This window comes from Podarcis erhardii (assembly GCF_964252035.2).
Source record: "Podarcis erhardii genome assembly, chromosome: 15".
NCBI classification, from domain to species: domain Eukaryota; kingdom Metazoa; phylum Chordata; class Lepidosauria; order Squamata; family Lacertidae; genus Podarcis; species Podarcis erhardii.
Window position 1 is genome coordinate 19,472,083 of NC_138505.1, and position 125,850 is coordinate 19,597,932.

Consider the following 125,850-nt stretch of genomic DNA (forward strand, 5'->3'; position numbering starts at 1 on the left):
TTGCTCTAGATAGCTGGCTCCACATCAAACCCTACATCAAATCATGATGGATGTGGAAGGTTTTACTTCCTCACCAGCAGCAAAAGAAATATTTTAAAAGAAGGCACTTTTCATATTGTAAAAACTCGGGGCACATCCACACTTCCAGTTGCCCTGCCACTTTGCCTGTGAAAACCTGCAGTTTAGTGCTGAATAAGAACAAACAGCAACTGGGTTTTCCGTGAAATGACGTTTGTGCCGATTTAGCACTAAAGAGCAGTTTTTCCAAGGGAAAGCAGTGGAGCAAAAGCAAAACCACTCATACTTGTCTAGGCATGGGACAAGTGGAAGTGTTGACAAGCTCTCTGTGTAATTCCCTGGAATAAATAGAAAGGCAGAAAGCAGAAAGCAACACATAACGTATCTTTGGAACTCCTGTCCAGTGATGCTGAGAAGACAGCTAGCAGAAATAACTTTACAAAGAATTGAAGTGGAATTTACGTTTCTGTACATTTCAGTCACCCTCTGCTGCCAGAATGCTCTCCACTGCTTCAAATGTGATAAAATCCACAGAAGCTTGTGCCATTATAAATGGTTCTTAAGGTGCTGTAGGACTCTGTTTTAATCTTTCTCTTCTTCATCTACAACATTCACACTCGGGACAAAAGGAGGAGAAAAGCACAAGCCTGCTTTTTAGTGTGAGGTGTGAAAAACCCATCTTTGCTGAATTGATGGATGAGTACTAGCCACAATAGTGCAATATCCATGTTCCTAGACACAGGATTACTGATTTCTAGACACTGGGGACTAACAGCAAGGGATGTCTATTGCCTTAAGTTGGTGTCTTGTTAATGAGCATCCCTGGAGCTAGCTGCTCGGGAAGACAAGACGCTGAGCCGGGTGGGGGTGGGGCTGACCCATTCATTTTACCCAGCGGGAGGATTAAACTTCCTTTCTTGGTTTTGTTGGGAATCTATCTTTCAAGGTTTCATGATATGTTAAGCTTCTATCTTAACATGTTACTTTAAATGAATGTCTTAATCCCATGCTAGTTTGTTGTTACCCATCCATACTGGGACGAGTTTAACCCTCCCTCCCCTTTAAAGCTTCAGAAAGGGACTAGATTATCAGTTTTTGTCCCTTTCCTATACAGTATTGCAATTTTGTACCATGTCTTTGTTTTATTTATGGCTGGGCAAATTTACTACTTCAAAAAGCCAAAAGCAAACCCTGACTAATAAAATGAAGTGCTCAAAGTATATACAAAATCAGGCTTTTCCCCCATTCTAGAACTATCTATTCCACAAAGCAGCAATTTCAGCAAAAATCTGATGAAGACATAGTTCAACATAAACAATCCTATAGAGCAAGTAACGTCCTACTCCCCATTGGACATCTTTGCTAAGCTGTCACCCTGTGACGAAAGTGTGGATCTTTACTGAAACATATTATGCCAATTAAAAACCCTCCATACCCTTATATGTAATTGAGAGTTACCGTATTTTTTGCCCTATAGGGCGCACCGGCCCATAGGGCGCACCTAGGTTGGGGGGGGGAATAAAGAAAAAAAAATTATTTCCTCCCCAGCCTAAGCTTCCCCCGACCCCAGCCCCCAGAACAGGCTGCTATCTGCAAGCCTTGCAGATATTTGCCCGAAGCCCGGGGAGCGCTCCGCTGCGCTCCCCGGGTTTTGGGCTGCAGGCTGCTGTCCGCAAGCCTTGGGAGACCGGCGGGAACTCCCGCGGGCTCCCAAGGCTTGCGAATAGTTCCTGAAGCCTGCATTCGCCCCATAGGACGCACACACATTTCCCCTTCATTTTTGGAGGGGGAAAAGTGCGTCCTATAGGGCGAAAAATATGGTAATTCAAAAGCACCAGCCTCTACCTGCTCAACTAGCCTAAGCAAGCACTATACCCACAGTCCATGTCAAGAGATTCCAAAGAATGTTTGGCATTCATGTTACCTTTACCGCCTTGGCAACTTCCCAAGAAGCAAGTCTAATATACTCAATTTGTTATTTCAGGCTTAATGAAGAAATACCCTAAAAGTACAAGACTTAAAAAAAAAAAAAAGCATCTGCAATCATTGCGGCAAAAATTGTCCTGTTGTTGCAGGGAGTTCATATATAACTTCTGTGATAGGTGTATCCATTTTGCAGATCTTCATAATGCTATATCTAGTATAAGAGAAAATGGAATATAAGCAGCTGTCAGGAATGGGAAACAGTTTGCTAGTTGGGCTTTTCTGTTACAACATCCACTTGTTGTGAGCAGAATTTCTTGCCCTACGCTCATCACCAGGGACAACCAACCAAGGGGACAAAGTGAGGCGATCACCTCAAGCAGCAGGATTCACAGGGGCAGCAGATCCCAATGTAGATCTTTATTGTTCCCTTGTTCCTTCTTCTTCCCAGCAGGGAGGGGCACCATTTGGTGGCATGCTTGGGCCAACACTGCTCACCACCATCACTTACCAGTTGGCACAGGTACACTGCGGCATTTTGATATTTCTTTCCTTTTCACATTGTAGTGAATAGTTTTAAGTTCTCCATAATTCAAAAGCACCAGCAAACCAGTAGTTGCAGGAAACTATGCACAATTACCAAAGTATGTTTTACTGGCGCAAGCAGGGATGCACAAAGACGCTTGTGTCCTAGCATACAGATATTCCAAGGCGTGGATAGGATTATCAGAATGGGGATAACTCTTTCACAAAAGCATGCAGGTTCTGCATTTTAGTTGCAGCACAGAAGAAAGGGGAACGTACATTACTTATTCAGAAAAATATATAACACAGCTGAGCCTTAATGTGTCGAAAAGCAGGCCACACCTTGATGGGGGAAGGCCTGGATGTTGCCAACACTAGACCATTGCATTCCCCCACTCACCTTCTGCTTCCTAACTCTTATCTTCAGGTTTTTCAATAAGATTTTCCGGAAACATAAATTATCTTCCTTATCCAAGAACGTCCTGCCCACACCTGACCTTACCCAACTCCCAAAAAGAAGAGGCCATTCGTTTTCTTTGTTAAGGTAATATTTAATGAGCCAATATTATTCTGAGTGGGGCACTGATGTGAAGAGGAGAACAGCATGGCTCTAGCGAGCAAGTGTGTAACTGAGGAGCTACCTGTTATTCAAAAGCCTTTTATCCCTATGGTTGTCCAAAAGAGGGTTCGAAAACCAGCCAATAGTGCTCGTGAACACATTGTGAAAATAACATTGTGGAAGGCCTCCTGGAGAGACGGATGTAGGCAAGGCCCCACCAATTGATTTTTCTCTTTTCTGCCTCTGCCCCCCTCATAAGTGATGGAAAGCAACAAAAGAGCTTACAACCTCTTTATAGACACCAGTGGGCAACTGGTACTTTCCAGATAGCTAGCAGCTGGAAGGATCCAAAAGGGTACTTGAAGTGCCATGGGCCTAGAACACAGTCGAATTCGGTCATCAGCAGCACAGCCTGTCCCAGAAAGGGAGAGTGGTGCTTCCTTCTGAGTGGAGTATCCCTCCTTGTTCTTAGAGGTGGACATCCCATCCTGACCAGCCAGCAGGCTTTAGTATTTGGTGGTGAAGGACTGGAACTCGAGGGTACTGATCTCCCTCTCATTGGAGAACACAGCCTGGTCAATACGAGACATGGGACTTCCTACGCTGCGTAGCCAGTTCTTCCTACAGAGGAAAGGAACACAAGTTAGGAACCCACCCATGCTACCCTCGTCTCTCTTTTAGTCCCACCTGTGCTCTCTGCATGGTCATAAAAGGAACATGGCTATTGACGGAACCAAAGGGTAATCAAATCTAGTGTGTGTACACACACACACACACACACACCTCTCTTTCTCTCGCTCTCTCTCTGCTAGAAAGAATGGGACTTTCCCATAGGCATTTGGTTGACTGCTATGAGAACTGAAGGCCTTTGGTTTGATCCTGCAGGACTTTACTTATGTTCTTGCATTAAGTACACTAAATAAAGATTCAGAGAAAATGGCTCCAGCTGACACAAGAAACTAAGCCATGCCAGGGCAGATGAGGGGTAGATTCATGACATAGTGACTAGCCAATCTGGGCAAAATAAATTCATTTTCTGTTCAAATTTTAGGGCTCAATCAGGCTCATATCCTGAACAGTTAGAGCAGGGACTTTTTGATAGTTGCTCCAAAACAGTGGAATCCTTTCCTCCTTGAGATTAGGCTAGTATGTTATCTCTCTTTCCAAGGGGAATAAAGATCTTTCTGCTTTGCTGTGCCTTTCTAGTTTGGAGCATATTCCATAACTGTTTTCCTCTTCTGTTTGTTCTTCTGCTTCCTTTAGCTGGTGATAGTTCTAAATTACTTTAATTAGTATTTTACATTATTTTTATTACTGTTGCACTGTTAGTTTGAAATACTTCAAAAACCATTATGGTCGAAAAGCATAATGTATACCAATGTCGTAGATGAATAATAATATGCTGGACAATGTCTATGAGGTATGTGGTGCTTTGCTGATTAAACTAAAAAGATAGCCCCCTGACCCAGTGAGCACTCAGTTTAAAGTAACTGCTTCCAGAGAAGTAGCTGCATTAGTCTGTTGCAGTATGAAGAACACACAAATGCTTGCAGACTGAGGACTAATTCAGACTATTATTGCAAGTAGGTTGTTCGGATATCACAAACAGGTGACTGGCAACAGCTTTTTTTTTTTTTTTTTAAGTATCAGGTTTTTTCCAGGAAAGGGTAAATCCAGATTAATGGGGGTGGGGGCATTTTCATGCCATCATGTGGACTCTACAAACAAACAGAAAACACCCCACCATTGCATGCCTTTGAAATATCTATTCCACAATAAACACCTTTCTAGAAACACTCAAAAAATCTGCTGGGAATTTAAACAGTTTTATTATGGGATAAGCTTTCCAGGCCTATGGTCATCTGACAAAGCAGACTCTAATCCACAAAGGTTTATGCCAAAATAAAACTGCTAGTCTTTAAGGCGCAACAAGAATATATTTGTTTCGGTTTAAAATGTACCGTAAGCTGCCAATTGCCAATTTACCCAGCCTCTAATGAGAAATAGTTGCCCACATTCAGCAAAAAAATAACAAACCTGTTTGTTTGTTTGTTTGTTTGTTTGTTTAGTCAGGAAGGAAGCATCTGAGGAAACTGGAGGAAAGCTTTTTCATCCTCAAAAAGTCCAAAGAACCCATGAATGAAGCTCTCCCGTTAACGAAAAAGAAAGCTGTTCAAACACTGCCCACGCACGATAAACTTACTCAGCTGTTCTTCCATTTCAAAAATTGAAGTGAGTGCATATGGGGGGGGTACACGTGTGGGGGGGGCGCTACAGATTCCCACCTGAACCCTAATTGAAAAGGGGTGGGGGCTCAATAGATGGCTGTACACTTTTGCTTTGTTATTCCCTGCCAGGATCTGAAAAAAAGAGAGCAGGAGGAGGAGAGAGTAAATGCGGGGTGGGGTGGGGTGGTGGAATACATGTTGCTATGGATTATCTCACTCCTGCTTATCTCCTGCAAGGGATGGAGTAGTATGGTTGCTATGGAAGCGGCCCCAATTTTCCCCTCCCCCCTCAAAGACATGAAGGTGGAAGAAATGGAGAAGCTGGTTGCTATGGAAACTGTCCCAGTTTCCTTGCATATTCCCTCTCTCTATGTAACTTCAAGGTGATGGGGGGAAGACTTGTCGCTATAGAAACTGCCTCTGGTTGTCATCTCTCTGAAGGTGACAGAGCCCGTTGTTAGAGAAGCTGTCTCACCATCACCACAAACCCCCAGGGTCGCCCTGGGAGCGCACCATCCCTCTCCCCACCCCCTTCTCCACTCCCTTGCTCCACCCCCACCCCCACCCACTGCTGCTGCTCACAAATTCATAAAGCAATTTTCTCCATCTCCTCCTGGACCAACTTCCTAATTGCAAGCTGACCCAAGTCCCAAATTTACAGGGTGTCAATTCACTGTTGAGGGAGAGTCTGGGGAGGTGCCCTATTTAGACACTTCAGATGGAGAGGGGAGGGAGGGGTGGAGTGGGATTGAAGGCTGTACAGATTGCCAATGCCAGGTGCTCTTCAGATAAGGATAATGGGAACCATTATTACAGGCCATTTATCTCTCTTCATCCCACCAGTTTTCCTCCAGTTAAGAACCAGGGATGCCCTTTTGGAAGGACAAGGGGGCAGTCACCCCACTTCCCATGTTTCAGATCACAGCAGCACCAACATCTCTGGATATTAGAAAGAATATACAAGTAACCATGACAATCACTTTTAAGATGAAGTGCTCCCCCCTCATTTCTCCATTTGCAATTTAATTTTGAACATAACAAAGACCAGGCTTTTGAACTTTGCTATAAATCTTGCCCTGTCTCTTTCAATGGGGAGGTTTATTCACCTGAAGTGATACATTAGTTCTGTATTCAGGCAGGGCACTAGATATTTAACAACAACAAAAAAAGAGATGGCTCAAGAGAGACTCTGGTTGAGGAAGGAGTTTGCCTGACATCTATATACTACATGCCCATTGCCTTGTGCCTCACTCCTCTGAGTAACATAAAGTGTCAGTGTTGAAACATAGATGTATGGGACCTGCTGTGGTGGATTCAGGGTGCTCTGTCTATGATCAAGTCCAACAAGTCTTGGATTTTATGGGGAGCTCGTGTTCCAAGGTTTGTCTCCAGTTTCCATCTTGTTAATGCCATGAACAAAGCAGATTCCGCATGATGCACAAAGTTGTGCCCCTCTCCCCCTCTCCTTCACCATGACCTTTTCTAGTCAGCTAAGCAAATTAAGTGGTTCCCCTTTAACCCTTTATACTCTGCTTAGCTGACACCACCCCTCACTCAATCCCCAAAATACAGGCCCTGAAGCTGCAAGTCAAAGTGCATCGTATCCAAGGCTGGCCAAGTTATTTTAGCACCCAATACAGAAAATCCCACAGGCACATCTCCCAGGCAGTAAAAATATATATAACAACAATATATTAAATAACTAATAATTTGCAGCCCTTTCATAACAAACCGAATTAGCTGCCTAATTGTAAGGTCAGCCCTTCCCTCAGCCACTGCTGAAGGAGCCCAGTTCACATACTTACATGATCTCCACTTTCTCCTTGGGCCCTTGCACTTGTCCGGTCACTGTCCCGTGGGCAGTGTTCTTCACCCAGCCAACCACTCCCAACTTCCTCCCCTGCTCTTCTGTGTACTGGTGAAAAAAGCCAGAAAGATAGTGGTCAGGGAAGCTTGCAAGGCTGATTCTCAATGGCACATACATTGCTCAGTCTCTTCATTTGATGACTGGTGGCTGAATGAGTGAGCAGCCTTCATTGAGTTTTGTGATTATGCCAGGTGACATGGAAGCTCAGTCAGTGGTATATGCTCTGTGAGGTCTCTTTTCAGATGGACAAATGTTTTCATTCCTGGAAATGTTGATAGCGCAAAGTGAACAAAGAAGTATAATTAGGGTTCTGCTTCATTTCCCCATAGCATATGTGCATAGTACCTGTGGAATTATTATTGTTATTTTATGCACTGTGACTTGCCGTTGTTTTATTGATTATAGTTTAGAAATTAATTATAATTGTTAAGAGTGGATTTCTGTTTAATTTTTATATGTTGATAGTTAATATTATTCTATACTATTCCAATGGATTGTTGAATATTACTTTATTTAAGTTGCTTATTTTAAAGTTATGTTTTATTATCACATTTCCGTATTGGATTAGATTGTTATAAGGTGTACATTCTTTGTTTCTTCAGCTTGTAAACCACCTTGGGTATTGTTAAATAGAAAGACGGTATACAAATTAAAATTGAAATGAAAAAAATGAAATGAAATAATATCTCTGCCTGTTTGTACCCTGGTGGAAACAAAACCAACAGTACTGCTATGGCAAAACCAAGCAACCCGCAACATCAACAGCAATGAAATCTTTCTCTCTTCCTACATAGATTTCTAAGGCCTTGATTGCCTCCCAGTCTTGACATCTCATTGGCTGGAAGAGGTATATAAACCTCCTAGGTTCACACTGACATTGATGTTTGCTACTAGCAAGTCAGGAGTCAGACTGCTTTGTTCTCTACAGTTTAGTTTGCTTGAGTTTGCTTCCAAATGCCATACTCTCCTCTCTGCTCCTATAGGCAGCTTCTCTGGGTATCCATTACTCTACACTAGACTTGGACCTGTATACAGGAGGAGTACAAGCTTCGGAAGCTGGCTTGAGAAGTGCTCTCTCCAGCTATTCCAGTAATATACCGTCCAAGTAGAAACATCAGCCTTTGCAGTCTTAAGCGCTACAATTTGGCTGTAGAATGCCTCCCCATATATCACACGCAGATATATCCTACCTTTCTAAAGAAGACACCTAGAAGATGAAAGAAAGAGAAGTCAGTCAGCGATCATATTCATCAAAGTATCAACAATCAAAGTCCTATAGCTACATATTTAGTGTATCTATAGTCCAGTCTTCTGTTCCCTCCAGTAGTGATTGTGTCCCATCTAGTCCAGCATCCTGTTCTCACAGTGGGCACACCTCCTTAATGAACAGGCTGTGTTACATTGTTTCTCTCTTCCCAATCAAGCCATGTGGCTTCAACTACCAACAATGTGTTGAAATTTTAGGGATTTTGGAAAGGGAACCCCTAGGACACACACAAGTATTTATCACACCTGCAAGTATACAATTGCTAACTGGCCTATGCTTCCATGTGATCTAGTAACACATCTGTGAGGGACCACTCTGAAGGAAAGCAGATTTCGTAATTAGCATAATCTTCATATATATAGCCTTAATATAGATTTTGGAATTCTTCTCTTCTTCTTCACTGCCCCCCACCCCATTCTAATAAATTGGTGTTTGTTTGTTTGTTTAAATGCTTGATTATTTGATAACATTTGAATGGTCGGTTGCTCACAATTTTATTTGACTGGTCTAATACTGACTTTCATTCTGGATTTAATACTTTCTCATTAGTGGTGATTATGCTTTTGTCTTCAGCAAGCTGTGTTCCAATCTTTATGCCTGATTTCCCCAGCTTTTCCTCCTGATATTTATGTATTAGTTTATTCCCTATTACACTTCTATCCCACTTTTCTTCCAGGATGCTCAAGGCAGCACATGTCCTTCGCCACCTATTTGCCCTCACAGCCCTGGAAAGCTTAAGAGAGTGCCTGGCCCAAAGTCATTCAATGAGCTTCATGGCTGAATAGGGTTTAAACATGGGCCTCCCTGATTCTTCCCCAACGTGCTAACTCTAGCTCTCAAAATGTATATGATTTACCGTATTTGTTTTAGTGGTAAGTTGCCATTTTTTATTACTGAAAGGGATATCTTGTTGTGTCAATCCATCACATCCTAATCTGCACCTTCTTGTCCCTAACTGTTGTACCTGCCACCTGAATCTCCCTGTCCTATCATTTACCCATGAAATCATGACCCACTTGGCAGTTAATGGAGTGCCTTCAATCTGAAACTTTGCTCATATCACTTCTGTAGCCTTTGTTCCCCCTTAGTTCCTTGACCCACCCCCACCACCTTGGTTTGCCTACGTCCTTTCTCTCAACAGCACACATCTCTTTTTGGTGTGTCCCACGTGAAGTTAATTCCATTCAAAATCATCTTCCCTTATGGAAGCTCCATTCTTTTTTAGCATACTGTACATGTTCAATCTGAGCAGTTAGATCCTGCAAGGATATTGTTGAACATTCCATTAAATCACAGTAACTCAGCTAATAGCTAGGGCCTAGAGGTAACATGATTTTTTGGCCCATTGTATGTCCGATAATGTGAAACTAGCTCTAGCCTGCACTTCAAAGGGCTGACAGTCTAAAAGGCAAACCTACCACACCCTGTCACTAAGACCTAAGTGATAAAGGATGCAGCACAAGAACCCAAATTTCTTCCTTTTTGCCACAGAAGCAGCTCTTTCGAGTTCTCATTTCTGTACTATGGTGGCTTAGGCTATGCTGCATCCTGAATGTTACAGATCACGTTACAAAATTGCTATTTTTTAAATAGAGTGGGGTGGGGGAGTGGATTAAATCAAGTAAATGAGGTTGAATCAAGGATGCTCAGCCTCCCTCCCTGTAATGGCCCAGATCTCCACACCGCAAAGATACAGCACCTTCCTACTGTGCTCTAGGATATGCAGATCCAACACCCAATTGCATTAATGTTCCCAATTAGTTTCCTCCATATACACCCGTGTGTATTATCTTCAATTAAGTTCCTCTGGAGTCCTTGCGGACTGTCATTCTAGCTGCACAGCAGCTCCAGCCAACCTAGCTGCAGTTAGAGCCGAATAAAGATTCTGCAGTTGGAGGAGAGGGCTCTGCTGCTAGCATCTTATTTCAAGGGCTATACTATTTGCAGCATGAGCCGCAGGGGAACTGAGCAACCATCTCCATAGCCCATGCACAAAAATCCCACCCAGAGCAGCACAATAGCAGTACAAGGGGTGGGGGAAACTAAACGGACTCACCCTGGACTTCCCCATAAACCTCATAGTCGATTGCCCAGAGAACAGAAGCAGCCATGGTTCAGTGCAGGCCACGGGCAGTTGTTAGGAGCTTCCACAGAGACGGAGAGGGGTGTGCTATTCGATCTGCTTCACACTGCAGTCAGTTTGGCCAGCCTGTGTTACTAAATTCAGCCGCAGAGAACCAGGGGATGTGGCCTACCTGGAAAAAAAGAAACAGGAAGAGAGTCTCTCTCATCTTTCAGCCAGACAGGTACAAAGAATCCTCAAGCCCATAGCAAAAGGGTTGTGGGGGGAGAGAGAGGGTTAAAATCTGAAGCATAAATCAGGTCCTCAACTCTCCTCTCCTAGGTGTGATCTAATGTGAAGGAACCTGATCTCGTGTTACAATTGGATGCTGTACCTACAGGTGACATTTACTGTGCAAGCAGAGTTACGAATACCTCCGGTGCCTAACATTTTATTCAAACACCTAGGATTTTGACATTTTTTCAACCCTGCCTGCAAGGTTGCCTTGCTCCAGTGCATACCGGTAATCCATAGGACAAAAATAACAACATTAGGAAGGCAGAAGGACAACAATCTAGCCTGCTTCCGACTAGTAGTGTACTATTCTCCTTACATATTTTTATATGAGATTTTGTCTGATTTACACATTTTTCAAGCAATTTTCCCTAACACAATGCATTTTATATACTATTTTCACTACTATATACATTTTTGTACACATTTCCCCCTAATGTATGCATTTGACACGTATTATTTTATTGAAGTGTGGATTTTGAAGGATAGCTTTTATTTGTTTGCATATTGTTTTGGAAAGTACAAATTAGGTAGGTTTGCAATAAAATAAAACTGAACCATATTAGTACCCATCCATAACTGTAACCCATGATATGTTAACAAAAAACAAAACAAAAAAACACACAGAAAAACAGAACATGCCATGCCAAACTCACCCCCCATGGAAATGTATGGCACTTTCATGAAGGGTTGCCACATCAAAATGCAAAATAGAAGAGAGACTCAGGTTCTGTTTCTATACATTATGAAAGAAGGAGTGTCCCTTCTGCTTTATGAAGTAGTGACAGTCTGCAAGAAAGGCCATAGTTTTAAAGGGGGGGGGGAATGCCAGGCTTCTTTAGGCCACATTTGCACCTTCTTCTTTTCCTGCTGCTTTGACATAGCAGGAAGGGTAAATAACCAATTTGAGGTGCTTTATAGTTTACTGTATACCATAAGATGTAATGATGAGACACAGCAAAACCTCAGGGGGCAACACTGCTTCTGAAACTCAAGAGACCTTGGAGGGCTGCTGTCAAAGTAAACATTACTGCTCTCAACAGACAATTAACCTGACCTGGTATAAGGCATTTTATTATATTCCTATTTAGGATTCACATAGCATATATTATGTGTTCAGGGCTTATTTTCTGTAATGTTTTGGCATTATGTATGATCCAGCCCATTGTTTATTCCTCTTTATTCCTGTTTCTAGCCCTCTGAAAGAATGCTGCAATTAACAGGGTCAACCCGATACATTTTAATCGTCTTTCTCAGGCACCTGCACCTGCACAATCCAAACGCCTTCTTCCCAGATTCCTTGCATTGTTACAGGGAACAATGGGTGCAGCACCTGCTTGGCATGCGTGATCATGTGGTACACATGACACTAACAGCTTCACGAGTGATTTGTGTGCTCATGTCAACCTTGGAAGTCAGATATTACCCCTTTTTCCTGTTCTTTTTAAAATTAGGAATCCCAAATGCCATAGTTACAGACAGAAGCCATCTGCCTGGCCTAAACTAATGAATTTGAGATTCCCTCTCTGTGATGCAGTGGTTAATCTTGAAGTGCAGGAGCTCATCATGACAGGCCCCATAACCAAACCTCCAAGGAGAGCTCCAAAATGCAGACAGCTGTGTTGATCCCAAATGCATGCATACACAGACATCAAGGAGCAGAAGTACACGTTCAGTGAATATCTAATACATGAAGATCAGCATGACTGCAATCCTATCCACAGTTTATTGGAAGTAAATATCACTCACCTCAGTGGTGCTTACTTCAGACTGCATAGGCTCAGCTTGTAAAGCATACAGAGATCTTCAGCCAGCTGAATTGCAGCCTTTAGCTTTTACTTAGGAATGCAAACAACCTTGCAAATAATTGCTGCCATTTAAACTACTAGTATGAATTAGGAACCCCATATAAGAAAAGGAAAGACGTATCCAACCTCTGCTTGATCATTTCCCTCATTCTCTGACTTCCTTAGTTTCAAACAAACTTGAAAGATGCATTCACTTTCCAGGTGCTTCAGCATACAGCTCCATTACTTCTGACCTGAAAAAAAAAGTCCTGGAGTTCTGCCACCCTTCCTTCCAGCACACCACTATCAATGACCCTCACTGCCCCATTTTGTTGCCTCCACAAGGTTTGGAAAAAAATACCCACTTTCCCCTTCAATGCCAGGAACCATATGTTTCAACCAAAACAAGTTTGACCTCAAACTCCTTACCTTGCCATTTGAAGGGGCGTGGGTGGGCAGCATAATGTGCTAGCTTTAGGGGCGGAAAATAGGAGATCGAACAAGGTTGGCAAGGAAACCAATGTCTGTACACCCAGTAATTTGAATAATGTGAATGTGGTAGGAGTGGGTAGGTGTGTTTAGCAGGGGTGTCCAAACTTTTTTCAAAGAGGGCCAGATTTGATGAAGTGAACACGCATGAGGGCCAACTAAAATTGTTGCTTTTTTACGATTTTACCCCAAAGTTATTGAGCCTTTTTTTAGGATTGAAGTTGTTGAGCTTTTTTTTTTTACCATTTTACCCCAGATTAGGCCCCCCAAACGCACTTTGGACATGCGCCTGATTAGGGGAAAATGAAATGTGAGTTTGGAGATAAAAGTGGCTGTGTACTAGGGGAGACAGAGGGCAGCTTCGATGAGCACAGACCCAGCAATCTGGAAATTGTATATAGGAAGACAGCCCGCTGGTGCAGAGGTTAAAATGCTGGACTTGGACCCAAGAGAGACTGCAGTTCAAATCCCCACTTGGCCATAAAGCTCACAGGGTGACCTTGGGCCAGGCGCTCGGTCTCAGCCTAACCTACCTCAAAGGGCTGTTGTGGGGCTTAATTGAGGGGAACCAGGTAGGATGCCTCGAGCTCCTTGGAGAGAAAGGTGGGATATAAATGCAATCAAACAATCAATCAATCTGGAGTGGGTGTTACTGAGATTGCTGGATCTGATGAGCTCCTGGGTGGGGGTGTCAGTCAATTCTTTTGAGGACAAAGCGTCTTTAAAGATAGGAGGGATGGGGGGGGATATCTGTTGAAGTCCCTTTTAACCAGGCTTTTGGTTGATTGGATTGACATCCTACGTCCTTTTAAAACGTGGGGTGTTGTTGTTGTTTTTTTGGTGGTGGTGTGTTATTGGGTTGTTGTTTTTATTTTGATTATATATTTTATGGTTTTTACCAGCATGCGCTTGACCAAACTGTGGGAGGCAGTGGAAGACAGGAGTGCCTAGCGTGCTCTGGTCCATGGGGTCACGAAGAGTCGGACATGACTAGACAACAGCAACAACATTTTGATTTTGTTCTTTGAACCGCCCAGAGACCTCTGTGTATAGGGCAGTATATAAATTCAATAAATAATAATATAAGGCTAGAGGTGGAATTAAAAGTGTGTTGCTGGAGTGGGGGGCGGGGGGAAATGTTCCTGAGAGAGACATAAAATGGAGATACTGTAATTATAACCGCGGCGTGTCATCTAAATTTAGCAATATCGAAGGACTGGTCGATATAGTTACAGGCATAGTGAGGGTTGAAAGCGAGTGGACGTGAAGGGTCAGTAAAGATTAATCATCATTACGATCATCATCGTTATTGTACCTGGAGGAGGAGGATGGGTGTGTGTGAAGGGAGAAATGGGGTTTGAAGAGGGGGACGGAACGGGTCTGACTCTTGACTGAAAGAGGGAGGAGCCGGGGACGCGCTTGGCGAGGGCGCGCTTTCCTGTCCCCGAGGGGGGGGGGGCGGCGGAATGGTGTCCAATTTTGCGCGGGAAAAGAGACGGCCGCGCGCCTAGCCATGGGGGACGTGGCGTTGGCAACTCGCACGGTGAGCGCGCGCCCCCTGGGATGGGGCGGGAAGGCGTTTCATGTGGTTGAAATGTGTGATGGATTCAAGTGAAAAAAGAAGGGGGGGGTTGACAGTAGTGAGCTATGAGGGGGCTAATTTTAACGCACACATACTCTCTCTGCCTTGCTAATTAACCCCCTCATAGCTCACAACTATAATAAGTATCACAAACACCGCCTCAAAATGTGTGTGGATGAGGATGGGGAGGTCGTTGAGGGTGCTGGGAACCAAGGAGGAGCAGGTGGGCTTGTAGCTGTGAGGTGGTGTTGGGATGGGGGGTGGGGAATGGGAGGCCTGGCCTGAGGTACGAAGAAAAGGTGGCAAGGTGATAACAACATTGGGAGCAACAAGTTGACCTAAATTTTTGAGGTCAGCTGGGAGGGAAGGTAGAGGAAAGAACTGTGGAAGAAGGGGGCAGAAGTTTGGGGTCAGGGGTTTTCCTTGTTTGTTGAAATTTACATAATGGGCTTTCCCCACAGATCTATGAGGTAGAAAAAGAAAAGAGAACATCACATCGTTTCAGGGATATACTGCATGGATAGGCACCAGGACTAAATAACAATGGAAACTATCCATTTCCCTAAATTTCTAGCTGAAATCCACATCATTCATTTAAAGCTTATCTGGTGCACATTTAAAGCACATGACCCCCTCCAAAGAAGGGCTTGGATTTAACTTTAGCTTCATTTAATGTCTCAATTTCCCTTTCTGTAAAGTCTGGGTAGTATAACCTACATGGCCAAAGTGTTCTAGTGCTGAAGGCCAAAACAGATAATCTGAACAGCATCTTTTAGTGGGGGAGACTACAATAATTGCATCTGAATACAATTTCTTTTTATCTGACCTGTGAAGCAACATGGCCCAGAGTCAGCATTATATATTATAGCCTCTATGCTTAATTGATGTACATGCTCTTATTCTACCCTCTAGTGGCCACTGAGAACACATGTATATTGCTCATGGCCTTGTGGCTTTCAGGTTGAGGGAACCTTCTGTTGAGCAAAATCTTCAATGGTCAGAATAAAGCTAGGGTTTTTGTATATCATATAGAGAAACATTAGGGGCCAAATCAAAGGCATTCAGTTGATGCGAGGCATTTTGGAAACCTCCCACCTGAGGGAAAAACTCTGTGAAGAGATAATGATGCTGGCAGTGGTGCTGCCTGATACATTCTAATCCACTTTTTACCTTGCTGCCAGGGATTACAGAATCTAGGGCTGCTGGAGGAGAAAGGCTTTGCTATTCAGTATACTTTGCCAGTGTTTTCCCCAAATATTTTCTTCCCCTAGGACAGACAACATTTGTTGTTGCAAGCTGTTTTCTTCCGAAGGATTTTCTCCCTCCAGGTTTGCTGTGATTCCCCAGCCAAGATTTCAGAATTTACTCCTGGATTAAGAGTGCCTGATCCATTCAGTTTCAGGAAGCAAAAGTAGAAAAAACCCCAGTAGCAGATATTTATTTCTAGGACTGATAACCTTTATATAGAACTCGTCTGGATGAGAAAAATCCTAAAATAAAACCTCCTTATAGTTATTTCTGATTTTCGAACCTTTTAGAGAAAGAACCCTGCTTGGAAATTCAAAATAGACACAGTAAAAAAAATCATACCACAATCCTTGGGACAAAAGAAAAGCTTTGAGTAACACTGGTATTCTAGAATTGTGTGGTAGCAGTAAGAGAAACTGAATGCCGCCTTGGACCCAGAATTGCCTGTAATCCCATTGAAGCTTTTAGGGCATGACACCAGACCATCCCATTTCCAGGTGGTGGTTTCAATCCTGCCAGTGCTCAAATTAGTAGAACAGGATAGTGTGTGTCCACACTCTTCTTTCAGGACAGAATTTGTGTATATGATTACGTGTTTCATTGCATGTTTCACAAGGCTCTTTACAATTTCAGATTCTAGAATATCTATTTATTCGCCTTCGGTATGCAAAGGAAAAACAGTCAGAAGGATTTTCCACATTAGAACGGATACTTGTAGTTTCGGTGGACATTGAAGATTCTTTCCAGCGTGTGCATCATTCCCACTGTACTACTACTAGTGAGTATAGTTTAAATGGTGCCTTCAGAAGGACTCTTACAATGTCTATATTTTACAGAGGGGTAAGAAAAGAAGACAGGTGGAACTTGATAATGCCCTCATATTTACCAACTAGGAATAACCCACCCACCCGGGCAACCATTTTCAGGCCCTCTTGCCCTCTGCATGACTACCAATAGTTTGGATGACTGTTTCCAGCTTTCCCATTGTACTGTCATTTTACTCAGCGAGGTTAAACTGATTTGTGTTTTCATCACAGTGCCAGCCCAATACATTTTGCTGCTTGGAGCAAAGGACAAAAAGTCACTCCCTCCTATTTAATACAAAAAAGCTGACTTGATTGGCAGTTAAATCTTACTAGAACACTGGCTACAGGTCTGCATTGTTCACTGTACAGTGGTACCTCGGGTTACAGATGCTTCAGGTTACAGACGCGTCAGGTTACAGACTCCACTAACCCAGAAATAGTACCTTGGATTAAGAACTTTGCTTCAGGATAAGAACAGAAATTGTGCGGTGGCGGCGTGATGGCAGTGGGAGGCCCCATTAGCTAATGTGGTACCTCAGGTTAAGAACAGTTTCAGCTTAAGAATGGACCTCCAGAACGAATTAAGTTCTTAACCCCAGGTACCACTGTACATGTAGGCAGGAAGCTAGCTTAAGAGGTGCAAGGCAGGCCACTTGGCACACATAGTCCTGTCCTCCCAGCACTTACCACTTGAGGTACTCACTCTCCCTCATGCTACAACCAGTCTTGAATCTCCTATTACTGCTGTCGTGAAGCAGATTTTACATACATTTCTGCTGTAACTGAGTTGTCACAGACTTTACTTTTTGCATTCCGCTGCCATTTAACTCTGACTTTTACCTTTTACCTTTTCCTCCTGACACCTGATCACACTCCATGCATCAGATGAAGAGAGCTCTCATCCACAAAAGGTTATATGGCATAATAAAAACGAGTTAGCCTTTAAGGTGCCACAAGACTATTTGGTGGTTTTGGTGCAATAGACTGCATGTCTGGAAGCTGTATTTTGATGTGTCATTATTCATAGAACTTAACAGAAATCTGAAATAAAATACAGTAAATAAAAGTTGTCCCTTGTTTGTTCCTTGCAGTTTCAGCAAAAGGTGACTTCTGCTACAAACTTCTCAGTGATCAGATGTGTAGAGGTAAATAGCCTTTCAGTTACCAATGTCTGAAAGTTCCAGATTGTGGCTGTAGATTTCCTGATCTTGGAGACAGCTCAGGCTTAAGGCTTGTATCCCATAATAATGTCCTAAGTTACAGGTAGCTTTAGAAGGCCCAGGCAGTGCTTGAATTTATGGCAGGGGGAGGCAGGGGCAATCTCTTACCTTTTTTGACATCTAATGTTTTTAGAAGACTACAGTGGGGCATGATTTGTCTGAAACGGGGTGAGGGGAATCACGAGTTGAGCCGTGTGGAATCAGTTCAGGCCTGTCCTACCTTACTCCTCATAATATAACCATGGCCTTAGGTAGGAAATTGTTCACATGCTATGCTAACATCAGTGTGGGAGAGTTTTAATGCCTAGTTGCTTTTCTTCCCATAATGAAGTTAGTTGGTGCCAGGTAATTTCACAGTTTCTGCGCAGCAAGAACAGCAGTGTTCCCCTGAGATTTATCTGTGTCTCCTCCTTCACACTAATAAAATATGGTAAAGCTGTCCTAAATATAAACCTTGCTAGTTTCATTTTAGAGCCAGAGTTGGAAGAGACTAAAAAAGGCCACAGTTCAGTCCTCATATGCCCAAAGACAGGACCACCCACCTCCCCTCCCTTGACCCATACAATCCTGACCACCACCCACAGAACACTAACTTGGGATGCTTCTGGCAAGTAAACAAAGCCACAGATTGCTATAAGCGATCAGTCAGACATAGGGATTCCCCCCTGAGTCCTAATATTGCAAATTCACTCAGCGCTTACTGGTCCAGACATAATACTGGCTTCCTTTTAAGCATAATTAAGAAGCCAACAGTGTGAATGTGTGCTCCATCTTTTTTGGGTGGCTATGTGTTCTACTCTGTAAGCCAGATAGTCTTCTGTAAAGGGCAGACCTCGGTTTGAAAGATTACCTGGTCAAAGTCCTGTTTAAAGATAAAGAGCGAAAAGAAGAGGGGGGGGGGCTTTGAAATTACCCACCACCAGTTAGCTCCTGGACAGCAGACTGACCACTGGTCACTAAATCTTCCCAAATATACTGTAGTGGTCATCTCCCTATGCCTTAAGCACCATTAAGGGAAAAGCCAGTACCAGCCTTATTCACTGTTAATGCTGGGTTCCTGTTAGCCAGCACCTGGAACCAACATTAAAAGGTCTGCACCATCCCTGAGTCATTGTAAGGAAGATGTATTGTGGACAGCTACATACACACCTCTGTTCCATGTCTTCTAACCATAGTTTCATCCAGAGAACAGGATTTATTTGCTGGCCTTAACAATGTTTGTCTTACATTAGTAATTTTCCTTCCTGCAGAAATGAAAGATTTGCTGCCTTTATGCCAGAGCAAAGCCTTGAGTGGAAGGGGGTGTCCCCATGAATGTATAGACATCATGCCTTTTCAACTCTCCTTTGAGGTTAGACTCTTTTGTGGACTTGGCCCTTAATTCTCAAACCTGGTGCAAATTATCCTGCAGAGCCTGGATGATATCTTAGGTTGTGCACATATTACCACCTTAATACACAGCTGGGTTGTTCTTTTTCTCAATTTGGATCAAAACAGGATGGGGAAAAACACATCAAAATGCAGTATTTCATTAGAAACTGCAGGAAAGATATGGATTGTGGCTAATGACTTGTGTTCACTTCTTCCCAAACTAGCAGTTGGAGCACACTAGATGCAGTGTAAATGGGAATGTGTACACAATGTGGACAACCCATGCGATGGCATTGGACATATCGATGCCAGCCCTGTGAACAATTATGAGGACATATTGGCCTGTCTGCAGTTTTGCTAGCTATAAATCTCTCTAAAATCCCTCCTGCTGCTTTTCCTCAAACACTGATGCCCTATAAGATCTGGCCTGCAATATTTCAATTAGATTTCCTGTGAGGCCTCTGGTTAGAAATGTACTGCAACTGCATCTAAGAGCAAGGTGTTATATCTTTCCATGTAACAATGAAAGCTTCATAGCTCTTTGCTATAAGATCAAGCCCCAGGAGGGTCTGCTAGTTCTTTTTTTTGGGGGGGGGTGTCTTTTTTTTGCAACTGCCTGAACTTGAAAGTTGCCTCTAGTTTTTTTTACTAATAGTTGCTTGCAAATAAATATGTTACCTCTGTTCCTGCAGAGGACTGAGGGCCAAACTAGAGGTGATGTTAACTGTTTTGTTTTGGTTTTTTTAACAACCATAGTCTAAGTCGATGTTTTCATTTCTAAAAGTCTTGGGCCTCTGAACTCACATCTCCAAAAGCCTCTGGCTTTTATGTTGCCAGTCTTCACAACTGTGAGAGGGTGGCAATCTGCAGCTGTCCCTTTTTCATGTACTGTATCTTGGCCTCTTGCCTTCTCTTCAGAGAGATGTTTAGGTAGGATAGCTTTGTAGACCAGCCCTACTTATCTGCCCTACAAAACTGAAACCTGTTCCAAAACTGCCGTTGCTGTCACAGTGTTTTCTAGAACATATGTACAGTAAAATGGGCTATATAGATGCCTAAAATCCACAGAAAACTGCTGGGAGGCAGGGAGTTATTCCTGCACCACCACCATAAATGTAAAGCACATTAGTTCTTCTGGTACAACTATCCCCAAAGTTAAAGTCAGTGGCCTGATTCTTCTTTACAGCATAATGACAGGTTCAAGGACCTAGATTCCAATTTGAACTGGTGAGTGAAAAAAATCCCCTTGCACGGTCTCTCTTATGTAAGGCAGTGGGTTGTGCCATGTGCAAACAAGATGTATTAAAAATTTATTGGTTCCCACATTTCAAAAAACAGACAGTAAGAGGAAACGGGAGTCTTGTTTGTTTGAAATATAAAGTGCTGCACTTCACAGGTCCTGGTTGGCTTAAAGTGCTTTACAGTAACAAAGAAAGAATTGCATGCCCTCGCCTTTCCCTCACCAGTGTTTTCAGTCTCTAAATTGAAACTGAGGATTTGATGGCCACGCAAAGCGGTGACGTGAAATAAATTGAGATCTTTGGTAGCTTACGGAATAAAATACAGCTTTAAGGCAAAGTTTTTGGAAAGGGGCTCTTAACATGGTGCATCTTGTGGCTTTTCAGCTTGATGAGAAATCTGGAGCTATCGAGGAGGACTGTTTGGCATTGAAGCAATTCATCCACCGGATCAGCCTTACACACACAACAGTAAGATTCCACTTCTGTGTTTGGTTTTGTAGAATATCATTCCATCTGAAGCCTCCTCAGGCCTAGTTGATTGAAAACAGGGGTGCTACGTTGGGGGGCTAGGAAGATGTTCAAGGAGCTGAATAAGAGGATAGTTCTCATTCTTGACCTTTGAAGCAGTCCAGGTGCTAGACCTGGGGTCAGCAAACATTTTTAGCAGGGAGCCGGTCCACTGTCCCTCAGACCTTGTGGGGGGCCAGACTATATTTTTTGGGGGGAAATGAATGAATTCCTATGCCCCACAAATAACTCAGAGATGCATTTTAAATAGAAGAGCACATTCTATTCATGTGAAAACACACATTGATTTCCAGACTGTCCGCAGGCCGGATTTAAAGGCAATTGGGCCAGATCTGGCCCCCAGGCCTTAGTTTGACTACCCGTGTGCTAGGAAACCCCCCCCCCCCAATGTTGTTTGACTTGATTTTATTCATTTTATTTTCATACAAGGGAGGAAATGAATATTTTGCAGTTCTTATACAATATGAAGAATGCCGACATGGGGCTTGGTGTGTACACACATTGTGTCTAAAGGTATTTAAAAGGGAATGAGATTAAATGGGTTTAGTGCCTGCCACATCTGCCATGCTTTATTGGTTGCTGGCAGAGCTAGGACGTGAAGTGGACAGAACTAGGCATGCACACAGCCATTGTCTGCATGTAAACCTATTGTTTACTCTGGGTTTCATGCAAAGTTTACTCTGCATTTCTTGAGGAGTGATTGCTTAATGATAGCATGCCAGTAAGCACAGGTGCAAAGTTAACTGGAATATATGAGGGCTGTAGGTTGATTGACAAAAGAACAGGCAGGAAGGGGAGAGACATAGCTAGTACTTCAGTATTACTCCCAGCCCCCAGTCAACACACCACCTAGACACTGAAAACAAATGTGCACCAGCCTAAGTGTGTTCTGTAAAAGTAGAGATTGTTGGGGATGAGAACCTCATGGAAGCCATATCTCCAACTCAGAAGCCATGCCTCCCAATGTCAGGATTGAGGACTAACATAGCACTTTCTGAGAGGTATTCTTCCTTCAGCCCACCCACTATGCTGCAGGAAAGGCGGGGGGGGGATACTTACCAACATTTTCAGATTAAACTCTTGGACGTAGGTTATACTGCAGGATGTAAAATTACTTTGTGTTTCGTATGGCTCACCTGTACTTAGTTATAGCTACAAATATATTGATTACTGTGGGGATCCCATCTCTTCTTACCCAGTCTTACAGGCAAAGGCTGTATGCATGCAAAAGTTCCCAAGTTCAGTCCCTGCCATCTTCTGGTGGGGCTGGGAAAGGCTCCTGTCTGAGACCTTGGAGAGCTACTGCCAGACAGTGTAGACGAGGGATGGTTAACATTTTCCAGGGATTGACAGGTGGCAAACGCTCTGGGGCCACATGTCGAAGTGTCCATGGCTGAAGTGCAAAAGTGGGTGGGTGAAGTGCAAAGGTTGGGCATGGTAGAAGCCAGTATTTCTTGCCATTACAAATTATTTGTACTATTTGTCACCACTTATTCATTTCCCCTTGTTTCTTATGAACTTCCATCACAGCCCCCATATTCCTTATTAATTTTCACTCCTTCTTTACTAAAACATTCTGCTTTTTGCCTGGCTTACCATGGGCACTGCAGTCTCTCAGCACTTCTCCATCCTAGCACAGATCGGGATGCAGATCTTCCCTGCCCATCCCCCCCCAGATGACACAAGAGGCAAAACTGAGCTTAGATGGACCCATTGTCTGTCTTGATAGAAAGCCACTTCCTATGTTTCTTTGCTGTTTTGAGTCTAATTTGAATTCTCTACTGCTCTGCTCCGTAGGTAAAATTTCATTATTGTGTAAAAGTGAACGGCTCAATCTCTGCTGAGACTTATAAGTGAGTAAATGTTTCCACCACGAAGTAATATTGATAGCTGTAAAAGGTTTATAAGGTTCAGTTGTTCTGCCAGTTGACATGAAACAATAGTTATCACGCCTGCTGAAAAGGCGGGGAAAGAACCCAGCCCCTGGCCTGGCAACAAGAGAGCTGAGGCATGCCTTTTCTCTATTGGTGTGGGAGATACCTGAAACACCTGCTATCCATGACTGAGTTAACCATGACCCTGTATAGCATAATCATTGTAAGATACTACAAGGGACCTGAACTTCCACCTCCCCCAAAATAAAAACAATATTGCATCCTTTACCTGCTAGCAGGGCAGCTCCTGCTCAGGGTTGCAACCCAAACATGTATCTTGAGGTACTTGGGGCTTTCTTTCATCAACATAAGTCCAAACTGCTAAACCTAGATGTCTTTATTGTCTTTTGTTGTCACTTCAAAAGCCTACAGGCACACTTCAATCTCAAATGTATATATGGTTTCTAAACTAAACATTTTAGGGCCAACGTACTTACAGGTTTTCCTTGAGTACAGGAGAGGTTGTGAAAGTTTCTATCAATCTCATTTGGTCTGCAGAATTGCCCGTGTTGAATTCTGCAGGCAGGTCTGTCCTGGTGGCTTTGCTGTTAGTTCCTACTCAGTGTGTGCCAAGAACAAAGGATGTCCTGTTCTCCTTTCAATGGCTTCAGAAGAGTCTGAAATTTAACTGCCCTGAATAAGTTGCCAATGATTTGGCACTTGGCAGTGTGGCCTATGTTAGGCTGAACAGGCTCTTATTTAACATTAAGGCTGTGTGTGCACTCCTGTTTACTCTGCATCCAATGTGCACCTGCTGCTGGTTTGTGAAGTGTGCACACAATGTTAGCCACAATCCGTAACTATCCTGTCATTTCTTAAGAATACTGCATTTTTATGTGTTTTGCTCCATACCAGCTTTGATCTGAATTGAGAAAAAGAATGACCTAGCAACATTTTAAGGCAACAATATGTACATAGCCAGTCTTGCAGCTCTAAAGCCCAATCTCATTTTTCTGGTAAAAAGTGGGGCGGGGGGGGGGGAGATGGATGGTACTGCCCAGACTTCCTTTATGTTAAATTGTTTGTGTTAGAATTTTTGTTCCTAATCTCAAAACATAATCTTCATCTCCCTTTTATCAATACCTCTAAAATCTCACGCACCATTTTGTTGAATATAAAAGACAAAGGAAGAGCTGTTTTGATTCTCTATTTTAGCTTAAAAAGAAAAGGTCCATAAGAAAAAACTGCAGAATCCACATTTTACAGATACTTCTGGATTTTTCTATGTCTTGTCTGCAGGTCAGAGTGTTTTCAGTAGTGCATTTAGTTAGCTCCTTTTCAGGGAGGAGTTGTTATTCACTTTTGGCAAGTGGCTATCAGCAGTGAAGTTGTAAGCATATACACCCCAGTGTAATTTGTATGTTAAAGGTCCTGAAACTATCAGAGGACTCTAAACATAATTATATTGCACTCTCTATAACTGAAAGCTAATGAACTTCCCAATCCTGGGAGAATCTGAAAAGCAAAGCAAAACCCAAAGCAAATCCGCTGCTGCTGTTTCATTTCTCTTCAGTGCCCTAAATGGTAGCACTCTATTCTGTGACATGTTGTAGGTCCCACTTATTTATATTATTTATCTCCATTTGTCTCTCTCTTTCCCCTTCAAAAGATGGATATGGTGTCCAGGTCCAAGCTATTATCCCTAAAGTTCAAGTGCCTTAAAGTTCTTGAAAATTGACTGGCTCAGTCATAAAACTTGGTCATGCTGCAGCATATTCTGTGTTGCTCCTTTTAGAATGTGTGCAGTGCTAATTGAAAATTGTGAGCATTGGTTGCTAAGGAAAGGGTCTTGTTTATTTATTTTTATTGGTGTTCTGTTTCATGATAAAACACAACAAATGCTGTGATTGTTCAAAATATATATTCCTTCTGCTGCTAGCACAGAGAGGGGAGCTGCCACATGTTTGCCAGGTGGGACAAGACTACTGAGTGAAGGGAATCACTTTGTGAGGTGAGGAGTTGGAGGAAGGGGTCTGTACTGCAGGCACTAAGTTAGCAGTTACTGTTGAGCACTAATAAAGGAGATGGGATTCAGGGACACTAGTGGAATGTTTGGGATTGTACGAGGCATGATGAAAAGATTAAAAGGGGGCAGAACTGTTATTCTTCCTGTTTTACAAAACTGGAGCCAAAAGATTTTGGGCACAATGGACTGGAAGTTCTTTTGTACAAGCCGCGTGTCAGCTTACGGGAACTCTGCTAGAGCACTGTTGTAGGTGACCTTAGTAAGTTTCCATTGCTGGCCGAATTTGAATTTAGGATGAATGCCAGACATTGAGAGGGTTAAGCAATGCTGCTGCAGGGTGAAGGAGTCTGGGCGCCAGAATATTTGCTTCATCTCCTTAATCTTCTGGTCACAAAGCCCTGCTTTAGGCACCTCAGTTATTTGCTTGCAAAAATACTGGCTGAGATGTTTTTTTTAAAAAAGAAGAAGAGAACACCTTATTTCATAAGCAGTCTGTGTAGCCACCTGGTGGACATGGGTGCCGAGAGCTGGTTGTGTAGTAAGGATCCCTGGCTTTTGTCAAACAAGCACCTTAGAAAAACCAAAGCTAGTCGCCAAGTGGGACCTGCCATAGGCACCTATGAGACAGTGCCACATACCCACAACCCCTAAATATGTCTTCAGATGTCCTCCAGGTGGCCATGGAAAATTAAGGGACTCTGAGTGGATAATTGTGGGGGAGGGCGCCAAGGCAGGCTGGATGGCTTGAAACCCTAAACAAAAGGCTTCCCATTAGAAAATAAGGATACACTGCAACATTTTGTTGCAGGCTACACTTGTCTTATTGACTGTAAGAGATTTTCACCATGCTTTGCTACACAAAGTGGTGTGTGTGTACAACTTAGCCTGTGACAAAAAGAAGGTGCTATGCAATCCCATGTATGTTTGCTCAAAAATAAATTACAGTGTTCTAATGAAATTTATGTGAGTCTGTGTAACTTGAGCAAATTATAACCAGTCACAAAATGTGGGGTTTTTTTCCCTGGTTGCATAATTTGAATTTGTTTAGCTCACAGACGTGACAAACCTAATAGAGTGCTGATTGATACAAAAGTATCTGAACTGTCAACGCAGTACAGGTCTGTTAGCTGCAGGTGGATGTCAGATGTGGCCTGAAAACACGATGGTTTAGCCCTGCCTTCCTCAAGCTGGTGCCCTCCATGTTGGCTGGGGCTGATGGGAGTTGCAGTCCAAAACACCTGAGGGACACTAGGTTGGAGAAAGCTGGTTTAGCCCATGGCCAGTCTTGCCTTCCTCCTGCTATTTCCTTGTTTTCTTCCTAAACCCCTTTGTCCCTTTCTTTTGTGTGTATGATCAGGTCAGCAGCCAGGGATGTGCCTTCATCTTGTGACAAAATCCACCCCATGACTGGTGAGCCAATTTGCCTCTTAATTCCAGATGAGGTAGCTGAAAGAGGCTTCAGTGGAGAGCTAAGGCTCATGCCTGTTGTCTCCCTGTGTCCCTGCCAGAAACCATACCCTAACAAGCCAGCACAAATAGCTGCTGTCTCTGTATCCTTTGCTGTGATCAGTGAGTGTAAGGTCAAAGTGAATCTTGAAGGGGATCGAGATACGGATATGCTCGTACCCCTTCCAATCTGCACCCCATCCCGAGAGACGAGGGTAGGGTGAGCAAGAATTACTCACCTCCGTCACTGGTGTTGTGCAATGCCAGGTCTATAGGCAACAAAACCACCACCCTGCGAGATTTCTTCATCTCGCAGGGGGTCGACCTGGCTTGTGTGACGGAGACCTGGGTGCGCGAAGGGGATACTGTTACCTTATGAGAGATGGCGCCCCCGGGTTTCTCCTTCCTCCACCAGTCGCGGACTGTGGGCTGGGGGGAGGGGTGGCATTATTAATCCGGGAAGATTGTTCTTTCAGGGCTCTACCATCGCCATCGATCCCCGGCATTGAATGTGTTGGCCTAGTGTGGGGCTCCGAGGTGAGCTTGGCTGTCTGGCTGGTGTACCGGCCACCTAGCGCACCAGCAGCCACCCTGTCAGGCCTGCTGGAGGCAGTGGCTGGCTGGGCCTTGGAGTTCCCTAACCTATTGGTATTGGGGGACTTCAACATCCATGCTGATGCCACTCCCTCCTTACAGGCTCTGGACCTGGTGTCTTCCATGGCGACACTAGGGCTCTCCCAGTTTGTTTCGGGCCCCACACATCAAGCAGGCCACACGCTGGATTTGATCTTTGGCGTCGGTATAGATGTGATCATGTTTCCTTCGATGAAGGTGCCATGGTCTGATCACTATGCTCTGAAAGCCAGGATTGACGTTCCACCCCCACCCTGCTTGGGTGGCGAGCCGATTTGGGCTCGCCCGCAGAGGCTGATGGACCCTGATAGATTCCGTCAAGCCTTGCGGGACCTTTCTCCCCCTGGCGACTCATTGACTGAGCTTGTTGAGGGCTGGAATACCCAGCTCCTGGCAGCCATCAATGAGATCGCACCTAAGCGCCCTCTGCGACCCCGCAGAAACCGGGCTCCCTGGTTTACCGAGGAGCTCTGGAAAATGAAGCAGGACCTCAGACGGCTAGAGCGAGTATGGCGGGGTGCCCGTGACGGAGCTTCAAGAACATCTTATAGGGTTTTTATGAAAACCTACGAGATGGCAGTGAAGGCCGCTAAGAAGTCCTACTTCTCGGCCTCCATTGCATCCGCTAGCTCTCGCCCGGCGCAATTATTTAGTATAATTCGGTCTTTAACGTCCCTCGAAGGACAGCCAAATTTAAATAACAATTTGACACACAGCTGTGAGGCATTTGCGAGCTTTTTTGCGGAGAAGGTCCTGTTGCTCTGCCATGACCTCCCTGCCAATTTGGATACAATAAAGGAACTGGAGGCCCCTCGACTGTCCTCGGGTCCAGTATTGGACCACTTTGACCGGATATCCCCAGCCGATGTGGACAGACTCCTCCGAGCTGGAAAGCCCACCACTTGTCCTCTCGACCCGTGCCCGTCCTGGCTGATTAGAGCGTGTCCAGACGAGGTGCGGGCCCCCCGGGGGATATCATCAATTTGTCCCTTGGCACTGGGACATTCCCAGGGGAACTGAAGGAGGCAGTGGTGCGCCCGCTTTTAAAGAAAACATCATTAGATCCCTTAGATCTATCCAATTACCGCCCGGTTTTGAATCTTCCATTCCTGGGTAAGGTGATTGAGAGAGCGGTTGCTGAACAGCTTGGTAGATTTCTGAATGAAACATTGGCTCTGGATCCATTCCAGTCCGGCTTCCGCGCTGGTCATGGGACTGAGACGGCTCTGGTTGCCCTAACAGATGATCTCCGCAGGCAGCTGGATTGAGGCGGGTCGGGGCTGCTGATTCTTCTAGACCTGTTAGCAGTCTTTGACATGGTCGATCACGAACTTCTGGACCACCGCCTTGCTGACGTGGGGATCCAGGGCACAGTCCTTCAATGGCTGCACTCGTTTCTCTCTGGTCGGGGACAGAGGGTGGCGCTTGGGGGGGAATTGTCATCCCACCACTCCTTGGTGTGTGGAGTGTCCCAGGGTGCGATAATCTCCCCGATGCTTTTTAGCATCTTTATGCGCCCCCTCGCCCAGCTTGTCTGGAGTTTTGGGCTGGGCTGCCATCAGTATGCCGATGACACCCAACTCTATCTATTGATGGATGGCCATCCTGACTCGGCCCCAGACACACTGATCAGATGCTTGGAAGCTGTGGCTGGATGGTTACGTGGGAGCCGGTTGAAGTTAAATCCTTCGAAGACAGAGGTCCTCTGGCTGGGACGGGACAATATGGGATTGAGGGGGCAACTCCCATCTCTTGCGGGGGTGCAATTAGTGCCAGCACCGTCCGTTAAGAGTTTGGGTGTAATCTTCGATACCTCCCTCTCCATGGAGACGCAGATTGCAGCTATAACAAAGGCAGCATTTTTTCATCTCCGCCAAGCTAAGCAGTTGGCTCCTTACCTCTCTCGCCCTGACCTAGCCACTGTGATCCACGCGATGGTCACCTCCAGACTGGATTATTGTAACTCGCTCTACGTGGGACTGCCCTTGAGACTGACCCAGAAACTCCAGTGGGTGCAGAATGCCGCAGCGAGACTCCTTACGGGGTCTTCGCTGCGAGATCACATTCATCCAGTGCTATACCAGCTGCACTGGCTCCCGGTGGAGTACAGGATCAGGTTTAAGGTGCTGGTTTTAACCTTCAAAGCCCTATACAGCCTAGGACCCTCGTACCTACGGGACCGCCTCTCCTGGTATGCCCCACAGAGGAACTTACGGTCTTCAAATAAAAACATCTTGAAGGTCCCAGGCCACAGAGAGGTTAGGCTGGCCTCAACTAGAGCCAGGGCTTTTTCGGCTGTGGCTCCAACCTGGTGGAATGCTCTGTCACAAGAGACAAGGGCCCTGCAGGACTTGACATCTTTCTGCAAGGCCTGCAAGAGCTGTTCCACCAGGCCTTTGGTCAGGGGGCAGCCTGACTCCCTCCTTTGGCAATCTTTACAAAACTTTAGTTTATGGTTGCCATCAATTTTGATTTTAATAAATTTTTATAATGTTTTTATAATGTTGCACTGTTTTAGTGTTGTTAGCCGCCCTGAGCCCGGCTTCGGCTGGGGAGGGCGGGATATAAATAAAATTTATTATTATTATTATTATTATTATTATTATTATTATTATTATCTATGTGGAGTAAGGTTCACTGTTTGCAGGTCTAATGTAACATAGGTGTAGCTGCCCCCCCATGAAGTAAAACAATAAAAATAACTAACTGACCAATCATGTTGGTTCTGCCCTCCCCACACCCCCTGCAACAAAAGTCCTGCCCGCCCTAACCAAGTCCTGCCTCCCACAACAAAAATCTGGGCTACGCCCATGTACTGTAATAATACCACCATTCATTTGCTTATTTTTTCCTTAGCTAGTAATATATCTTTCTTTATGACCCAGCAGGTCTGCCTGTATTGTTCTCCACAAAGGAAGCATCATGTTCTTTTTTTAAAGATCCTTCATGTCTAATAGCATGGGAGAAATATGGCTATCAGGCAACACTGAATTCAGATCCCCATTGGGAAGAAGGTAAAGATGATATATTTGTCACTTGCACAACTACCTGTGCCCAGTGTGAACATGAAAAATATATGCTATCCATGTAACTTCTCTGGGGAATCTCATGAACCCCTGGGACTGAAAGCAGAAATATTTTGTATATTATATTTTCAGTGCAAATAACAACTTTCCTATTTACCCTCTCAAGAACTCCGTAACTTAGGGTTGCCAGCAACTCATGCATAGAAGTAACAAGTAAGAAAAGAAAAATGTTCTGGTGGTATCTGGTGAACAGAAATAGCCAATGCAAGTTGTTGTTTTTAATGAAATGCAAGAGAGAAGGAGGGATTATTTGGCTAGAATGAAAGAAATTAAGCAGAAGGTTGATAGGATATCATCACTGGTTTAGGAAGAACATATGGATATTTGCACGGAAAAGCGTGATTGGACAGTATTTGGGAATAATGGAATTGTAGAGCTGGAATGGACCCTGAGGGATAATCACACTTGACTGAACAAGCATTCATGCTTGGTGAAAACTCATGCAACAACACATTTGGTGGTGGGGAAACTAGGGACCATGCAAGGAAGCATGCGACCAATATAACATGTAGTTAGGTCTCTAGGTATGGGTGAGAGAAATGAGTGGCTCACCTAAGGCCATTCACTGAGCTTCACAGCTTGAGGTTGGAATCTGTGTCTTCTGCATTCAAACTGAACACACTGCTTCTTGGTCAGTGGAGGAGTGGAGCACAGAGGCAAGGGTTAAGTCCTCCTGGAGGCAGAGTAAAAAAAATTCAGTGGCCAGCTGGAGCAGGAAGTAACTTTCCACTGACTTCTGGTTTGTGATACAGCTTGACCATAAGAGGCCAGCCACTTTCTTTAAACTGTAAACAACTTGAAACATAGAGCAGGTTAGAGAAATAGAGGGACAGGAGGGTGGTCTCCCTCCTGCAGATAGCATTAAAAAAAACCTGCCTTGATGATTCACTTGGGCTTTGGCTATATTGACATCCGTCCTCACTAGCACATGTGACTATTCCAGGATGAGGCGGGACTTGAGGGCTTGTCAAATAGCCCTGAGCTCCAGCCTCCTTTTAAAAAGAGATGCTGGCCCTACTTGATTTTTTTTATAGCTTTGCAATACAAATCTAAATATTTTTTAAAAAAAATTCTTGCACAATCATTATATGCAGGTGGACATAAGTACAAAGATGGAATGTCTTCATTTGCCCTCAAAGTGCCTTCAAATCTGCCATCTTGCACAGCAGGGGTGTTAAACTAAAGAGTTTCAAAACAAAAAGATAGGTATTTTAAAAACTGGGGTGAAGCACATACTGGGGAATTAGTTTACCTTACACCATCCAATTGCTTTGATACAGTCATTCATCCTTGGTGCTATCTATATATGCCATGTGATGTGTTCTGTCTCTTAGATACGGCAAAACCTGATATCAGATACAAGCTTCATACCAGCCACCAACAGGACTCAGATGCTCAGGAACAAACGCTACTGCTCTTCCTCTTTCTCAGCTACTCAGATCAGTTTAATGATGAGACAGTCTATAATTTCTGTACACACTGCTATTTATTTCTACATTATTCTGGGGAGTGTAATAGAATAATGTATCATATGAGTTTTGGAATGATCTGCCATCTGAAGACTGGCCAGAGATGATGAATTATTTAAACTGAGATTTAGGGTCATGTTTACCCCACACTAAAAATACAAATTCTGTGCGGATGTGGTTTTTAGAACATTTAGTGGGGCCTCACAGCTGTTGTCTCTAGAAACAAAGCAAATAATAATAATTATTATTATTTATACATTACCCTTCTTTCTGAAGAGCCCAGGGCGGCAGACAAAATGCAAATTGCCAGGGCGGGGGGAAGTGGTTTAGAGACCATTTCCCTCAAATAACTGCCCAGTTAAAGAACAATTTGCAACACTGGCTGTGAGCAGAAGGGCATGCACACAGATTCAGAATCCAGGGCATTGGAGAAGCAGAGCCAAAACAAGTGTGTGCACTCTTTTAGCTTTCCACTGCTTTTGGTCCTTAAAATGCTCAGATCCTAGAACAGATATTTGTCAATTGTTCTGGATTCCCTACTATGCATCATTATGCAGTTCTCAACATGTAATCCCCTACTTGTTTTTTCATGGTTTAAAAAAGCAGTCTTTCATATTAGAAGAGGAGGATACTGTCATTGCCATGAAAGTTTCTGCTTTGGGGGATTTGCTGAGAGGAACAGCTTCAGCTAGGTAAAGCTGCCTAGTTTAGCTTCTTCTGACTTATTTTTATCAAGCACAGCACTTAACAGTTATATTTTTAATAAACACAAGGAACCTGAGGGTGGAGACAGATCTGAGCAGTGCTTTCCCCCCTAAAAAAATGCTTAAGGGTACTCTCATTGTACGCCGGTTCCCTTGGCCAATAAAGCAAGATGACCACCGCAACCCCAGAGTCAGTGACAACTGGACCTAATGGTCAGGGGTCCCTTTACCTTTACCTTACATTTTCCTACTCATATTGAAATACTGCCCTCAATGAGGCCAAACTTAGATTCACAAAATGTTTAGGTGTATGCATACCCTTGCGTCCCCCCAGAAACTTCAACCTTTTCATTTGCTAAGTATTCCTACATTCAAACAGTATAAAGCTCATGAGTAAAAGGTTGGTCCCTATCTGACATCGTGTTACCTGGTTCTTCTCTAGAGGGCCAGTCAGGTCAATTTGTCTATATAATATCAAAAGGTGTATTTGTTTCTTTAAAACATACCTTACTGTGATCTCTGAGCTTTTGGTACATTCCTCTTGTACTAATTTTGCATATAATATTTACGGCTTGACCACTTGGCGTCCACTGCCCTTTACCTAGATTTAATCCTTTGTCATTTTCACTCTTTGTGTGATGCAGGGGACCGGCAAGTGATCCTATCACATCTCTCTCCTATCCTGTTGTGCAGCAAACAAGCTGTGAAAGGCTGCATCCAAGGAGTGGTCAATAGGATCCTGGAGCAGCATTACAAAGTGTCCCAGGTGAGAGTTCACTGCAGAAGACAAGGACCATTGAGGTTGTGGTGAGGGGCATGGGGCAGAGAGTAGGGGATCTTCAAATTCTTGTCACAGATCTGTCTCTGGAGAAGTGGTATGATTTCCAGTTCTGGCAGTGAGTCGGGACTGAGGACAGGGAAATCTTGCTCTGATTTTTATAGGCTGTAAGATGCCCAAATGCCATGCAATGCTCTTGGGTCTTCACAGGAACAGCAGAAACTGGCACAGTCTTTGCCCATTATGGTAGATGCCATTTCAAGTATAGTTTCAAGCAGCACTGACAGTGAGTTCAGAAGGAAATGCCTCCAGTCTTTGCAGGTATGGCCAGAGTGATTTATGTTACAGGTACCGTTACAACGTGCCTCTTCCACCAAGCTTTTTTTGGGGGGGGGGAGTGGTCTGGATGAATTTTATGAGTTTCCCCTTGTGGAACTGTTGTTTTATTATGTTTTTGTATCGTCTGTAATATATAGCTTATTAAGTTTGTCCTTGTTTTGTTTCCACACACTGTCCTATAACTAAGGTGAAGGCCGGTATATTCATAATAAAATAAATGTCACTGAGCAGTTGGAATTGGTGGTGTAACAACTGTGCAAATAAGCGTAGAATAAGGAAGTGAGATTTTCAAGGTTTATCCCTTGAACTTGCTTTACAAAGGCATATGTGGAAGAAGAGGGAAGTGAACTGATGAACTGAACAAACACATGTTCAAGCTATATTGATCAGAGTTAAAATACAATCTGAGAGGAGAGGGAGAAGTGGTTAGCACGTCAAAGGCAACGAGAAGCTGGTTGGTGTAGTGGTTAGTGTTGTTCCTTGACTGGGGAGACCTGGATACAAATCCCCATTGTGCCTAGTCACTCTCTCTATCAGCCTCACCTCCTTCCCAGGGTTGTTAATATAAGATGGTGTGGTGGGGGAGGGGCATGTTGTAGAGGAAATCATGTAAACTGTACTGCCTTGAGCTTCTGGGAGGAAAGGTAGGAAATAAATGTAATGAATAAATGAATAAAGTTAAATTAAGCATGCTTCCAGATTACTCCATTTAAGTGAGTCCATTTTACCTTGTGAACAGCCCTGAGATCTTTTGATAAAGGGCAGTATATAAATCTAATGAATAATAATAAAGTGACATGCTCACTTCCTCCCTCATGGAGAGTAAAAGCTACAACTGTTTCTCTCTTTTCCTGTGTTTATATTTAATTATCTGTAGGTTGCAGATACCCAGAAGTTCCAAGTGACCATCAAAGATACCTTCAACAAAGTCATTCTTAAACAGTGGAAATGTAGCAGTGCATGTGACGCCAGAAGGGCAAGTTTCTCTGCTTAAGTGTGTTTGCTGGCCATCCTTAGATCCTTGTGATATCTCCATCCATCTTCTGTTCAGAACAGTCCTGGTTGCAACTACTAGCAACAAAGAGTTAATCTTTCACGAAAATATCTATTCTAGAATCCAGCTCAGACCTCAGTCTAGCCCATTTTGTGGAGAAATACCTTTTAACGATGACTGCTGACAAGTGCACCACGTTGCCCCCAACGACAGAGGGTGCCTGGGGTGTGCTTATTGAAAATTTGTGAGTGCCTGGGCCCCCATGGCCCTGCATAGATGGCGCCTATGTCTGCTTATGGGATTGGGCTCTCAGTTCAGCCCTGGACTCACAGTGGGCTTGGCAAATCAGTCTGAGCCTCACTTGTCCTTCCTATGGTGACTGATTTCATGAAGATACATGTGACTAGATGAAATGTCTTCTCAGGTCAGGCCTGCAGAGTGAATTTGCTGAGAGAGTTCTAGTACTGTTGATCTAACACCTCCCTTACATTATTGACTCCCCTTCCTTGGAGGTTTTTAAGCAGAGGTTGAATGGCCACCTGTCATGTATGCTTTAGCTGAGATTCCTGCATTGCAAGGGGGTTGGACTAGATGACCCTTGGGTCCCTTCCAACTCTTAAGACTCTATGATCTATTGTGTGTTCCTTTCTTCTTTTGCAGCCATTGCCTAAAAATGATGAGGCAGGAGTAGGGTTGCTTAGTGCAGACCTTCCTTTACCCACCATTCACCAGAGGTTATTGGGCTCGAACTTCAGTTCTGCACAGCTGGAGCAAGGAGGAAAAGGTACATCAGAAAAGAGTGTGCATGAAGTCAAGACAGAGATCCAATGTACATTGTTGAAGTGTTTGTTTTATCAGATGTACTTAATGTAATTAAGAGAGAGAAATAAAGGCAGGGCAGAGATCCTGGAGTTTAGATGATGAGAGACACTGCCGCTCCCGATGCTGCTGCAGGTTTCCCTATAGGCCTTGGACACACACACAAAATCAGTAGTGGCTCCTTAACAATCTGCAGCTCGTTTAGTGAGTTATTTTCAGCAGTAATTACATTATATAATGCTCAAAACACAGTCCTAGCACCAGCTGGTTCTTGTGATGTTGAGGTCCTTTTGAAGTAGGATTTTGAAGGGATCAAAGGTCTGGAATATTAACCTTTAGTCTCCTTGTCTGTCTGAATTATATGGAGCTCTGTTATATGTGGTATCTGGACTCCTGATTAAACCTTTGAGAAACATCCCATCAGCTAGTCACCTGCCTTACTTTGGCTCCCAAGGCATCCAGATGAGACAACTGAAAGCCAGGGTTGAAGCTGATTATCTTAGGAACAGACTATGCTTGGTGGAGACCAGGGTGTATTTATAATTTGGGTGTACTTGGGGTGGCTGAGGTGGATTGTACAGTCATTTCTTCACCTTTCAGTAGATGAAGCTATTGGGTTACAATGTAAGTAAGAAATTATCCAGTTGAAGAAAGGGCATTGGTGGGTGGCCCCCGTTTATTAATAAAATTTTAAGTCAACTTTTGACTTGCCAGGAACCTTCGAAGCAGCAATACAGCCATCACAAGTTAATTCAAAAGCAGCATAGAAATAGTAAGAATATTTAAAGTAACACTAGCAAGTCTGTAGAAAAATCAACAGAGAACAATTCCATCTAAGGCAAAGGGACTGTGAAGGTTGCGAAGGCAAATCTGGGTTTAGAAGGCAAAGAAATCCAGAACAGACCCTCACCAGATGCTCTAAGTGAATTTTGCACGTGTGTGACATGAGATTAATTAAAGAATGAGAGAAGCATAATGGTAGTTCTGTTTCGTTGATCTAAGCTTTTGTGTTGTTTCAGCATTGTTGATTGCACCTGTACATGTTTGTGGTTCACAAATTGTACTTGAGTGTGTGGCTTCATGAACACCAAGGGTGTCCTGCCCTGGTTTTATGTTCTGCAGGATTTCTGTTTGTCAATTCAGACTGTGGTGGAATGAGCCAAAAAGGAAGCAGGGAGATCCATATGGAGGATTCAGGAGAGCCACATGTCACTGGGGTGACTAAAAGCAAGGAAAAGAACAAGAGTCTGTTAGCAGAATCAGGCACCTCTTCAAGCTCTTTCTTCTCATATCCAACTAAAATTGGGTGTGGTGCTCTCCAAGATAAAAGCCAGGTGGTGTCTGCAGGTCCTTCAGTGAAGAAAATCCGAAGCAATGAAAATCTATGGCAGGTTTGTCAAGAAATATTGCACCATGAAACCAAAGCAGAATGAAAAGGCCCATCCCAGTTCCAGTTAATAACCAAAAGAAAGCAGTGCAGGGAGTAGGTGCCACTAGTCATATGGTTAATCACCAAAGATCCCCAATACGTTGTCAGAGAAGCACCAGTGAGTTCTATCAACCCATCTGCAAAACAAGGCCAAGTGTGGAGAAGCAGTATTCACAGCTAGTTTGCAAGGCATTTTGAGAGGCCCTTTCCACTTTTCAAAACTGGGTAAATACAGATCTTCAATGGAATCAGTTTCAACAACTCTTAGTTGTCGAAACCTGTTTTTAACATGTAATGTAAAAAATGTACAAAATATTCTGGAAAGGCTGGGAAAATAAGAACGATTTCAATGGGGAATCAAAGGGCATGCTATCTAGCACCAAGCAAGGCTCTCTGGTCCTGCATTTAACAATACTAGCTCCCTGGCCACCACCCAGCTAACTTCAGAGTGTGGGAACTCAGAGGGACTCTGAATATGAACATAATATTAGGACAGGCTTCTGTGTAAATCTGAAAACAGTCTTCCCTCTGATGTCCTTATTTGATTTCACTTTTGTATTACAGGATGATCACTTTTGGAAACAAGAGGTCTCAAACTTGGCCAAGTGGACATCCTGAAATGGTTGCAGCCTGAGGACATTGTATTTCTGCATTCTGGAATTTCTGTGCAGGCCAATAAAAGGGGGGAAATCATTGATGGTCTCACTTCCCTTCTATTACAAGTTGAATTGGAGAGCAAATATATAACCTTGGCAAATAAATATCCACCACTACTGCTGGACCCAAGAAAAGTGAAATCTCCCACCTGCCTAATTTTGGAGAGAGAACCAGTTCACTGGAGTGCAGAATCCTGAAAAATTGCAGTGGTACCTCGGGTTAAGTATTTAATTCGTTCCGGAGGTCCGTTCTTAACCTGAAGCACCACTTTAGCTAATGGGGCCTCCTGCTACCGCTGCGCCGCTGGAGCACGATTTCTGTTCTCATCCTGAAGCAAAGTTCTTAACCCGAGGTACTATTTCTGGGTTATCAGAGTCTGTAACCTGAAGCGTATGTAACCCGAGGTACCACTGTATTGGCAGGCATGTCCAGAGGGAAAGCATTGTCAAAGAGCATTCACACAAGAGCATACAACTACCAGAAGTGCAGGGCAGGAATGTAGTTTGTGAAGGCAGGTTCCATATTTGCCAGAAGAAAAGGGGTGGGGTGGAGAAATTTGCAATGATATTATGGACAGGAAAGCTCTGAGAGGCAGGGGGAAGCGCAGAGCAAAACAGTTTGGGGACTTTTGCCCTTACCAAAGAGGCCTAAGTTTAGGAGGAAAGTTTCAAAAGAAATACACAGAAAATTATGGGGAGCTTTCTTGTTGTTCTTCAAAAAGTGAGGGGTGCTCCTGCCTTTCGTAGCTGGATGACAGACAGAAATTCAGTAGGTGAAGCTCTCCTTACAATTGTGCATCTGCTGACTGTCTTCCAATTAGTAAAAAGAAATGGTGACTCCCCTCTTCCTAGGAAGAGAAGTTGGGCGAATGAATACAGTACTGGAAAACGAAACCATTCTGCTTATCGGGGCATGAAGTGGGGGGGGGGGAGGGGTACCAGTCTGTTCGCAGCGGGGATTGGGGGGGGGGAGAGCGCGCGCGGTGAAACCGCTGCCATGTGGGGAGGGGGGTGGAGCTTGCCGTGGGAAACGCTTGCAAGCCGCGAAGTGGGCGGTGGGTGGAGCCCCCGCCCCGGCGCCCCCGCCTTGCCCCGGCTGGGGGTCTTCCCGTCGCACTTGCTTGGCGGGCCGGGCCCGCTCCCCTGCCCTTGGCTGCGCCGCCCGCTCAGCTGGCTTCCTCTTCCGCGGCCTGGAGGCGGAGGCTCCTCCACGCGGCCCAGCCTGCCTTGCCTGGGCAGCCGGGCTGTTCTGATCTCCTATGTCGGAGGAGACGGCAGCGGGCGCGGAGCCGGGGGGCTCCGGCTCGGGGCTCTGCTGGGCCTCGCTCTTCTCCTGCCTCAGCCTGGCCTGCTGCTATGTGGGCAGCCTCTACGTGTGGAAGAGCCACTTGCCCAGGTGAGTGGAGGAGAGCCGAGATGCGCCCCCGTGGCGGGGGGGGGGGGAGCCCCGCTCGGCTCCCCGCCGGGCCAGGCGCGCTGCATCTTTCGCTTGCTCGGACCCCATCACCCACCCGCGAAGTCTTGGCTCGCAGGTTCCCTTGAAGCGTCTAGGCTCCCTGGAGGAGGGGGGAACCTTGCCCGCTCTTTGGGGGCTGGACGGGGAGGGGGTTGCACGAAAACGCCACGGCCCGAACAGACGGGAGGCGAGTGCTCCAGGTGAGGCAGAAGTTGCTCTGAGTGTCAGTTGCAACATTTAATGCACTGGGAAAGATTGTAAAATGAGTATCCCCCCCCCCCAGATCCGACGCTGCACTCCAAACGTGGGCGCTTAAGGTGGCCGAGCTTCTTTGAAGTCCGCGCTCAGCTATGAACGCCCGTCTGCAATGGATAGCAAGAACTTCTGGGAGTCAGTAGTGTCCAGGAGCCTTTGCTGGCGTAGCCGGGCCCCCCTACCGCACTATATAACTTTGCTTATATAATCGCTTTCTTCCTGGATTGAGACATGGGTCAGGCAAGAGTCTGTGGGTTTCTTTGCAAACTCTTCAAACGGGCAGGAAGCTCTGCGTTGAATAGGGGAAGCTGTTGGGGGTTCCTATCCCAGGGTAAAAAAAATATGTAAGAAATAAACGCTGTGAATACTGTAGCCGTGCTCCTGCTGCAGTCTTGCCTTGTGGGGATTTGCATCTTTGCCGGGTGGGCAGCCTGAGCCAGGGCCTCTAGAGGTCCAGCTCCTGCAGCTTCTCCTGCTGGGCTTTTCTCCTTCCAGGGACCACCCAGCTGTCATCAAACGGAGGTTCACCAGCGTCCTCATTGTCTCCAGCCTCTCACCCATCTTCATCTGGGCCTGGAAAGAGGTGACAGGCATTAAGGTGAGATCATGGCCAGGTCTGGAAAATGTCTGGCCAAAATAAGCAGGAGGTTTCTGTCACTTCAAGCTTCTTTAATTAGTAAGGTCATTTATATGCCACCTTTTTAAACCCTAAAATCAAAACAATAAAGCATACGAAACGGTCAGCATTTAAAAGCCAGAGAGTTTAAGACGCTGAAGGCACTAAAATGTTTTTAAATATCTGGGTATTTTTTGAAAAACCAAAACTTACCTGGTGCCTAAACGACTTGGGCATGGGTTGCAGCACAGTAGATGCAAAGTAGAGCATCTACTTTTGCATGCAAAAGGTTTCAGGTTCAATCCCTGGTATCTCCAGTTACTGAGCTGGATGTGGGCTGGTACCCTTTATGTGCACTCAGGTTGGTACAGGAGGAGGCTGTTGGGTCCTACTTGGGTCCTAAGCTGCTTAGGACTTCAGTGGGTGAGCACCAGCCTTTTGAATTGGGCCTGGAAACAAATAGGCAGCCAGTGACATTCTTTCAAAACTGTTTTGGTGATCGGCATGATCAGTGCCATCCAAAACTCTGGCTGCTGCCTTCTCCCCTCGTTCCTGTTCCGATGCCTCTGCTGTGCCCCTGTACATTTTGGAATGATCGTTTGTATAGTATTATGGGGGTGCCTCCATCACCACCACTTCTCAGGCATCTGAGCCTGTGAAGACTACGTAGGATGTTATTGGAACGGTGTGACATTGTTTACAGTAAGGCATTTTATACCGCTTGTGTGATGGAAACCATCTACCTTCGCCCTAATGGAAAAGAAAATTGTCCTGGGGGACAGATTGTCAGTTATATAAGAGTGTCTGGATGTGTATGGTGTCTGCTTTTAGCACAATGTTCGAACTTTGCATTCAGGAAGGCACCATGCTATTTAGATCAGCCCTTTTATTCAGAACCATGAGGGCTGGAACCTTAATTTATTTTTAAGGCAAGAACCATAGCTCTCTGGTAGATCACCTGCTTTGCATGCAGAAAGCCACGAGTTCAGTCCCCTGATATTTCCATGCAGAAAGACCCGTTCTGAAACCCTGAGGAGCTGCTGCCAGTCACTGCAGGTGGCAGTGATCGGGATGAACCCAGTGGTCTGACTTGATACCCAGTGGCTTCCTGTATTCCTATGCCTCCAGTTGTGGCTTGGCTCACTTGTGCAAGCCGTCATTTATTTCATAAAATTTATACACTGATTGATTGTACAAACAAGCAAACCTTAAAGCGGTTTACAAAAAGATAATAGAATCAAGGAAAAAATACAATACGTTAAAACATACACGGAAGTTAAAATACTAAACCGAGTTAAAATTCACACCGGCATTTCTAAGAGCCCGGGTAGGCTTGCCTGAACAATCATGTTTTTAGATGGCGCCGAAAAGCTGTCATGAGCTATTTGTTATGTAAGCACCAGGACAGTGCCCCAGTGGGGAGCCCATATTTATTAGCGTGTATAAAGGATCCTAGGTTCAGTTTTTAGTATCTCCAGTTAAAGGAGCTCCAGTAGCCCGGGGCAGTCAGGGAAGACAGTCCTCAGCTGGGTAGACCTGTGGCATGAATTGATGTCCGGTTGTGCTTTGTAACTTATATACATTGCACCATTTCAAGCTATGGCAGATTGTTGGGGGGGGGGGAATTTGTGCTTCCCCAGGGCTAATGAAGGCGTTTCCTCTTCTGCTCAGCCAGATGCATCCCTTCTTGCCCTGATGGGCTTCCGGCTTGAGGGCATTATACCAGCAACCGTCCTGCCTTTGCTGTTAACCATGGTAAGTGCAGCTCTTGATCAGCCAGCGCTCTGCTAGGATTCAGCAGGGCTCATTTACTCCCACATATTTAAGCCGTTCTCCCTTCTGGGGACCACGTACAAGTGCTAGGTCAGGCCAGCGTAGGGAGCAATTAATATACATTTTACCTTTGTACAGCCTTACCCTTCATCCTAAGGTCCCACCGCAGGTAAAGACATTAGGACGCAATATTAAAAGCAGTTTAAAGCAACTTACAACCCCCCAAATAAGGTGGGTCCTAAAGATATACACCTCAAGTTTCAAAAGCCAGGGTAAAGAGGTTTAAAGGATAGCTCTGTTGGTAGAGCATGAGACTTTTAATCTCAGGGTCGTGAGTTTGAGCCCTGTGTTGGGCAAAAGATTCCTGTGCTTCAGGGGGTTAGCCTGGATGACCCTCGTGGTCCCTTCCAACTCTATAAAAATAGGACAGAACTTTTTTGATGGAGGGCAATCTCCACTCAATGCACTTCATTTCAAGAAAGATGAAGCGGACAGGCTGAAGAATAGTTACGGAGATTGGGATGGAATAGATTCTTGTTTATTCTGGAACAGGTGTACTAATCAAAATGTTTTGCCAGGAAAATTGTTCTGATCTTTTATTCTTTTAGTTTATACCCTTTTTATTATGCAAATTTTTGAATAATGATGTTGATATTTAGCAATTTATACTAGTTTAAAACTTTTCAATAAAAAGCTTTTTAAAAAGGAGGAGGGGGAAAAGACAACCCTCAATGCCATGCTGACCGATGTGGCTCTTCCATATTTACTCACCAGGTGCAGAAAATGCAAGGGCTGATTTTTACATGTCCTTGTGAACGTGTTCTTTGCTCCTTCTCCCTCGTCCCACAGGTCCTATTCCTTGGTCCTCTTATCCAGCTCTCGATGGACTGTCCTTGGGACCTGGTAGAAGGTTTGAAAGTTACCTTTGGTAAGACTACGTAGATTGGCATGTGATGGCAGGGCTTGGAGAGCAACTGCGAGAGACTCTAGGGGTGGGGCTGGGGAACTTTTACAGGCCAGGGGCCACATTCCCTTCTGGAGAAGCTTCCAGGGGCCACTTTCCAGGGTGGGCGGAGCCAGAGGCAAAAAGGGGCTGGAGTAACGAATGTGAGCGTTACCCTTGTACAGGAGGCTAGTTTTCATCTGAACTTACCCACCCACCTTCCTCTGTCTTCTGTCCTGGCAAACAAGAAGCATTACCAGAGTTCATAGACACATTCCAGCCAGGCAAAAACACTGAATGGGTGGGGGGACGTGAAGCAGGTCTGGTAAGGGTTGCAGCCTGATAATCAGATAGACAGTAAAGGCCTGGAAGGCTGCATTCGGACCTTGCTGTAGGGCAACAAGCGAGTGTCTCCTTGTTTTCCCTCACGACACTCTACTCCGAGTATGCAATGCGCTCATTTCAGGAAGCAAGCTTTTCATGCTGGCTGGAGTGATGGGAGTTGTAGTCCAAAGCAGCTGGAAGGCTCACAGGTTGGTTGATGGGATGTCATCCCAGTGCCTGCTTTTCCATGCCTCTGTGGAATGTGTGCTTTAAGCCCCTGGCCAAGTGGTTATAATTGCCCTCCTTCTTGGACACCCATTGACAAAACACCCCCTTTTTGTTGCTACTGCTGTGCCTTCTCAGGAGACCAAGGAGGGGTGGGGTGTAAGTAACACTACTCCTCCTCCTCGCCCCCCCAGACCCCAGCTTTTGGGTTCTCTGTCTGACTGACATGCGCTGGCTCCGCAACCAGGTCATTGCGCCCTTCACGGAGGAGCTGGTCTTCCGGGCCTGCATGCTGCCCATGCTCGTCCCTTGCACGGGATTGGGGCCTGCTGTCTTCACCTGCCCGCTGTTCTTCGGAGTCGGTGAGTGCCATATTTTACCCCGGCAAGAGGAGACTGTTTCTTCCTTCAACCTTCACCTAATTGCCTGGACTTTCTAGTTCCTTCTTAGCACAAGGCTGATACATTTTTGTGGGCCTGAAACCAAGGGTGGTGGACTTTTCAAGCTGTGTGGAGGTTGCAAGACTCCATCTCCCATCATCACTTACTAGCTGGGGCTGATGGGAGTTGTAGTCCAGTGAGGCCTGCAAAGCCACAAATTTCTCAGGGCTGAAACTGGAGCGTTTGTACTACAGAAAGTTTTGGGGCACTTCCTACTCTTTCTGCGGCTTCTTAATTTTTTTTTTATCATTTCCTGCCTATTCTAAAGAAACCTCACTTATTCTTTTATTCAGCTACTTTAATTATTTACTCTTATGAAACTGCAGGTTATTACAACAATCCTGCCAATGTCCTTGTCTGTTTACAACTCCCCTCTGAAGAAAGGTTGCAGCGGTTGTGCCTTTTTAGTTTAGAGAAAAGGCAAGAGGCAACATGATAGGAATTTATAAAATTACGTATGGCATATTGAGAGCAGACAGAGAAAAACATGCCTCTTTCATGACACTAGAACTCATGGGCACCCTCTGAATCTGAATGTTGGGAGATTCAGGGCAGACAAAAGAAAGTATTTCATGCATTTCAGATTTGAACTATGGAACTCAATCCCACAGGAGGCAGTGGTGGCCACCAAGTTGGATGGGTTTAAAAGAGGTTTAGATGAATTCACAGAGGAGAAGTAGCTATCAGTGGCTAAAAATTAGCCACAACGGCTGCACTCTGCCTCCACTGTGAATCCAAATTGCTGGGAATCACAGGAGAGGGAGTGCTCTTGTGCTCGGGTCTTGCTTTGGGGATTTGCACAGGCATCTGGTCAGCCAGTGTGAGAACAGGATGCTGGACTAATGCAACGGGCTCTTCTAACGTCGCGGGAAGAACCTTGGCATTTTGCAGGGAGATGATGTGGGGAGGGAGAAGGCCATTCAGAAGGCTGTTCTGCCACATGTGCTGAGTTGCGTCTTTGTTTTCTAGCTCACTTTCACCATGTCATTGAGCAGCTACGGTTTCGCCAAGGAAGCACAGCCAGCATCTTCCTCTCAGCAGGTATGGCTTGGGCGGTCCCTTATTTTCCCCGCCATCAGAAGCCAAGAGGGTGGCGGGACATTGGCCACAGGGTCTTTTTGATATATACATACATATACGGCTGTGTTACCATTTCGGGAGGAGATGTAAGCTGAGTGGCAGAGCGCACACTTTGCACCCAGAGGTTCAATCCGCAGCTCCGATTCCTGGCATGTTCCTTTGGAGGAATCAGGTGGTCCCGTCTCTGCTGGAGGGCCAGGGTAGCTGCTGCCTCTCAGAGTACAGTCGTACCTTGGAAGTCGAATGGAATCCATTCCGGAAGTCCATTCGACTTCCAAAACATTTGAAAACCAAAATGATTGGAAGCTCCTGCAACCAATCAGAAGCCATGGAAGCACCGTCGGACATTCAGCTTCCAAAAATAGTTCGCAAACCGGAACCCTCACTTCTGGGTTTGTGGTGTTCGGAAGCCAAAACGTTTGACAACTAAGCTGTTTGAAAACCAAGGTACGACTGTACAGGGCTAGATGGACGAAAGGGTCTGACCTGGGCTAAGGAATTTGATTGTTCGTTCTGCACAAATGTATATATTGGCGTTTAGCCTAGTCTGAAAGGTGTAGATGGCGTTGGCCAAGCAAAGTAAGCCAATTTCATTATGTGGTGTATCACTGCGCAACCTGCTCACCCAGAGGATGCTGCCTGAAAATTGATGCTCTCCCCAGCCCCCTACCACCCTCTTCTCACTCCTCCGCCAGCTTCTGACGGACTGCTTCCTCCCTTTACAGTGTTCCAGTTTTCATACACAGCTGTTTTCGGAACATATACAGCCTTCATCTTCATCCGGACAGGTAGGTGGGGAAAGTGAATAAGGGAATTGCACCAGTTGGGGTGGGGTTTAGGAATGAGAAGGTGCTGCCTATGTTAATGGGGACCCCCCGTCCCTCTCCTTCTCAGTTGCTCCCCAAGGTAGCAGCTGGCAATCACATTGTGTGTGAGAGAGTTTGAGTATCTCAGTTCCCTCGGATACCAAAACCAAATGGTTAATGGCCGACGTTTGGCACCAAAACGGGGCCACGGAGAATCAAGGGGTGGGAGCTATTGGCATGCATTGGGTGAGTTCCGGTGGGTGCAGCAGTACTGAGAGAGAGAAGGCTTAAAAAACAGCCCAATGGGGACAGAAATTTTTCAGCGCAGTTTACAGGGGCTGCACAATGCTGAGTGTCAGCCAGAGGAGGAAAGCCGAAAGAGGTGGAGGCACGAGAGAATGTGAAATGATGCCTGTTGTGATGCAGGCCCTTCCCTTAGGGCGCCCCTGGTGTGGTGCAGGAATGAATGTCAGAGAGGCACTCCCCTTGGCCACGAATCTTTCAGTGACTGCTGTCTTTCACCCTAACCTGCCTTTACCAGGTTGTCTTAAGGAGAAGTGGTGTGGAAGCAGAGGGCAGGATTAATAAATAGCCTAAAATCAGTGTGTGCTGCTGCTTCTTTTTACTTTAGAACACTGTACTTCCCCTGATAGGCAGATTTAAGCAGATATTATAAGCAATCCAGATTTCTTAGGGCAATAGCATTAAGGTACCATATAGGTTAATTGAATATTCAGTGTGTGTGTGTGTGTGTGTGTGTGTGTGTGTGTGTGTGGTGAAAGGAATTAGGATGTCTTCAGAGAGAACTCTTAGCCTAAGCCATTTCGATTGCAACTCCACATGAGTTTTCTCTCCAGCCCATAAGGACTAGGATTTTCAATGGTCTCTGCTGGAGGCATTCTGCTCATCACCTCCTCCTCCCTCTCCCCACAGGGCACCTCATTGGGCCTGTGCTCTGCCACTCCTTCTGCAACTATGTCGGGTTCCCTGCTGTCGGTGCAGCCCTGGACCACCCGCAGCGCTGCCTGGTTGTCTTCTTCTACCTGCTGGGAGTGACCCTCTTCCTCCTCCTCTTGCACCCCATGACGGATCCCGCTTTCTTTGGCCACCTGCCCATCTGCTCCCTCTCCAGACTGACTTCGCACACCAGCAGCCTCGGCAGCTTCTCCCTCTGCTCTTGACACCTGCCTGGGACCTTCTCCCAATCTCCCCACACCCCTTGCACCCTTGCGTCCACAGTGGCACACAGCGCTGACGCTGTACACTTGCGCCGGTTTTGAGGTGGCTTTCTCCTCATGGCCCCCACCCCTACCCGCCTCGTCCTCTTCTGCAGTTGTCATGGGGAGAGTGGGAAAAGCCATTCTCTGAAACCCGTTTGCGGTGGAAACGTAGCTGTGCCTGCGTTCTTGCACACATCTCCGCCTGAGCCAGCCAGCCCTTTTTATAGACCCCTGGGGGGGGGCCTTCTTTTCCTCCGGGCCCCAAAGAGCTCTATTTTTTATTATTAAAGGACTTTAACGAGGCCCTGTTGGTGTTTTAATTGTGGCTGGGGTTTGAAGGTGGCCTGTCCTTCTGCTGTGTCGTTTGATTATAGACTTGGCGCTTGCGTTTTATTCAGGGCTGGGAGTGGTGGGTACTTGGTGAAGGGGCAGAGCTTACTGAGTTTCTGTTGGTTCTGGCAGAGGGTGGGCCACAAGTACTTGCAACCAGGCAACAACTTCATTGAAGCCATGGAGATGGGGAGGCCGACCTTCCAGGTGTTGCGAGATTCCATCTCCCGTCATCCCTAAGCCTTGGCCACATTGACTGGGACTGGGAGTTTGACGACAGCTGTTCTCCCATCAAGCTCTATCCCACATGCAGTTCTCTGCTGAAAACAAAGGGAGGAGTGTTTTGCTTCCGGAAAGTAGGTGCTTTTGCCCCAGTCTGCCCAGAAGGTAACTGAAGCAGATGAGATGCAAGTTTTTAGCATCACAGTCTCTGCTGGACTGATGGAGCCCTGCTCTGCCACACAACTTGGAAGGAGCACAGTACGAGAAAATGTTTCTTCCAGGAACCTTTGGACATGCAATATGATCATGGCAGTGACCTCACATGCCTCCACCAGTGGCCTTGCACGTGACAGTATCCTGTTGTACGCTATTGCAGGCTCATCTGGCCCAAGTTCAGAGTGAGGAAGCTTCACGTTGCTGCTAAGGTTGGTGTGGGGGGAGCCTGTGGCCTCCAGGTGTTTGTGGGACTACAAGCCCAAAGCTGCCATTTGCACCAGAGGATGAAAAAAAATTCCAAAAGTGCTGAGCTCCCACCCTCCCCTCCCCAAACTGCTATAAGAACCAGGGGCGATTTTACAGAACTGTGTGTATACTTTTTCTGTCTCTGGATGTGGTTAAACACGATCCACGGTGTGTTGAGGGTGGGGGATAGCTAGAGAATGAACTGTATATAAAGCAGCAATGGGACACCCTGAACTTCACACTCTGTGGCTCCTAGAAGCTGTCCGCATGCAGCAGTGGCCTCCCCCTGAGAAACTGCTTTGGCCGGCCAACTATACCTGGTGAAGATAGCCGATAAGTCTCAAACCCTCAATGAGTTAGGGACTTCCCCTGCTTGCAAAGACAGGCTCTGGTGGATTGAGCAGACAAGCCCAATGGTGGATCCAACAGTCAAGAAGGTGGTTTCTGCATGTGCTGTAGAGGGAAGTGAGGGGCAGATTGGGCTCGTCAACTTGGGAAGGTAGCCCATCTAGGAGAAGATAAACTCTGATCCTAAACCTCCACCGTCTTGTGGGATAGCTTGGGGAGAAGAAAAGGCTAAAGAGTAAACCCCACACAAATCCAGAATGGAGTCCCAAAGACAGTTGGATGGCACCTTGTATGCCTCCTTCCTGCAACTCCTGCAGCCAAGTTGGAGCCAGATGTATTGCTCTGCCTTCCTTTGGACCACATCAGCAAGGCCAAGGGGGGGGGGACTTGTATGGGCAGCCAGGACCTCCATACGCACTGTCCAGGCTTACGCTCCAGGGAGGTCTCTTTGGTGCTGCTAACGCAGCCATTTGACTTCATCCATGGAGGCCCACTCCGTTATCTCTTGAGACAATAGACCAATTGTCCTCCAGATGCTTATTTGAATTTGTTTTTGCTTAACAGCTTCCATCATCGCTGGCCATGCTGGCTGGGGCTGATGGAAGCTGCTGCCCAACAACATCTGCAGGGCTACAGGTTCCCCATCCTTGGCTCCCCATCTATTCCTACACAAAGGTCTAGCCTTCCCCTCTCCTGTACATGCCATTCCATATACTTGTCCAAGTGCAACAGGGTGGGGGAAAAAAAGGACTTCCATGCTGGGTGGGCCTCCAGTGGGCGCAGTTTATTGGTACAGCATTCCTTCCAAGCCAGCCCTCCCCTGCCTCCTCTGGTACCCGCCTCCTTCCCAGTCCCAGCATAAATCTCAGGAGATGCACTTGGCGGTGGCCCTCTGGTCAAACGGTGGCCCCTCCCTCTAGGTCAGCAACAACACTTGCCTCTCCTGTGGGGGTGGGCCAAGGGAAAGAGGGGGGTTCTGGGGAAGAGGGAAGGGAATGCGTGGGACAGAGGGGGAATGTGTGCAACTAGCTCAGCAGCAAAGAACAGACACGACAGCTTCTACAAAGGGGGAGGGGGAACCTTGAGAGACTTGTTTCCTCACCAAAACCACCCTGGATCCACCAGCTGCAGCATGTGGGTGGAAGTGGGGGGAATCTCAGCCTCTTGCCCAGCAGCGGGGGAAGATGGTTGTGGTGGTGGTGGGGTTAGTAGTGGTAGTGCCCTCCCCTCTTCCATGGTGGGCACAAAGCTCTCGATGGCACCAGTTCCCCACAAGCGAGTGTGTGGGGAGTCGCTCTGCTCCCACGTGCTTTTTTTTTGTTTCTGGTGAGATGGGGGTAGGTGGGCAGGGTGGGACAGGGAGCAGAGAGATCACAGGTCGCTCTCTCCATACAGGGCGCTGGAGAAGGAGACATAGTCCAAAGCGCCGGACACAGCGTCAGCTCCTGTGTACTTCGTCATCCTGCTGATGCAGTATTCGGCCTGCTCTGGTGGCAGCTCCCGACGTAGCTCTTCTATCGTGATGTAGTTCTGCAGCAGGGAGGAGGATCAAACAAGGAGGAATAGCATGTTACTCAAAAGACCAAGGGTGAGGCATCTCAGGCTTGGGGGCCAGATGTGGCCCTCCGAGGTTCCCTATCTGTCTCCCCCAGATTATACATCCTTACCCATATTTTATTTCCCTTGACTGCATGCTGTGGTGGCATACTTTGCACCCTCCACCAGCATTTTTGCCTGCCAGGAACATGCCCTCAAACTCAGATAATGTCTCTTCTGAGGCTGGATGGAGGGTAGAGATGAGCTAATAGAAACTAGCCTTCTGTAGCATGGTAATTTATTTAATTTTACTTTGGTTGCTCTGTCCACTTTTGCCTCTGGTGCTACCCAACACAGAAGATGGCTCAGAATGGAATGTGGTTGACGCATTGCACACCGTGCAGGCCTGTTCTAAGTTGCAATATTTCACTAACAGAGTCCAGGAACCCTTTTTCTGTTAGGGCAGCTGTGATGGAACCTTGGGTTCTCCAGCTGTTGTCAAACTACACCTCCCATCATTCCTGGCTGTTGGTGGGTTGTGGTCCCAGCAACACCTGGAGCACCAAAGGTTCCCCACACTTAGGGGCAGTTTGTCAAGGGCTGCATGCCAGGGGCAAACAAGGCCTGAGCCTAAAATGGGTAGGATAGCCTTTTCTTCTCTGCTACCTGAATGGAAAGAAGCCACCCGCCCACTTCCCCCTGCAAAAACACTTTCTAGACCTGCCAGGAAAGGCTTGAAATGTGCCCAGTGGCAGGAGAGGAGACATAAAGAAGAGAGGAAACAGATTATTGGAAGGCTTTGAATTCTGCTTCAATGCCTAGATCTTAATTTTAACTGCAGAATATCACTCAACCTCAGCATAATGTTGCTGGGTCCTATGAATAAGCAAGAGACACTAATTTTGCTTCTGTGGACAAGAGATAGCTCCACCACTTCTCCTGTTCTTTTGGTGCAACGTTTACCTTGTCTGAAGCCAGGATCTTGAAGGAAGCCACGACTTGCTCGGCAGTGTCTGTCTCAGCCGTCTCACGAGTCATGAAGTCAATGAAGGCCTGGAAGGTCACCACGCCTGTGTTGTTTGGATCCACCAGGGTCATGATGCGTGCAAACTCCACCTCGCCCTGTCAGGAGAGAAGAGCAATGGCGATGTGGGTCAAATAGGGAGGGATGCTCCCCGCCAAGGGACATTCAGCATCCCTGACCAGTTTTCCCACCCAGAGCCACCCTTGGATCATGGAATGGGGCTGAAAACCGCCTCAGGGCAGACCCTACCCATTTCCACTCAGGTTTTGCTGTCTAGGGATGGCCAAGGCTTTGGTTCAGTCACCATTTTCAAGCAGACCAGGAGATCCTTGTGATATTAAACTACCCAGAATTTGCCCTCCAACGGATGTTGTAAGGAAAGCTATCCTTCTGGGCCCCCAAAAGGGGCAGCTTCCTACCAAGTCATATCCCATGGAGATCAAGCAGGCCCGGAAGTCGTCAGGATCCATCATTCCGTTTCTCTTCTGCAAAGTGCAAAGAGGGGGAAAGAAGCTGTTGATTTGGAAGGAGATACCCCCAGCCCCAAATTCCACACTCCTGAAGGGAAACGCTCCATAAACTGGTGGCACTGGGCACCCCTCATAGGAACACAGGAAGTGGCCTTACATCGAGACAGACCATCCGGTCCACCTCACCCGCTATTGCCTACACAGACTGGTAACAGTTTACCCAGGTTTCAGGCAGGAGACTCTCCCAGCACTAACTGGAGATTGAACCCATGACCTTTCGCAAGCAAATCAGATGCTCTGCATCTGAGCTATAGCCCTTCCACAGTCTGTGAACAAGCCCCGCGCTCAGCCAAGTCCTCCTTTCTTGTGGCTTGTTTGGAGCTGGCCTCCTCTCTGAACGGTTGCTGAGAGAGAGAGACCAAAGCCATGTGTAGCCATTGGGCGGCTCGGGAGTCCCAGCCGCCTCACAGATTGCCACTGTGCCTCTTGCGACTCCTTCAAAGTTTTTCTGTTGGCCAGGCTGGGATTAGCCGGCCACACCCTCTTTGTTGCTGGTATCAAGAGCAGACATGGGCTGGCGATGGTGGCAAGCGAGCCTTGAGCTAGGCCAAAGTGAGGAACCTCTAGCTAGGCCAAGGTGAGGAAAATCTAGCTAGGCCGAGGTGAGGCACTTCTAGCTAGGCCAAGGCAAGGAACCTCTAGCTAGGCCAAGGTGAGGAAAATCTAGCTAGGCTAAGGTGAGGAACCTCCAGCTTGGCCAAGGTGAGGAAAATCTAGCTAGGCCAAGGCGAGGAAAATCTAGTCAGGTAAAGGGGAGGAAAATCTAGCTAGGCCAAGGTGAGGAACCTCCAGCTAGGCCAAGGGGAGGAATATATAGCTAGGCCAAGGCAAGGAACCTCCATCTAGGCCAAGGTGATGAAAATTTAGCTAGGCCAAGGTGAGGAACCTCTAGCTAGGCCAAGGTGACAAAATAATCATCTGGCTGGGCTTCCCCAGCCACTCTGGGCAGCTTCCCAAAAAAATATTAAAATCCTCTAATACATCAAACATTAAAAGCTAGGCCAAGGCGAGGAACCTCTAGCTTGGCCAAGGTGAGGAAAATCTAGCTAGGCTAAGGTAAGGAACCTCAAGGCCTCTCTACCTGGCCCTCGGGACTCTCCCTGAGGCATGCCTTCCCTTTCTTCGCTGGCCCTGCTGCATGCTCCGCTCAAGTGCCCTGACCTATGATCATGCTTCTTGCTTGCCTGCGTGGGCTTTTGCCCAGCTGGAGTGTGACCTCTTGTGCAAAGGTTGCACCCATTGCCTCTCCCACTTTTTTGCCTCTCATCCTTCCTGCCACTGGGTTGCCCATGAGAGAATGTGGCCCTTGGGCTGAAAAGGAGTCCCTCACCCTTGGTCTAGGACGAGAGACCAGGCTCCTGACTCCATCGTTTGATCAGCTCTAGATTAGCCTCCATGGCTGGAACAACAGCAGGGATCAGGTGTGAGGGCTGCGTGAGCTGGAGGTGCAGGCAAGAATTTGGCAGGAGGCTGCCTGTTGCAGGCTTGCAGTTGGATTAAGCTCGGGAGAAGTGTGCAAGCGAGAAGCGGCGGTGAGTGTGCGAGTGGTCAGGGCTGGGTTTGCAAGAGGCCACCTTACCCGGTCGAAATGGTTGAAGGAGGCCCGGAACTCGTTCATCTGTTCCTGGCTGATTCCCTTGGCATCGCGGGTCAGAATCTGGTTCTCGACTTCGTTGATAGTGCGGGCAATGGTGGTCAGCAGCTGTTCCCAGCCCACCCGGATGTGCTGCATGCAGTCAAAGACAGTGGGGTTTGCAGAATGAGATCCAGAAGCACTGGAGAAGGAGGTGGGGGCAATCACACCCACCCAATCCTTCACCTACTTGCTGGAGATCCATTCTGGGGGGGTGGGGTTCAGCCAGGAATTATCCCCCCCTTTTTAATATTCACTTATTGAAAATCAAAATAGTATGAACAAATCAGCAAAAATGCTGTCAATAAATTCAGCCTGGTACAATCCCACACTTTGTACAGTTTTGCCTTTTAAGAGCTAAAAGAAAGATAAAACAATTAAAGGAAAGGAAACAACCCCAACAAATAAGACTACCAACACACTAAATAGGTTCCAGTTCGAATTTCAAATTGTCATGGAATAAATATCTGCCTCAATTTCCAATTTTCCTCATGGTATTCCTTGTAGATTACAACTACTACTATATGTACTATTTATATGCTGCCCATTTGACTCGGTTGCCCCAACCACTCTGAGTGGTTTCCAACAAATATAAAACCACAGTAAATAATAATACTCATATAGTTCTTTAATCTTGCATGCTTCAAAATGCTTATATTTATGTGCAGGAAGGCAAGCTGCTACTTGGAAGACTAAGCAACTAGTCTTAAGTTGGCTGGTTTTCACAAACATATGAAAGTTATTATTTTTACACCCATGCATCGTGGAGTTTGACTTTTATGTATCTTAACAGCCCACCCGGGAATTATTTCCGAAAATGCCCCCACCCCTGCAACACACACGCAGACCCCCCACCTCCATAGTGTAGCTGGTGTGCTTGTTGTCAAAGATGAGGGCCTCTTGGATGAGTTGGTGGTCTCCCTCCAGCTTGTCGATGTTGGCCTTGTAGTTGATGATGTTCTGCTCATGCTGCTTCAGGTGGTTCATCTGGTCCTCAAGAGACCCGCTGATGTCCACAGAAATGTGGCCGATTTCCTGCCAGGGGAGGGCAGAAGGGAAGCCTCCTGTTAGCTTAAGACCCTAGAACCTAGTTCATGGGGCACTCTTCCTCTACAGCAGCACTGGGAGAACCTGTAGCCCCCCAGGTGTGGCTGGGTACCAATTCTTAGTGGCCTCAGAGAACACGGCCAGTAGTCAGGCTGGTGGAAGTTGCTGTACAAAAGCACCTGGGGGGAGCACAGGTCCGCTATCTCTGCCCTACAAGTGATGGTTTGTCACTGGCAAAGACAGATTCACTATACATTAGCTTTACAAAGCTGCCGCATTTGGTCAGCACTTATTGGCTAACGAGAGGAGCCATAACCTGTTGCCTAGAGGGCCATTTCACCCTTTCCAAAGCCATTTGTTGGATCCCTCCTATGGGTGGCATCCAGAGGGTTGTAAGGTGGAAGGGTCAAGAAATAGCAGTAACATTCTGACTTAGGGAAGCAGTCCAAGCATCCTGGAGTCTCAAGCCTGCTCTGATGCTCCAATGCCCATCCTGCTTCTAACCCACTAGACAGCCCCCTCACCAGACAGAGCTCGTAATCTCTCCCAGGGGATGTAGGTAGATAGGGGCGTAGGTAAGGAGTTGCCATACAAGGAGTCAAATATTTGGTGCATTGTATGCTGATCAGCAGCATTTCTCAAGGATTTTGGGCCAGAGTGTCACCCAGTCCTATCAGTAGATGCCACTGGGGACTGAACTTAGAACCTTCTTCATGCAAAGCTCTACCACTCAGCTGAGGTCCTTGAGGGCATTTTGCCCTGGCGGATGGGGCAGGAGAGGACCTTACCTCCATCTTTGTCTGGATCCAGGGACCAATGATGTTAGCCTGGGCGGCAAACTGGCGTCGGAGGCGTTCATTGGCTTGCTGTCTTGCCAGCTCTTCTTGCAGGGTTTGATCACGGTGTGGGACCAGCTGCTTCACCTGGAGAAGCAAGATAAAAGAGACTCTGCACATAAGTATTGGGGTTTAGAGACCCTACTGGAGGGAGATGTGGGTTGGTGTGGTGTTGGGTGTAGTCCTGGGAGGACAGGAGGTACTCTGCCCCCTCACTTAGAGCCTTTCCTGCCTAGGATGAAAGCAGGACTTCCAAAGCACATGCATCAAGGCAGCTGGAGAACCTCCAGATGTTCCTCTTCTTGGCATTTGTTTAGGGTAGGGGACCTGAAAGCCCTCCAGATGTGGTTGCACTACAGTTCCCATCATCACTGGCCATGCTGACTATGGCTGATAGGAGTTGGAGTCCAATGACAGCTGGAGGGCCTGACAGGTTCCCCACATCTGGTTTAGAGGCTCAATGAATTAATCAGCTACTCCTGGAAAGAGGAGCTCTTGACTTATTGTCACTTATTGAATCAGGGATGAAGGACCGCAGCATTGTTTAGCTTCTGCATCAGTCAAGGCCCCAGAGATTGGGAAAATGCCCTCCTGAAACTGGACAGGCAGCTACAATTCTGATATTTCATCCCTTGCTGAAAACATGGATTGCTTGCTAAGCTTTGTTGGAGAATTAATTTTCTGCACTGTTGGGCACTTGTTCTTCATTTTATTATTCTTTAATGATTTTAACATATCTTTTTAATGAGTTGGCATTTTGTAAATCATTTTATAAACAAACAGGGGATGGGTCTGTGCCTTGGCAGTGGACTTTCCATTCCTCTCTAGAAAACAATCTGGAGCTGGCAGGGGTGAGGGTGTCTGCTCAGGTCCCCCATAAGAACACCAGGTAAGACCTGAAAACTAAAAAAGCCCCAACTAGTCCAGCATCCTAGATGCCCCCATGGGAAGCAGGCAAGCAGGATGTGAGGGCATCTGAAGGCAGCCCTATTCAGGGAAGTTTTTAGTGTTTGATGTTGTGTTTGTGTTTTTACTGTTTTTTGTTGGGAGCCGCTAAGAGTGGCTGGGGCAACCCAGTCAGATGGACAGCATACAAATGGATGGATGGATGGATGGATGGATGGATGGATGGATGGATAGCCCTCTCCTGCCACCATTCCCCAGCAACTGGTATTCAGAGTTACTTTTGATTCTGGAGAAGGTATATAGCTTTTGTGCCCCATAGCCGCACACCTCATCTAGACGTCTCCTGTTTCTTTGGGAGGGGGGCACAAGCAAGGAAATGAAGGCAGTATCCCCAGGAGGCTGGGAGGAGCACAGCACCTTGGGGGTGACCCGAACCAGCAAAAGCCTTTGCCCAAGACCCTCACACAGCTCCCACAGACACACCATGAGGCTGGTTTCTTAAAAGGATGCTCTCACCCTGTCCCACTTGTTAGCGATGTCAAGATGCGAGAGGTTGGTGTAAGGGTTCAAGCCCGACAGCTTGATGCCGTAGGTCTGCGCAATCTTCTGGATCTCATTCTGGATTCCCAGGATGGCCATGCGCTCCTTGTCAGCCTCAGGCAGGGTGGCTTTGAACTGCTCGTGGGCTGTTATCAGGCTCTGCTCCAGGAGGAAGGGGTGAAAATTAGCTGCTGTCCAGGTGAGTATGGCAGGCAGAAGGAAATGAGCTCTCTCTACTTCCTTTTGCTTTGCCTAAATCTATTGCTCTTCGTAAGAACATGAGGTGAGCCTCCTGGATCAGGCTCACAGCCCACCTGGTCCAGCATCCTGTTGTCCCAGTGGCCAACCAGGTGCCTCCAGAAAACTTGTGATCTGGACACATATGCGTTGGCAACCTGCTCAACTGTGATTCCCAACAACAGGTATTCAGTGGCGGTAGAACACAGCCATCCACCAATAACTTTATCCTCCATTAATTTGTCTAATCCTCTTTTAAAGCCATCCATGTTGGATAGCTCTCACTCTCTGCATGATTCATACTGTTATAAACCTGTATCATGTTCCTCCTCCATCATAGCTAAGAAACCTTTTTTTTACCAACATGAAGTTGCTTCCAACACCTCTTGTTGACCTGTACTGTACCTTCTCCAGCTCTAATTTCAGGCCCAATGTAATTGCTTGGAGTTCTCAAGAAGCATTCGGCCCTGCTGATGTGCCTCACCTGGATCTCTTCAATGCTGTGCACAATGAACATGTCCTGAAGGTCCTCGATGGCCCCATCCATCCAGTTGTTGAAGGGGGCAGCTCTCTTGGCGAACTCCAGGTACAGCTGGTCAATGGTCTCCAGCAGCTTCTCCACACGCTGGGTGGCAAGGAGAGGAAAGAAGGTGAGAATCGGAGAATAAAGTCACCTCCCTCATACTGAAGAAGAAGAGACCAAATCCTGCCAGCGCCCCTTTCCTCACCTCCAGTGCATCTCTCCTCTTCTGAGTGAGTGTCCCCAGGGTGTCCCACTGGTCACAGATGGCCTGGCAGCGGGAGTTCACAGAGGCTGCGTCGTGGTAGTCCAGCTCACTGTAGTGATGGGCCACAAGGATTAGGGGTGCATAGCTGAGGCTATGGACTTCCCCACCCGCAGGAGAGCATCAGAACGGACACCTTTCCTTTCTCATCACCCACCCACAAGTCTGGAAGAGGAGGCTGACTTCAACCCAGCCAAGGGACCGCGACAATTGGGAAATCAGCCACCCAAAGGCCATGCAACAGGAAAACTATGTGACTACTTTAAGCGTAGAACCCATCATTGCTCACACCAAGGTTGTCTTTCAATTGAGCACAATAGTGAAATTTAAAAAGTTCAAGAAGGCCTACACATTTGTGGGGCTGGCAAGACAAGCATTCTGCAACCTGAGAATCTCAGCAGTCCTTTAAGAGAAGGATGAGGGACTTGTGGAGGCCCTCCAAAGACTCTCTTTTTAAATTCTTGCAGCTCTTCCCAAAATTCACCAATAACTGCTTGGTATGAGAAGTTGAAAAAAGAAGACCCCTGTTGAAGTTAAAACTCCACAAAGAGTCAATCTTTCTTAACAGACCCTCACATAGGAGGATCCCAGGAGTTTTTGTTGATGGCCTTTCAAATACTAGTTGCTGGCAGGGGTGTCATCTGGGTCAGGGGGCTGAGGTCCCCCCATTTTCAAGGAGGGGGCTGGGCTCCCACAATATTCTGTGATTTGCAGTGGGCTCCACTGGGCCTTCTCACAGCTACGACAGGCCCTCCCACTGTATGACGTCACACATGCTTGCCAGGGTCCCCCAAAGTTGGGTGGAACCCAGCGCATTTGGTTGCTGGGTATAACCAGGACTTTTTTTTCAGGTGCAATTCTCCAGAACTCAGTTCTGGTACCTCTAAGGTGGACAACATTGCCATTATAAGAGAACAAAGGAGGTGTTCATGTTGAGTTCCGGCACCTCTTTTTCCTAGAAAAATAGTCCTCGGTACAACAAGTGGAGAGAGTTTCTGCTGTGCTCATGCAGGCTTCCTCAAAGAGACATCTGATTGGCCACTGTGAGAACCAGATGCTGGGACAGATGGGCTTTTCTTAGGTGAGTCAATATTTGGAGTTTTCCTCTCCTTTCCCTTCCACCCCAATGAAATCAGACATCCCTGGGATTCTGACAGACATGCAATAGATGTATTGCTACCCCAGTCCCACATAAGAAGTGAGCCATGAACCTCCAGCCTTCAGGAAGTGAGAGGTTGGGGGTGGTGGCCAAGGGTTGAAGTGGGAGCAGCCAGGACCCCTCAACTAGCACCCAGCCTTCATCTCAAGGGGGAAAGGGCAATGTTCTCTCTCCTCGGCACCCACTTGAGTTCCTGTGCGATGGCTGCGATCTGCTCCACACGGTCCTGGTGGGCGGCCAAGTCGCTTTCAAAGGCCTCATGCTTGCGCATCAGGGCTCTGATCTCATACAGAGATGCCGATTCGTAGTCCTTCTGTGAGAGCATCTCCTCCTTCCCTGTGGTAGGAGGAAGCAGAGCTGGGGTGAGAGGCTGGACTGTGAGCAGAGCAACAAAGAGTGGAATATGAAGAGTGGGATGGAACAGGAGGAGAAGGGATCTCCGCCTTTGGATCTGTCCTGTGACCTCTCCTCTTAGGCCCCAACCCTCCCTCACAGACCCCTTGCTCCCCAAAAAGGAGTGAAAGAGAATCTTTCACTAACTTTTGGGAAGAGGTACGTGAATCCTGGGGACGCAGGTGGCGCTGTGGGTTAAACCACAGAGCCTAGGACTTGCTGATCAGAAGGTCGGCGATTCAAATCCCTGCGACGGGGTGAGCTCCCGTTGCTCGGTCCCTGCTCCTGCCAACCTAGCAGTTCGAAAGCACGTCAAAGTGCAAGTAGATAAATAGGTACCGCTCCGGCGGGAAGGTAAACGGCGTTTCCGTGTGCTACTCTGGTTCGCCAGAAGTGGCTTAGTCATGCTGGCCACATGACCCAGAAGCAGTACACCGGCTCCCTCGGCCAATAAAGCGAGATGAGCACCGCAACCCCAGAGTCGGTCACAACTGGACCTAATGGTCAGGGGTCCCTTTACTTTTACCTTTTTAGGTGAACCCTGCCACTCATTAAGTACCGTAATTTAATTAGTTGGAATTATAAATACTTTTATGCATTACCATGTGATTAAATTTGATTGGTTGGTAACTGGATTCTAGAGTGCTCTAGTATTTCTTATGTGATTGGCTAACACTGATCACATGGGAGGTATCTAGTGAAGAAGAGGCTCTGTTTTACGTGAAGCGAGATGATTGTGTTTTAGAATCCACTGTGAACACTGTTAAGTTGAATAGAGGGTTGGAGCACTTCTCTGCTTGAAAGAAAAGGGAGCAAAGCTGCAGGAGAAGGCAAAAAGTTGGAATTGCTCATAGGAGCTGCATGGCGTGGCCTAACTGAAAACATTATGTTTTAATTTATCTGTATAGTTTTCTGCAATGGAAGCTTTTGAATGTTAAAGTCTGGGCATTGGTTTAATTTCCAAAGAAGGGTGTCAGTCATATATACAATTCGAGCTTCTTAGCTGTGTTTTTGCTACTCTTACTTCAACACTACTGTCCTGAAAATCTACCCATAATTAGGCTTAAAAAACATGTGAAAGAGAATGTAAGGCGGGGGGAGGATAGTGGATTGGGAGGCAGAAAGAAAATGAGTGGCCCACTGCTAGCTCTGGCCCCGCCTACTTTTGGCCCCACCCACCCCTGGCATGTAGTTCCAAAAGGTTTTCCCCTAAGGGAAAGGAACCTTTGATATAAAAGCAGTTCCCTGCCCCTGGAATAGAGGGAGAGGCTTAATTGCGGTCAGGTTACCTCTGGTCCAGGTCTCGTGCAGGGTGGCTTTCTGCTTAAATTTCTCAGCCAGGTGGTCCAGGCGCTCCAGGCGCCTGATCTCAGTCAGCAGCCATTCCTCATAGCCTTTCTCAACCTGCTCCAGCCCCTTCCAGGCATTTGCAATATCCTGCAGGCAAACAGAGGGCAGCTTCAGCCTAGCTCAGTCGGTAGAGCATGAGGCTCCTTAATCTCAGGGTCGTGGGTTCGAGCCCAGCATTGCAGGAGGTTGGACTGGATGAACCCTCACGGTCCCTTCCAACTCTACAGCTATTCGAATCTCCCCTCAAAGTGGCAGGGCCTGCAGCTGTGCCCACCAGGAGCTGGTGCCCAGGCAGAAACATGGGAAAGAGATCCTTCCTGGCACTTGGGCTCATAGCCTACAGCCACATCTGTCCCCACTCTTGACACCCCCTGGCTCAATGCACGGCATTGTAAACACCTGGCTGGGGACCAGGAGCTTGTGCACTCACACCAATTTTTAGCCTCTGTTAAACAGTAACGTTTCAAAACCTTACAATACCTGTTTGTGCAGAGCAGGGTAGGGAACTGGATCTGGCCCATGGGCCTGATTCTTGTTGGGAATCAATGGAATGACCCCTCCCACCTCAAACCACTTTCCACTCCCTTGGACACAGTTTACTGTCTCCATTGGGCAGTGGCGTAGTGTGGGTTGTCAGCACCCGGGGCAAGGCAAGTAATTTGCGCCCCCTAACCCGTGGATTTTAGCAGGGGGCAGAGAGCTGCGAGTGTGAGCGCGCCCCCCCCCAGATGTTGCGCCCGGTGCGGCCGGCCCCCCCTGCACCCCCCACGCTATGCCACTGCCATTGGGACCCCCAAGCTTAATTAAGATCCAATTGACTAGCTATCACTTGGAACAGCCTCCCAAGGGAAGACTGGCCCTGTCACTGCTTTTGCTTTTTTAGACTGGCAAGCAAGGATGGTTTTATTTCAGCCATCTTCTGTGGAGCTTTGTTTCTCATCCCCCACCTGCCCTATGCCCACCTGCCGCCCTGTGACTTACAGAGACCATCTTCCCCTCGGAGGGCATGAAGGCCGGGCGGTTGCTGAGGCGCAGTTTTGTCTGCAAAGTGTTGAAGTTGATCTCCAGCTGGCATTTCTCCTGCACGCGGGGTGGCTTGTGCACGCGTCGATAGTCCCGGAAGTCCTCCAGCTTGCGCTGCATGGCACTCATGCTCTTCTCTGGCACGCGGTTCTCCAGCCATGGGATGGTGCGCCGGATCCATTCCAGGAGCTGACCGGGAAGAAACAGAAGGTGGCTTTAGTTGGCTGTTTGGGGCTGCGGAATCAAGACATGCTGTCTTGTATGCTGCCAAGCTCTTGAGACCTAGTAGCCCACCTTTAGCCCAAACAACCATTTTGGAGGCCCACGTCTTAATCTTTTACCATATCTTTGGGCTGCTGCCATGACCCAACTTGGATGCAACAGCAGTGCAAGTGTGGATCTATGATTCCCCTCCCACCGACCCACGAAAGCTTCAAGGGAAGTAAGCAAACAAGCATTAAATGCTGGGACAGGTTGGGCCCTGTGAAATGAACCCAGGAATTTTGCTTCTGAGTTCAGTGCTCTGTTTCCTGGTAGGAAGGAATTGGCCTGGAGATGTGAAAGGGGCATTGCTTTTGGGGACTTCCGCATGGGTAGTTTCAAGATACCTCGCTGGCCAGCTTCTCATACTCCTGCATCAGCTTTTCATTCTCTTGATTGACAGCAAGCACCTTGCAGATCCTGTTGGCTGCCGTCTCAGCCTGGAAGAGAAATGCACTTGCTGGTTAGAAATGGGAATAGTAAATAACAACACCAAAGAGCTGTGGGCAGGGAGGAAGCATAAAGAGATCATCTAGATTAGAATGGGAGTTGGTGGGCATCAAGTGAAAGACATGCCAGGGCATTCAGAGCTTTAAAAACTTCCCATGGTACGAAAATTTGCCTCCTATGTGATTATAGAAATATAGAATCGTTAAACAAAACAAGATAGAGAGTTATACCAGCGACTGACTGACTGAGAGTAGAGGATGGTCAATATCAGGATTGGAAAACTTGGAAGTAATAAAGAAGAAAGCAGAAAATAAATGATGGACATTAGCTCTTGAAATCCAAACCATGGGACATCCCATTGAAATTATTTAATTCTGACTCTGTTGTTTTTTGGTTTTGAATGTGGTAAGATTTGGCTTGATTTGTTATTAATATGAATGTTTTTTTAAATTGGAAAATGAATAAAAATTATTTACAGAAGCAAAAAATAAAATAAAAAACTTCCCATGATGCAACCTCAAATTCCAGAACAAACTATGTACATTTATCTGATCTACTTGCCTAGGGCTCAGCATCTGTGCTTCACTCTGGCTGCACAATGGGATTAGTGGGGAAGTAGCTTTAATGCAGAGCTTTCAAAACTGTGTGTTGCGACATATTAGTGTGTCGGCTGCAGTGTGTAGGTGTGTTCCGCGAACACTCCCCATACTCCTCCTGGGGCTGGAAAGTTTAACCTCCAGTTTGCTAGTAAAACTGAATTAATATGTCGCAAAATGATGCATGTCTAAAAAGTGTATCACTGTTATTAGTGATTATAGCAGTGTTTCCCAACTGGTGTTCCGCGGCACACTAGTGTGCCGCAAGACGTTGCCTGGTGTGCCGTGGGAGGGAGGCGGGCGAGTCCGGCGGCGAGAGGCGGGGCGGCGGCGGCGGCGAGCACACGCGGGGCGGCGAGCGAGCTCCCTCCCAAATCCCATCGCCGCTCGCTTCGGCCGGCCGCCCCGTGCCGCCACCCCAAGCCTCGCGCGCCCAGCGGGAGCTCCTGCCGGGCGCGCAAGGCTTGCAGACACTCACCCGAAGCACGGGGAGCCCTCCGGAGGGCTCCCTGTGCTTCGGGCAACAGGCTGCCGCCCCAAGCCTTGCGCGCCCAGCGGGAGCTCCTGCCGGGCGCGCAAGGCTTGCAGACACTCGCCCGAAGCACGGGGAGCCCTCCGGAGGGCTCCGCGTGCTTCGGGCAACAGGCTGCCGCCCCAAGCCTTGCGCGCCTGGCGGGAGCTCCTGCCGGGCGCGCAAGGCTTGCAGACACTCGCCGAAGCACGGGGCACCCTCCGGAGGGCTCCGCGTGCTTCGGGCAACAGGCTGCCGCCCCAAGCCTTGCGCGCCTGGCGGGAGCTCCTGCCGGGCGCGCAAGGCATGCAGACACTCGCCCGAAGCACGGGGAGCCCTCCGGAGGGCTCCCTGTGCTTCGGGCAACAGGCTGCCGCCCCAAGCCTTGCGCGCCCAGCGGGAGCTCCTGCCGGGCGCGCAAGGCTTGCAGACACTCGCCCGAAGCACGGGGAGCCCTCCGGAGGGCTCCGCGTGCTTCGGGCAACAGGCTGCCGCCCCAAGCCTTGCGCGCCTGGCGGGAGCTCCTGCCGGGCGCGCAAGGCTTGCAGACACTCGCCGAAGCACGGGGCACCCTCCGGAGGGCTCCGCGTGCTTCGGGCAACAGGCTGCCGCCCCAAGCCTTGCGCACCTGGCGGGAGCTCCTGCCGGGCGCGCAAGGCTTGCAGACACTCGCCCGAAGCACGGGGAGCCCTCCGGAGGGCTCCCTGTGCTTCGGGCAACAGGCTGCCGCCCCAAGCCTTGCGCGCCCAGCGGGAGCTCCTGCCGGGCACGCAAGGCTTGCAGACACTCGCCCGAAGCACGGGGCACCCTCCGGAGGGCTCCGCGTGCTTCGGGCAACAGGCTGCCGCCCCAAGCCTTGCGCGCCTGGCGGGAGCTCCTGCCGGGCGCGCAAGGCTTGCAGACACTCGCCCGAAGCACGGGGAGCCCTCCGGAGGGCTCCCTGTGCTTCGGGCAACAGGCTGCCGCCCCAAGCCTTGCGCGCTGGGCGGGAGCTCCTGCCGGGCACGCAAGGCTTGCGGACAGCTTCCTGAAGCCTGGAGAGCACGAGGGGTCAGTGCGCACCGATGCCTCTTGCTCTCCAGGCTTCAGCGAAAGCCTGCATTCGCCCCATAGGACGCACACACATTTCCCCTTTATTTTTGGAGGGGGAAAAGTGCGTCCTATGGGGCGAAAAATACGGTATTTTCTTTGTGTTTATTTGATGCCTATTAAAGAGAGTTACTTTATATATAGTCAATATAGGCACAGAGTTAATTTTTTAAACATTTTCTAATGGTGGTGTGCCTCGAGATTTTTTTCATGAAACAAGTGTGCCTTTGCCCAAAAAAGGTTGGGAAACACTGGATTATAGCACTGACATGAGAATACCAGCCAGTGCCTTGGGACGAGCCATAAAGCTGTCCAAAAGAGGAGGGAATGAAGGAATGGGTTTCCCCAAACCCCAAAACTGACTGTGCAGGCAGTTTTTAAACTTCACCAAAAAAATTCCCCCCCAAAATGGGGAATTTTTTGGGTGCAGTTTAAAACTGCCTCCATAGTAGAAATGTAGCCTTATTGGAGTTCACCGATTGGTTCTGCATTGCTCCGGGACAGGAGGAAGGAAGTCAAAATGACACCGAGTTGGTTCAAAGAAAGAGTTTATTCTGCTCTCCGGATAGCAGAAGGCACTTGGGTGATCAAGTCCACAACAAGTCCAAAGAAATGACAAGTTTCATGCAGTATTTATATCCTCCAGACATCCTCTCCCCCTTCCCCAGCCACGTCAGCTTGTATACGCAGGTTGACATCATATATGTTCCTGCTCTGGCTCTCTTAACCATAAAAGGGATTTCCTTCCTGCACTCCTGACCATAAAAGGATATTCCTGTTCCTACTCCTATCTTGATGCAAGAGGTCACTACTTCTGAGAACATGCTCTGGCGTTAGTCCCAGACTTGGGTCTCTGCGTCATTTGTGGTCAGGACATAAGATATGTCTGTGTCTGTTCTACTGGAAAGTCAAGGCCAGTCTTGTCATCAAACTGATAAGGGAGAGAGCTGTGTTCTTGTTTTGCATTTGCTCAATGGCTAAAGTTTATGCATTTTAGCTAAGGAGAAATGAGAATTTTGGTGCAGTTTAAAACTGCCTGCACAGTCAGTTTTGGGTTTGGGAAACCCATTCCTTCAAGCTCTCCTTTGCTGGAGGCAGTTATGCTGTGTCTTGATGGCAGCCTGTTAGAGATGCTTTAGCTGCATCCTGCCCTGAGCAGTGGGTTGTCATAGAAGACCCCCAGTTCACTGATTCTAAAAGGAAGAAGGAACTGGGCTAGCATAGTTCTCCACTGCAGATATGTAGACCCAGGGGGAAATGCTGCTACCGCTTCTTTTTGCTTACCTGCTCTGCCCCTGCAAAGGCGTGGTAGAAGCAGGAGACGTAGGTCATGATGGCTTTCTCATCTGGTTTGGGGGTGTTGACAATATCTGTGGGAAGAAGACAAAAGCTGAAGGAGGAGAGCAGCGAGGCGCTCAATAGAGAGGGCTACTTGCTAATGCTACTGAATTATATTGATGGCGCAAATGGAGATACATTGCCAAGAGAATTGGTCTTATATACAACCCTGGCAATTCAAAATGGTAATTACAATTCAAAGGAAAACAGCCCAAAATCTTACACTGAACGCTAGGTACCACTCACTCTGGAATACAGCTACAATGGAGAAAAATCACTCTTAATTTTATATTTCGACAAGAGCAAGAGAGCTCAGTTGGTAGAGCTGAGATTCTTAAGCTCAGGGTTGTAGGTTCGAGCCCCAAGCTGGGCGAAAGATTCCTGCACTGCAGAGGGTTGGACTAGATGACTCTCATGGTCCCTTCCAACTCTACAATTCTAGAGCATGGTGCTGATAACACCAAGGTTGCAGGTTTGATTCCCATATGGGATATATTCCTGCATATTCCTGCATTACAGGGGGTTGGATTAGAGCAGGGTTTTCCAAACTTGGGTATCCAGCTGCTTTTGGACTACAGTTCCCATAATCCCCAACCATTGGTCCTGCTAGCTAAGAATGATGGGAGTTGTAGCCCCAAAACAGCTGGAGAACCATGTTTTTGAAACTGTGGACTAGAGATCCTCAGGGTCCCTTCCAACTCTCTCACTCAAACACAAACACACACATGGTGCCTGGCTCCTCACCTTCTGCATCCAGCATCTTAGGGATATCCAGGTACTTCTCAGCCACCTCAAAGGCTGTGTTGAGATTCCCAATGGGGTCATCCTGTGGACAGACAGACACAGTTGCTCAGAGTGAGTCGCTACACCATGGCAGGGAGTAGCTGGCAGGGTTACAGGTGAGGATGAGTCGGAAGGTGAACAGCTCCTAACGTATTGCTGCTCATGCTGAACTAACTATGGCTATAAAAAGCTGCTTTGTGCTGCCAAGACTTTATCTATCAAGACAAGTCTCCCCCATTCTATTTCATCTTTTAAACTGGTGACACCAGGAACTGAACCTACAGCCTTCTGCATGCAAAGCAGACTCTCAGCCACTGAGCTACACCCTTAGCAAAATGCCCTCCATAATGGGGGACAGGGACAAAGCAGTGGATCTTTGGGCCCAGACACACAGGGGTCGGATTGCTGGCAATAAGCACCACAAGGAGAGTCCTATTTGCTCTAGCTGGGTGATTGGCAGGGCGGGAGGGGCGGGTGCTGGAAATCACAGGTTGACTCAAAGGACAAAGATGCCAGCAGACACTGCAGAGATTGCACGCAGAGAGCCTGAAAGGAATGGGAGCAGCCAGGAAGAGGCAAGAGGAAGACAGCACCTTTCTGAGCTTGGCATAGTCAATGAGGTCAGGGCGGTGCCTGTGGATCAGGGCGCAGAGTGCCAGGCCATCCTTCCAGCTGGTGGGTAGCACGCGGGCATGGAGAGAGAAGAGGGAAAGAGTGAATGAGTGAGTCCTGGGTCTCTTCAGCTGGGTCTGGGTGGCCTCCAGCTTTGGTCCAACATCCTTTGTCAGAGAAATGGCGGCTGCCCCATCCAGGTATGGAAAGGCACAGGGGGCAAATGAAGAGGAAAAGGGAGGAACAGAAGCAGACATTGCGGAAGGAGCAAATCTAGTCAGGGAACGGATGCGGCCCTCCAGGCCTCTCTATGCGGCCCGGGAACTCTCCCCAAACCACGTCCCTCAACAGGCCTGCTTTGTGCCTTCCTGGGATGCTTTTGGCTGGCTGAAACATGTCCCTACATATCTTTAGACACCAGGCAAAAACTTTCTTCTTCTCCCAGGCCTTTGGCTAATTAAACAATTGATGGTCTTTTTTAAGCTGTAGGAAGAGGGCACTGTTTTTCTTTGTCACTATGTTATGCATTTTTTGTGTTTTTATATTGTAAACCGCCCTCAGATGAAGGGCGGCATAGAAATTTAATAAATAATAATAATATTCATCCAATGCTCCAGCCACATTTGCCTCTGGCTCTGCCCAACATGGGCGTGTGGCCCTTAGAAGGTTGTCCTGAAAGGAATGTGGCCCTTGGGCTGAGCAAAGGGGTCCCCTGGCCAGAACTGGCTTCCTTCTTCCTGCAGGAACATTGGCCCTGTTGCCCTCTGGGCAGAGGAGGCTGGTTGCAGGAAATTAGTCTAGAAGCTAAGTCCCTTTTGGCACCCAGCTCTGGTGTTGTTCCTCCATGCCAGGGGGCTATGCTGCATCAGTTTCAAGCCAACAGTCAGGCAAACAAATGCTGAATCCAGCTGGAAGGTGTGGTATTTATTTATGTTTAAATGTCCCTATTGCAGAGTTGGGGTTCTGCAAAAGCTCTTTTGCCTCAAAGCAGGCGGAACTGGGAACTGGGGGAGGCTTCTCACACTGAACGGAACCAGGGACAAAGCCCTGACTGCCCCCACCCCAATCTCACCCCGTTTTCCTTTAGGGAATTCTGTTGTCAGCAGACAGAAAGTTTATTTATTTTGTTGCATTTTTATCCCAGCTTTTTCATCCGAGGAGCTCAGGGTAGTGCAGATGGTCCGCCTCCTCATTTAATCCCCGCAACACCTCCCTCCCATTAATCTATCAGGCAAGTGCCATAGAACTGTAGAGCTGAAAGGGACCACGAGGGTCATCTAGTCCAACCCCCTGCAATGCAGGAATATTTTTGCCCAATGTGGGGTTTGAACCCTCAGCCCTGAGATTAAGACTCCCATGGCTCTACTGCCTTAGCTCTGTTTTTATATATGGAAGGGTTTTTAAAATATTGGGACTTGTTTATATACAGAATTGCTTTTCATTTGAACTATTTTACACTTTTTCTTGTTTTGCCATTGTAACTATTGCATTTGTTTCATAGTTATGCATTTTATTGCTGTAAGCCGCCCTGGGAAGGGTGGGCTAGAAATCCAATTCAACAAACTAACAAAAATCATTTGCCATTATTTTACTTGTCAAATAAGAGCACCTGCCGTTCATGCTTTGGCTGAGATTCCCGCATCGCAGGGGGTTGGACTAGATGACCCTTGGTGTACCTTCCAACTCTACAATCCTATGCTTCTATTCCTTTTATTCCTCCTCCTCCCCTTCTTGTATCCTGGCTAGAAATCTTGTCGCTCCAAACCCTCTTTCGCTATGCACAGCCTGTGCATTTGTAAGCGTGTAGCAAACAATGAATGCAGCTGACCACAAATTGTGTGTGACCCCCCTCCACTCCCCCTCCCCTGCCTCATACCTGATGTGGAAGTTTTGCACATTGACATTCCGGTAGGGAGCAGTCTTCCTCTGGCACCACAGCAGCAGCCCCTCCTTGGCTGAGGTTTCTGAAAAGAAAGGAAGGAAGGAAGGCTCAGGCAATGGACCCTCTGTGCTGGCTAAGACCCAGGAGTTACTTCGATACCCGGCAGGGACACTGGCTCTTGCCTACTCTTGTCCGCTCAGAGTAGATGTCATTTTCTACTATTGACTGACAGCAACCCTCCAAAGTCTCAGTCAAAGTCTCAGCCAGTGTGTTGTAGTGGTTAAGAGCGGTGGAGTCGTAATCTGGTGAACCGGGTTCGATTCCCCGCTCCTCCACATGCGGCTGCTGGGTGACCTTGGGCTAGTCACACTTCTCTGAAGTCTCTCAGCCCCACTCACCTCACAGAGTGTTTGTTGTGGGGGAGGAAGGGAAAGGAGATTGTTAGCCGCTTTGAGACTCCTTAGGGTAGTGATAAAGCGGGATATCAAATCCAAACTCCTCCTCTTCTTCTTTCCCATCATTACACCTTCCTGCAATGCACTTGCTCCAGCACCACTAAGCCATGCCAGCCTGCCCACCTATTGCAGGGCGGCCCATTCCCATTGCCAGTGGCTTTTCAGGATTCCCAGCAGAGGACATCCTTTCCTGACACATGGCGGATTTAACTGGTGGTGCTGGGAGTTGAGCTTTGGACCTTCTGCAATTGAGGGGCGCAGGGAGACCATCCCCAGAGACTGTCATTGTTGGTCAGCTGCCGGGCGGGGGCACACCAGAGTAGGAGGCTCTCCATTCTGGCCTGTTGCTGATCTGCCTGGGCGCTGCTCCCTTTTCTGAGCAGAGGCCAGAGTGAGAGACGAAGCAGCCGCTGCCTCTACCTCCCCTGCCTGCTCCTTTGCAGCAGTGCATATTGCGGTCAGAAAGAAGAGAACAAGGGAAAGGGCAGTGAGGACCATGGCAAAAAGGACGAGGGCATCTTATCTATGGGACTTTAAGCTGGTCCTGTTCCCTTTTCCGCTTGGGTCCTAGGAGAAGCTGCATTGTACTGAGTTAGACCCTTGGTCTGTCTGGCTTAGTATTGTCTGCACTGACTGGCAGATGCCACTGGGGACTGAACCCAGGATGTTCTGTATGCAAAGCAAGCGAGCCAACAGCTCTTCCCTTAAAAAAGCAGACCAGGATGCTGCGAGGGGCTTGTGTGCCCTTGTGTTCACCTTCCACTGAGATGTCCTGGATGGCAAATCGAAGGATGATTGTCCAGATCATGCCCAGAGTCATCTTCAGGTTCCCATCCACGATTTCTGGAAAAGCAGGAGGGGATGGAGGGAGCTTAGAGAACCACAGTGTTTGGGGTCAGACCTGCATCGTTTCAGTTGTCTCAACAAAACCACACAAATGAGACATGGATTTTCACCAAAGGGATTCCAAACATGTTTGGAGATATAATCTCCTTCTGTGGGGGCACAACCTGGAGAAGGATGTCTGTCCAAAACATCTGGCAAGCAAGTCTGGATTCAGTCATTATTGGGTTTATTTATGTACCACTTTTTGAGTTTTGCCAGGCTGAATAATTTGGTACTATCCACTCTTTTACCCATTTCGCTGCTCACCCTGACTCCAGATTGTTTATGAATAAGCTAAATCGTACCAGTTCCAGTACAGATATTTGAAGGGGACCTTGCAATTTACCTATAAAGGTAGTGCTGTTGAGTGGGACATCCATCTGCTCAGAGGGCTGTACTGGTTGCCAATATGCAGTTTAAGCTTTTGTTTTTAGCATTTAAAGCCCTCAACAGCTTAACCTAAGAAACGACCTCATCCCCATGTACACCTGTTCTTCAGCATCCATGATCATTGGCCGTGCTGGCTGGGGATGATGGGAGTTGGAAAACAACATCTGGATAGCACCATGCTGGCTACTCCTGGCTCTGAGAGCACCACATGCCCCAGAGATGTGCTTAGCATGCACTACAAACTGGGCTTTTGGTGTTACATCTCCAGCCCTCTGGAATGAGTTACCAAACAAAACACTCACCCTCAGCACCAATAGATACCAGCTTGACCCCCTTGCTGGCGATGAAGTCTAGTGCCTTGTTGACATTGGCGATCTTGTGGAAGCGCATCTTCCCTTTATCTGGCTTTGGCAACCTTTCACCTTTGGGGAGAAGAGGAAGAGGAGGGAAGATGGAGGATGAGGGAGAGTCAAATATAAAGTATTCGTTCAAAGCAACACCATCAACAGGAAACTAATATATTATCTTAAAGATTTCAAAATGAAACATCACAAGGGAGGTTGCAACAGACCAACTGCTAACTCCAATTAAATGTAGCACATCCTGCCACTTGGTGATTTGGAGTCTTATACAGAAGTTGAACAAATTGTAAAAGTTTTATTGTGACTTGTGAATTTTGCCTCAACCTCCCCGCTCCACATTTCTTGCCCCTGGGCAGCTCCACAGATCATCATCCTTGCCAAGCCTTTTTTTTTTTTTTTTAATACCTGAAATCACCTCCAGCAGAAGCATGAGCTTCAGGCCATTCCGGAAATCTTCCTCAATGTTCTCGATCTGCGTTCCTGCCTTCCTCAAGTGAGAGTTACACCAGGCTGTGAATGTCTGCAGGAAACACAATGGCAATGGTCAACTGAGTCACCGAATACCGATACACATCACATCTCTGTTTTTATGATGATTGCACTGAAATGCTAATGATTAAGCAGCATAAAGATGCCTTAAACCAGGGGTCAGCAAACTTTTTCAGCAGGGGGCTGGTCCACTGTCCCTCAGACCTTGTGGGGGCCCAGACTATATTTTTTTGGGGGGGGAATGAACAAATTCCTATGCCCCACAAATAACCCAGAGATGCATTTTAAATTAAAGGACACATTCTACTCATGTAAAAATATGCTGATTCCCGGACCATCTGATTGGGCCAGATCCAGCCCCTGGGCCTTAGTTTGTCTACCCATGCCTTAAACAAATAAATAAAACATGCACACCGTAATTGCTGAGGGTTATATTCAACTAAAGAGCGACTCAGCCCCTGCATATCAGTTTCTGGGGATCTCCAATGCAAGGAGAACACTGTTGCACACAGGCCATGCTTGTGGACTTCCCTGGGGGAATCTGGCTGGCCATTGTGAGGATGAGATGCTGGACCAAATGGGTCTTCTTAATGATGCCCTTTTCCAGCTTAGCTAAAGCTGCCAATCTATTGTCCTTTACATACAGACTCCTTGCTTACTTAGAATGGGGTGGAGATGCAGGAAGGAATGCCCCTTATCCAGAATATCTCCCCCCTTCTAGAAGGAGTATCTAGCTGTTTCCTGGTGAAGATATTGAAACACTCCATTTAGACTTTGCAGGTGAGCACTAAACCGACACTGCCATGAGACCAGCACAGCTTGGGTGTTGGAGTGCTTTGTTTTTAAAGGGTTGCCATATTCCCCAAAGTGAAAATCTGGACGAAGTTGTTGAGCTTTTTTATTTTTGGCCTTTTTCGAATTTTCAATTTTTTTTGAATTTTCAAATAATTATATATAAATGATTATAAAGGGGGGTGTTAATATATATTATATTATATATTATATTATTATATTATATATTAACACCCCCCTTTCACGTGTCTGGGTTTTTCAGACATTTTGCCAATTTGCCGAAAATCCACCCGGACGCCATTTTCCTGCACAATTTCTGCACATGTCTGGGAAAACCTGGACATATGGCAGCCCTAGGTAAAAAAATAAATACATCTAGATATCAGACCCTCCAAGTGTCCCCATTTTCTAGGGACAGTGCTGGATTTACAGAAGCCATCCCAGTTGATCCTGGCATGCCCCACTTTTCCTTAGGAAGTTCCTATTTTCATCAGATAAATGTTGGAAGGTATGAGCCAGCGAAATGAGTAACTATACAAACATTAGAAGACATCTGAAGGAAGCCCTGAGCCCTCGGATTACATACGCTTCAGGTTATATACGCTTCAGTTTACAGACTCCGCTAACCCAGAAATAGTGCTTCAGGTTAAGAACTTTGCTTCAGGATAAGAACAGAAATCCTGCTCTGTCGGTGCGGCAGCAGCAGGAGGCCCCATTAGCTAAAGTGGTGCTTCAGGTTAAGAACAGTTTCAGGTTAAGAACGGACCTCCGGAACGAATTAAGTACTTAACCTGAGGTACCACTGTATCGGGAAGATTTTTTAAATGTTTAATGTTTTATAGTTTTTTATATATGTTGGAAGCTGCCCAGAGTGGCTGGCGCAAGCCAGTCACATGGGCGGGGTATAAATCATAAAATGATGGTGATGATGATGGAATAGGACATCTCTATTTTCATCATAGAAAAGTTGGAGGGCATGCGATCATTCAAATAAAGATACTGTACATGACATTTATACTTGGCAGGCAGGTGTTAAACCGACACCGCTATGAGTCTAGCACATCCTGGGTGATTGGTTTCTAAATCATGGTAAAAAATGTTAGGGTGTGAAACCTAAGACGCTGGCAAGTTAGCAATGTCATGTGACTTTAAGTAGTCAAGCTCGTTAAGTTGTTAAGTTGCTCAGTATATAAAGAGTGTTTGTTTTCTCTGCCTGTGGGGCGTGAAGCAAAAATGTCTGAAAGCTCTGGAGGTGTTTCTGTTATCTTTCTGCAATAAACCTGTCTTTGGAAAGACAGGCTTCCCTGTGTCGTTATTTCTTTGCTGCTGAGACTCTGAAGCTTGTACTGCAACAAGAATCTCTGCACTGGACTTAATTAATGCTCTGCAAAGAGAACTGTTGCTGGTTGCGCAGCGGAAGCGTTTACTGGACCAGTACACACACTCTCTTAAAAAATAAATACATCCAGCTATTCGGGGAAGCAGGTGACTGGCTGGGAGTTCCCTGTTTTTGGAGAAGTAGTGGATATGTTCCTCTCTGTGTGTGAAATATGACTAAACAGGTCCAATTGGAGCTTATGGGATCATACATTGCCTTCAGTTCATTCCGCAGCATCCTGATCTCAGCTCCCCTGCCTCCCACCCCGGTGCCTGGCCAAATTTAGACCTGGCCCTCAAGGTGCCTGCAATGAAGCAAGTTTCATGCAATGCCCTGAGTCTGCAGAATATATTTATGGCCAGCCACCTGGCGCCAACAGAATGGGAAGGATGGGGGAAGAGCAGTGTTTCCTGACCATCCCAGGGCACTGAGCTTGTGTACAGCAGAGAGCGTACAGTGCAGGACGTGGCGATGGCAGGCACATGGCAGGCTGTCACAACAAGCACCTCCAGCTGGCAATTGGATCAATTGTTGCTGCATTTTGTTTTGTTGTATCATTTTACATTGCTGTATCGTAAGCCACCTTGTGTGGGCCTTTTGCCTAAAAAGGTGAATACAGTGGTAACTCGTGTTAAGTACTTAATTCGTTCCAGAGGTCTGTTCTTAACCTGAAACTGTTCGTAACCTGAAGCACCACTTTAGCTAATGGGGCCTCCTGCTGCTGCCGCGCTGCTGGAGCACGATTTCTGTTCTCATCCTGAAGCAAAGTTCTTAACCTGAGGTAATATTTCTGGGTTAGCAGAGTCTGTAACCTGAAGCGTATGTAACCTGAAGTGTATGTAACCCGAGGTAGCACTGTACGCTGAACAATCTGAACAAACACACAGCTGGAAGCGAGAGGGCAGCCATATTTGTTGCACTGTGTGACTGCCTGGTTCTGGGTTCAGTTTCAGATTAAAATGGGTGTTCGGGTGAGGACTCTGAACCCCGCCCTTTCTCCGCATTACCTTGTGCGCACTCCCTTGAAACTCTTATCTAGGGACTGACTACACTTCAAGGATTTAACAGAGGTCTCCTGAGTCCAAGGATATTGTGGGGCCCACAGTGGTAGTAATGGGGTTAGGGGAAACTTCCCCTCCAATTCAACAATTCCCAAAATCCTTTGGGAGAAGCCATGGCGATTAACCTGGCATATAGCTGATACTGTATAAACATTTGTGTGTGCATGTAACTCAGGCAGGCCTCTAGAATTACATGTCCAACGACCAGACAAAACAGAATCTGGAAAATCTGAACTGAGCAGCGGTTTGAGATGGGAACTCTTGGTAAGATATTAACAGATGCGAAAGAAAGAGGGGGCTTTGCCCTGCCAGACTTAAAGTTGTACTATGAAGCCGCAGCTTTTTGCTGGCTAAAAGACTGGCTACTTCTCGAAGACACTGACGTGTTGGACTTGGAAGGTTTTAACAATGCTTTTGGTTGGCATGCATACTTATGGTATGATAAAGTTAAGATCAATAAGGCCTTTAAGAACCATATTGTCAGGAAAGCAGTGTTTAATGTCTGGACAAAATACAAAGACTTACTGGAAAATAAAACTCCAAGGTGGCTCTCACCTCTGGAGGCTAAGGCCCTAAAAAGACCCAATATGGAGGCCAAATGGCCAAAATATTGGGAAATATTAGAAAAAGATGGAGACAATTGGAAATTGCAGAGTTTAGAGAAAATGAAGGATAAGGTGCGAGACTGGTTACATTATGCTCAGATTAAAGAAGTTTTTAAAAATGATAAAAAGTTAGGGTTCCAGGTGGAGAAATCGAAGTTAGAAACTGAATTGTTAGAACCAAAGACTAAGGTATTATCTAGAATGTATAACTTGCTGTTAAAATGGAATACACAAGACGAAATGGTTAAATCGGCTATGATAAAATGGGCACAGGACATTGGGCATAATATCATGTTTGAGGACTGGGAAAGGTTGTGGACCACTGGGCTGAACTTCACCGCATGTAATGCTCTGAAGGAAAATGTAATGAAAATGATATATAGATGGTACATGACCCCAGTTAAACTTGCCAAAATATACCATTCGTCTGATAATAAATGTTGGAAATGTAAAGAAAACGAAGGAACATTCTTTCACCTCTGGTGGACATGCCCTAAGGTGAAGGTCTTCTGGGAAATGATATATAATGAGCTGAAAAAGGTATTTAAGTATACCTTCACTAAGAAACCAGAGGCCTTCCTTCTGGGTATTGTCGGTCAGAAGGTGTTAAAGAAGGACCGAACATTCTTTATGTATGCAACAACGGCAGCAAGGATACTCATCGCAAAAAAATGGAAAACTCAAGATCTACCCACACTGGAAGAGTGGCAGATGCAACTGATGGACTATATGCAACTGGCCGAGATGACTGGCAGAATCCGTGACCTGGGAGAAGAGAAGATGGAGGAAGACTGGGAGAAATTCAAGAAGTATTTACAAAAACATTGTAATTTGGTTGAATGTTAAGAAGGATGCTAGATTATAAAAAATTGGCCACCACTAAATTAGATTTGAAATTTGATGATAAGTGAGACTAAAGAAAATATAAAACTTTTTGGAAGAAGTGCTAGATTATATTTGAATGTGTGGACGTGAGATTGTAAACAAGTTGATAATTTGTTTGGAAAAAACTTTTAACGATGTAAATGGGAGCGGGAGACGCGAGGGAGTCCAAAGAAGTCATGAAATTATGTCTGTGATAGAAGTAAGATTGTTTATTATTTGTGCATTTATATTTAAAAACTTTAATAAATATTTATAAAAAAAAAAAAGAGATGGGAACTCTTGGGGTCAGGGTCCAAATGCAGCCCTCCCAACGTCTCCCCTATTTATTGTTATTTTATTAATTGCGTTTACATTCCAGCATTTCCTCCAAGGAGCTCGGAGTGGTGCACGTGGTTTTCTCCCTCCACAATTAATCTCCACAACAACCCTGTAAGGCAGTAACCCAAGCGACTTTCCTCAGACCGCACCCCTTCTCCCCCAACCCATGCACCCCACTAGCTCTGCTTTGCACCCTTGGTGAGTGTTTATGCCTGGCTGGAATGTGTCCTTGAGCTCTGACAACGCTCCTTGTTTGCCTAGATGAGGGAGAGAGAGGGGGAAGTGTGTTGATAGAAGCTACCCTGCTGAACACATGTGAAATGTACACTTGCTCCACCCATTTTTGCTTATGACCCTATGCACCACTGATAAATGGCCCCTCTGGAAAAATATATAATTCTCCATCTGTTCTAGGAACTGGGAGTCAGCACAACATTTCCAACAGCTTTAGAGTCTGGGGGTTCTGCTGGCACACAGCTGGTGCTCAGCACCTGTTTCTGATATTTGAATCGCTATGAATTGGTCTTGAATTGCATTCATTGTTTGTTGAATTGGTTTGGTTTTTTGCTCTACGCGGTACTGCGTTTTTTTGATTAGGTATAAAATGCCCTTTAATGAGTCGGCTTTTGTTGTGTTCTATCATAACATGCAATTTCCAAAACAAGGTCTAGGGGGGCGGGGGAAATATGGGAGGACAACTCATAAAGCACCAGAATCAGGATATTGTCTGGATTCTCCAAAAAATGCACATGAACAAAGGATGGCAGTTCCGGAGGAATGGGCAAATGTGTGGAAACCACATTAGAATGGTCCTTACAACCTGCTGTTGTGTTTTTCTTTAAAAACGAGCAGCTAAACACCAGAAGATGGCTATGAAGCGCTAGATAGTATAAATGGGTTGGGGGGCATTTATTTATTGGAAACAGCAACATGAGGGCTAGAACCCTCATGTTAAACCAGGAAGCTGTCTTATCCCATCAGATCATTGGTCTGTTTAGGTTGGCAGTGCCTACAGTGACTTGGCAGTGACCCTCCAAGGGTCACAGCCCTGTTTGGAGATGCCAGCTGTTACATGCCACCCCAATATTCAAGCAACAACAAGACATTCCAGGGGTGCCTGCACTTACCCAGGGTTCAGTTTCCTTGGAATGAGGATCAGTGGAGACTGTGGTGTCTTTAGGAGACATGGTTTTATTTATACTTATATACAAACTGGGCATGGGGCGCCGGTGGTGCTGTGGGTTAAACCACAGAGCCTAGGGCTTGCTGATCGGAAGGTCAGTGGTTAGAATCCCCGCGACGGGGTGAGCTCCTGTTGCTCGGTCCCTGCTCCTGCCAACCTAGCAGTTCGGAAGCACACAGTGCAAGTAGATAAATAGGTACCAATCTGGCGGGAAGGTAAGCGGCATTTCCATGCACTGCTTTGGTTCGCCAGAAGAGGCTTAGTCATGCTGGCCACATGACCTGGAAGCTGTCTGTGGACAATGCCGGCTCCCTCGGCCAGTAAAGCAAGATGAGCGCCGCAACCCCAGAGTTACCCGCGACTGGACCTAATGGTCAGGGGTCCCTTTACTTTTACCTTTACAAACTGAGCATAGGATGGAGGGTCTCACATCAACACTCCCATCTTGCTCTCCTCTTTAGGTTTCCAGGGGGAGCTCCAAGTCCACAGAGCAAGGCATGTCTCTTCCAGCTTCCAGCTCTCTCACTCAGAACTCTGGGTTGCATCTACCAGCCAGGTGAGAGGTGGCTACTTGTGATTTATCTTGTATTTTATTCTGTGAACTGCCCTGAGATCTTTTGATGAAGGGTGGTATATAAACCTTAATAATGATAATGATTTGCTCTATGGCACAGAGCAACTTCTTTGGATATGTTAAATCGCTATGCTTAACAAGGAGCCAAAGTCATTACCTCGAGGAAGGAACTGGTTTGGCAATCTTTCTCTTGCACTTTCTTCTACCCCCACAGATACAGGATTGCACATTTGGAAAGGGAGACTTACAGCACCCAGCACCCTCTGCTGCCAACTCAAAACACCAGGAATTAAACCAGCGACATTTTGCATGCAAGGCAGGTGCTCTGAGCTACAGTCCTTCCTCTGTTAAGATTTGTGGGAATGCGATGGAGTAAGCTGAGCATGGAAAGGGGCAATTGACCTGTTTAAAAAACTCTCTCAGCATACCCAAGAGCTCAGTCCTGCTTTTCTAGATGTATTAGCCTAATCTGCTCCCTGAGGTTCTGGTGGGGAAGAGCAACATTCACTCCACACACTCACACCCACACCCCTGCCTCAAAACAAAAACACCATAGCACTTTGTCCTCTCCTCAGATCTTTCCTGAATCCCCTGATTCCTTCTCCCTCCCAGTCCCCTTTCCTTTTGAGTCGTACCTGGCAAAAGGGAGCGACAACATTATTATTATTATTTTCCCAAAAAAGTGCAGACATGCATTTTAAGCGTCAAACAGAATAGAAGGCGCTCCTAAAAATAGGCAGTTTTACAGAGGCATGGGTTCGTCTATTTAAAAAAATAAAAATACAGTTGAGCTGCGTCTGCGCTTTAGTCTATTTCTAGAGACTCCTTGGAGGCAAGAATTTTGAGACAGGAATGTTGCAGGAAGCTTCCCAGCAACCGCTGTATAACCTGAATTAGCTGGCTTTTGAACCCAAAATAAATTAAGCTCCAAGGCAAGCACTTCTGCTGAGCTTCCAGTTGAACCAATAATGAATTTAATCCTGTTTTATTTTTAAACCCAAGTCTAAACCTTTTTTTTTTAAAAAAAGTGTTAAACTGTCAGCCTTCTGTGGAATCGTGTGTAACTAGAAATGACTGCCCTAAATATTTGTAATTGTGCTTAGGGACATCTGTGGCACACAGCCTCCCCCAAAGAATCGTGGGAACTGTGGCTTGTTAAGGGTGTTGAGAATTGTAGTTCTGTTGAGGCTAAACTACAGTTCCCAGGATTCATTTTGGGGGGCACCATGTGCTCTAAATGTGTTTTAAATGTATGGTGTAATCCCTTATATCTCAATAACTCCAGCAGGAGAGAGAGATAAATACATACATACTTAACACCGTCTTCCCATTGAAACCAATCGGAATTTAAAATATTTCACTTTGGCTAGGATTCTGCTCTATGTGGGGGCAATATGGCCCAGTGGCTAGCCTTAGACTGGAGAGAGACGGGTTCAAATCCCAACTCAGCCAAGAAGCTTACTCGCTCCTTGGGATCAGAGACCCAGGTCACAGGGTTATCGTGAGGATAAAATGAGGGCAGGAAGAGAAGCATGTACACTGCTTTGAGCTCCTTGGAAGAAAGGTATCGTTACAAATAATAACACAAGAATCATTTACGGCTGCATATTCAGGCTTCAACAGATTTAATCCTAGCAGGCTGGGATCTCACGTACCTCCTTGCAGGGAGCCTCTCTCGCTGTCCAACACAGGGGGGTGGAGAAACCACAGGCATTGGATTGGGGGCCAGATATGGACCCCCAGGCCTCTCTGTTTGGCTCTCAGGCTCTCATTCCTCAGTGGTCCTGCTTGGAGTACTCCTGGGGTGCCTTTGCATACCTGGAAGCTCCCTTGAGCTAGGATGACAAATCATCCTTGCTAGCCTGGATGGATGTGCAAATATGTAGAGGAGGCAACACTGGTTTACGGTATGTGGGGCTGGTTTAAAGCGATTCAGACACTGTTGGATTTTGGGGTGTTAACTACGAACCCCAGGTTGATTTATCAATTACTTGTTTTGAGGGGTGCTGCAAAAAGCAGAGTTTTCACTGCAAAATGACTGCAGAATTTTGGCACAACAGGATCATTGGGAGGGAGGAAGAGAAGAAGAAGAGGGGGAGTTTGGATTTGATATCCCACTTTATCACTACCAAAAGGAGTCTCAAAGCGGCTAACATTCTCCTTTCCCTTCCTCCCCCACAACAAACACTCTGTGAGGTGAGTGGGGCTGAGAGACTTCAAAGAAGTGTACTAGCCCAAGGTCACCCAGCAGCTGCATGTGGAGGAGCGGGGAAGCGAACCCGGTTCACCAGATTACGAGACTACCGCTCTTAGCCACTACACCACACTGTAGACAGCTTAAAATTCTCACTAGGCTACCAAGGTCACAGGATGACCTTAGGCCAGTTGTTCTCTCTCTCTCTCTCTCTCTCTCTCTCTCTCTCTCAGCTAGTTTGCAGGGTTGTTGTGAGGATAAAGTAGCGAGGAATCTTTTTCACCCCCTTCCAGCTTCTTGGAGGATATAAATCTAAATGCCTGCTTGCTTTCCGTAGCCCAAGAATGGAAAACCTGTGTGGCCCTTCAAAGGTTGGACTCCAACTCCCATCAGTGCCAACTGGCATGACCAATGCTCATGGGTGATAGGAGTTGGAGTCCAAAAACATCTCAAGGGCTGCTGGTTCTCCCATCACTGCCATAGTCCCTGAGTGGTTCTCACGGGAATACAAAAAAGTCCCACGACACTTTAAGCTGCAGTCCTAACCTGACTTACCTGGGAGTAATCCCCACTGAATTCAACAGGAGTTGCTTCTGAGTAGACATGCTTAGGTCTAGCAGCACTGCACAGCCCTGCTTCCTATTTTCTCAGTTCTTCACTAGACTGAACCACTGTGGGTGCAGAACAGAACTGCCAGTTCCTTCCCGCCCACCCACAAGTGTGGTGCAGACCACATGCTTGATCCTGGCCACAATCCAGAGAGCCATGCATGTGTAACAGCCATGCTGTTGTAATGAAGAGCAGGAGGATACATTGCAAAACCAGCCCTGGGCCTCTCAACTGATTCCTTGTCCCCTTGTCTCTTTCATAGAGTGTGCTCAGCAACCTGCTCTTATGGTACAGTTCTGAAAGTCTGCTTGGAAAAGAAGGTGGAGGGGCTGCTTCACAGAAGTTCAGAGGAGGCCTACATGCTTGCTTTAAGTCTGCTTTCAACAGTTACAGATTTATCCAGGTTCCAGATCTACTACCAGATATTGTAGGATGCAACAGAGAATGCCCATGCGGAACTGTGAACGTTATCTTTATCAGAACATGTACAGTGGTACCTCGGAGGTCCGTTCTTAACCTGAAACTGTTCTTAACCTGAGGTACCACTTTAGCTAATGGGGCCTCCTATCGCTGCCACACAATTTCTGTTCTCATCCTGAAGCAAAGTTCTTAACCCGAGGTACTATTTCTGGGTTAGCAGAGTCTGTAACCTGAAGCGTCTGTAACCTGAAGCGTCTGTAACCCAAGGTACCACTGTACTGTACTTGGAACTTTGAAATCTCTTGAAATGTTAGATCTTCACATTGTTTTTCTTTTCACAGAATTGTAGAGCAGGAAGGGACCCTGAGGGTCATCTGGTCCAACCCCCTGCAATGCAGGAATCTCAACTACAGCATCCATTTCTTCATTGTTTCTCCAGTGAAGACTGCTGAAGATGCCTTGCCAGTCTGCCTGAGCAATATTCAGTACGTTGTAATTTTTTTATATATACGGTATACATCCATGCATCTATTTAGCTTTTAAATGATTCTATGATTTGTTGTTATATGCTGGTGGATATGTCAGTGCAACCATAGAGGGGAGGTCAGACTGAACGATTGACGAATAGTGATTTGGTTTGCCATATTTTTAATCTGATGTGTTTGCCAGACAACATGGGCAGGCAGGGGGGAAATTAGGTGTGCATAACAGCTTTTGCTGTACAGCTGATTCCCACCTGGCCAAGCCTGATTTTTCTCCAGCAAAGTTCTGAGGATGAGCCTAGGCAAAGTGCCACCCTTGCCTGAAAAGTCCAGTACATCTGAACTGTGGGAGTGTGATAGATCAGTGGAAGAGGCTGAAAAAGAGGCGGGTATAACCATCTTAAAAGTTTGGAAAAATCCCAGGCATCTGGTTACCCTGTCACGTAGAAATCTGAAGCTGACACATAAATGTGCCACAATTCTCCTGCACCTTCTGCTGCACACAAGGGCTGTGGCATGTAAAACATTGATTCTGGCACTTAGGCAGTTCTGCAAAGTTTTGCTGAGAAATTTGATGTGGTATAAGCTTATGCAATCAACAGACCACATCAGGGGTGGGGAACCTTGGGCCCAGTGGCCAAATGCGGCCCTCCAGCACTCTCTGACTCTCAGGAGTCTCTCCAGGCCACACACCCCCTGCCCTGTTCCATGCCCTCCCTGAATGCTTTGGCCTGCGAGAATGGTTATGGCTTGCCTTGATGGAGGATGCAAAGAGGTGTGTGGTGTCGTGTGTATGTGTGTAGAAACCTTTGACTTTTGTCTGCCTGTAATGTGGCAAAGGTCAGGTTGGCATCTGTTGTTCCAGCCATGCCACGTGGCTCCCAAAACGTTGGCCATGAGGGAATCTGACCCTCAAACAGGAAAGGGGTTCCTCATTCTGCTGGCCTAAGACAGTGCACAGTACAATCCTTTTTGCATGCCTACTCATAAGTAAATCCCATTTAATTCAATGGCATGTACTCACAGATAAGTGGGTAGAGGTTTGCACTATTAGGGGGAGGGCAGACATCAGATAGAAAAAAAGCTCACACTCTGCCCCTCAGTCATGGGCTTGGCCCAGCTTCTCCTGTCTTCTCAGTTGTATTGACCATAGTACACACCAGCAAATCAAATACTGGTTCAGCTACTGCGCTATGTTTTGTTTTTGTTTTTCCTGGTTTATTTACATCCATAAACCCATATATTCATTTTGGTGAAAACATTGATATTAGCCAGTCCATGCTGTACCCCTGATCATTTTTATTGTGTGTCTATTTCTGCTCATTATACTATCAGGGCAGTCACACGTGATCTCATTTTCGATACTCTTTGTGCCTGCAAATGTTTTGGGGCAGGCATCTTGCTTCATTTCTTATCAGTGTATATTGCACAACTCCCTAGTGAAATCTTGTAACTTTCTAATACCACAAATGTTCTGGTTAATTTTTGTCCCACTTTTGTTGCCCTATAGCCCCTCAGGATGGCAATAATATGGCAGCATCAGGGAAGCGTCGCAGAACAAACTAAAGCAGACTCAATCCACCACTAATTATTGTGCCAATAAGATGTTGCGGAATAAACCTGCAATAAAAGACTTGTCTGGAGGGGGTCCCCAGTCTGATTTTGCTGCAGTTATTTGGAAGATTCAGGACAAATAAAAATCCTTCTTCACACAGCACATAGTTAAGCTATGGAACTCCTGGCCACCAACTTGAATGGCTTTAAAATTAATAGCCACAATGGCTATGCTCCACCTCCATGTTCAGAGGCAGCCATGCTTCTGAATACCAGTTGCTGGAAATGCCAGGAGAGGGGAGGGCTCCTGCGCTCAGGTCCAACTTGTGAGATTCCCACAGCATCTAGTTGGCTGGTGGCTACTGTGAGAGAACACACAGCTGCATACCCTCCAACTTTTCAGACCAAACACCAGGTCTGCACTCCTGGGCAAATCACGTGACCCACACAGTGATCTTGCCGCCCAAAAGCGCTTTTTGGGGGGGGGGTGATTGCAACGCAAGAATGTGGCACCTGAATGGCTGCCAGGATCTTGCATGAAAACACGGGGTGTCCTGTTTCCCCCCCCCCGGGACAGTTGACAGGTATACTGCTGTATTGCCCTGATCAAACAGGCTCATCTTATAGTCTTATGTTCAACCCCGTAGAGTAATGTGGGGTTTTAGAGCTTGACCCGGGAGAGGAAGAGTGCATAGGACTTGAGCACTCCCAACTTGGAGTTGTTGCTCCAAAATGGCTGTGCATGTACATACACAGGAGACTGAGCAATCTGCCAAAGACAGTGTTTGTGAAGGTTCCAGCAGATAGGGCTTGAAAGATGTTTCAAATGCCAGGGCTCATCTAGAAGGCTGGTAGGATCGTAGAATGCAACAACTGATTGGCCTGCAGGAAAAGACCAATCAGACTCCAGGAGGGAAGCAGAATCAGCCAATCAGACGGGACTCATTGTGTAAATAATGCATATAAAAGCCTGAGGTTTGGGGGGCAATTCAATCACTGTTTTACAAGCAGCAATAAAGAGCATGAAATCACTACAGGACTCCAAGTATATTTCACAGAGCAAACAAGCATTAGATGTTTCTGATGGTGCCACAAGACCAGAATAAGTTTTCATTCACACTTAGGGATTTCTGAACTGGCATGGATACGGACCCAGCCATGCACAACCGGTAATGATTGCCTCAATGAAACTTGGGCTCGCAGCGTCAGGCCGCAGGCTATCACTTGCTGGATCCCACCAGTCCCCATTTCCCAAGCAGAAACAGTGGTGCAGAATTCACTGGCCCTGCCAGGTGTGCCAACTCTAGGGGGCTGGTGTGTCTCCGGCCCCCTCAATTTTTGTTGGAAAGGGACTGGGGCCCCTCAATGTTGAGGGGCCCCGGTGTGTGTTGCGCACTGGCATCACACGTCACACCTCTGTCCGGCTCCTCCAAAGCGCTTGGCCTTCTGCAGTTGATGTGCATGCTCACCATTTGCACGATGTCACACATGTGCACTTGTATGCCAGGTGCCCCCAATCTGGGTGGCAACCTGGTGCTCTGGGCCCTGCTTTATAATCTCCTTGAAATTACTGGCTGGAAGATATCCTTGAACTCCAACAATGGTTGCCAGGATGGAGGATAGGGAATGTGTAGAAGCTAGCCTCAGCAGCGGGCCTACATTTATAGGGCTCTTAAACTTGAAATGTTATGGGTGCCCCTTCGCAACCAGCAACAAGGTCTGGGGAACCACTGTTATCTTCTTCAATGGGGTTGTTCCACAAAACAACACCACATTAAATAATAATAATAATAACAACAACTCGGATTTTACTTAAAATTGCTGTCCTGGATTACCTTTCATGTCAAAGTCACCTTTACAGCATCTGTGGTACTGACTCTCAAACTTTGGGATTGTGGAAATATATACTAGACCCGATTTTTTTAAAGCAATGTGAACTAAAGTCACTTGTGGGGCCCTTAACGGATTAGGGGCCTTGAAGTTTCATAGTAGATCCACCCCTTACTGCGCAAAATTTAAATCCTCATTCATTGCTCTGGTTGCTTTTGTCTCTGGCCCTGCCCACTGTTGACCCCCAGAACGTTACCTAGAACGTTACCTAGAAGCAAATGTGGCCCTTGAGCTAAAAAAAACTTTCCCACCCCTGACGCAGAAAAATATCGAGACATGTAGACAGTATGGAAACGCATGGGACAGGCACCTCCTGGAAGCCTATGCAGAGATACCACAAAGAGACCTGCTTTCTCGTTTCCTGCACTAGTTCGGTGTGGTTTGTTAGAGTTCTGGACTACATCTGAGAAAACCCAGGTTCAAATCCCCCCTTGGCTCTGAAGCTCATTCGCTTTCTTCAGGCCAGTCACAAAACTGATTTAGGTCACATACATTTAAAGCACATGGCTTCCCCCAAAGAATCCTGGGTACTGTAGTTTGTTAAGGGGACGGGGAATGGTTGCTCTGTGAGGGGTGAACTTCAGGTCCCAGGATTCTTTGGGGGAAGCCATGTTCTTTAAACATATGGTGTGATCTGAGTGCAACAGTGATTGCCAGCAACTGCAGACCCTGCAAGTGTCCCTATTTGCCACGGACAGTTCTGGATTTATAGTATCCATCCCGGTTTCTGATTTGATCCTGGAATGTCCCCCTTTTCCTTAGGACATCCCTATTTTCATCAGAGAAATTCTGGAGTTTTGTGATACTGAGCCATCTAAAGGCAGCCCTGTATAGGGAAGGTGTTTGATGTTTGATGTTTAATGTTTATTGTGTTTTTATCTATGTTTGGAAGCTGCCCAGAGTTGCTGGGGCAACACAGTCAGATGGGTGGGGTATAAATATAATAATAATAATAATAATAATAATAATAATAATAATAATAATAATGGAATGGGACGTCTATTTTCCACAGAGGCATGTTGGAGGGTATGCAACTGGCACTGAGGGATGTTCTATTTTTTCTTGGATATATATATATATATATATACACACACACACATACACACAAAGAGAGAGAGAGTGAGATATTTTTCAAAAATGATCTTACTGTGTTTTATGTAAACCCCTTAGGGAGTTCACATATTAAGCGTGTTGTTGTTGTTGTTGTTGTTGTTGTTGTTGTTGTTGTTGTTGTTGTTGTTGTTGTTGTTACTCAGCAAGACACCATGTGGTTTGTCTTTCTGCTCTCAAAAAGTTCAGTAAAGTGGTTGGGATGCTTAGTGTTTATCACATCCTTTGTCTGACTATTGTTCTGGCGTTGGCCCAGCTTGTAGGTTTGCCAAATGGTACTCCACCCAGTATGATGTGTGTCTGGCACTCACAATGGGAAACTATTTGCAGCCTCACGAGAGGGCATCTCCTCACAGGTGCTTTTGTCAACATAGGTCCAGAATGGCCCTGCCAGATTCACCACCCCTGTTTACTAGGATTAACAGTGCTGGCGGGAGCCCACATGACAAACCCATTCAGTGCTCACTGCTTGCGGAAGCCAAGAGATGATGAAATTGAAAGCAGAGGGTTCGGGGCCCTGAGGAGAGGGGCAGAGGCGGACTCTGCTTCCCTTCAGTGCTCAAAAGTGTCCGTGTGGAACGGATTCACTAGGCAGTTTTGTACATTGCGAGCGCACCACCACTTAGAGATGCTTGAGGATTCCTATACAAAGTTTCCTCATCCACACCTCTCAGGACTAATGTGTGGATCAATACTAAGCTGTTGTGCAGAATTACAGATGTGTTTTATAATAAAATATATATTTAAAAATGCATGTTTGCATGTTTCTGAGCTGAAATTCAGTTACGTTCTGATCTGCACACTGATTCAGAAGGTTCCGTTTGCATCAGGACTTGGAAAGATTGGATCCCTCAAGCATCCCAATGGATGTCACATGTAAGTAGATGTTCCACAGAAGAAGAAGCCCACATGTTTTCCTGTTTCTTTTTGAAACAAGAGCTGAAAAGTCATGGCAGGAATCCAAAGTAATTCTGGGGGAGAGGGCAGGCCCTCACAGTGCTTTCCCACCTTCCTCTTCCTCACCACCTCCTCAGTGGGATCCTCCACCACCCTCCCCCTCTTTTTCTCTTGGCCAGCCCAGGTGTGGGGTGCACCCTTCCGCAGGCCACAAGGAAAAGGAGGCACCTGCCACTGCCGCCCCAGCCCCGAAGGCCCGCCCCAGACACAGCTTGTCTCCCTGCAGCTCCAGCCTCCATGAGGGAGCCTGTCATGGGACACCTGGTTGTGCCCTCTCAGAAATTTGCTCCCAGGGCCCCGGGCCCCCAACGCCACACTACGCTACTGGGACTAGTCAACCTCCCAACAAATTGAACCACTCCATCCAGCCAATGAATCATAGCCCCAAGCCATGGAAGCCTCTTTAAATAGCTACTTTGTTCTTGAGGAGGCCTGGCCTTGCCATCCGCCTGCCCATCCATCTCTCATGGAGGGTGGGGGCAGAGGAAGACCCTTCTCGTATGCTAAATAAGTTCTGCCCTCTTCCAAAATACTGCCATTAGCTCATCCCCTTGCCTCCTTGCAGGGAGCACAGGCACAGGGCAGTTTTTAGAAACAGCCTTATAAGGGCAAGGCATCTGGAACAGCAGCAGCTACCCGATATCCCGTTGCTGCGAAACCACCCCCACAGATCTCTCGCATCAGCAGGAAAGGGTGTCCCTGGCTCCCTGCAGGAGCAGAGGAACAATCCCATATCAGTAAAGCTGTACAGAGAGGAAGAAGCTCCCAGGGACAGGAGGAGGAGGAGGAGAAAGTTGATTTTCTCAGGGGTGATCGTTTGGAGGGGGAGAAAATGGCCTCTCTGTGTTCTTGTTCACACCAGGACCTCCTTGCCACTTCAAATCTGAACAACTTAACAGGTGTGGAGTTACTGCCTTCCTTAATTGGCAGGCGGCAGCTATGTCTCATTCGCCTGTATTAAAGCACATTCAGCATGGCCAGGGACGGACATTATTGCAGGAGATCCATATTCCCCAAATCCCTGTTTGGACACGGAGCTGCGTTCAGTCCTTTTCTCTCTGCCTTACTATGACTCATTGTTGGATGGTTGTTCATGCAACTGGGGTATAAAAGTGGATGACACCCCATCATGGGGTGGGGAAAATATAGGCTGGCAGGGTCCATTTTGTTTTTCACTAGGATTCTGTGGCTCAGCAAGGCGGAAGGAAGGTGCTTCCGAGTGCATGCACTCAGCGCAAGGATTTGCTTTCAGGAGCTGTTTTTCCATAAGCTTTCTTGATTTCAACAGGAGTGAAGAAAAGGCTTTTTGCTGGTGCTGCTCTTAAAGCAAGTGCAGCCAACATGATGCCCACCGCATGTTGTAGACAACAACATCACCCTCAACCAGCATGATAGGAGTTGTTGTCCAGGAAATCTGGGGGGCACCATGTTGCCTGTCCCTGAGTTAAACCGCTGAGTTTTCCAATCTACTGCAATTGATTTGGAAATCTACCAATAGATCCTGATCTGAAGTGAGAAGCTGCTTGGAACAGGAGTGTGTGCAAGAGAGTGGGAGCATTTAATGATGTGAGATAAGTTGGTTAGTTCAGCACAGGAACGCAGGAAGCTGCCATTATCTCAGTACTGTCCACAGAGACTGGCAGGAGCTCTCCAAGGTCTCAGGCAGGCTGCTCTTCCAGCTCTACCTGGAAATGCCAAGGATTTAACCTGAGGCCTTCTGCATGCAGCGCAGGGGCTCTTTCCCCAAAGCATCAGCCATTCATTGGGAACAAGCGCTGCAGGAAATGCTGCAAAAAATAGAACAGGGTTCTCACCCACCCAAGAATAGGACAGCAGCTTAGTCTTGGCCCAAAACCTTGAGATCTATCTGGAAACCTCAGTGATCCCCCCCCCCCCGTTGCAAAGTTTGCCACAATCTCATTAACTGCATGTGTTTACCTAGCATACACATGGCTTTGTGAAAGAAGGGCAAAGCTGAAGATGCAAAATTTTCCAGTTTGGGGAAGGAGACCAGCCTGTAGGAACTTCACATGAACCTGCTGAAACGAGTGAGAACACCAGACGAGTCTGGCTGCTGGATCAGCCTCAATGCCCAATGCTCACACTGACCAACCAGATGCCAATGCGAGGATCTGAGTGCAGCAGCTAATCTTCCCACTTGTGATTCCCAGTGAATGGTATTCAGAGGCAGGCTGCCTCCAGTGGTGGAGATGGACATGGGACCAAGCAGCCCATCTCCAGAAATGTGTGGTCCCTCTTATCTCATGCGATGCTCGAAACCCATTGGGGATCCTGTTCCGCTCTAAGTGGCGGCTGGTGTCCAAGGATGGTGTGCAACTTTGCCATGAGGTCTTCCTCTCTCTTCTGTCTCTCTCTGACTCTGCAGTGGCTGCAGGATCAGCCATGTCGCAGGCCCAAAGGAACAGGTGTGGAAATACTGTCAGCAATGAGATAAGTCGGAACGGTGCCCAGGCCTCAAAAGTGCAGGGTTAGGCAGCCCAGCAGAAACCCCTGGGAAAGGCCAGTCTGAGTCATTTAGGGAGGCCATAGCTCACGTTTTAAGCAAGGGAGATGTTCAGTTGGCATTTGCCTACTGGTAGATTAAACAGACCCTCGCAGACTTAACATGGCCTTGGGGATGAATTGGATCTGATAGTTCCCCCCTCAAAGCCAGAAGCAATGGAAAAGGACCTCTCAGCCTGGAGGAACCGTAATGTGAAACTTGACTCGTTCCTAAGGCTAATTCAGCCTTAGCAATGAGCAACATGGTCATAAATCTAGTGTGATCAGGAGATCTCAAGCCACTTAGGTTTAAGTCCCCCAACATAGCGGGAGAGGCTCTGTCCTTAACTCTTAACCTGAAAATGCCAATCAAATACTGTGTAAAAAATCCTCACTGTCTCTGTCATTACAGGGATATAGAAAATCAGACCTTTGGTCCATCTTGCTCAGTATTAACAAGAGTCTTAAGCTGGACACACCAAGGATGAAACCAGGGGCTGTTTGCATCCACAGCAGATGCTCTACCAATGAACTACTACAGCACAGGTTGGCAAACTATGGTCCGGGGGCCGAATCTGGCCCAATAGCCTTCTAAATCCGGCCCACAGACAGTCCAGGAATCAGCGTGTTTTTACATGAGTAGAATGTGTCCTTTTATTTAAAATGTATCTCTGGGTTATTTGTAGGGCATAGGAATTCGTTCATCCCCCTCCCCAAATATATAATCCAGCCCCCCACAAGGTCTGAGGGACAGTGGACCGGCCCCCTGCAGAAAAGGTTTGCTGACTCCTGAACTACAGCCTTCCCCATAAATTTGAACCAAACTAGACCATTACCCTTTCACTTGTTGATGTTTCAAAAGTTATTTGGCACAGAACGTGACCTGAGGGGCAGGGATATCCTTGGGGTACCATAGCCCTAATTTACTTGCTAAGTGCTCAGGCAGTGGTGCCAATGACGGAAAGACTTTGGAGTACCCACCCACTGCTGGTCCAGAAAAATGTACAGGATTAATACAGCAGAGCTGGATTATTGCATATTGAAGTAAGTTACTACTTTATTAAGACAGGGACAACCCCCCTCTCATAAAACAATTAAGTCCAGAATCTGAAATGACTTGTGCATTGTTCACTCTCTGAATCCTACCTAGGTACAGAAATCACAATGCAATATTCCCCCACCAAGGGTTTCCTTCAAAGTAGATAGATAGATAGATAGATAGATAGATAGATAGATAGATAGATGATAGGGGAAAATGTTATAATCTTGGACAATTGCTTGCCATTTTTCTCTCCACATAGCCATTTCTGCATTATGCATTTAACATGCAGCAAGGCTTGGTTCACTTGCACAACAACAGTTCAATGAGGCTCTTTCCTCTATTTTAACAATTGGGGAACTGAGGCTGAGAGCCAGAACGAGATGTCTGATGGCTTCTGCCACCTCAGTCCATGAGGAAACAAAGCAAGAATTTAACCCAGAGCTCAAATCTAGCACTTTATTCTCTAGATCAGTGTTTCCCAACCTTGTGCCTCCAGCTGTTTTTGGACTACAATTCCCATCATCCCTTGCCACTGGTCTTGCTAGTCAGGGATGATGGGAGTTGTAGTTCAAAAACAGCTGGAGGCACAAGGTTGGGAAACACTGCTCTAGATTAGACTCGCGTGCTTTAGGCCTACCAATCAATGACAGTGAGTGCCTTCTTTGTGTCTGTTTAGGGTGCAGAACACAGTAAGAATACGTTATGTGGAAACCTGTGAGAATTTAAGTGAGCACACCTGGAGGACAGTGAGGGAGCCTGTGAAGAGATTGTTTGGTGTTAATGTTTTTTCTGGATGAGACAGACTTGGGGGGGGGGCAGTCACTTGGCACATGACTAAAGCAGTGGATTGATACTTGTGATTAGCCTTTCTCTGTGTCAAGGGGGAGGAGGTTAAGGGGGAAATCTATGGGCACTTCCAGATGACCCACTTATTGAACAGTCGTCCTCATTTCCTTGCCGCATGCTTACATGGAGGTTATGCAATGCCTGCTTTTCACTGAGCATTTGTTCTGAATTGTTAGCCTTACGATTATACTTCTTCCTGATCGTCGATCATTATCGCACTATTTTAAAGTGGACCAGTGGTGCAATGGGTCAGTGCGTCTGGCTGTCAACCAGAAGGTTGGTGCTTCGAGCCTGTTCAGGGATAACTGTAGGCAGGATTCCTGCATCGCAGGGGATTGGGCCAGATGGCCCTGAGGGTCCCTTCCAACTCTACAATTCTACAATCTATGATTTCCCTGTCACTTTCCTAACTGCAAGCAGTTCAGCTTGATTTTAAACATGGATTTGTTGACCCGTGGTGTTTTAATTGCAGAACGCGCTTGAATCCCTCCCGCAAAATTGCAACTGCTTTGAGCATGGTGGTCACAGGACCTGGGCAGATGATGGCTTCCCTGGTAGCTCACATGGACTTGCAGAGTGGTTCTTGTACGTTTAAGAGTTGCAGAGAAGGCAGAACCAAAGGGTGGAGGTCTGGCCCTTTAGCTACTGTTATTAGACGATGGGGCTTGCGAATTTCCATCTTCCCAGCCCTGAGCAGCATCGTCACATGTGGATTTTTCAGTTGCGGTAGAGTCGGTATGGGAAGAGATAAGTCCCAGCGAAACGTCGGCCTTTGATGCAAGTCTTAGAGCCCTGGGTGGGGCCCTGAAAGACTTACGCAGATGCTTTTCTTTTACAATGTGGTGAACGAGTCTGATCTCTCTTTGCACCTGTAGACCTGGCGCTTTTTCCACACACCAAATTCAAGGCGCCAAGAGGTGCAGCAGCAGAATGCAGCCCTGAGTTATGTTGCCAAGGTGGAGAAAGGGCCTGGGACTGTTCTGCCTCTGAACATTTGCGATTAGGACATCCCCCATCTGTGGTATTATTTCAAAGCTTAGCTTAGGACATGTTCCCCACTGCCACGCACGGATATATTTAGCTGATTCCTTCCCCTCTCCCTTGGGTCTCCATCATTCCAGGCATAGCTCAGACGCAGCCCGGGCCCTCGATAGATGCCACTGCACTGACATATGCTCTCCTTCCCCCTTTCTTTCTGGACCCACCCCTGGCCCTGGTGCGAGTCTCTTCTGACGTACTCTGCCCAAAATGTCACTTGTGGTTCCATAAGGATCTGGGTGATGGCAAGGAACAGCTGCAGCCAACAGCATCTGATGCTCCAGGGTGGCAGCTGGCTCCAAGGGGCTGCCCCCTCCCCTGCCTGCAATGCACTGCCTGCTTGTAAGTTTAAAGGCCCGCCAGGTTCTCGAGAACCTCAACATGGCGCAGACTCGGGCAGTGAACATGAAAGAAAACACAGTATTTGGGGGCAACGATTCATTCTGGAGAAGCAAAGACCTCCTCAGACACTTGGAGTAAATTTCTCCACTGCAGCCTTCCAGCTGTTTTGGGCTACCACTTCCATCAGCTCCAGCCTGCTCGAGGGGGTCATAGTGCTTCCATCATCATAGAAACCTCATAAATTTGGGAAGCATCGCTGCCCATCTTCCATCATTTCCATTGAGGCCCATCCAAGGCCTTTCGCCGCCCCACAAGGGAAAGGGGCACCCCGGAACCTCTTGCAATCTTTTATTGGTGTCTCCGGAAATAAAACAACTGTGCAGGGTTATCCTATTCAGAATGGCATCTGTGGGGAGCTGCCCTCTGCGTTTTTAGCAGCTTTATGGGATTTTTTTTAAAAAAAAACCACACTCTCTAGCCACACAATAACTTATTTAAATATATGTGAATGCAACATTGCCACCTTTTTTTAAAAAACAAAAAGCACAGGAACCAAACAGAAATGAAGAACCAGCAAAGCAAAAAAAGTTGGTCGCGTGACCATCCTTGACACCTCTCCCGGTGACAGAAAGTCCGCTACGGCCTGGTCCTTGGTCCACGCCTGCCCACCCCGTCCCTTGTCCCTTGTCTCCCTACCTTTCGCTGTTGCTTCTCCCAGGCTGGGTCGAGCAGCAGGTCGCGGTCCCAGTCTTCTTCCTGTGCCATGTAGTCCTCCGTCATCATGTATGAGTGGTTGTACTGGACGTGGGTCTCTATGTGTGTGGTTGACATGTTGCCTTCTTCCTTCTTGCGCCCCCTTTCCTCCTTTTCTCTCTCCTCCCTTGCTCTCCCTCACGCTCTGCAGCAGCCCCCTTCCTTCCCTTTTGCTCCCCTCAGCTCCTGTCGGAGGACAAGGTTCCCCCCAAGACTGTTCAGGCTGTGCGGTGGTTGTCTGCCTGCTTTGCAGCTGCACCTGTCAAAACCAGCCCACGTGACCAGTCCTCAATAAGTATTATCAGCCCTGGGAAGGGGGATCAGGTTCCATCTTAAAAAGGCCAAGGGGAGGGGACAGCACACATGTCCCTACCAACCAGATGGGGGTGAAGACAGCTGCTGGCAAGCCAAGGACCCCCCTTTAAAGCACAGCCGGTGGGCTCTTAAAGGAGAAATTGCCCCACCGAGGTGTGGGGGACCCCACGTCCGACACCAGCCTCGCTGGACGCAGAGGAAGGATTGAGGGAAAGGGGGAAACGGTTCCTATTTGGGCCAAATGTGTCCGAGGTTCATGGGGGTGGGGTGGGGTTATTTTGATCGGTTCCTACTGAGATACCAGGAAAGATTCCTTGGATGCCATCTGCTTCAAGAAAAAGTATATGGCCTATGAAGAAAAGGTTTTGTGAGACTCCGTTTTGGGAAGGAAGCAAGGTCAAAACGCTTGGGGTCGTGTTTGGACTAGGACCTGGGGGACCAGGGTTCAAATCCCCACTAAGCCGTGAAGCTTCCTGGGTGACCTTGGGTCAGTCTCTCCCTCCCTCCCTCCCTCCCTCTCTCTCTCTCTCTCTCTCTCTCTCTCTCTCTCTCTGCCTAGGCTGCTTCACAGAGTTGTTACTGGTGTAAAAGAAAAATGAGCAAAATGTTCCTAGATGGACTCCTGTGACCTTGGGTTGTTCCTTGGTTTCCCAAGCACACAATGAAAACTGCACAGTAAAGTCGTTTTCCAGAAGAAAAGGCAATGGGCTCAAGGCTGGAGCCTTTGAGTTTTTCAGTAGTGGAAGAAAGGCACTCTGTGCATAGAATAATAGAACTGTAGAGTTGGAAGGGACCCTGAGTATCAAGTCCAACTCCCCTGCAATGCGGGAATATGCAACTGTCCCATATGAGGATCGAACCTGCAACCTTGGCGCTATCAGCGCTATGCTGTAACCAACAGTGCTATCCAGGCAGAAATGTCCAGATGCAATATCCTTTTCACTGCTGCTTTGCATGTTCCGGGACCGGAGTCCTGGTACTGAAAAGAAGCTTTGCTGAACGTTTGGGATATGAAAAGTGGTCCTGAAAGGCCATTGTATCACCCTTCTTATTTATGTAACTATTCATTAATTGGTTCAGTTTCTAAACCACCCTTCATCAGTTGCAATCCCAGTGCAGCTTATGCTCCGAAATCAATACATTAAAGCAATACCATTCCAGTAATAGCAGTTCTTAACAATTTAAAACTTATATTAAAATATAAGCAAAATGAACAACACAGTCGTGGGCATTATTTCACGTTTGGCTTTCACTACATTAATAAACCTTGTGACGTTAATGTAGCTCAGTCAGTAAGAGCACGAGTCTCTTAATCTCAGGGTTGTGGGTTCGAGACCCACAATGGGCAAAAAGATTCCTGCTTTGCAAGGGGTTGGACTAGATGACCCTCGAGGTCCCTTCCAGCTCTACAATTCCATGTATTTATTTTACCTTATTTTGTGGTCTAGAAATCTCTCAATAAATAAATAAAACAAATTCCCTCCAAAAGCCTGGTTTTAAAAAAGTGCAGCGGCCAAACAATTGTTGTGTGCCACCCCAATCTCTGAGTGGTGCAAGATCCCCGGGGCTCCAGGTGCTTACCCAAATTTCATGTTTCCTTTTGGAATGAGACACAACAGAGGCTGTGACATCTTTATGATACATGATTTATTTACACACATATATGCAACCTGATGGAGGGGTTCATGGCATTAACATCACAAAAGCATCTTATTTCTCATAGAATCATAGAATCATAGAGTTGGAAGAGACCACAAGGGCCTTTGAGTCCAACCCCCTGCCAAGCAGGAAACACCATCAGAGCACTCCTGACATATGGTTGTCAAGCCTCTGCTTAAAGACCTCCAAAGAAGGAGACTCCACCACACTCCTTGGCAGCAAATTCCACTGTCGAACAGCTCTTACTGTCAGGAAGTTCTTCCTAATGTTTAGGTGGAATCTTCTTTCTTGTAGTTTGGATCCATTGCTCCGTGTCCGCTTCTCTGGAGCAGCAGAAAACAACCTTTCTCCCTCCTCTATGTGACATCCTTTTATATATTTGAACATGGCTATCATATCACCCCTTAACCTCCTCTTCTCCAGGCTAAACATGCCCAGCTCCCTTAGCTGTTCCTCATAAGGCATTGTTATAGCCTTATAAGCCGCAGCCTTGGATTCAAACATAAAATTTTAACATTGCTCTCAAACTTTACCCTGACTCTCTCTCCAGCTTGCTGCTTTAATTCACCAGTGCTCCAAACTCTGGCTTTGTCTTCTGACCAAGCTAGTCTCACCTTTTCCTTTGTTTCCCTTAATGGCCCATCTCCCAGGCTATCACCTCAACACAGGAAGCTAACCTGGCTTATATTTCAACCCTTGCTGGGTCCAGGGGTAGAAAGGTCTTGCATGCAGCCTACTTCCTCTCCCCCAAACTCATAGCATAATGAAGAAGCCAGTTGTACTACCAAGGAAAGGGAGTTTCATAGGCAAGGTGCCACCACAGAGAAGGCTCTAGCAGGCTTCACCCAACAAGCTCCTCCTCTGCCAAGCTCAACAAGCTGGGATAAGTAGACTCTTCTTCCAGTATTTGGGTCCTACATCATTTAGGGCCTTGCAAGTTAATGTTGACACCTCCGGTAGCGTATAAGCAATCTCCTTCTGACAGAAGGGCGATAATCCTTTCCACCGTGCTGAAACCAGAACAAATAAGCCCCTCCCTCCCTCAAAATGTAAAAGCGTCACCTCTCCACATTCATCTGCAAGCAATAAGCTCCAAGCGCATTAGCGTGGACGAAATGATTCTGTGTCTCTCACCAGCCCTAATAGCACAGGGCAATGGGAGAACCAGCCTGGGTGACATTTCTAGGGGGCAGGAAAACGGTCCTGCAAAAGTCTCATTCGTCCTCTCCTGTCTGGGATAGGCGATGAACCCACATTTGGGACAGATTCCAAAGAGGTTTAACCTCTTTATACTCTGCTAGCATTTGCATAACCTGGTGAAGCCTCTGTGCTTCAGCAGGGGGCTTGCTCCTCCTGTTACACTGCCGCTATTCTTAGGAGCAGTGGGAAAGTGCTTGTGAGAAGGACAAGAGGCCCAGAGAACATCTCAGGTTTGGGTGCCTGAAAGCAAAGTGACTTTGACCCGTGCCTTGAAAACCCATATCCTGTCCCAGGAAATTTCATTACTTTACCACCTTTCCTTCCAAGGCACTCATCAGAATGCCATACAGAATGCTCCAACTCCCATGTTATCCTCACAACGACCCTGCAAGGTAGGTTAGGCTGAGGGAGAGTGACTGGCCCAACATTTAGTCTTCATGACAGCTGTCACTCAACTAACTGAGCTACAGGACTAAGTGGGGATTTGAGCTGTATTATATCCTCTAAAAGGGACGTGGGTGGCACTGTGGGTTAAACCACTGAGCCTAGGACTTGCTGATCAGAAGGTCGGCGGTTCGAATCCCTGCGACGGGGTGAGCTCCCGTTGCTCGGTCCCAGCTCCTGCCCACCCAGCAGTTTGAAAGCTCGTCAAAGTGCAAGTAGATAAATAGGTACCGCTCCTTAAGGAAGGTAAACGGCGTTTCCGTGTGCTGCTCTGGTTCACCAGAAGCGGCTTAGTCATGCTGGCCACATGACCCGGAAGCTGTATGCCGGCTCCCTTGGCCAATAAAGCGAGATGAGCGCTGCAATCCCAGAGTTGGTCACGACTGGACCTAATGGTCAGGGGTCCCTTTACCTATATCCTCTAAAACAGGGTTTTCCAAAGGTGGGTTTCCAGCAGTTTTTGGACTACAACTCCCATCATCACAGACCTCTGGCTTTGCTAGCTAGGGATGGTGGGAGTTGTAGTCCAAAAACAGCTGGAGACCCACGTTTGTGAAACCCTGCTCTAAAACAACCCTGCAAAGTAGTTGGGCTGAGACAGAGTGGCTGGCTATGGTAAGATTTCAACCTCATCCTCATGTAGCAAGACTCTAACCCTGGGGTTTCCAACGTGGTGCCTGTGGGCGCAGGAATGCTCACATGGAACTCTCATGGTGCCCAGAAGGCTCTTGATGAGAATTACCGTATTTACTCGAGTCTAATGCACCATCAATTCTAATATGCATGCTAATTTTTGCAACGTAATTTGGCAAAAAAGGTGCACATTAGACTTGAGTAAATATGGTAGAGGTTTTAAACATGTTACTTACTTCTGGTTCCTAGGAAGTTGGACTGGCAGGTGCATTTCTCTGCCTTGGAACTACATTTCCCAGCATACACTTGGCTCTCAGCTGTTCAGAATGCACTCAGGCATTTTCCTTAGGGGCCAAAGGAGTTTATAGCGCATTTAGAGTGCTTCTAAGCTAATCAGGGAGGAGACCAGAGAACCCTCTTGTGGCAAAGAGCAGCCATGACGGCTTGTGTGGTTTTTAAGTGGGGAGGGTAGGAATTGAGTGGATTGCTTCTAGTCTACCCTTTTGAGAGCAGCCAGAGAAGAAGAAATACGAAAGAACGAAGAATAAGAAGTGGGGGAGAACAAGAGGAATAGGAAGGAAAGTGGGAGCAGGGAAGGAAGAAAATAATATCAGAACCGGAAATATCCACCCAGTTCTGGGATGAGATTTTTTTTTTAGAAATAACAAAAGTACTGGGGAAAACCCATTCCAGAGTACAAAAAACTAAGAGACCTTAATGGCAGAGTAGTGGTCAGCACATGAACAAAGACTAATTTTACCTTCTGCATTCCAGAATACATTTTCCTTCATATTGATAGCAGCAACTTTCCATCTCCCTCCAGTTCTGCGTTCGCAGGAACTTTACTATTATAGTTTACATTTGAACGATGCCTTTGGGTTGGGAAAGGCGGGGAAGGCCTGGGGCAGGTTGGAATGTTTGATTGGTAATCTTTTACTTCTGGTTAGGAAAAAAGAAGTGAAAATATCTAGCAGCAGTCCAGACAAGCTTTTTTGAAGACCAGAAGCTGAGCATGACACCGGGCTGCATCCCTGTGTTAGAAAGCCTTTCTGTTGCTAGTCTGTCCTTGCAATGGGGGTCACTTGCTGCTCTTGTTCCCCCCCCCCCCAGCCAACTCCAGAAGGCAGCCCCAATTGCAGGAACTGTTGGCTGACCCTGGCCTCAGTTTCCCTTCCTAGGTTGACTCCATCACATCCGTTTTTCGACCAGGGATCATAGGGATCAGCCTCCTGGGCCAGATTTGAGAGTTGAGCAGTCTGCAGCTTGAGGTCATTGTGGCATCTGATGCCAATATCCTTTGCAGCATTCCTGCTGAAGCTGCACCAGAAAGAGCTTCTTTACGGCTCTTTGGACAGCAGGGGGCTCTTGCGGTGGGGTGGAATAAAGCTCCTTTCTCTCCTTCACTTTGTCCTCCCCCCACCCCAGACAGTGAAGGAAGGAAGCCAGAATGTGTTGCTACAGTGAACAGCCTTTGACATCACAGCCCTGAGGTTTATTCTTATTTTTATTTTACTAATTGAATTTATATATTGCCCTATACCCGGAGGTCTCAGGGCGGTTCACCAAAAATATCACAATATATAAAATCCAAACAATAACAATAACCCAATAACACCCCTCCCCCAAAAAGCTTTATTTTAAAAGGGTATAGGATGTCAATCAAGTCAACCAAAGGCCTGGTTAAAAAGGAACGTTTTTGCCTGGTGCCTAAAGGTGTATAATGAATGCACCAGGCGAACTTCCCTGGGGAGAGCATTCCACAGACATGGAGCCACTGCAAGGAAGGCCCCGTTCTCGTGTTGCCACCCTCTGGACATCTCGAGGAGGTGGCACATGAAGGAGGGCCTCAGAAGACGATCTTAGGGTCCGAGTAGGTTCATATGGAAAGAGGCAGTCCTTGAGGTATTGCAATCCTGAGCCTTTTGCACCTGATCTCTCTCCTAGCTCAGGGACACTCGCCAACGCTTTTGCCAGCCTTTGCAAGGATCTCTCCCACTTTAATCTCTGCTTCTCTGCTGAGACTAGGGGGCTGCACAAACCATGCAGGATTAAACCCTGTTCTCCTGTCCATCAGCTGACATCAGTAGGTTTGGGGTTAGGGTTCAGCTTAGGTTGGGGATTAGTGTTAAAACAGCTCAGGACCGCAATAGTTCAAGGACCGCCTCTCCCCATATAAACCCACCCAGACTCTGCATTCAGCACCCAAGGCCTTTCTTCGTGTGCCTCTTCCAAGTGGGGTCCAGAGGGTGGCAACTCGAGAACGGCCCTTCTCTGTAGTGGCTCCCTATTTGTGGAATGCTCTCCCCAGAGAGGCTCGCCTGGTGCTTTCATGATATATCTTTAGGCATCAGGCAAAATCGTTCCTCTTCAACCTGATTAATATTATACAGCCTTTTAAATCTGCTTCTGTGAGGGAGCAGGGGTGATTATTGTTTTGTGCTTTAACTATTTATTTGCACTTTTATCTTGTGCTTGCATCTTGTGAACCGCCGTAAGATCTTCTGGGGTTTGGGTTCAGGTTCATGTTAGGGTTAACATTAATATTGGTGTTGTGGGTGGTGACCGTGCCATTGTTGATTTGGGGTTTAGGGTTAAGGCTGGGGTTGCATGCACCTCCAAACAGCACCGTACCGTGTGTCACAGGTTAACCACAAAGTCTAACTTTTACCTCCACGGTTGGAGGCAGTAATGTTTCTGAATACCAGTTGCTGGAAATTGCAGGAAAACTCAGGCCCTGTTTGTGGGCTTCCCACAGGATGCTGGACTAGATGGGCCATTAGCCTCATCCAGCTGGCCAATTTTATAGATTGTATTTATATCCCACCTTTTTCTCCAAGGAGCCCAAAGTGGAATACAGTGGTACCTCGGGTTAAGTACTTAATTCGTTCCGGAGGTCTGTTCTTAACCTGAAACTGTTCTTAACCTGAAGCACCACTTTAGCTAATGGGGCCTCCTGCTGCCGCCACGCCGCCGGAGCACAATTTCTGTTCTCATCCTGAAGCAAAGTTCTTAACCCAAGGTACTATTTCTGGGTTAGCGGAGTCTGTAACCTGAAGCGTATGTAACCTGAAGCATATGTAACCCAAGGTTCCACTGTACATGGCTCTCCCCTCCCTCATTTAATCCACCACAACAACCCTGCGAGGTAGGTTCGGCTGAGAGTAAGTGACTTGCCCAAGGTCACTCTGAGCTTCAGAGAGGTCTCTCCCAGGTCCTAGTCTGCCACTCTGACCACTACAACACACCTCAGAGTGGTTAACGAAAATGTTTATGAGCGCACACGTGTGTTTTGATCAACAGAAACATATAGACATATAGTTGTAGATTAAAATAAAACCATCTCCTTTTATTTTACATTTCTCTACAATAATTCAAGTGGGACCCAGATCTTTAAAACTCTGCAATAAGAATTTCAACTAGAATTCTCCTTGTTTGCCAGCCTACAACTGAGAACAACACTAGAGAGCTTTTGTTTTTTTGCCAGTCTGGTCAGATCCCTCATCCGTCTCTGTCTTCCAGTCCCTAGCCCTTCTGGGCTCCTTTGGTTTGTTGCTCTTTCCAGGTTCTTCTCATTTTGCGGCATTAGTGCTAAAATGTCTTCATGGGAGGGAAGTAACCCCTGCAGAAAGGAAGAATAACAGGCTCAGTTTCAGCACAGAATAGACAGCTGGCACCTGAAGGTGATGCCAAACATTTAAAGTACATTTAGCACAAACTGCTTGTCTGCAAAGAATCTTGGGAACTGTAGTTTCCCTTCCCTTGCATAGAGCTGCAATTCCCAGCACCCTTAACAAACAAACAAGCCCATTAGCATTGGTAAGGTGGCAGGCAGGGAGGCCAACAGTAGGTGGCGCCACAGTGAATGCCAAGCAGAGCCAACTAATTGGAGGAGGAGGAGGAAGAAGAAGCTGATAGGCAGTGCCAACCCCAGGACTGGTTGTAAGTCAGACTGGTGCAGGCTGCCTGAGTTTGGTGGGGCAGTGAGTGCCCCATTTGCTCTTATGGACCCATCTTCACTTGTTGGACTCTATGACCTCCAAATCCCCTCTAGGACCCTATGCTCTTGCCCAGTTTTGTTCCAATTTGACAGGGCTGGATATGCTCCCAGGGCATTGGCTTCAGAGCAGTAGCAGGGACCCTCTCAGGGTTGGGAAACTCACAGCCGTCTCTCAAACCCCAACAGAGAACCAGGTGATGACGCACTTCCTTTCACCTCCGTGCCAAAACACTCACCGCTGTTGTACTTGCACTGCTTCAGGGCCTCGTTGAAGCCCTCGCACAACGTTAGGTCGCTCTGGTTGGTAGCGCAGTCGAGGAACTGCTTTATCTCGTAGTGGCAGGGGCCAAACTGGGATCCCTGATAGGCTGGCTGAGGCCTGGACTCCTGTAGACAAGGAAAAGAGAGGAGTAAATAACCGCAGGTGAACCTTTCCGAGAAGGGACTTCACCCAGGGGGAAATGGTTTTGCAGACGTAACATCTCCCGATTAACCAAGGACAGCTCTACCAAGCTAATCTTCCAGGCCTTTAATTAAACCCATAGCCAAATGGCTTAGCGTCAAAGTGTCTACTTTTAGCTGGCAAGAGTCATCCCACGGATGTCAAGAGGATGCCAGACTCTCTCCATCTACAATGATGGCCACCACCCCGGGTCCACCTTGCATAAAATAGGTTTATATGCATGCACAGACATTTCTCCCCCATGGCTGCTAGAGAAGTCTTTCTGCTGAGTGTGTGGAATGCATCAATGCTGGGAGGGCAGATGGGTGTGGCTTGGCTGGAATGGTCTCCTGGGCCAAATGGAGAGGCCTAGCAGACAGAAGGGATGCGGGTGGCGCTGTGGGTTAAACCACAGAGCCTAGGACTTGCCAATCAGAAGGTCAGCGGTTCGAATCCCCGCGACGGGGTGAGCTCCCATTGCTTGGTCCCTGCTCCTGCCAACCTAGCAGTTCGAAAGCATGTCAAAGTGCAAGTAGATAAATAGGTACCTCTCCGGTGGGAAGGTAAATGGCGTTTCCGTGCGCTGTTCTGGTTCACCAGAAGCGGCTTAGTCATGCTGGCCACATGACTTGGAAGCTGTACGCTGGCTCCCTCGGCCAATAAAGCGAGATGTGAGCACCAACCCCAGAGTCGGCCACGACCTAATGGTCAGGGGTCCCTTTAACTTTACCTAGCAGACAGAATTAGGCCCATGGCTGGTGGTTCGAACCCACCCAGAGATGTCTGTGAGCAGGATTCTTGCATGGCAGGGGGTTGTTATTGTTGCTGCTGCTGCTGTAATTATTATAATTTACCACCCTTCATCTAAAGATCTCAGGGCATTTCACAAAATAAAATGACCCTTGGGGTACCATCTAACTCTTAGATTCTAGGAACACTCTCCTGAGTCAGATTTTAGATTGTAATCTCCTCAGGGCAGAGATTTATCTTCTTGTATGCTGCATTACAGTGCATAACCATAAGGCATATCAGCAGTTCTCAAAGGGTGTGGTGCACTACACTGGTATGGCAGGAGAGGATGTGAAGTGTGGCAGGAAGATTCAAGAACAATAAAAGAAAATGTAAACATTTCAGGATAGGATAGGATAGGATAGGATAGGATAGGATCAAGACTATTTTGGGGGGATATACAACCAGTAACAGCATCCACAACTCTCTTCAAGAGCACTGGCTATTCTTCTACAGTTCTCCACAGCATGTTGTTGTGAACAGGGATTTTCAACTCTGTCAAATATGAAAGATCAGAAGAGAGAAAGGCTTCTCTCTGTTGAGGAGGAGGCGAGTTTGTTCATCTCAAATTGGACCCAATATAAATGAGACAAAGCAAGCTCATGCCTCTCATCGAGTTTGTACACATACTCAAAGTACATATGTAAGAAGTGTGTTTATAATTATATTCTGGGAATGATTCCTGTTCTCGTGTAGCTGCATTGTTTTGTACTTTCCAGATGCCCCATGATCAGATCTTAAAGTGGTTGTGTTTGATTATTTCTTGTCAGTAAAAAAATTGGTGCAGCACAAACAATTTTTTTATCCTGAAAGTGTGGGCACAGAGGAAAGCTTGAGAACCACCGATATAGATGAAGAAGAACGAACCCACAGAAAATTGCACTGTTGTGCATCTAGAAGGCTAGCAGTCATTCCTGCACCTTAGCGACACACACACACACACACACACACACACACACACACACACAGAGCAACTTGGAAATTACAGCCTCACCTGGACAGCACCGCTGGCTGGCTTGGCCGGCTCAGAGCTGCTCCCTCCGCTGAAGGCCCCGGTGAGTGCGCCGCCAACCACATGACCCACTGCAGAGCCGACAGCCACACCTGCCGCGGTCGTAGCCATCTGGGCCATTAAGCCAGGCTGCTGGGGCTGAGCTGGAGCAGCCATTGCCGAAGGAGGAGGGTGAGCTGGGGGGTGGGCATGAGATGGCGCTGGGCTGCTGAGAGAAACAGAGGAGGAAAGAAAAGAACCAATGGAAACTTGGTTGAGGGTTTGCAAACAGAGCGGTCTTCTCCAACCTGACGGACTACGACCCCCACCAAACCCATGCAGTGCATCATGTTATAAATTTCTGTCAGGTCTATCAAGCGGGGCCATTACAGTAAACTTTTAGATGGATCACAGCCCGCTGGGGAGTGGCAAGAAGAAGGAGAAGGAGAAGAAGAAGAAGAAGAAGAAGAAGAAGAAGAAGAAGAAGAAGAAGGGGAGGAGGAGGAGGAGGAGCAGCAGCAGCAGCAGCAGCAGCAGCAGCAGCTTGGATTTGATATCCCGCTTTATCACTACCCGAAGGAGTCTCAAAGCGGCTAACATTCTCCTTTCCCTTCCTCCCCCACAACAAACACTCTGTGAGGTGAGTGGGGCTGAGAGACTTCAGAGAAGTGTGACTGGCCCAAGGTCACCCGGCAGCTGCATGTGGAGGAGCGGGGAAGCGAACCCAGTTCCCCAGATTACGAGTCCACCGCTCTTAACCACTACACCACACTGGCTCTCCAGTGGGTTGCATCAAATGGGAGGAATTTGATGTCACACTAAGGAGACTGCTCCATCAACGCAAACGTGACACAACCATCTCTTGCCCCCCCCCATGCCATTCTGTGGGTTCTCTCAACCAGAGTTCAAAATTTGCCAGGCGCATTTTGCACCTGTCTGCCGGCCACTTGCGACCAAGTCAGCATGCCCGGGCACCAGGATGACAACATCTGGCGTCTCCACCATCTGGAGGTGCATGCCTGGAGATCCTTGGATCTGGATTGTGTTCACACGCTAGTGACATATCCTGTGGAATTCGACCCATCACATTTTATCTGCACAATCAGAATGAATTTCAGGAACCACCAAAAAGTCGTATTGAAAAATGGAAACTAGGCATTCCGTTTTGGCGACTGTAACTCTGGTCAAAGAGGCCATTTGGCACCTAGCTTATATATCTGAGTTTCTAACACTGCTCTCAACTGCCCCCTGAGTCAATTTTGTGGAGCAGACAGGGGGAAGCCCCATTGTGCTGGCAAAAGCCCTTGTGTTCAAATCCTTGTGGGTTCCTGCTGTCACAACTGGCTAGCTAAATCTGGCACAACTTTTGGTTTACTTCTGACCTACCAGGGAGCAGAGTTCACTTTCTTTCAAAACAATCTAAACACGAGACTGACGTTAACACAACCAGCAATTCCAAAAGGTCACCTTGGGATGCTTGGCGATCTCTGCCATCAAGTGAAACAGCAAGTAAATACAACTCATAGATTTGTATCCAGAACTTTCTAGTCCTCCCTCTTCCTCATCCCAAATCCTTGTATGGTGTTTATGTATTGGCAGTATCTCTGGCCCGCTCTCTAGTGAATATTTTTAGTCTGCAAACCTGGAGAGCTGCTGCCAGCCAGTGTAGGCAACACAGTGGTACCTCAGGTTAAGTACTTAATTCGTTCTGGAGGTCCGTTCTTAACTTGAAACTGTTCTTAACCTGAGGTACCACTTTAGCTAATGGGGCCTCCTGCTGCTGCGCTGCCGGAGCACAATTTCTGTTCTCATCCTGAAGCAAAGTTCTTAACCCGAGGTACTATTTCTGGGTTAGTGGAGTCTCTAACCTGAAGCATATGTACCCTGAAGCATATATAACTCGAGGTACCACTGTACTGAGCAAGATGGACCAATTGTCTGACTCTATATTAGTCAGCTTCCTGTCTTCCAACCTCAAGCTATCTTAACACCTCCACGAGGCAACAAGTTCAATGCTGGAAATTGATGGGGGAAATCGAAAACCGGGGCGGGGGGGGGATGTTTCCCAGGAAACCATTGAACTGATTGCTGCTGACTTTACCAGGGAAGGGAGAGATTATAGAAACACAGCCTTAGAATGTTCCAGAAAAGAGCACCTTACAAACACACACCATAAAACTGAAACAGCCACATTTTTAGAAAGGAAGAAATATAGCACCCTTACTACCAATATGATTTTGCAGTTTAAGACTTCCATACAGCCTTTTCTCATTCTAAAAAGTGGAATCTCATTATTTTAACCAGGCCTGATCTCACTGGTAGTCTTCAAATCTACGAACAAACCAACAACCTTCAGCTACCCACGCTCTAAATCAGTGATGCACCACAGAACCTTCTAGGTGTTGGTTCCTAATTTGAGGATTGCCCTCCCTGCTGAGATGCATCTGTTACCCTCCTTGTTATCTCTCAGGAAAACATTCTTGTTTTCCTAGGCATTTGATGGCTGAAAGATACTGTTCCTAAGTGACCTTGAAATTATTACTATTTTTTACCAACCCTTCACTCTTAAGTCCTGGGACAGGTTACAATCCAGCTAAAAACTCAAATCGGTAGAGCATGAGACTCTTAATCTCAGGGTCACGGGTTCGAGACGCACAAAGGACAAAAGAGGGTTGGACTAAATGACCCTCATGGTCCCTTCCAACTCTACGATTCTGTGAACTTACAATCACGGGAATAAAGTGGGTCCTTTTATAAGGCGGGGGTCCTGCTTAGTGGTAAGTGTGACAGTTTTTTATTTCTATTTTAGTTTTCACTGCTACCGTTTAGTGTCTGCTGCCTTGGGCATCTCTGGGAGGAAGGGCGGAAGAGAAATTAAAATTAACAACCTCCTCTCCAATGATTATTTTTTTTTGGAAAATGTGAATCGGGAGCCACCCCAAACTTCCCCACCTATTTCCAGTGTCAGAACTCTGTGTTTCTGACCAACAAAAGAGTCTGGTGTGGTGGTTAGAGAGACAGTCTGAGGCTAGGGAAAACGGACATGAAGCTCATTGCATGACCATGGCTGGGCCAGCTGTTCTCTCTTAACCTTGCCTACCTAACAGGGTTGTTGTGAGACAAAAACTGAAGGGAGTGAAGAGAGGTCACCTTGAGGTCCTTTGAGAAACGACAGGATATAAACGCAATAACCTAAATACATAAAGAAATGTGCGTGTACAGATAGGTTTTTCTTTCCTCCTGGTATGAGGCAGGGGTTGATAGGGTTTTTTCCAGGACAGAGGGAGGGCGTAACCTCAATAAACCTCGGGTCCTTGCAACTGCTCCTTTGAAAACTAAGCCTTTCTTATTTAAAGGTGACACTGCCAACCTCGCTGCTTAGACACTGCCCCCGTACCTGGCCACAGTAGACCGGGCTCCCACGCTCCTGCTGCCCCTGGGCATGTTGATCCTGGGTCTATCTGCACCAGCGCTGCTCCTGACTGCCGGCCGGCCTCCTCCTCCCGCTGCTGCTGCAAGACACTCCGAGTCTCCTTGAACTCGATCGTTGCGCAGCTAGTTTCAAGAATGGAACCCACGTGGTTCAGCATCAATCATTAGAATTAGAACGTTCGCTCTGAGCAGGCGCAAAGCCGCGCAGCCAATGAAGTCTCTGCCCTCTTCCTGCCTGCCGACGCTAGTTTGGAGACACTTTCCCCCGCCCATTCACAGACACCTTTCCTCCCCCTCCTCATAGAGCTATAAATCGTAGAGGCGCAGCAACGCCGTCTATTGACGGAGCTTCCTAGTTCCTTTTGACGATTAGGTAGATATATTGTAAATTTGTTTTGAACCTGGAGGTTCTCTTTACCTATCATATCTAACAACTGCTGGCGACGCTCTGTCAGTGTCTCTAGCCCACTTTTAAAAGCTATCCAAGCCAAGGCAATGAAGCCCACAATACACAGTCAAAAGATAAAGAACCCCAGTTGTTTGTTGGACTTGTTGTTATTGTTTAGTCATGTCCGACTCTTCGTGACCCCATGGACCAGAGCACGTCAGGCACTCCTGTCTTCCACTGCCTCCCACAGTTTGGTCAAACTCATGCTGGTAGCTTCGAGATCACTGTCCAACCATCTCGTCCTCTGTTGTCCTCTTCTCCTTGTGCCCTCAATCTTTCCCAACATCAGGGTCTTTTCCAGGGAGTCTTCTCTTCTCATGAGGTGGCCAAAGTATTGGAGCCTCAGCTTCACGATCTGTCCTTCCAGTGAGCACTCAGGGCTGATTTCCTTAAGAATAGATAGGTTTGATCTTCTTGCAGTCCATGGGACTCTCAAGAGTCTCCTCCAGCACCATAATTCAAAAGCATCAATTCTTTGGCCATCAGCCTTCTTTATGGTCCAGCTCTCACTTCCATACATCACTACTGGGAAAACCATAGCTTTTACTATACGGACCTTTGTTGGCAAGCTGGTGTCTCTACTTTTTAAGATGCTGTCTAGGTTTGTCATTGCTTTTACAACTCCCATAATCCCTGGCCGTTAGCTATGCTGGCGAGGATTGATGGGTGATGGGAGTCAGCCTCTCCATGTGTGCATTATCTGGATCACCTCACCCTAATAGCTGTGCAGTTTAATTGTCTTCCAATGATTAGAGGGAGGGGTGAAATATCTGCTTGCTTTCTCTGTATCATGCATAATTCGAGTGTCTTTGACTTAAGAAAACCATACAATAGAGCACAGTGGTTTTCCCGTTACTGGGAGCAGGGTGCGTGGGAAGACACAAAAGACAGAGCGGCTTGTGTTCAGGTGATTGTCACGTTGTCCTGACTACTCTAGCTGAACGATGGAGGTACTGCATAATAGCAAAAACAAAACAAACAGATGGCACTCCTCGCTCTGTGTGTGTGTTTGTATGGTACCAAGGTTGCTGGTAACCATTATGCAACTGGCAAGTGACTCAGAGAAGGTAGCCTTCATTTTCCTCCACATAATAATAATAATAATAATAATAATAATAATAATAATAATAATTTATTATTTGTACCCCGCCCATCTGGCTGGGTTTCCCCAGCCACTCTGGGCGGCTTCCAACAAGGATGAAAAATACACTAAGGGCTTGGGTGGGTGTGTATTTCAGTGAAAAATAATAATACCAAAGTCCACCAGCCTAGGAACATCTTTCCTGAGTTTTCCTTTGCATCCAGCTTCCCCTTGTACAGCTGAATCTTAACACACACAGGTGGGACCTGCAACATGATGTTGCAGCATAGAACGCTATTGGGTGTTTCAGCCTCTCAGCCATTTATTTCCAAAACGTTGTAGCTCCATTCCCAGGGCTAAGGATGAGCAAATATGTAAACTTTTGTTCATGTGTTTCTAATTTTTACAATTTTAAGTTCAGCTCTCCACATTTCCATATCAGTTTGTGAATTAAAAAAACAACCCTCATGAAAATTGATTAGCATTTTACTGTATCTCCTAATATACTCATTTATTTTCCCCAATATAAGCCATTTTTGTGTGCTATTGTCCCTAATAACTGCCAGTGATGCGTGGATGGATTTATCCATATCAATCTAAATACATTCTCCAACAGTGGCTGGAAATATGCCTATGAAGCTGGGAAGAGAAGATGGCTGCAGCCTCTTCTCCACATCTGGTTGTACTGAGGTAAGCTGCCATGGCAAATGGAGGTTCCATTAAACTAGCAGAGCCTAAGGCTGGATCTACACTGATCTGTAAAACGCGGTTTTAAAAAAAAAGTTACATTGCTCTCAAATGCAATTTCCCATTGACATGTCACTGCTCTACAGCGCCCTCTAGTGTCACATTTTTATAATGCATTTTTGCAGATATAAAAAGCAAAGGACCACCTTCAATTCTAAGCTTTTAATTCAAAGAACGAGAACAAAGCATAAACCACAGTCCCTTGTCAACAGAGGGCTATAAACGCAAGTGACAATGTATGTGTGCAGCATTCAAAGATCTCCTAAGAACATCAAAAGGCCTTGTTACACATTGGTTTAAGTGACACATTTTTGGGGGGTGGGGTGCGGGGGGCAGAGGAGAAACATTTCCAACATTAGATACTGGTATATTGGCAAAATGAGACCGAAGGCAGTGGGGTGAACCTCATCAAAAACACATCATGGACAAAAGAAAGCAGAAATTTCTAAAACCGACTGCTGACGAGGACACTGGGATCCTGCGGAGATACCAAGAGAAACTAAAGATAGCCAGGATATAAGCAGAGGACCAAAGCCCAGGGAGAGGCACCTTCCAGCATCTTAAGCACAAATGATGGAGCTGCCGCAGGGTTGGCACTGCCAGGCAATGGCCAAGGCCTGCATTTTAGTCCCCGACTCTGCTGCTGGTCTTTCTCCCCGCTGTCAGCACTTGTCCTGAGCGAGAGAGCAGCGACAGGATCAAAAAGAAAACTTCCAACATGCAAATAAAAAAAGCTCCCATTTGTGGTTTAGTGCAATCATTTTTGGATTTAAGGAGAAAAGTGGCGTTTGTGGTTTTGTTTCTCGAGAAAAACTGGACAGCCAGCAATTCCTGCTTAATGTTATCCCGCTCCCTTTGAAATCCCCGTTTCATAGCTTGCAAGGAATTCAGGGCTAAGTACCTCAACAGTCCCAGGAAAGACCTCCTTGGAACAGGGCTGGGCTGAGCTTATGAATATTTGAAAGCCTAGAGCGTTTTGCTGGGGGGGGGGGGGAGAGACACACTGCTCCTATGCATTTCAAGGTGGTGTAGGGAAATTTCAACAGCAGGGTGGAAAACTCATCAGCATGACCCCAGCAGCTCCATGCTGCTGTCCACAGTGTTTAAACCCCCAGAATTTATGCTATAAGGTGATGGGAGCTGTTTTGAGGGACGTGAGAATCTATATAGGTTGGCAGCAAAGCGGATTCTAGAGGAGTGCGAGTTCTGTGCATCCTTCCACCCTAAAAAATGTCACCACGCCGCTCCAAAAATAGCCAAAATGCCACACACACAAACAAACTTTTGCGGAGGACCACAAAAGAGAGATGTTATGCCACAGTTCCTTTGTTGTTGTAACAAATTCATTTACTGCACTTCCGACTGTCCCCCACAAGAAACGGTCTAGTATGGCCAATTATCTTCCAGAATCTATCTATCTCTGTTTGAGTTTCAGGAGCAGCTTGGAGCGGGGGCGTCACTTATTAGTCTTCAATACAGTTTACTTAACACTACAGGAAATGGGAGTTCTAAAGTCAGCCTCCTTCCATTTTGTGCCCCTCTTGGAATACAACTCGTATCAGCCCCAGCCAGGTTAGCCTATGGTCAGGAATGATGGGAGTTGTAGAGGACTGAAGATCTCCATTCTAGGAGAAGAAATCAGAGCAGGGGGAGGGTGGGGGCTGGAAGAGGAGAGGTTTTATTTCCCAGACAGCTGATTGTAGAGCAACGGCACATAGTTGTCCCACTCGGCCTGGTAGCATGTTCCTGCCACGGGGGGCCCCAGCTTATACTTCTTGCGGAAACTTTCCACTTTGAAATTGCCCCGTTTATCCCCGGACCGGTTGCTGAGGATGGGCTCGTTGCATTCCAGCTCCTGGGCTTGCTCGTAGACCAGCCACACGTAGCGATGGAGCCCTGCAGCGTGTGAGAGAGAAAACAAGGGTTGCGCACTTGCGTCAGGAGGAAGCGATCGCAAACCTCCCCTCCATCACACTCAAGTCACAACCATCCAGTAACACAGTGGATCCCAAAGTGGGTGGTGTCACCCCTGAGGGGCCGAGGGATTACCTGGGGGGGGGGTGCTTAGAGGCAAGGGGAGGCAGGAGGGTGCTGGGAGGTGTAATAGTTTATCAAATTTTGAAAAGCTGGTATCACTGGATCAAGGCCATTAATTCTGCAGAATAAAACGAAATCGTTTGGATTTCGATGAAATGTGCAACTCATTGTTACTGTTTTGAATTTTATTACAGTGGTACCTCGGGTTACATATGCTTCAGGTTACAGACTCCGCTAACCCAGAAATAGTGCTTCAGGTTAAGAACTTTGCTTCAGGATGAGAATAGAAATCGTGCTCCGGCAGTGCGGCGGCAGCAGGAGGCCCCATTTACTAAAGTGGTGCTTCAGGTTAAGAATAGTTTCAGGTTAAGAACGGACCTCCGGAACAAATTAAGTACTTAACCCAAGGTACCACTGTGTCTTCCTTAGAGGGTGATGCAAACCACTATTCCGAATAATGCTTTTTAATAGGGTAGGGGGCACTGGGGATGAGTTTATCAAACCAAGGGACGTGGTGGCCCAACCTTTCAGGGGGGGGGGGGAAACATGGCAGTAACATATGCACAGGATTCTGATTTTATTTTATTATTTTGCAAATAATTTTTGCTGCATTGTTGTAACAAAATACAGTCGTATCTTGGTTCTCGAAGAAGGCATTCCACAAGGCAGGCACCACTACCAAAGGCCCTCTGCCTGATTCCCTGTAACTTTGCTTCTTGCAGTGAGGGAACAGCAAGAAGGCCTTCAGAGCTGGATCTCAGTGTCTCAGGCTGATTGATGGGGGTGACAGGGCAGAGGCCGTTTAGTGCTTTAAAGGTCAGCACCAATGCTTTATGGAAATGTACTAGGAGCCTGTGTCCTTGTGCTCTTATTTCAGCCATGCAAATTCCTGAAGCAGAATAGTTTAGCTGTGCAGCTTTTCTTCTGCTGTTTCCAGCCTGCCTGATCCAATGGGTCTGCTTTCCCCTGCAAAGTGCAAACTGAGTCAAGACACTCAACAGACCTTGCCTTAAAGCAATGGGGCCAGCATTGCTGCTCGCTTACCTGTTCCTTTAGGTGGTCCAGATCCCACGTAGTCCGACAAGACGGTGCCGCTGCTGATGTCATTGCCTTTCATATTGACCACTAGGAAGTGGTGCCACTCCCTAGAGAGAGAGAGAGAGAGAGAGAGAGAGAGAGAGAACGCATCTGCCTCAGTTTCCCCAGAGTAAATCTTGCAGGAACACTTAAAAATTAGACCCTCAAAGCAGTTTAGTAAAAACGTAAAATAAAACCGAGAGGAAAAAATCACAAACATACTTTAAAACATACAAAAGTAAAAATACTAAAGAGATTAAAATTAGCTCAAGTTTCTAAGTATCCAGGTGGACTTGTCTCAACAAGAAGGTTTTAGCAGGAGCCAAAAAGAGGGCAGTGAAGGTTGCCTGCTTGATGTCAATAGGCAGGGAGTTCCTATTCTTATACCTAGTCTTATACAGGTGCTGCCAGATGCTGATGAGGCTCTTTCTGACGGCAAGCAATCAAGCCTTTACTGCCCTATTACGTCAGGCTTATGCAGGCCATCAAGCAGACATCTAATAGTTAATCCATTTCCAATTTTAGTTTTTTAAAATAGTATTTATTGCTTTGTTTTTATGTATAATGGATGTACCGTATTTTTCGTCCCATAGGACGCTCCGTCCCATAGGACGCACCTAGTTTTTTGGGGAGGAAATAAAGGAAAAAATTTTTCCCTTTATTTCCCCCCCAAAAGCAGGTTGGGGAAACCGAACCAGGTCGAGGAACGGCGCTGCGCCTCCCTGAGCTTGTGGGGCTGGCCGATGTCTGCCTCAGGCGGCAGGCTGCTATCCGCAGCGTGGGGAGCCCTGCGGGGAACCCCTGCAGGGCTCCCCACGCTGCGGATGTCTGCCCGGTGCGCGGGGCGCTCTGCTTCAGGGCGTCTTGCCCGCCGGGCGGCAGGCTGCTATCCGCAGCGTGGGGAGCCCTGCGGGGAACTCCTACAGGGCTCCCCACGCTGCGGATGTCTGCCCGGCGCGCGGGGCGCTCTGCTTCAGGGCGTCTTGCCCGCCGGGCAGCAGGCTGCTATCCGCAGCGTGGGGAGCCCTGCGGAGAACTCCCACAGGGCTGCCCAGGCTGCGGATGCGCTCCCGAAGCGCCAGGCGCTCTGCTTTCAGGGCGCCCAACGCTCCGGGAAGCAGGCTGCTATCCGCAGCCTAGACATCCCTGCCGGACCTCCTGCAGGGCTGCCCAGGCTGCGGATGTCTTCCTGAAGCCTGGAGAGCGAGAGGGGTCGGTGCGCACCGACCCCTCTCGCTCTCCAAGCTTCAGCGAAAGCCTGCATTCGCCCCATAGGACACACCCAGATTTCCCCTTCATTTTTGGAGGGGGAAAAGTGCATCTTATGGGGCGAAAAATACGGTAAACCACTGTTTTTTATGAATAGCGGCATTGTTTTTATATACAATATATAAATAAAAGGTATTTGTCAGGCATTGAAACGGATGGTTCAAATTTTGCAGCACAGCCACAGACATCTCTGCATACAGGAACAAGTTCTGGGATTTGTCTACTATAGAGGTGAGGTCTGCTTTTCCCTTACCTCCAAGGGAAGACCCCCTGCAACCTCCAGATCACCTATCTATTGCCTCATTTGACCTGGAAAGGTAAGAAATCTTTATATATTATTAAAAACAACAACACACTTCTTTTCTGCAAATCCTGGCTTCCCTTCTGGATCAAATCTGGCATGGAAATTCTGGATCTCACAGCCTGCCCCTCTCACCTGAACTTTGGGTTTTTCCTGCTGGGTGCATCGGGGTCAGTAAGGACCAAAGTGTAGAGCTTTTCTGCACTGCAGTTCTCCCAGTCAATCTTCGTCGGGCGATTCTTGACCTGCCAGAAACAAAACGGCAAGACCTTTAGAACCTATTCAAAAATATAAAAACGAAGACAACACATTCACCATCATCCAGCCAATCAAACCATGCCTTAACCAAAGTCACATTCACACAATACCTTTAAAGCACTATGACGCCAGCAGCAATGGCCCCCCCCCACCAAAAAAAATCGGGGAACTGTATTTGTTAGGGGTGCTGAGAAATTCAAGGAGGCCCCTATTTGACCCCAAAATGACTCCTGAATTTTTTTGATATTGATATTATGTTGTATTTTGTGCTGTTTTAAAGTCACATTTTAATCAACGTTTTATATTTGCTTTTAGCCGCCCTGAGCCCGGTTTTTAAACCAGGAAGGGTGGGGTATTATTATTATTAATAATTCTGCTCCCAGAGCTACAGTTCCCAGTGGTTTAACCATCAAATGCTCTTCACAGGGAACTTTGAAAACTGGCAGGGGCCTCCTAACAACTCTCAGCACCTTTAACAAACTACAACTCCCAGAAGTCCACACGGGACAGTTATATACAGTTTTCCTGCAGGGGCACCAAGCACAGGCCTGCAGCTGGGATTCACTTAGTTTAGGGATGAGGATCCTGCAGCCCTCCAAAAGTTGTTAAGAGCTGCAATCCTGTCATTGGACTGACAGGAGTCAGCTGGGGTTGATAGGAGTCAGAAGATCATGTGTTCCCAACTGGGAAAGAGGGAGAGGTAAGGCTGGATTTTATCTAGGGGAACTCAGGGACAGCCCACCTGCCATTGAATATGTGGTCATTCAAAAGTGCACCACTGGGACTGGTGCTTTCTGACAGCAAACATAGGAAGCTGCCTTCCTCCTTCTTTTTCTTCTTCAGCTTCCTATGTTTGCTGTCAGAAAATACCAGTCCTGGTGGGATCCTTACAGAGTATACCTAAAAGAACACTGTAAAAATTTAAATTCTTTGGCAGGTTTGGAGTGACCCCTGCATGACAGTAGGAAATTTTACAAAACCAATACAATTGAGACAATTTAGGAGAGACAATGGAACGTGCGCAGTTGAAAATGCAACTTAGGAACCACAATGGGGCAATCGGAAGTCATAATGGAATCTGTTACGTATGAATCTAAATTTTCTTTTTGGTAATATGTATCGATTTTGGATTGTTTTTGTTGATTTTTTTCTTTGTAAAATTAACAAAGCATTATTATTATTTTTTTTAAAAAAAAACATCATAGGAAGGTGCCTTATACAGAGTCTGGCCATGGGCCCATCTTTTTCAAGCTTGCCTGCACTGACCGGCAGCTGTTCTCTAGGGTTGCAGGCAGGGTGCTCTCCCAGCCCCACCAGAAGATAGGAGGGATTTGAACTTGCGACCTTCTCCAGGGCCCCAGTCAACTTAGCCGCAAGCAGCAGCAGCTCCGCACCGCCCCCGTTGCCGGTGACGCCTCTCCCGGAGGGTGCAAAGGGCGGCGGGCGCCCGCGCGCTCCTCCCCTTTGCTGCACGCCAGTCCCGGCACGCGCTCCAGGGGCTCCGGCAGCAGCCTGGCATCGGAGGAGGCGGGGAAGGCCAGACCTGGGCAGGCCGCTTGCAAGTCCCAGCCTCCCTCCTCGTCCTATTTCAGGCAGATGCCATATTCTCAACGGTTGCATTTTTGGCACAACCCCTCCGCCCCTTTGGAAAAAAAAAACCAACCCCAAATCTTATCGTCCTGTCTATTCTAAAGGAATCTCTCTCTGAAGCAGCGAACAGATGGATGGCAAATTAAAAAAACCTCACTGTCTTAAAATAAATTGCAGAACTGACGCACACAGACCCTTCCAATTGGGATTCCTTTGCCCTCATCCTCAAGTGCACATATTTCTCCGTGGAGGCAAAAAGCGCTCTGCGCCTTTTCGAAAGCATGGCGCTTTTAATTTTTATCTGCTTGCAGCAGATCACCGGCGCTAAACGAGGGAGGCCATGCACCACGCGCGGGCCTTGCTTCCTCGCGTGGTTGCAAACGCAGGATATATTTTATTTTCTGCAAAAGGGAGAGGTCCCACTGCGCACCTAGCAGACGTTTTCTTGGGTGATCTCGACCCAAGGAGAGACGGACGCATGCAAAAAGCAAAGCAGGCGCCGCTTTTCGCGTTGAAGGGGGAAGGCAGGGCAATTGTAGCCATTGTGCAAAAGGTTGGGGAAGCGTCTTGCATCTTGTGGGGGGGGGTGCAATTTCTTTGCACGGGAAGGGATTGTGGCGGGAGTGGATTACCTGGGTGGGAGTGAGGACTTTGCCCAGCTCGTCGATCTCCACCGACCCGTAGTTGACCGAAAGAGGAACCGCCGGCTTCTCATCCACCTCCAAGAGTTCTAGGGATATCTCCCAGTCAGAAAGATCTACCGCCATCTTCGCAAAAAGAAAACACCCACAAAGCCCCTTGATCTCTCCCGGGCAAAGATCGCGCGCACAATCCCCGTCCCAGCAAGAGAATCTGGCGCTAGATGAGTGACAGCGACCTCCTGTAATCCTAGAGGAGGCGGGACCTATCTGTCTTATGCCCATTGGTTCTTGGTAGAGGGAGGGGTGTACCGGTGGGGGGGTGTTCTTTGGAGAGGTGGGGTCGAAGCCTCTGGAAATGTCATAGAGCAGAGATGGGGGTCCTGGCATCTCCAGCCTAATGTGGTCCCCCCAAGCTCCCCATCCGGCCCTCGAGACCTGTGCCGCCTATGGACTTGAAAGTGCCTGCATTAAAAATAGATATTAAAATTTAAAAGCAGCCACCTAATTAATCAATCAAAATATTATAATCACCTAAGACGCCCTGTTTGTGCAGAAGTGACTTCCCATGTCTTAAGGGGTGCAGTTAAGGGCTCAGTGGGGCTTACTTCTGAGTAAATAGAAATAGGATTGCTTTCTAAGGACTGCAATTTTTTTAAAAAAACATTTTTATTAAACACTTTCAACATACCAAATAATCAATTACATTATTTCCCCCCTTCCCCCCTACCCTCCCTCTCCCCCCCACCAAGGACTTCCCTCAGCTCCCCTCTCTGATTTCTTTGCACATACTGTTCTCTGCATGTTATAAAATTGTACAAATCCTTGCCTTATCTGTCATGTGTTCAACTAATAAATTTGTGGTTGTTTATTCCAAACCTGCCAAGGAGTCCAATTCATTTTGTTGTCTTTTTAGATAGTTGGCGAAAAGTTACCATTCTTCCTTGAAGTCATGGTTGTCCTTGTCTTGCATTTTATATGTCAATTTAGCCAATTCCGTGTAGCTCATCACTTTTTCTTGCCACTTGGAAAAGCTGTCTGTGGACAAATGCAGGCTCCAAAGTCGCAGGAGATTCTGCGAGAAATAAAGTTATACCAAGTACAATATATGAAAATGATAAATCAGGGCATAGAATGGAAAATTAAACAGATGAGACAAAAGACTTTTGAATCGGCTAATAAATGTGGGAAGCTGCTAGCGTGGCAGTTGAAGAAAAGACAGAAGTTAAACACCGTAACAAACCTCGAAGTGGATGGAAAGAACATACAGAATCCGCAGGAAATTAGAAATTGCTTCCAGAGATACTTCAAACAACTGTATACACAAGGGCCACAGAAAGAGACTGAAATAGATCAATTTTTGAAAACCAATGGATTACAAAAAAATTCTCAAGAAAACAAGTTATAGATAGGTAGCCGTGTTGGTCTGCCATAGTCAAAACAAAATAAAAAATTTTTTTTCCTTCCAGTAGCACCTTAAAGACCAACTAAGTTAGTTCTAGGTATGAGCTTTCGTGTGCATGCACACTTCTTCAGATACACTGAAACATGTTTCAGTGTATCTGAAGAAGTGTGCATGCACACGAAAGCTCATACCTAGAACTAACTTAGTTGGTCTTTAAGGTGCTACTGGAAGGAAAAATTTTTTATTTTGTTTCAAGAAAACAAGTTATTACTGAACTATAAAATATCTGAACAAGAGGTGGAAGGTGCCATTCAGAATATGCAATTGGGTAAATCTCCAGGGCCGGATGGTTTAACCTCCAAGTATTATAGATCCTTAAAAGACTACTTAATTCAACCACTAAAGGAGGTTTGTAATGAAATTCTGGAGGGGGGAAAAGTGCCAGAGTCGTGGAAAGAAGCTTATATCACACTTATACCGAAAACTGAGTCTGAAAAGACACAACTTAAGAATTACCACCCCATATCCCTGCTTAATGTGGATTACAATTTTTTTGCTGATATTTTGGCTAAAAGACTGAAAAAAGTATTAGCAGAGGTGATACATAAAGACCAAGCTGGCTTTCTCCCTGGAAGACATTTGTCTGATAACACGAGGAATATAATCAACATCTCAGAAAAGTTATAAGTGAATATCAATACAAAAGCAGTTTTGATATTTGTGGACGAGGAGAAAGCCTTTGACAACATTTCTTGGAGCTTCATGAAGAAAAACCTTCAGGGGATGGGGGTTGGTCAAGGTTTTGAAAATGGTATAGGTGCAATTTATTCAGAACAAAAGGCTAAATTGATAGTTAATAATGTGGTGACAGAAGAATTTAAGATGGAGAAAGGGACACGACAAGGCTCCCCAATTTCCCCTCTCTTGTTTATCTCGGTCCTGGAGGTCCTGCTAAATATGATCAGAAGGGATCATCTGATCCAAGGTATTCAGGTCGGAGTTAAACAGTAGAAACTTAAAGCTTTTGCAGATGACCTAGTATTGACATTACAGGAGCCAGAGTCTAGTACTAAAAGGGTTTTGGAATTAATCCAGGAATTTGGTCAGGTGGTTGGTTTTAAGTTGAATAAGCAAAAAACCAAGGTTTTGGAGAAAAATTTAATACCGATTGAGAGAGAGAGGTTTCAGAAGGAGACAGGTTTAACATTAGTAAAGAAAGTAAAATACTTGGGGTGAACATGACTGCTAAGAATGTGAATTTGTTTAAAGATAACTACGAGAAATGCTGGTCAGAAGTGAAAAAAGATCTTGAAATATGGTCAAGCCTGAAGCTTTCCTTGCTTGGTCGAATTGCTGTTATAAAGATGAATGTATTGCCAAGAATGCTGTTTTTATTTCAATCATTGCAAATTATAGACAAGATGGATTGTTTCAAGAGGTGGCAAAGAGATATTTCTAGATTTGTCTGGCAGGGCAAGAAGCCCAGAATAAAATTTAAGATACTTACTGATGCTAAAGAAAGAGGGGGATTTGCCCTGCCAGACCTTAAATTATACTATGAATCAGCAGCATTCTGCTGGTTGAAAGAATGGCTGCTTCTTGAGAACACAGACATTTTAGATTTAGAAGGTTATGATAATGCATTTGGGTGGCATGCATATTTGTGGTATGGCAAGGTTAAAGTGCATAGGGCTTTCAAAAATCATATTGTCAGAAAAGCACTGTTTAATGTCTGGATAAAATACAAAGACCTACTTGAAAACAAAACCCCAAGGTGGCTATCACCTATGGAAGCGAAGGCTTTGAAAAAAATTAACATGGAGGCCAAATGGCCAAAATATTGGGAAATCTTGGAACAGGAGGGTGATAAATTGAAATTGCAGAGTTATGAAAAACTTAGATAAGGTGCGAGACTGGCTTCATTATTTTCAAATAAGGAGGCTTATAATTTGGACAAAAAAAATCGGCTTCCAGGTGGAAAAATCAAAACTAGAAACAGAACTGTTAGAACCCAAAGCTAAGACACTATCAAGAATGTATAACTTGCTATTGAAATGGAATACTGAGGATGAAACGGTAAAATCTGCTATGATAAAATGGGCACAAGATATTGGACATAACATGAATGTTAGATTGACATGGATTTAAAATAATGTGGTTTTCAGAGACGACGAGTATGAAAAAGAATGGAAGTGGCAAAAAATATTTGGGAAATAAGGGTATGGATTTGCTGATGGGATAATGAAACTAGAATACAGAACGGTGAGGTATGAGGAAGTCGGAGAAACTAGGTTGAGAAAATAAGGTTTGAAAGTTATACTTGTTGTCTTTGTTTGTGTCTGTTTTTATTGTTGTTGTTGTTTTTTCTATGTCTTTACTGGAAAATTTAATAAATATAATTATTTATTTTTTTTTAAAGATATTGGACATAACATTTTGTTCGCTGACTGGGAAAAGTTATGGACCACAGGAATAAAATTTACGGCATGTAATGCCCTAAGAGAGAATATTATGAAAATGATGTACAGGTGGTACATGACTCCAGTCAAGCTTGCAAAAATCTATCATTTGCCCGATAATAAATGCTGGAAATGTAAAGAAACTGAAGGTACATTCTTTCACCTTTGGTGGACGTGCCCAAGGATTAAGGCTTTCTGGGAGATTATCTATAATGAGATGAAAAGGGTATTTAAATATACTTTCCTGAAGAAACCAGAGGCCTTTCTCCTGGGCATAGTCAGCCAATTGGTGTCAAAGAAGGATAGAACTTTCTTTATGTACGCTACAGCAGCAGCAAGAATACTTATCGCAAAGCATTGGAAGACACAAGACCTACCCACCTTGGAAGAATGGCAGATGCAAGTAATGGACTACATGGAAATGGCGGAAATGACTGGCAGAATCCGAGACCAGGGAGAAGAGTTGGTGGAAGAAGATTGGAAGAAATTTAAAATTTATTTATAGAAACACTGTAAAGTTTTTGAATGTTGATGACATTGAAATGAAATGAAGGGGTTCTGGTAATAAGGTATAAGAATATGTAAGAATGGATTGATATTAGATGAAAATTTGAAGTTATAATATGTGAGGAAAAATAATTAAGGATAAACTTACAGGATATGAATTTGCTGAACCAATCTTTAAATGGAATACAAAAAAGGGAGGCGTGAGGAAGTCAGGAAAATAAGTTAATCAAAGACGAGAAATTAAAAAAGAGGGATTTTTGTTTTGTTTCTTTTCTCTATTGTTTTATGTTAAATGTTTGCGTTTTTGTATTTTTGTATTTTTGTGTTTTGTATTTTTCTTGTGTTTTTCTTTCTATATATTGTTTTATAATTTCTTTACTGTTAAAATGAAATAAAATATTATTTAAAAAAATAGAAATAGGATTGCTTTCTAAGGACTGCAATTTTTTAAAAAATTTTTTATTAAACACTTTCAACATACCAAATAATCAATTACATTATTTCCCCCCTTCCCCCCTACCCTCCCTCTCCCCCCCACCAAAGACTTCCCTCAGCTCCCCTCTCTGATTTCTTTGCACATACTCTTCTCTGCATGTTATAAAATTGTACAAATCCTTGCCTTATCTGTCATGTGTTCAACTAATAAATTTGTGGTTGTTTATTCCAAACCTGCCAAGGAGTCCAATTCATTTTGTTGTCTTTTTAGATAGTTGGCGAAAAGTTCCCATTCTTCCTTGAAGTCATGGTTGTCCTTGTCTTGCATTTTATATGTCAATTTAGCCAATTCCGTATAGCTCATCACTTTTTCTTGCCACTGTTCTTTCCTTGGGATTTCCTCATTCTTCCATCCTTGTGCACTAAGGTCTGCAATTAGAGGGGTCAGGTGAAAATCCATTCCGTGGCTGCCTCCTGCCGGCTTTCACCTGCCTGCCTTCTTTACTGACAACCAGCCAAGTGGGTGGCCCTGCCTGTCAGCTTCCTCCTCCTCCGTCTTAGTGCTGCCCCTGCAGAACTCAACAGGAAGTATGGTGGGGACAAAACTAGAATATGTTGGCTCCACCAATCATTTGATCTGGCGCCACCTACTGTGGTGCTCCCTGCCTTCCATTCTACCAGTCCCAAAGGGCACCAGCCACAACAACTCTGCCTAAGAATGTGGAGAACCACGCCAGGGCTACGTGGCTTGGGGCGGATTCCTATCAGGGTGGCGCTGTGGTCTAAACCACTGAGCCTCCTGGGCTTGCCAATCGGAAGATCAGCGGTTCAAATCCGCATGACGGGGTGAGCTCCTGTTGCTCTGTTCCAGCTCCTGCCAACCTAGCAGTTCGAAAGCATACCAGCGCAAGTAGCTAAATAGGTACTGCTGCGGCAGGAAGGTAAATGGTGTTTCCGTGCACTCTGGACCTTGTCATGGTGTCCCATTGTGCCAAAAGTGGTTTAGTCCAGCTGGCCCCGTGACTTGGAAAAGCTGTCTGTGGACAAACACTGGTTCTCTTGGCCTGAAAAGCGAGATGAGTGCTGCACCCTATAGTCACCTTTGACTGGACTTAACCATTCAGGTTCTTTACCTTTACCTATGTAGCCTCTGAAGAGGAGAGACCATGCCTAATAATTTGTCTGGGAAACCTTAATCCAAGGATGGAGAGCCAAGGGCCTACCAGGTATTTAATGGACTCCAATTCCCATCAACCCCAGCAAGCATGACTAATATTAAGGAATTATGGGGGCTGCTACAGATGCGGGGCTTGGGGCAAACTTTGAGGGGATAGGCAATGGAGTGGGTGCGGTGTAAAAGGAGGGAGTTTGGCCAGGTGTGGGGGAAGGCGGTTTGGCAGATGGTGAGCAGAGCGGGCAGGAGTGATGGCCCTTAGAATATGCATATGTTTTAGGACCCACCTTATGCTTCTGATTCCAAATGGTTTAAGCAGGTTTTCATTTAGGATTTTTCTTCCCTGGGACTTTATGGTGAAAGGTGGCAATTATAATTATAATTATAATTATAATTATTATTATTATTATTATTATTATTATTATTAGGTAAGGACAGTAAATGGGAGGTGCCTGCAGGCCTCTACATACATGCTGCTTTTAGGAAGCAAGTGGTGCCAATTTGTATGTTCCCTCACACCCTCAAAAATAGACAGGCAAAGGGAGATCCTGGAAACTGAGTGTATTTGCACACTCACGTGCACACACAATCCTATTTTGCTCCATCCTCACACATGTTGAAAAATGGTTCCAAAACAAGTCTTTTGCCCCAGAGTGTTTGCACAACTGGGATGTGGGTGAGCAGGAGCCCCTTGTTCTCCATTCCCCCAACTTAACTTTAAACACAGCAGCTATTTTCTCAACCTTGAAGATGGCAAAAAAACCCAAAACCCCTATTAAACACAGGATCTCCCAAACAGGTATCAAGTCTTTATACCTTTTGAGCTCGGAATGTTTCCTGGATGTCGTCTTCCTTGGTCTGGATTTCATCTGGTGGCCTTTTCCTCCTTCCTAGTCTTTCTTGAGCCATCTCCCCCTGCTGACCCCTTACTTTCTTCTGACTTTCCTTGCTTGATACATCGATCATCCTCAAGACGTTGATCTCTGTGGCATCGTCTAGGTGATGGCTTTTTCTCCTGCATTTCTTCCTTCCCTTCTTTGGCTTTTCTCTCCTTTTCCTCTCCTTCCTTTTCCAGTAGTCTGTTACCTTTCTGCCGACTGTGCTGCGATGAGAAGCTCCTGGAAGTTTCAAGCATGGAGAACTGCACACAATCGGCTGCATTCCTTATTTGTCTAGCTCCTCTTGGTTGTAAACACCCTGCACCGCTCTTTGTTTATTGCTGCTCAAAATGGTAGGTTTCTCCTGGTTATCTTGCATCTCATAGGTTGCCAAGCTCCTCCTCTGACACCTCTGGGTTGGCCTGTCTTCCCAGTGGACCTGTGGGCGAGGATGATTGCAGAGAATGGTGCTACTACAACTTTCCCTCTCTGTGGGTGTGTTATGGGTGTGTACAGTTGTTGCTGATATCTTTGCTTAATGGCATCTGTTCTGTTTTCAGTTTCTGGGGAGCATAATCCTTCCTCTGTGATGGGGAGGAAACTCCCTTTAGGAAGCCTTTCCAAATGCACTCCTGTAGAAAGTGGGGAAATACTATATGTTCAGTGGATTATAATTAACTTGTGCAACAAAAGGTTGGTTGCTTGGTACGTGGGGAGGAGCAGCTGTGACAGGTGGCACAGCCAGGTGTGGAAACAAAGTCCTACAGGGATGGAGGAGAAACGAGATTCAGTGGGCATTTAAAGTCAAAACCTATCTGATCCACATTTTCCGAAACACAATAAAAACTCAGCCATTTTTCAAAATTTGCACCGAATTTTGCAAGGCAGATCTTCAGCCAAGTAACATATACAAAAATGCATATGCTAATGTAAGGTTTCCATAGAACTGCATCTATTAGTGAAAACAACACACACAATTGCATTATACTTGGGGAGGTTGCTTTGCAATCGTGTGGCTATTAGGCAAAACTGCAAACAAAACTGCAATTTAGGGGAAATTTGCATTCATACGCTGATGAATTTTCATAGGGACATCTTTTTTTTAAAAAAAGTCACAAAATGATGTTGGAATGAAGAGAACTGAAGACTGGAAAAATGTGAATCCTAGGAATTGTGGAGTTGGAAGGGACACCAAGGGTCATCTAGTCCAACCCCCTGCAATGCTGAAAGAAACTGAAATCAACAGATTCACCTCTCTTACAAGGCAGCCACAAATTCTCGTGGCAGAATCATTCTTAGATGAACCGTCACCCCTCCACTTCTCTTGCTCTCTTATATGCACTTGAATTTTGGACCTACCTTTTGTAAAAAAATTATCAAGGTATTTTATTTACTTAAAATTTACTTATTTACTTAAAACCTATTTGCTGTTGTAATGATTACCAGAATAAGCGTTAGTGCAGATGGCTGCAGCACGATAGCTGCCAGGAGTGAGATCAGAGGTCTGTGCTGGTTCACAATCTGCTACCGAGCCAAGTTCAGGTTTTGTTACTCTTAGCGTAAAAAGCCCTTAAAAACTTGGGACCAGTGTACCTACGAGATCGCCTTAATCTACATATGCCCACTTGACCACTTTGATCTGCAGAATTGGCCCTGCTACAGGGGCCACATACGGTAGTACCCCTTCCGTATTTGTAAGAACTAAATCGTTTGGTGTGGCAGTCCCTACACTTTGGAACTCCCTGCCTATTGAGATCAAGCAGGTGCCTTCGCTGCAGCTCTTTTCGACGCCTGCTAAAAAACATTCCTGTTTAGGCAAGCCTACCCAGATGCTTACAGAGTTGAGGTAATTTTAATCCCTTTCAGTATTTTCACTTTTCTATGTTTTAAAAGTAGGCTTGTGTTTCTTGATTGCACTGTTTTATCTTTTGTAAATAGTTTTGAGGTTGTTGTTTTTTCCAATTAAAAGGTGCATAAATTTTATAAAATATAAATAAAAACAAAAGCATAGCAGCCACCAGCTCCTTCGTCCCTTCCAATAAAATTTGACGGGTCCACCCCCCCAGTCGATGGGCATTGTTATTCAAATGGTGTGCGTGTGCCACATATTCTGATCAATTATGCACAGCGGGGCTTACCCGGGCACTCCAATATTTTATTCAAGTCTGTGCCAGATTACCAAATGGGCAGAATAAACACTGGCCTATGGGCCCCATGACTTTTGGGGGCCCCGTGACAA

General features: G+C 46.5%; 6 protein-coding genes and 1 long non-coding RNA gene across 15 annotated transcripts; 3 read left to right on the forward strand and 4 right to left on the reverse strand.

Annotated features, from left to right (window-relative positions):
- Nucleotides 1-2,996: 2,996 nt before the first annotated feature.
- LOC309330474 (acylphosphatase-2-like) lies at nucleotides 2,997-38,157 on the reverse strand. 7 transcript variants are annotated; one of them, XM_081842179.1, is made up of 6 exons: nucleotides 38,058-38,157; nucleotides 30,633-30,753; nucleotides 10,444-10,642; nucleotides 8,311-8,327; nucleotides 7,059-7,168; nucleotides 2,997-3,646 (listed from the first exon to the last, which is right to left on the reverse strand). In XM_081842179.1, exons 3-6 carry the CDS (start codon nucleotides 10,496-10,498, stop codon nucleotides 3,532-3,534), a joined length of 297 nt encoding a protein of 98 aa, XP_081698305.1. In that variant the 5' UTR covers nucleotides 10,499-10,642; nucleotides 30,633-30,753; nucleotides 38,058-38,157; the 3' UTR covers nucleotides 2,997-3,531. The 7 variants fall into 7 exon arrangements, with proteins under 7 accessions (XP_081698305.1, XP_081698306.1, XP_081698304.1 ...); XM_081842180.1 differs by lacking the exons at nucleotides 30,633-30,753; nucleotides 38,058-38,157 and adding exons at nucleotides 12,960-13,002; nucleotides 14,335-14,440; XM_081842178.1 differs by lacking the exon at nucleotides 38,058-38,157 and having other exon boundaries at nucleotides 30,633-30,974.
- On the forward strand, nucleotides 13,450-37,305 carry TOP6BL (TOP6B like initiator of meiotic double strand breaks). Of its 2 annotated transcripts, none has more exons than XM_081841913.1 (16): nucleotides 13,450-14,289; nucleotides 16,483-16,627; nucleotides 17,747-17,800; nucleotides 19,126-19,226; nucleotides 20,872-20,955; nucleotides 22,813-22,868; nucleotides 24,829-24,900; nucleotides 26,273-26,464; nucleotides 29,860-30,008; nucleotides 31,415-31,552; nucleotides 32,898-33,019; nucleotides 33,242-33,352; nucleotides 34,248-34,346; nucleotides 35,025-35,148; nucleotides 36,306-36,574; nucleotides 37,177-37,305. In XM_081841913.1, exons 3-16 carry the CDS (start codon nucleotides 17,791-17,793, stop codon nucleotides 37,228-37,230), a joined length of 1,581 nt encoding a protein of 526 aa, XP_081698039.1. In that variant the 5' UTR covers nucleotides 13,450-14,289; nucleotides 16,483-16,627; nucleotides 17,747-17,790; the 3' UTR covers nucleotides 37,231-37,305. The 2 variants fall into 2 exon arrangements, with proteins under 2 accessions (XP_081698039.1, XP_081698038.1); XM_081841912.1 differs by lacking the exon at nucleotides 13,450-14,289 and adding an exon at nucleotides 14,459-14,562.
- Nucleotides 38,158-38,395: 238 nt separating the features above from the next.
- On the forward strand, nucleotides 38,396-46,709 carry RCE1 (Ras converting CAAX endopeptidase 1). Its single transcript, XM_081842091.1, has 8 exons — nucleotides 38,396-38,664; nucleotides 39,475-39,577; nucleotides 41,267-41,350; nucleotides 42,218-42,296; nucleotides 43,055-43,222; nucleotides 44,270-44,341; nucleotides 45,106-45,168; nucleotides 46,120-46,709. The coding sequence occupies exons 1-8, from the start codon at nucleotides 38,528-38,530 to the stop codon at nucleotides 46,365-46,367; spliced, it is 954 nt and encodes a 317-aa protein (XP_081698217.1). The 5' UTR covers nucleotides 38,396-38,527; the 3' UTR covers nucleotides 46,368-46,709.
- Nucleotides 46,710-48,527: 1,818 nt separating this feature from the next.
- On the reverse strand, nucleotides 48,528-93,674 carry ACTN3 (actinin alpha 3). The gene is made up of 21 exons (XM_081841783.1): nucleotides 93,349-93,674; nucleotides 70,787-70,901; nucleotides 70,322-70,441; nucleotides 69,501-69,587; nucleotides 68,284-68,371; nucleotides 66,389-66,467; nucleotides 65,757-65,838; nucleotides 64,959-65,044; nucleotides 61,376-61,468; nucleotides 60,726-60,956; nucleotides 59,684-59,831; nucleotides 58,187-58,337; nucleotides 56,786-56,894; nucleotides 56,542-56,682; nucleotides 55,797-55,979; nucleotides 54,327-54,461; nucleotides 53,347-53,526; nucleotides 52,438-52,584; nucleotides 50,748-50,813; nucleotides 50,268-50,426; nucleotides 48,528-49,298 (listed from the first exon to the last, which is right to left on the reverse strand). The coding sequence occupies exons 1-21, from the start codon at nucleotides 93,481-93,483 to the stop codon at nucleotides 49,140-49,142; spliced, it is 2,694 nt and encodes an 897-aa protein (XP_081697909.1). The 5' UTR covers nucleotides 93,484-93,674; the 3' UTR covers nucleotides 48,528-49,139.
- LOC309330489 lies at nucleotides 51,639-56,489 on the forward strand. The gene is made up of 3 exons (XR_014151431.1): nucleotides 51,639-51,760; nucleotides 51,890-52,390; nucleotides 56,472-56,489. It is a non-coding gene; the product is annotated as an uncharacterized lncRNA (long non-coding RNA).
- A 7,300-nt stretch (nucleotides 93,675-100,974) lies between the features above and the next one.
- CHCHD10 (coiled-coil-helix-coiled-coil-helix domain containing 10) lies at nucleotides 100,975-107,461 on the reverse strand. 2 transcript variants are annotated; one of them, XM_081842170.1, is made up of 4 exons: nucleotides 107,273-107,461; nucleotides 103,879-104,101; nucleotides 101,890-102,040; nucleotides 100,975-101,275 (listed from the first exon to the last, which is right to left on the reverse strand). In XM_081842170.1, the coding sequence occupies exons 1-4, from the start codon at nucleotides 107,317-107,319 to the stop codon at nucleotides 101,256-101,258; spliced, it is 441 nt and encodes a 146-aa protein (XP_081698296.1). In that variant the 5' UTR covers nucleotides 107,320-107,461; the 3' UTR covers nucleotides 100,975-101,255. The 2 variants fall into 2 exon arrangements, with proteins under 2 accessions (XP_081698296.1, XP_081698295.1); XM_081842169.1 differs by having other exon boundaries at nucleotides 103,879-104,104; nucleotides 107,273-107,460.
- Nucleotides 107,462-109,730: 2,269 nt separating this feature from the next.
- LOC309330430 (phosphatidylethanolamine-binding protein 1-like) lies at nucleotides 109,731-116,983 on the reverse strand. The gene is made up of 4 exons (XM_081842103.1): nucleotides 116,748-116,983; nucleotides 114,403-114,512; nucleotides 112,665-112,765; nucleotides 109,731-111,479 (listed from the first exon to the last, which is right to left on the reverse strand). The coding sequence occupies exons 1-4, from the start codon at nucleotides 116,880-116,882 to the stop codon at nucleotides 111,262-111,264; spliced, it is 564 nt and encodes a 187-aa protein (XP_081698229.1). The 5' UTR covers nucleotides 116,883-116,983; the 3' UTR covers nucleotides 109,731-111,261.
- Between the last annotated feature and the right edge of the window lie 8,867 nt (nucleotides 116,984-125,850).

Coding starts and splice junctions, on each gene's coding strand:
- LOC309330474 (XM_081842179.1), bottom strand. CDS start 10,498: ATGGCTGCTTCTGTTCTCTGGGCAATCGACTATGAGGTTTATGGGGAA. Junction 3,647..7,058: donor AAGGAGAAAGTGGAGATCAT/GTAAGTATGTGA, acceptor TTTCCTCTGTAG/GAAGAACTGGCTACGCAGCG.
- TOP6BL (XM_081841912.1), top strand. CDS start 14,533: ATGGGGGACGTGGCGTTGGCAACTCGCACG. Junction 31,553..32,897: donor TGAGACAGTCTATAATTTCT/GTACACACTGCT, acceptor TGTGTGATGCAG/GGGACCGGCAAGTGATCCTA. Junction 35,149..36,305: donor GCTGGAGCAAGGAGGAAAAG/GTACATCAGAAA, acceptor TATGTTCTGCAG/GATTTCTGTTTGTCAATTCA.
- RCE1 (XM_081842091.1), top strand. CDS start 38,528: ATGTCGGAGGAGACGGCAGCGGGCGCGGAGCCGGGGGGCTCCGGCTCG. Junction 38,665..39,474: donor TGGAAGAGCCACTTGCCCAG/GTGAGTGGAGGA, acceptor TTCTCCTTCCAG/GGACCACCCAGCTGTCATCA. Junction 45,169..46,119: donor CTTCATCTTCATCCGGACAG/GTAGGTGGGGAA, acceptor CTCTCCCCACAG/GGCACCTCATTGGGCCTGTG.
- ACTN3 (XM_081841783.1), bottom strand. CDS start 93,483: ATGTCAACCACACACATAGAGACCCACGTCCAGTACAACCACTCATAC. Junction 65,045..65,756: donor TAAGATGCTGGATGCAGAAG/GTGAGGAGCCAG, acceptor TTCTTCCCACAG/ATATTGTCAACACCCCCAAA. Junction 61,469..64,958: donor CCTTTGCAGGGGCAGAGCAG/GTAAGCAAAAAG, acceptor TTTCTCTTCCAG/GCTGAGACGGCAGCCAACAG.
- CHCHD10 (XM_081842169.1), bottom strand. CDS start 107,319: ATGCCCAGGGGCAGCAGGAGCGTGGGAGCCCGGTCTACTGTGGCCAG. Junction 104,105..107,272: donor GCCCGGTCTACTGTGGCCAG/GTACGGGGGCAG, acceptor TGTTTCTCTCAG/CAGCCCAGCGCCATCTCATG. Junction 101,276..101,889: donor GCAGTGCAAGTACAACAGCG/GTGAGTGTTTTG, acceptor TCCTTTCTGCAG/GGGTTACTTCCCTCCCATGA.
- LOC309330430 (XM_081842103.1), bottom strand. CDS start 116,882: ATGGCGGTAGATCTTTCTGACTGGGAGATATCCCTAGAACTCTTGGAG. Junction 114,513..116,747: donor AAGTCCTCACTCCCACCCAG/GTAATCCACTCC, acceptor TGTTTCTGGCAG/GTCAAGAATCGCCCGACGAA. Junction 112,766..114,402: donor AGGAAAAACCCAAAGTTCAG/GTGAGAGGGGCA, acceptor CTCTCTCTCTAG/GGAGTGGCACCACTTCCTAG.